General features: G+C 35.4%; 2 protein-coding genes across 2 annotated transcripts; both read right to left on the bottom strand.

The window, feature by feature from the left end:
- Positions 1-585: 585 nt before the first annotated feature.
- On the bottom strand, positions 586-109,501 carry LOC145666366 (uncharacterized). The gene is made up of 4 exons (XM_081733535.1): positions 109,265-109,501; positions 54,598-54,669; positions 24,433-24,976; positions 586-3,520 (listed from the first exon to the last, which is right to left on the bottom strand). Exons 3-4 carry the CDS (start codon positions 24,909-24,911, stop codon positions 1,084-1,086), a joined length of 2,916 nt encoding a protein of 971 aa, XP_081589661.1. The 5' UTR covers positions 24,912-24,976; positions 54,598-54,669; positions 109,265-109,501; the 3' UTR covers positions 586-1,083.
- Positions 109,502-117,834: 8,333 nt separating this feature from the next.
- LOC145666369 (uncharacterized) lies at positions 117,835-127,162 on the bottom strand. The gene is made up of 4 exons (XM_081733541.1): positions 123,803-127,162; positions 121,900-122,059; positions 120,436-120,543; positions 117,835-118,550 (listed from the first exon to the last, which is right to left on the bottom strand). Exons 1-4 carry the CDS (start codon positions 124,238-124,240, stop codon positions 118,510-118,512), a joined length of 747 nt encoding a protein of 248 aa, XP_081589667.1. The 5' UTR covers positions 124,241-127,162; the 3' UTR covers positions 117,835-118,509.
- Between the last annotated feature and the right edge of the window lie 11,597 nt (positions 127,163-138,759).

A 138,759-nucleotide genomic window follows, 5' to 3' on the forward strand; every position in this document is an offset into this window, starting at 1 on the left:
CAAATACGGACTTAACCAACTTTTCTTCTAAACCTATATTCCGTTAGCAAGGGCAAGTACGTCATTTGAAGGACGTAACGTAGTCTCATCCGTTTAATCTTTAATACTATTGTAGACCTCTATTGCAGTATATAGATATCGTGCACTTAACATTTTTCCTAAAATTTAACAACTTGGAAATGCGTCAAATCCCTTTCTACATGCTGTCTAGTAACATGTTTTGCCAATGCGGAATGTAAACTAAATCCTTTAGGACAACCTGCGCATGTCCCTGGTTATTCACCTGTGTGCTCTAGCATGCGATTTGCTAAATGTGAACAGCCAGTAAATATTTTTTACACTTTCCGCACGTTTGAGATTACTGTCCTGTCTGGATTAAAATGTGATTTGCCATGTGTGAACTTTGAGCAAATGCCATGCTACGCTCTTCGCATGTTTTTTTTTTCATTCATGTGTATTGCAAGGTTTGAGCGTAAACTTTATCCTTTTCCACATCTTTTGCACGTGAGATTTTGCTTCTGTTTGGATTAACATACCTGTAACCAAAATTGTACATAGACTAAATCCTTTTCCACACTCTTGGCATGTGTAGTATTTTTCTCCTGTACGAATTAACATGTATGTAGCCACATTTGGACGTTGATTAAATGCCCTACCAGACTCTTGGCATGTGTAATGTTTTGCTTTTGTGCAAATTTTTATGTGAGTAGCCAAACTTGAACGTTCACTGTCTTACCACACCACTGCAATGTGTGTTGCTTTGCTCCTTTATGGGTAACATGTGCGTTGTGACGTACGAACGTAGAATAAATCCTTTACCAGACATAGCATGTGTAACGATTTTCTTCTCTGTGGATTAAAATGTGCAGCCAAATTTGAGCGGCGATTAAATGTTTTCCCACACACTTGATATGTCTAATGGTTTTCTTATGTGTGGATTAACATGTGTGTAACCGAACTTGGACGTTGATTAAATGCCTTACCACAATCTTTGCATGATGAACGGTTTTCTCTTGTGTCGATTAACATGTATGTAGCCAAATCTGAACGTTGACTAAATGCCTTACCCCACTCTTCGCATTTCTAATGTTTCTCTTCTGTGTGGATTAAGATGTGTTCAGCCAAACTTGAACGGAGATTAAATACCTGACCACAGTCTTCGCATTTATGATGTTTTTCTCCCGTGTGAATTGACATGTGTTTAGCCAAATGAGAACGTTGATTAAATGCCCGACCACATTCTTCGCATTTATGATTTTTTTCTCCTGTATGAATTAACATGTGTCTAACCAAATTTGAACGCTGATTAAATGCCTTACCACATTCTTTGCATGCGTAAGGTTTTTCTCCTGTATGTTGTAACATGTGCCTTGTTAAACATGAACGTAGACTAAATCCCTTTCCACACTCTTGGCATGTGTAACGCTTTTCTCTTGTGTGGATTAAAATATGTGTAGCCAAATGTGAACGTTGAATAAATGCCTTATTACACTCTTCACATTTGTGATGTTTTTCTCCTGTGTGGATTAAGATGTGCTTAGCCAAACTTGAACGGAGACTAAATACCTGACCACAGTCTTCGCATTTATGATGTTTTTCTCCCGTGTGAATTGACATGTGTTTAGCCAAATGAGAACGTTGATTAAATGCCCGACCACATTCTTCGCATTTATGATTTTTTTCTCCTGTATGAATTAACATGTGTCTAGCCAAATTTGAACGCTGATTAAATGCCTTACCACATTCTTTGCATGCGTAAGGTTTTTCTCCTGTATGTTGTAACATGTGCCTTGTTAAACATGAACGTAGACTAAATCCCTTTCCACACTCTTGGCATGTGTAACGTTTTTCTCTTGTGTGGATTAACATGTGTGTAGCCAAATGTGAACGTTGAATAAATGCCTTATTACACTCTTCACATTTGTGATGTTTTTCTCCTGTGTGGAATAAGATGTGTTTAGCCAAACTTGAACGGAGACTAAATACCTGACCACAGTCTTCGCATTTATGATGTTTTTCTCCCGTGTGAATTGACATGTGTTTAGCCAAATGAGAACGTTGATTAAATGCCCGACCACATTCTTCGCATTTATGATTTTTTTCTCCTGTATGAATTAACATGTGTCTAGCCAAATTTGAACGATGATTAAATGCCCTACCACATTCTTTGCATGCGTAAGGTTTTTCTCCTGTATGTTGTAACATGTGCCTTGTTAAACATAAACGTAGACTAAATCCCTTTCCACACTCTTGGCATGTGTAACGTTTTTCTCTTGTGTGGATTAACATGTGTGTAGCCAAATGTGAACGTTGAATAAATGCCTTATTACACTCTTCACATTTGTGATGTTTTTCTACTGTGTGGAATAAGATGTGTTTAGCCAAACTTGAACGGAGACTAAATACCTGACCACAGTCTTCGCATTTATGATGTTTTTCTCCCGTGTGAATTGACATGTGTTTAGCCAAATGAGAACGTTGATTAAATGCCCGACCACATTCTTCGCATTTATGATTTTTTTCTCCTGTATGAATTAACATGTGTCTAGCCAAATTTGAACGATGATTAAATGCCTTACCACATTCTTTGCATGCGTAAGGTTTTTCTCCTGTATGTTGTAACATGTGCCTTGTTAAACATGAACGTAGACTAAATCCCTTTCCACACTCTTGGCATGTGTAACGTTTTTCTCTTGTGTGGATTAACATGTGTGTAGCCAAATGTGAACGTTGAATAAATGCCTTATTACACTCTTCACATTTGTGATGTTTTTCTCCTATGTGGATTAAAACGTGATTAGCCAAACTTGAACGTTGATTAAATGCCTTACCACACTCTTCGCATTTGTGAGGTTTCTCTCCCGTGTGGATTAAGATATGTTTAGCCAAATTTGAACTTTGACTAAATGCCTTACCACACTCTTCACATATTTGATGTTTTTCCCCTGTGTGAATTAATGTGTGTTTAGCCAAATTTGAACGTCGATTAAATGCCTTACCACACTCTTGGCATAAATAATGTTTTTCTCTTGAGTGGATTGACATGTGTCTAACCAAACTTGAGCGTTGATTAAATGCCTTACCACAATCTTTGCATTTGTGATGTTTTTCTCCTGTATGGATTAAAATGTGTCTAACCAACCATGAACGTCGACTAAATGCCTTACCACACTGTTTGCATGTGTGTAGCTTTGCTCCTATGTGGATTAACATGTGTTTAGCTAAACATGAACGCACTCTAAATTCCTTTCCACACACTCCGGAGGTGTGGGATTTCTCACATTTTTGTACTAACTTACCGCTCGAAAAAGTGTAACTTTGACTAAAGCGTTTATCACTCTTTTGGTACGTATGACGCTTTTTACTTGCCTGTGTTAGCGCATGTCTTGACAAACATGATCGACTAAATCCTTTGCCAAACTGCTTTGAAGTATAAGATTCCTCATCTGAATAAGAAATGGCTTCTTTTAATGTAATAAATGTATTCCCTTCTCCGTGAAAAGCAAATACGCTATCGCGTCTGCAACAATTTCAACAAACAAGGAAATGTGATTAGAGATAATAGAAGAGAAATCATTTCCTATATTTCATGACAAAATTAACTTTATTTTTGTTCTATTAAATGAAATATGTTACAAATATGAAACGGAGTACCATTGAGAAGTATTCATATATATCTCTATTCCTAAAATAGAGGATGTAATTTGCTTTACTATGTGAAATTGAACAATCATTTGTATAGTGGCGGACACAAGTCTTTGGCCAGGTAAGGGTGACTGCTTCGAAACATGTGCAGATAATGAGAACTAAAACTATCATATCTATAGTTTCGTGTGGAGAAGAAATACAATGTGAACCGCAGGTTTAAGAACAACCCAAGCTATTAATATAAACTCTGCCGAAGATTACTCACTTATATCATTATAAAAGAAACACGAAAGACTTTTTGAAACGAAGAAAAGTAACATATAAATTTCCTAGCGGAGGCACAGAAACATAACGTAATCAACTAAGGACGAATCATTTACCGCATAATGATCGTGGTTCAGTGGTCAAGGCGCTTGAGCAGTAATCTGGATGTTCCTGGATCGAATCCACGTCGGGCATTTTTTTACTTCAGGAATTTTGATGGCGATTGATCGGCGATGACACGTTTTATTATATTCAGAAATTTGAATACTCGGATGTTACAATACTTGAACTATCAAATCTACAGGAATAATAATACTAATAATAAGAATTATCTCGTAGATTAAAATTTAGAAACTTCTTATCGCTTAGGTCATACCATTACAAGCAGACGCGTGACATTAGGCAAAAAAAAAAAAAAAAAAGCATTTCGGTTTTGTTTAATGTTATTCATGACAATGGGAATTTGTCAACTCGATTCTGAAACAAAACAAACAATATCGGGATGAGACTTAACATTTTACATTGGAGACGGGAGAAGGTTAACTCAAATTATCGTCTCGCTTTGGAGATGAGACTCGAGACGAGACAAAAAGAATCGTAAAAATTTATCGTTTTATCTCGATTCTCGAAATAATGTATGCTACCTTTTAAGTAATAATTGCTCTCTTGATTCAATCTTATATGTTATTTTGTTACTTTGTATTTCAGAGCTCACTGAATTATGATCTGCGTATACATTTTTGTAGCAAACCTTTTAGAATTACCTGTGCAAACTCTAAAAGTCAGTATATTATTTGACTTACTGTTCAAAGATATTCAGCTTTTTTTATAAAGTTATTTTCCTTATAACGTACAGTGGAATATTTTCTACATGAAACTTTAGTGGAAAGCTTTCGTTTAAATTTGAAAATAAATGAAATGAAATCTTTGAGTTTTACGTCCCACGCTTATGCCGGTTAGGCTAAAGGAGACGGTGATTATGAGATGAGTGAAATGGTGGAATGAAAAAAGTGGGAGGAAACGGGAGAACCCCGAGAAAACCCACGAGCACGGTGTTTGTCCACCACAAAGTTCACTTGGCGGGGGCTGTGATCGAACCCGGGACCCCAAGCACCAGAGGTGAACGCTCTACCACTGAGCCACCGCGCCCCCCTCGTTTAAATTTGAGTAGCTGCAGAGGTATCTCATGAAGGTATGGAACCCCTTCCTCGAAATCCCTACATTTAAGTCAGGTTTGCAAAATTTAAAACTTTTTGTACAATCCGCGGCAAAAAACCTGCAACATGAGGATGTGAGTTTATTGTGAAACTACGCCTAACAGTACAGAGAATGAACATAACATCTAAGTGGAACGAATCACGCCAGAATCACCTCGGCCTCCTCCCGTGCACACTTATTTTGGAGCAAATGACTTCGTCATTTCACAATAAACTTATATGTTCATGTTGCAGGTTTTTTGCCGCGGATTGTACCATTATTATTATTATTATTATTATTATTATTATTACTGAAGTTTTGTAAATTTTATGCTTCACCCTGTTCCACCCATCTCCCGGGTTATGGGTATTGTGCTGAAGAACGCGTGTATAGGTTTTCTCCGGTTCCGCTTCCTCCCACTTTCTTTATTCCTATATTTCTTTCATTTTCATCATCGAAGTCTTCTGTAGCTTAGCCGGCATAACCATAACTTAAAAACAAAGTTTCTTCCGGCTCTCCTGAGTTCAGGATCCCTTCCTTCTACACGAAATTTGGCTCGAAACTTTCGCTTTAATATTTAGCTAGTTGTAGGGACGTATGCAGAGGGTATGTCCTGACACTTCTCTCCAATTCCGTCTCTTTTGTAACTTCTACCTAACGATACGGCGATTTTACAGATTTGAATACAATTTGTCCTCATACCGAATTTGTCATTTATATTATTAGTATTATTACTGAATATTTGAGACCTCAGTATTAAGTCCTATTCCAGTGCAAGTAAGCATACGGAAGATAAGGAAATGAAAATAAAGTTTTTGGACACTCCATAAAAATGAATTGTCTTACACGAGATACTGTGGAAAGAAAACAGGGGATAAAGAAGGTGTCAGCTGCTGAATAATATGAAAATCAAACCTTCTGAAGCCTTAACAGAAACTCAGTAGGATTTGTTTTTATCACGATACCCTTTCGATGTAACAGCCATTCTTTGGGTAAAAGACATTAGATTATGTATGGTTTTTGTTGATATTTCAACATAAAATAGAAACAAATATAAAAAAGAAGTTCCCATTTACCAATTTTTCTTGAACGAATATATGGAAGTGCTAAAAATGGCGAACGAAAATATTATTATTATTTCTAATAAGGGTAGAGGAACACAGTAACAATTCCACAATGACGTTTCGTTAAATTCATGACTCATACTAGGCCTGATTGATGAGCCTTTGTATCCATGAATTGTTAACGAAACATGTGCATGAAGTTTTCAGACAGTAGGAATCGAGATTTTAGACTGTGACGTCATGTTGTTAGTTTTTCCCTGTGAAGGATGTGGTTTGAATTCTAACTTTTAAGAACGAGAGAAATTGACTATTATTCATTTTATTATACATCAGAAATATCAACATTCTAAATTATAATTTTTTTCTGATTCTCCTACGAGAGAATCGAACCGCGCACCCCTAACTCACGAAGCGAATGCTCAAGCCATTATCCTAAGACCGCTCTTTTTAACTAAGAGTTAAGAAACACTCGTCCATGTAGCAAATTGCAAACATTTACGATTCCAATATTTTATTAACGATAAAATACTTATTTCGGTCATGATAAAATACTGTAGTCCAGAGAATTCACGTTTATATTTTAATAAAAGGACTGAAAGTATCTCCGTAACTTATCTAATTTATATTCGGTTATTCACGTTTTACAGATATTTCCAGTAACCTTGAACAACAGGGACACGAACACAGATACAACGAGCACATTTAATATTTCAAAGGCTCTCCCACCGGGTATCAAAACTGAGACTGCGCCTAATAAACTATCTGATGGTTGGGGTACCTGGTTCGTTCCCAAGGCAAATAAGCTTGAGACGGACAACATTGTACTCGTGGGTTTTCTCAGAACACTCCCACTTTCTCATTCCACCAATTTGTCCATCATAATTCACTTGCTTTAATCCTACTCTTCCTCAACCTAACAGGAATAATCGTTGGACATTAAACGTAAAGATTACATTTTCGAGATGTTAACCCAAAAGAATGTGAACCGAAACAAATTTGTACTTTCTATTGCTCATTAACGTGTTTTCACACAAAAAATATATATACAAAAAAACTTTGGGGAATCGTAATTCCATTCAAAAGTGAAACAGCAGACTCATAATACCTTAACCTAAAACGAAACCATTATATATCGTTTGGAACTTTTCTAAATATATACTGATATTCTTAAAAGTGGCAATGTAGTGTCTGTTTCCAAACAAAACAACCAAATTACTGTTCGTTTTCTGAAATAAAATTACACATTCTGTTTGAAGTTTAAACCGAACCAAAACCAGTTAACCTAGAGATGGCCTTGGTGAATGAAACCGTGACCCATGACCCATTGACCCAGCACCCGCCGTGACCCACGACTCACCACTCACCGTGAACCTCTGACCGACTCCGACCCACCAATCACCATGATGCACTGACCTATCAAAACACATCAACTCTGACACATGATGCACGGCCTTTTCACCGACTAAAGGGTTTACACTTGTGAAACCAAGTTGTGAAATTCTAACTAATCGGAGTTTGAATTTCTACGGTCAATCGCTCAAACACCACTGTTACAATAACGATGGATCTGACCTTTACGATATAAAATGTTAAAGTGCTTGTCGTGGGTAAAGTTACGATGAATTTCAATTAAACTGTCATGGTCTTATTATTTTGTTGTTGAATTATTGATACGTTTCAGTGGAAAAATGGATCAATTTTTTAAAGTCCCAAATCAAGGGCTGTAGACCAACGCACAGAAGCTTATGTTACAAATTTTAGGTCGTTTTTCTCACAACTTTATGGGTTGATTGCCCTGTGCTGTAAGCGCTCCATATAAAAAAAAAACAAGCTTCAGCAATTATTGTAGTAGAAACCGTATGGTAACCAGCGTTGGATCCTGGTGGAGTACGCCCCTCAGAAGACGAAAAGCTCCTCAGAACAAGAAATTTCCTTATTTTGTATATAAAAATATATCCCAGAGTTTGGAGCTCTTAAATGTAGCTCTAAGTATCAGTATTACCCACTGCTCCAGCAGAAGTTCGTTCTAGATCCGCCCCTGATGGTAAGCACATATGGATATATGATGGACTGTATTGTTTGTGTCTCAACTAATATCAATCCTTTTCGATTATTTTTACAAACTAACCCAGTATCAATTTACCATATTTACAGAGTGCCGCCCCTTCCCATAAAGGAGAAGTGATAGAAAATGGTAGGACACGTTCTGTTAATTTTCAATAAAGTTAATTTAATGAATTTCATCTCCGTAAGTTGAACAGCTTGTAAGATACTCAATTTGTTTTTCGCAAAATTTCGGATTTCCACTATACTTTAGGATATTATTATAATGAAAGCAATATGATAGCATCCAAGTTTGAGTCAAGGCCTAACTATAAACCGAAGTTCATTTCATTTGACTTCAATTTTGCCGTAAGAATTAGGCACACTAGTCACTCCTTTTCTTATTTATTAATTTATATATCGCAGTGATTCAAAGATGTATTTTTCCTGTAGTTAGTTCCTCTAAAAACTAAGTTTCGAAAGCCGAGTAGTAGTATAAGTCCTATTGCTATTATTACAATTACAAATATCAATATCCAAAAATACATCAAGCTGTTTTTTCATGTAGAGATACTCACCTCAGGTAAGTAAACAGAAACATGTGGAAAAGGGAAATGAAAGCCTTGAAAGTAAAACGTAGACAAATTCACCCGTGTTCAGAAGCATATTTTTAAATCACGCTCAACCCTAGTCATAAGAGGTGGTTAGTTGCAGTTATCAGTTTCTCGCCACGTAAGATACATAATGACAACCTAGCCACTCTGTGCCTAATTGGGGATGCAAATTGAGTGCTACTAGGCGCCTACCACTCACCATCTAAAATGAGTGGGACAAACTATGAAATTAACTTGCGAGAGGTTTTTATTTGGGGATTAGACAAATAAAGATACGTCCACTTCATTTAAAATAAAACACTGTATTACGATAATTTTATGAATGAATTATAAGATCTATGAATGTTAGCTATAACGGATATTCGGATTCATTTGCCAGACAGGTACAGAACGATCAAGTATTGAGCTTTGAATTCTGACTCGGTGCCACACATACCTGGATTAAACTGGTGTATTCCCTCGTCGTTCTGGTGTTGAACTCTGCTCCTTAAGTTGAAACTCCTTGTTGGTGGACGACGAAAATGGGCATTGAGGAATGGCTCCTCTCAATGCAAATCTCTGCCTAAGTTCTGCGTCGTTAGACTCTGTTGAAGTACAACGTACTGTCTCCTCTCTTCATCTGGCTGATATTCAAATGAAACTCGATTCTCCAAAATCGAACCCAAGAATGATCACGGTAAATTGATCATGGACTTCTAAGAATTAGTCGCTGTCGTAACTCTGCCAACTCTCCAAGAACTCATCCAAAAACTCCTCAGAACTCTCTGAACTGATCATGAACTGTCAAGAACTCATCCCAAAACCTTCTCGTCCTCCGGTTTTGTTTGGCGGGGTCCAACTCCCATCGTCTGCTTTTTCGTCTGCTGCGGCACGTGTAACACCGTTTTCACATGGAGAGACAAATTCCTTCCATGTGTCAAAACTCAAAATTGCAACCCTCGACACGCTCTGATTTCCCGGTTCTAAGCAATTCTCCGTACATCCGTAATCTCATGAAATTCATAAAATCCTACAGATTCAGTTTATACAATTTCTAGAATCTGGCTAATGTGAGGAAAGACACATTGTCAACATTTCCTTCCTACATTGCCAGACTCATAACGATGACATTCTTATACACAAGTGTTTACAATAAATTGCTGACACCAACGTTAACCAGACTGTGCAGCTTGCATTTACTTCACATTTACAACATTAAATTCCCATAACCTTATTAACAATTCCGCGACATAAACATAAAATAAAATCAAAATATACAACTTATTATCCTCGAAAATCGAGTACTTCCACAATAAGTACAACAGAAATAAAATACATGCTGTTGACCCACGACTCACTGACTTACAACAACTCTAGCACTTTTCGGAATATCCGTATATATTTTGGAAAAGTTCCAAACGATATATAATGGTTTTAATTTAGATCAATGTATTATGAGCCTGCTGTTTCACTTTTGAATGGAATTACGGTTTGCCATGCTTTTTTCTACATTTTTTTTTCTAAAAACGTTAATGAGCAATATAAAATACAATTGTTTTTCGATTTGGATAGGTTTGGGCTAATAACTTGAAAATCAAATCGTTACGTTTAATGCCCGACGGTTATGCCTGTTAGGTTAAGAAAGACTATGATTGATGCAAGTGAATTATTATGGACGAGTTGGTGAAAGGAGAATGTGCGAGTGACCGGAGAAAACCCACGAACTCGATGTTATCCGTCCCAAGCTTACTTGCCTTGGGAACGAACTAGGCACCCTGGGTTATAGATCAAACTAGGTTATAGAAACCACTACTCTTTCTTTCTTTTTTATGCCCATGATTATGCCCGTTAAACTAAGGGAAACGAGGATTAAAGCAAGTGAATGTTGATGGAATTGGTGGGATGAAAAGTGGGAGGAAACGGAAGTACCCGACAAAAACATGGACACGATGTTGTCCACCACAAATTTATTTGACCGGGGATCCAACCAAGAATCCCATCCACCAGAGGTAAGCGCTTTACTTTTGAACCACTGTGGCCCCCGAAACAACGTAAGAAAATTAGAAGGTGCTCAGGAAACATTTTAAGAAGGAAATTTCAAAGGTAAAGTCACTGCGCGGATGATCATCTCTATAAGCAGAATAGACTGATATGTCTCCCTCCTATATGGGATACTTAAAACCATTTCCTTCATCCGGATATTATCCTACGTGATGTGAGCGTGGTTCCGAATTCGATTACAACAAGAAAAATAAAATAATTGGTGTTGACCCCGTATATTGAGAACAATTACGAAGCTAGGTGAAATAAGACGAAACGAAATCAGGTCTAGAAACCTGCATTAAGGCTGTACTAAAGCCATTATAAGGTATAGGGCAAAATAGGTTGCCTTATTCTCTCCGACACAAATGCATGAAAATAATTGATATTTTGGCATACTGAATGTTACGGCTAACATGCTAATTACTTTCCTATTACAAAGGAAATTTGTAGAAAATATATAATTAATATAAAATGAAAAAGTGTGAAAAATATCAATCTTTGGTTTTATAAAATACGACATTCCTTACGGTGATTGCGTAACATCCTTTGCCGTTTACGTATAAAATAGAAAAACATAAAAACCAAGACTGGTCTGGTCTGGCGGTCAGAATTTTGTGTTTCCGAAAATGAAGCTGGAATTTCTCCTCACATACATTCCTTCTCGTTTTTCTTTCAACAGAAGTCACTACGCACCCACCCTTTTCCAACTCCAGCTATTGCCAAACAGAAAGGGGAGGAAGGGAAAATGCATGTAGTGACACCTACCAGTTGAAGCGAGAATTGCGTCCACTTTGAAAAAGTATTCAAATATCGAATTTAATCAATGCATAATAGTTCATAAATGACACTTTCTTACGTTTAATATATGTTTTAACGTATATTACGATACGTTTGAAACAACTAAATTAAAAGATAGTGACTTAGGGAGAACAACCGTTAAAATCTCAAATATCGTATTTTTAAAACTTTTATTGCATATTGATTACCGTGACTTTCATATATCTAATAAAAATATATTAGGTTTTTGAGAAAGGGACCCTAAAGCTACATAGTGCAATCCTATGTCTATAACATATCCAAAAATTATGACAATCTTCCACTTTGTTAATTAGCAGAAAGGAATGAGAGCATGCATATTTTTGCGAACAAATTTTCTGTGAGTAGAAAGACTCTTAAGGAAAAAGTACAGCAACGTTTATCAAAATGACACTTTTTCCACAAAAGTTACTGATATTTGGCAGGGGCGTATTTTTAAAAAATCGGAACTAGCTTGTGGCATCAAATACATAAATTTAGCCTTAAGTTACACGATTTAAAAAAATTGAGAGGAGATAGGAACCCTCTAAATACGCCCTATTATCTGGGAACAAACAAACAAACGTGCACACAAAAGAATTTTTGTCTTAAATGTGAATGGTTATTTTTCCGTTGGAATAGTTAACGATTTAAAAACCTAAACACAATCTTGCTACGAGAAGAGAGGAGGATTGCTCCGTTCCAAGTTCAAAACGGGACTTTCCCTCATCATTCACTGCATGACACTTGTTTTCATACTATACTGTACAGACTGTATATTTGAGTCTCATTGTATTATGATTAACTTCCATAATCGACATCACAGAACAGAAACGAGATTTTACATATCTTCACTTTCTATTAATTTATTTCGGAATTTGGTTTAAATCAAAGATTTTTTAAAAAATCTGGTAATTTAAATCAGGCTTATTTAAATCAATCCACCCTGTTTTACGAGCTGTCATTTACTTTATGATATTACTGCATTTCATTTTCCTATCTTAAAATAATACCTTAGTCTAATCTAGAGTGTTATTATCTTGCCGCATGTCCAAATAATCGTACAGATCAACATGCTTGCCAACTGATATACATTGAAAATATTATTGATGCGTAAAACATGCAACAACTCCATAATAATTAGTATATATTCCTCTTAAGGCTGGACGAAACTTGCGGGGCTGGTTCCGTAAGGAACAGGCGCGAAGCGTTGCTGGTTACAAGCATAAACGAATATGTTTGGAAACTACAGTAGCTACTTATAACTTAAAAGCACTAACCTCTCTACTAAAGCCGGAACAGTTAAAAATCTTGTATGAATCACAAAATTTTTGGCATTAACCCAGCATCTGGAGACAATTGGACATATACTGAAGTTAAACCTATAAAACTTTGCTACAGTATAAAAAATTTGAAACGACAGGAAAAAGGGGCTTTTTTTTCCTATGCACGTTCTTCGTTAGAAGGAAATTTACTATAACTTACTTTAATGCTTGTTACTATATCACCGCTTATATGAAGTATATATATGCTTTACAAAATGATTGCCTTATTAACTGAAGTGTGTAAACGAATGTGTATTGAAGCTATGATCATTCAATCCCTTTATAGAGTTTATTTATAGTTTTCGTTGCATCACCCCGCTTTCCTAAGTAAAACTTGTCATAAAAATTTTGTATTGATAGAAAGAATAGATATAAAAGGAAATCGTGTATTGATATACAAAGCTTTTTCCTCATATGTATTCCATCTATCAAAACAAAACTTGCTACACACATTTCTTATCCCCTATATAATTTTTCGAGATACATTTGGTTTGTGTGTTACCCAGGGAAATCCACAGGAGTCCAAAATTGATAAAGATTTGTGGAGGGAATTTTTCGACCTTCTCTCAATTTTATCTGTTCAAGTACGTTACAGAGCACTTCTGGAAAGCTTGTTTCGTGCTGAAGAGATAAACTATAAACCATGACTTTTGAACGAAGAGTATTAATGCAATAACTATTTCACTGCTTGCCTACGATTTTCTTTATAACTAACAGGGTGAATGGGCCTCAGGTACTTACTCCGCTGTCCATGGCACCTACTTTTTTGTGCATGAACATATGTTTGTTGTTTATCAAATGGACTACGTTTCATTCGAATGTCCGGATGACACATTGATGTCTGTTTCTCCTAAGGTCGGGGGTTAGAATCTTAGAACATCATTAGTTAACCCGCTATACTCTCATCCAAGAATACATATTTGCCACTATGACAAAAAAGAAGAAACACGAAAAAAATCTATTCATTCAAAACTACTTAAAATTGTACTTTTAGGAGGACCAATTTCCAGAATTATCCGGGAAAGGATTCTCCTATAAGCCTGAGTGTTATCTGTACCCCAAGCCGAGATTTTTGGTCCTGAATGTTAAATTAAAGGACCTCTACTGATTTGCAAAACCGCCGCCTCTGTATGGATATGTTTCTGAGGATTGTCATTTTTCGGTTCTGTTTCACAGAAAGTACTATCCTTGGAATACTTGTAGAAATTATTTTAAAAAATGTTTTCTTCAATTTCTACAATTATATTTAACAAGACAAGTATTTCACTAGTACAAATATTTAAAAATACATTTCACTGTTATGATGTTAAACAAGTTATCAAGATGAGACCTCCTTTTGTATCAATCCGCTGCGTAAGTTTTGTAACACACACGCACACACACATAAATTACTCCAGATATGCGTTTCCTTAGACCATGATTTAATGCCACCGATACTAAGAGATGGAGTTAGTATCAACGTACATTGGACTAAAGAAAAGTACAAGCAATTACAACCTATTCTGCCATCGAGAACGGGCTTACCGATGAAGAACGCTGAAACGGACGATCAGCCATTTAGCATAATTCCCAGATACTCTCAATATTACTGCTATGAAATAAATCACGTAATTTCTATTACTCTGCACCTGTCACCTATAACTCTATCTGGCGATAATCGACGTATGTACGTGAAGAATTCGTAGAGTAACTGCTAATGTTTCAGACTTAATCTACAGCCATTTGACAGCACACCATAGTGCTACATTTTGCAAATAAGAACAGAAATAAAACACAGCACTCCTAAACAACACTGTATTATTCATAAAAATAAATAATTTACATGTTAGGTCTTCTAACCAAGATCCTCATCACACATACACTAAATCTGTATACAATGTAACTAAATTACTATACAAGCCAGAAAAGCCTTCCTGCTCCCTCATTGTTCAGGATAAATAGCCAATAACGACACCATGTGAAGATAGCTTGAGCCAATCATAAACGCCCAAATATGGCGTCCAATAAGAGAACCTATCAAACTAACACGAACATCATGAATCAATATTAACATATAACCCCTGTATTTGTCAATAAGCGTTCTCTATTCTTTATACTCAAGCCTTTACTCCAGTTCATTAAGTACTTATCTTCTTTTTCTACCCGCCGTGCCTCCTTCCACTTCCTCGGAAACATACTTTCTTCATATTCTAACATCATAACTTTTTCCCAGTCTACCTTCTGTCCTTTTTCCTTGACATGTTCGTATGTAGCATTAATTTCTGTACTATATTTACATCACTCTTATGTTGTTTAATTCATTCAATCAAAAATTTATCTGTTTCTCCAATATATTTCATATCACAATCTAGACATTTTGATATATAACACCTTTCTTCTCCTTTTTCTTTCTTTCTTCTTTTTTACTTCTTACTACCACTAAAAACTACCTACTGCCTTTTCTTTACGCTCTCATATCCTGCTTTCTTAACATCTTTTTAAGAACTTCTATCTCCTCCCCTAACCCAATAATACCTTTCCAAATTACCTCTTTACCTTCCTCTCCATTTTCATCATTCCCGAAACCCACAGAAGCTTTAAAAATATCTCTTCTGCTATACCCATTCTCATATAACTGCTTTTCAAACTCTTCAATGTTGTCCTCTACATTTTTGTTACTAATGTTGGTAATTCGTGTCATCATATTTCTTATAAAATTAGATTCTGTGCTATGTCCACACTACTTTTCTAATTACAATAAATACCCGCATTGCATTCTTTCTGGTACCCTTATTTTCTAATTCTCCTCCCTTCTTTACTCATCAAAATATCCAAATAACAAAAAATACATTCCTTCTCTAACTCGAGCTCTAACTCTATGCCTTTTTCCTTATGCTAAATGATTTTTACAAAATCCAATAACCCTTACTTAGACTCTTCCCAAATTCGAAAACAGTCATCAACACACCTACACTAATACCTAATCATTCCTTCTTCATTACCTTCTTCTAGCATACATTCATAATGATATCTGATAACATAGGGCTTATCTTAGACCCTATAATCAAACCTACCTTAATTCTATATATGTCACTTTTCAGTGTACAAAAAATAAGATCCCACAGGTTGAGAGCTTTTCTTACGTTCTCCCGTTTAAAATTTTTCATACTTTCTTCCCCCATGGCCCCTTAATATCATGCAATATGGAACCTAAACTCAGGAGCACAGCTTTGACATCCAGACTAAACAAAATACAATTGTTTTCAATTACAGCATTAGTTATGTAGTCTATTACCTCACTATATTCCTTAACTACCAATGAGTCCTGTCTCTTATCCACTTTAAAACTGGTATCAATTCACTCTCCAATGGTTTAAATTAATTATTCTTACAATCCATCACTGTTCTTAATTTCACTTTTTTCTTGTGAAACTTTGGAAAACCTTTTAACACTGAAATTCTCCGTTTTTCATTTACACACTTTTTGATCCCTTTTTCTTTATTTCTTGTATGATCTCTTCTTTCTTCTTATTCACTAATTCATACTGACCATCTATTAATTCCTTAACCTTGTCATTATACCACCACCCCTGACAAATAAAGAGAATTATATGTTAATGCTCATTCATGATGTTTCTCCCGTTATTTTGAAATGTTCTCTTATTGGTTGAGTAGTCATATTTTTGGGTTTCTATGATTGGCTTAGGCTGTCTTCAACAGACGTCGTTGACTGGCTATTTGTTCCGACCAATGAGGAAGAAGGTAGGTTTTTGTGGCTATTATATTAGTATGGTTGCATTATATAGAGAATTTGTATATGTCTAATACTCCTTGTAGACGATCCAAGAAAGCTTGAACAACACTCTTGTTCAAGACCATTCAAGAGTATTTGATGAAAAAGAGGCCAGCACTGACGTCATTTTTGTCTTGAATTCAATAGTTTCATTCAAGAAATTTCGTTTCGGTCCTGTTCGAAACAATGCAATTCAAGAGCATTCAGGAGCCAATCAGCACCCGAGTTGATTGCAGGAAAATACAAAACAACTATGATGGCGTCGTGAGACAGAGCAGCAGTTCAATAAATATATTATTATTACTCTTTTTCACAATTATCTGATATTGAAGGTATGCATTATAATAATAATAAAAAGCAAAAATCCGCACTGAAAGATATTGTTAGTATTATTGTGATAATATAAATGATTTAATGTGGGTAGTTACAGTGCTTGCATGCTTATAACTATTGTTAAATTTTTATTAAGTGATAAGTATAAAAATATTAATTTGAGAACTTAATATACAAGAATATCGATTGTAGGTTAAGAAAGAGCCCATCAAATAAAATATATATAGGGGAGGGTGGGCCAGAATGAGACAAAAAGTAGTAAATCAGTAATATTTTGTTTAATCGTGTCTATAAAATTAAGAACCTAAGTTATAATGAGAATTTGGTTCATTGTGCACATAAAGCATGTATTTCCAAACAAATATCGGTTACAGTAAGGAAGTGACGATAAATCGAAAAATAGTCTCCGTTTATCTCATTGTGGCCCATCATAGGGCCGCAATGAGACATGCCATGGACCACAGTGAGACATAGTAAGGAATAAAAACCAAAACCAAAAGTAACATGGTCTTACTAATAAAAACAAAGCAACTTATGGTTTCTCTTGCGAAACAATATAATTTTAAACTGTTACGGCTCGATATGCGCTTACATAGTTAACGGATGTTAAGCAAATCGAAGTTATTGTCGAATGTCACAAAAGATTGCAATCTCTTTGTGGATTCTAAACGTTTCGGATTTGGGAATATCATTTTCACATCGGACAGATGAACTAATGGTTCATATTTTACGCACTTTCTAAAAAACTAACTTGTAAATCATTATTATTGTCTTTTGACATAATAACCTTTGCGATGTAAAAAATGTTTCTAGATCACGTGAAGTCAACCAACACAAAATCATCAACTTCTGGATCACGTTCAAGCTCTTGAAAACCACTAGGATCAACGTGCGGAAATGTAGGGCTTGTATCAGGAAATTCTATGTCACCACTGCTTGATGAAATGTTATGGTCACATTCATCGTCGCTATCAGAGGAAATGAAATCATATTCGTTTCTTTTCTTGTTGCAAGGAAATAAACCTTTACACACACCTGATGATTTCCGTTTGCGCAATTGTCTTTCTTCTAGGTTCTTTTCAATTTTCTGTTTCTCAGGCGTATCAGTTGGGATTATGCTTGACGCTTTCGTGCGACCAGTCGCAGCTCGTTTGCTTTTACCAGCTTTAGGGAATCCTTTGAAAAGGACTGGACTGATAAATTTGGAAGTGTTACTTTCAATAGGGCTATTGGTTTATATGCCTATTTCTATACTTGCTCCGAATACACTAGGACCTGAAGAGTCTTCAACACTTTCAGCACAAACTACCATTGGGGGACTATCACTGATTGCTGGAGCTGTTGTATCATTTGAGTTATCACAAGGATCACGATCAGTAACATAACTGGTTAGAAAGTCATCAGCAGTGAATATTTCACTATCGAATGGAAGAATTCCCGTTGTCTTAAAGCCAGATTTGTTGTTTGATGGTGTCATAGAGCGTTCGTGAGCTACCCCAACACAGGCAGCAATATCGTAAATTGCCATTGGCGTTCCAGGATGATGCAGCAACCACGAATCGACAGCTGCATTATAATGATCTTTAAATGAATAAAACACACACATCCAACGCCTGTAGTTTACTGTTACAGTGTGGTGGTAAAGTGACTACAATCATGCCTTTTTCTTTAGCAACATTCAACGCCTCAATACTCAAATGACTCTCATGATTATCATATATAAAAATGGTTGGATTGTCCTTTGAAGAGCCACTGTGTTTAATGAAATATCTCATCACTTCAGGAAAAACTTCACCTGTCATCCATCCAGAGCTAGTAACTAACCCCAGGGTTCAGGGAGGGGCACTGCGAATCATGTGTGGCTTGAAGGTTTTTCGAGGGGAGATCATTGCTTATGGCAATGTATTTCCCGATGCACTTAAAATACAGCATGTTGTAACCAAGACACCTCGTTCTCCACTCGTACTCCTACACTCGCTATTATCTGTAAGCATTTTCAAATATTTTCTCGAATGTACTTCCGTACTTGGTATCCTGCTACTTTAAATACCACATCTTGTGTTCATGAGTTATTTACAGTATGCGCCTCATAACCTTTATTTATATATCTATATGTGACCAATTGTTTATAAGACAATGTATGTACTACTGAAGTAAAGATTATATCCGTGAACAAATAACTAATTATGCATTTAATAAGATGAACACAATATGCTGTAATGATCTTACCTTTATATTCTTTATTGACTGTCAGTACTACTGAATTCTATTAGAAGTGATATAATATTTGTGTTATTTAGACTTTTATCTTATTAGTGAACAAGTAAGTACTTACGACGTGGTGCTAAATCCGGGGATAAGAGTGTGACCACAACAAACGTCAAACATTTTTCTGGAGTTAAGTAAAGAAACCGATTTCATAACAGACGTGTAAAATAAGTACACCGTAACAACTTGAGATCACCATCATCATAAATATTGATTTAAGTAATAGTACTACTACTTTTAATATTAATAATAATACAGAGAAGTTGACTAAGTTAAAATGTATGACACAGGAGTGAAAATAATCAAATGAAGGAGAAAAGAGCTAGATTAATGGGGGGAGGAACTTTGTATCATTAGAATTAATATTGAAGAAACTAAACATTTGAAAATCCATATTTCTTGAGTTATAAATATATTTTTAGAATTCAGAGTCAGTACTAGAGGCACACAGTACAGAAAAATATATCGCAAAGACCAGTCATCAAAAAGAGAACAAAATTAATTAAGAAACTTCGTCAAGACGCTAGCAATACTGTACTGCCAGCGGACAAAGGCAACGCGACATTACTCATACTCACTGAAGTCTACAAGAAGATCTCGGATTTACTCAACGACTCGAATTATAGACAACTCAAGAAAGAGCCCACCTCCATTAATGAACGTAGTATTATCAACCTTCTGAAGAAAACCAACATACTAGAAGAAACACGCACGAAAATTACGCCACATAATTGCCAACCGCCGAGACTGTATGGGCTTCCGAAAGTACGCAAGATTGACATTCCAATTAGACATATTCTTTGGGCGATTGGAAACCCAACTTACTGTGCGGCTAAGTACCTGACTACCCTTCTTTAACCGCTAATAGGACAGTCTGCAAAGCACGTCAAGAACTCATGTGAATTCCTGGAAATATTGAACACGATACGCATTTCTCCAGACGACATCCTAGTCATTTTTAATGTGGTCTCTCTGTTTACCGGAGTCCCAGTATAAGACACGTAACATTTAATCAGTGAGCACTTTCGCCGGGGACTGTTGATTTATTCAAGATCACAATAACTTCCACATATTTCCTCTTCGACGGACAGTACTATGAACAAACGGACGACGTTGCCATGGGATCACCAGTGTCAACCTTTTCCTGGAAAGCTTCGAATAGAAAGTGCGAGAATCAGCACCATTAAAGACATCGTGTTTCTATAGATATGTTAAAGATACCTTTGTTATCTGGCCTCGTGGGAGAAATGCACTGCGATCGTTCCTTGAATTTCTCAAGAATCAACGCAGCAACATCAAAGGCTGCATACAATTTCTAAACATCCTCATTCGTCGCAAACCTGATGGAAGTCTGGGCCACAGTGTTTACAAAAAAAAAAAAAAAAAAAAAAATAATACCAACACTGAACATTATCTTAATGGAAGCAGCTTTCACAATACACCAAAAGGCAATACAGTCACTAGCACGCTTGCGCTTAGAGCAAAATCATCTGGGACCAAGAAAGCTTCTGCAGTTAACTTGCACATCTCACGAAGACCATACTGGAGAATGGATACAATGAAGATGACATTCGATTGGTCCTTAAAAGGACCTTTTTCAGTAAAGAGACCACTACAGAATCTGAGGATCCAGTCAACATTGCAGTCCTGCAATACACTGGGAAACTATCTGGAAAAATTCCTAGGAACATGAAGAGACACATCAAAATCATACACAGACCGCCTAACCTAACATAACCTACTCCGTCCAGTTAAAGACGATTTGGGTCTTAAAACACCAGGAGTATACTGCATTCCCTGCGAATGCGGGAAAACTTACATAGTACAAACAGGACGAACAACAGAATATCGATGCAAGGAGCGTGAGAGACACATCAAGCTGTTTCATCCGGAGAAATCAGCCCTGGAGGAACAAAGTACAACGGGACAAAATTTTATTTTCAGACACGAAAATTATTTTAAAGAGCTCAAACCACTGGGATAGGATAATTAAACAATCTCTTACTATAATACAAGAACCCAACAATATCAACAGGGGTACAGGATTTAACCTTACCCAGACATCGGCACCATTCATAAAGAAAGCATATATGAATACGACCAATCAGCGTCAAGCTATAGGCCATGCAATCAGAGACACTGATTCTTAAGTCCAACCCCCTTACCTCTCCTATATATAATACACACGAACTGGTGTCAGTATAATCACCCTGAAGACGAGAACGGTGTCAGTTCTTGAAACGTCGACTCTATCGTCGCACTTCACCTGGTTGATATCCCTAGAACATCTCTATAATTTATTGCATTTCTGCGTAATGTGTGTCTTGAATGCAAAATTGCAAAAAAGTAAAATTTCAAATTCTAATCAATTTCTGCTGTGAATAAAATAATAACCACTTGAACGTATAAGACATATTCTAAATTTGGCACAATTAGCCGGCATCCCACGTAGGAAGAACTGATTTGGACATGAACAAAAAATTTTCCTCTTCATATCATCATATAAGTCGAAACGGAAGGGAAGAAAGAAGTAGAAACAGGAAGAACACGAGTCGATGAAATTAAAATTATAATATTGGGAGTTAAAAGAGGAAGCTGAAAAGCGAGAAACATAAAAGAAAAATAAAGAAAAACATTTCATTTCCCGTAGGACTGTTAGATGGAATACTTAATATCTAATCGTAAGCGTTCCAGTCGACAAGTTTTCTATCTATTCTTAGTAGTTATGAATCATCAGGGCTGGAACGCATAGGGTAATATTGTGTTAAATATAGGTAGATTACACGTTCAATTAGTTATTACTGAATCCACCAAAATGACATCAATACAATGCTAATAACCAACACACAGCTTAAAACATCCCAATGTAATGAGTTCGAGAATTCCACCCGAAACATTAAACATTACTCATCACTACTGTAACGTGTAATATTAATATTATACCTCTATTGAAAATTTTAATAAAGACAAAGAAAATTTTAGAAAATTGTCAAACATATTTCAGATTTAAAAAGGTGATGTGTCTATCCGAAAAGCTTGAATCAATAAAAACTTCATCCATTAAACACTCACTACTTCACACCACGATCCACTAAGCCCACTATGTACCTTAGCCTTAGTAAATTACTCTGATCTTCCACTCTTAGCCACCACTGTGGTCAACCGTCACCTATTATGTTCGACGTCTAAGAAACACTTGATGAAAATGACCATTATATATTTACATTTCTTATGTGTATTTATTTAAATGTAATGCATGATTGAATTAAATTTTACGTTGTTGAGACGGAAGAAAACACAAAGAACTTTCACATTTCGTTTCTAATCTGAGTGTGAATCTATATGGCTAATTCCAAAACCTATATTTCCTCTACAGTAACAGCACATCACGCCATAATGATATATGCAGGTTGAATACTGGTTATAGCTTGCCTAAAGGCAAGAGTCAAAACTGCATAAGACAAAGTTTCAGTGAGGGTAAAATGAAGTCATTTCCTACACAAGTCAGTTACTGTAGCTGAAAGTCTTAACTATTTTCGTTCTTCATTCTCTCTTTTGTCTCGCACTTTCTATTAAAAGTATTCTACTTGAAAATCTTAAAATTTTGCGTTAATAAATTTCTTAAAGTCAATCATTGAAATAATTTAATGCTTACTTATTAAATAAACGTACAACAGCACACATTATATTAATAGTGTTTGCCCCAATTTCATTAAACAATTACAAAGTACCAGTTTCGATATTTCTCATTAAACGGTTATGTGATTAATTATTATTAAAACACAAAGAAAAAACCCTAAAGTTATAACTTGAAAACATTTCGTTATAGAATAGGTATTGCTGTCTATACCTAAGCAAAATGAAGTATGGAAGTAATCTATTCGCTTGAAAAAGTCGAAAGAGACTAGTTAAGTTTTCATAACTTCCTTCTCTTTGTAATGTTATCAAATCCTATCGATATCAATTGAATTTTAATCCTCTTAGATTCTCTTACCTTGGGCTTCTTAACTGTCAACATTTATTTGTAGAATGGTTATTTTAAGTTTAAACATCCTATGTTTATGAACCCAGGCTAAAGAAAAAGATGAAACGCATAACAATAGTGCAATAAGGAAAGTGAGAACCAAATCAGAACTCCAAGAAATCGAAGGAATCTATCGCGATTTGGGACAGAAACCGTAGTCTCAATGCCGGAAGTGATCACACTTCCAGTGAGCAAACTTGACCCAATAACATGGTCAGTTTTTAAAGAACAAATGAAAGCGTTTTTTTAGCAGATCACATTATTTTGCCTGCTAATGTCATACAAAAGTAACAAGAAAAAACCTTTTATCAACAAGAAAAAAAGCTTTACAAACGGTACAAGTGCATGTTATGAGACACTCCATCTAAAGATATAGCCTTCTGAGAAAAGAACTTTTACCAGTTAAGTTAATGAGCCATATAATAAAATAGACTACTTGTAAAAGAGGAAAAGGTGAATTTATGGTTTGTCTAGTAAGAGTTCGTTTGTGATACATCAATATTAATGATATCACAATAAGTGAAAGGATTCTGTAGCGTTAACATTCTTATAAAAAGAAAAAAAACTTGATAAATCCGTCGTGTGATCCACATTTGGTTGTTTTAATTACCCAGGTGTTTTGTATATAAACTAATCTTACAGTTTCAAAACCGATATATAAATGAATATTAAAATATGCTTTTTATATCATGAACACTTTTTGTGTAGAGGGGAAAGATATAAATAATTCGGCGAGGTACTGTTCCCTGTAATAGGAAAAGAATTACCGAATACTGACATTACTCAGAAGCGTGTAAGTATTCAATCCTGATATTTAAGCCCTGGTGCAAGGTGGTTTATAGCAATTTACCATTACCTTTGCATAATTATCTCAGTGCCGAACTGTCTTACCTTTTACAACGGAATGCATTAGGTTGAATTATTTATGTGTTCAAATGTTTGCGATTCCAATAACACAGTTTAAGGTAAAGGAGAAATGAATACTTAGCGAAGTATTGCAAATGTTGAAAAGAAATATTTATACAAAACATATCTGAGGTGAAATAAACGCATTTAAACGTACCTTAGGGCCTGTGCATTGCTACCAGCTTCTCGATTATTGTTTTCTTGAACATCCTCTTCGTCATCGTTCTTGTTTCCAATAGTGGCATACATGTGACTGCTTGATCTTTCTGTGATGTTTGTAAGATCGGAAGATGTTGGCATGATATTACTGCGAAAACATTCGCCACTTCCAAATACATCAGCCGTTGGTAAACGCTTCACCAAACATATTGCTTTCGAAGTTAGTTTCCAATCTGATATAGTTTCACCTTCACTCCTTCCTAAAGCGATATTCTCTCCTTCCGTTGCAGTTTCTCGTTGCTTATGTACTGCAAGAGGGTCTTTATGGTCATTAGTGTTACTAGTACATAGCTTATAATTACATTCTTTAAATGACTCATTTTCTGTTTTTATTTCACCTTTAATACGATTGTTTTCTGTTTTTATTTCAATTTTATTACAGTCAAAGTTGAAATAACGTGAAGCCATTTCGGTCATATAAAACTGTTCACGTCAGAGATTTGAAACCTTCAGAAGTCAATGTTCGAGAAAAACCAATAGATCTGAAACCAATAAGAAAAATATTATTCGCTTTAACAAAATTTATGAGCGGGACAGAAGAAAACAACGGTAATTGCCGCATCAGGTGAAATTTAGTAGTGGGTGGAACTGTTTGTAATCACACTAGGGATGTAAAAAGTACTGAAAGCAGTACTTTAAAATATCCGAAATTTTGCTACTACCTATACCAAAATAACGATATAGGGGAGGGTAGTCCACAGTGTGACATTGTATACATTGAGACAAGTTTCCTCTGTAGCTTTTCGAGTTTGACGCCAGGTGTCTCCCTCAGTTGCAACCTTATCAGTTCGCAGTCAGTTGCTTAGTCGGTTTGTGCATGGTGTGGACGAGTGAGGAAATACAGGTTTTTATTTTTTCACTTCTAAAGTTACGACTATTGTTGATTTAAGGCAATTGTTACAAAATGCCGTCACGTCATATTATATTATTGTGATGGCACAATTCAAAAGAGGCATGATTTGTTTCGGTTCACAGCGGGTGAAAGTAGTCACTCGCTCTTGTTAATTGAGTCGACTTGTTTTGTTAACCTTCTGAAAAGTACACACTGAGACACAGACATGTAGTACACAGTCAGATGGCGTCTCAGTGAGTACCATGCATAAATACGAAACATGTCACTAAATATATTTGAGAGCAGGCCTCCAGAAGTGTGCCTATTAAAGGAATAAAGCCTAGCCTATAGCTACAAGCAGTATGCGAATTAACGGGAACTTTATAGGGGGATGAAGTGTACATATATTTCAGAAATTAATATAAGGAAAAAAAAATTATTATGAATATCCAATCCATGTCTAGTTTTACAGGTGGTTTCGCCTCATTTTCAATAATTCGCACACTGGCTACAACACATTACTAATATTGTGATCGAAATTCTAGCAAGTGCGTTAAGAAAGATGCGTTTTTTAGTAGATTATTGGACTTTGGACCTATCTTTCTTTCCTATTCTTGAGTCCATCCCCTTTTCTCTCAATTTTCTAGATGCGCTACTTCCAGTCGTTCAGGTTCATGAAGTTTGTCTACATAATCTTGATCAATTTATTAAAACAAGAGAATTAAAAAAATGGCAACGTATGCAAACAAGTAGCTGAACAACCAAGTGTTTTATATTTGTTCGAATGTAATCCAAAGCAATATTTTCGCTCACGGCGTCATTGTCACGTCTGTTTCAAACGTTTACGCACAAGCTCTGTGTTACGAGGGCTGTCTAAAAAGTATCCGACCTTTGGCCAGAAAAATAGTTGCAAATACCTGACAGATATGGGACATTAATCCCCTTCAAAGTAGGCCCCTTGTGCTTCCACACACTTAGCCCACCGATCCTTCCACTGCTGGAAACACCGCTGGAAGTCTTCTTTTGGAATGTTGTTCAGCTCCGTCCTGGTGTTCCGCATTATGTCTTCTCTACTCTCAAAACGGGATCCCTTCAGAGGCGTCTTCAATTTTGGAAACAACCAGAAGTCACAAGGAGCCAGGTCTGGAGAGTAGGGAGGTTGGCGAACGGTTGTAATTCCATGTTTGGCTAAGAACGTGTGGATCAATTGGGATGAATGTGCTGGGGCGTTGCCATGATGGACGTGCCAGTTCTTCGCTGTCCACATGTCTGGTCTTTTGCGCCGGACTGCGTCACGGAGTCGCCTGAGAACATCTTGATAGTACTCCTTTGTCACTGTTTGTCCTTCCGGTGCGTACTCGTGATGCACAATTCCACGGGCATCGAAGAAAATAGTCAGCAACACCTTGATTTTGCTTCGCACCTGCCGCGCTTTCTTCGGCCTTGGAGAATCGGGATGCTTCCATTGAGACGATTGTTGTTTTGTTTCTGGGTCGTACCCGTACACCCATGAATCATCTCCAGTTATCACGGAATTCAGATACCCAGGATCAGTGTTGGTAGTGTCCAGAATGTCCTGTGCAACGTCAAAACGGGTGTCTTTTTGTTCCAGAGAACAACTTGGGTACAAATTTAGCAGCCACTCGTTTCATGTTCAAATCGTCACGCAAAATTCCATGTGCAAAATCTTTACTCACTCCAACATCATCTGCAATCTCCCACACTGTCAAACGGCGATCTGCCATCACCAAATTTCGCACCCGCTCAACAATAGCTGCATTCCGAGCAGATTGGGGCCTGCCGCTACGCTGCTCACTCTCGACTGATGTGCGGCCATCTTTGAATCGGTTGAACCATTGTTTAATTTGTGTTACACCCATCGCATCTTCTCCAAACACCTGCTGAATCTTACGAATTGTTTGGCTTTGAGAATCACCCAGCCTTTGACAGAATTTGATGCAGTATCTTTGCTCAATTCGTTCAGTTATCTTGCGAGAAATACTAAATCCGACGAACACTACCAACAGCACCTCACTTCGCGACCACCAGCTCACGACTGGCACACGCGAACGCGTGAAAAAATTCAAGCATGCGCATTAAGGTTCCTCCTTCCACCGTGCACGGTGGCGCCGCCTGAGAATCACTACATTGCGTGGAAAAAATTAAGGTCTGATACTTTTTAGATTGGCCTCGTATCCGAAATTTTGCTACTACTTATACCAAAATAATGATATAGGGGACGGTAGTCCACAGTGTGACATTGTATACATTGAGAAAATTAAGTTTTCCCTGTAGCTTTTCGAGTTTGACGCCAGGTGTCTCCCTCAGTTGGAACCCTATCAGTTCGCAGTCAGTTGCTTAGTCGGTTTGTGCATGGTGTGGACGAGTGAGGAAATACAGGTTTTTATTTTTCCACTTCTAAAGTTACAGCTATTGTTAAAGCAATTGTTACAAAATGCCGTCACGTCCTATTATATTATTGTGATGGCACAATTCAAAAGAGGCATGGTTTGTTTCGGTTCACAGCGGGTGAAAGTAGTCACTCGCTCTTGTTAATTGAGTCGACTTGTTTTGTGAAACTTCTGAAAAGTACACACTGAGACACAGACATGTAGTACACAGTCAGATGGCGTCTCAGTGAGTACCATGCATAAGTACGAAACATGTCACTAAATATATTTGAGAGCAGGCCTCCAGAAGTGTGCCTATTAAAGGAATAAAGCCTAGCCTATAGGTACAAGCAGTATGCGAATTAACGGGAACTTTATAGGGGAATGAAGTGTACATATATTTCAGAAATTAATATAAGGAAAAACAAATTTATTATGGATATGCAATCCATGTCTAGTTTTACAGGTGGTTTCGCCTCATCCTCAATAATTCTCACACTGGCTACAACACATTACTAATATTGTGATCGAAATTCTAGTAAATGCGTTAAAAAAGAAGCGTTTTTTAGTAGATTATTGGACTTTGGACCTATCTTTCTTTCCTATTCTTGAGTCCATCCCCTTTTCTCTCTATTTTCTAGATGCGCTACTACCAGTCGTTCAGGTTCATGAAGTTTGTCTACATAATCTTGATCAATTTATTAAAACAAGAGAATTTTAAAAAATGGCAACGTATGCAAACAAGTGGCTGGACAACCAAGTGTTTTATACTTGTTCGAATGTAATCCAAAGCAATATTTTCGCTCACGGCGTCATTGTCACGTCTGTTTCAAACGTTTACGCACAAGCTCTGTGTTACTTTACGGGATAGTGGGTGCAAGGCCGTAATCAGGATACGTGGCGCTCGGAGCAAGCATTGTTTCCAGGCCACCATTAATATGGATTGAGTCAAAAACATTAGATGTAACGTTTGAAAACTATTTATTTGAAGCCCTCCCAACAAGGCGCCACCGTCACATGCAACTATAATTTTCCCTAGGTTTGGTGGTCTGGTGATAAAATGCTTCTCGTAGTTTCTTAACTGTTCTCGTGGTTTCTTAACTTTGGAGAAGAAAACAAAATCAAAGCCGTACAAGCACATAGGCCATTCCGAAAATTGCAATAAAATATCTTCGACAAAACATTTATTTCACAGCATAGCTGAATCCCTATCTGTATCTACATTGCACTAGCAACTACTTAGTGTTGAATAGTTTTTCCTTTCCACGAGAGGCCTACCTACTAGGAACAGCGCAGGTGCGTTAAAGAACTACTCGAGTTCCTCTGTGATATGAAAACAAATCTTACATATAGGCCTAACTTTTCCCATCCTGTGTAGCCTTTTTTGTATGCTTAGTATACTAATGTAGGGAACTTACTTCCTCGTCTTTAACATGCTTTCTTTATTTTTAGGTTCATTATGGTGAGGCGGCGAGGTATTCCAAGAAAGATAGGAAATATTGATTTGCAACAAATGGAAGAAGCAGCGAAATTGGTACTGGAACAGAAGTACTCATTACGAAAAGCAGCAAAGGAGAAGAAGCTGTCCTTTCAAACACTATTTCACTACGTCAAGAAGAAGAGAAATAATCCTGACGTCCCAATCAAGATGCAACCGAACTATAGTGTTTGCAAGACATTATCTGAATTGGAAGAAAAGAGTCTAGCAGAGTACGCCGTTTCGTGCAGCAAGTTAAGCTATGGATTGACAACAAGAGCACTACGTGAGTTGGCATACGAAATGGCAGTTAGAAATGAAGTCAAAATACCGGAAACATGGAAAGAACACAAATGGGTAGGTGTAGAGTGGATGCGAGGGCTTTTGTACCGAAACCCAAACCTTAGCGTAAGACAAACAGAGCGCTGTAGTGTATTTAGATTAACAGCTTTCAGTGAGGGAAATGTCAATGCGTTTTTTGAAAACTTAAATGGGGTGTATAGTCGTTTTCCTCGGTTTGCTAATGGTTCGCGTGTTTTCAATTTGGATGAAACAGGCGTAACAACAGTCCAAAAAGAAAAAAAGTCATAGCACAGGAAGGGACAAAACAAGTCAACAAATGTACTAGTGGAGAGAAGGGAGAATTAGTGACACTGACAGCAATAGTCTCAACAATGGGAACGTTTTTTCCTCCTGTAACGCTCTTTCCGAGGAAAAACTTTAAACCGCACATGCTAAGTGGAGCTCCTCCAGGAACCTTAGGATTAGCAAATCCCTTAGGATGGATGACAGCAGACATATTTCCAGAAGTTCTTTAACACTTTATTCAATATTCACACAATTCAAAGGAAAATCCGTATTTGTTAATTTTCGATAATCACAAAAGCCACGTTTCTCTCCGCGTAAACGATATGGCAAAGAGCGCTGGTGTTACCATACTTACGATACCTCCACAGTGCAGTAACAAGTTATAGCCTCTAGATGTCTCCGTGTTTGGACCTTTAAAAGTGTACTACAACACTGCAGTTGATACTTGGTTGTTGAGAAATCCAGGTGTTCCCTTGCCTATTTACCAAATTGCAGCATGAGTTGGCGAAGCACTTACACCAACTAACATCGTTGCAGGCTTCAAAGCCAATAAAATTTATCCCTTTGATCAGGACATCTTTGACCCCTCAGATTTTTTTACCTTGAACAGTAACGACGACACCGGAAGCATCAACATCCTCCATATTCAGCACTCTAAGTGACACATAAGCAAAATCAACACCTCCCAACCGTTCAACAACGACTCAATGTGATAAGGATTACGAGCAGTGCAATATCTCCCAAACTTCAAAGGAGGGTACCTCTGGAAAAACATTTCTTTCGCCAGCTGAGTTTCGTGGTTTTCCAATAGCAGAAAGTAAGAGAAACAATACTGGAAAACGCCGAACTGGAAAAAGACAGACACTTCGGAGTGAGCTCTACTCGCAAGCCAAATTCACAAAACAAAATCAACGGGAACAAAAAAAAAAAAGCACATTGCTTGTAACTTATTTGACGACACCGAAAGTGACGAACCTTCGATTAATGACAACATTGACACCATCCTGAGTGGTTCGGATGATGATAGTGATGCGTCAATCTTCTTTCAGAAGACTACCTAAGTGAATTCGCAGATTTAGATCGTGTGCCAGTTGCAGGTGATTTTGCTCTCGTGAGTTTCCCAAAGGATGTGTTCTATGTCGCTGAAATATTCAATCCCTCAAGAAAAGAAGGTGAATGTAGTTTCCTATTTAAGGAAAAGTGCTAAAGTGGTGCGTTTGTGAAGCCTATCGTACAAGGTATAGCAGTCGTTGGTCCATCTGATATTGCTACGGGTCTGCCTAAACCGCTTCCAATGCAAACTAAGAGATTCGAAGGTTTCATCAAGTTCCCTTTTAGTTTTGGAAGCATAAATTTGCGTTAAGACATTTTTTGCACATGTTTGCGAATTGTTGACGTTGTCGATATCATATTATTCTTAAGCCTATGCTATAGTTTTTTCAGTAGAGTAGATCAGTTTTCCTTGTTGTGCCTTAATAGATTTAAATACAAACTAAGAGACTGAAAGATTTCATAGTTTCCTTTTAGCTTTCGGAAGCATAGATTTCCGTTAAGACATTTTGCACATGTTTGTTTGTATTGTTTACAATATCGATGTCACATTTTTCTTTTACTTGAGTAGTATACGCTTTGTGCACAAGGAAACATTTCCACTGTTAGGCTGCTTAATTAAAATCTTTCATGTTTTCAGGCTCTTTCACAAGAGAATATCAATGCATGCATTAGTTTGCTTTGAAAACGTAAACCTTTTTCAAAGGAAATTAATGAATGCATTGTTACGCGTTTGTAAAAAGCAGGAAAACACGGAGAAAATTTCAAATGCCTGAAAGTGGAAGTGTTCGCTTGTGTACATAAACTTCTATTTGTTGTTATAATTAGTCTAAAAACAATATTTAGAAGCACAAATGTATTTACTAATTTGGGTCTCACTGTGCACTACTATTGGTACACAGTGAAACATTAGGGCCTAGGTTATTTTTCACTTCCTCCCACATATACTATGAAACCATTTTTTGATAAAATGTATCTAAAATTCTAGCTGAGATATACCCTCAAAAAATGGCTACTTCACTTTTTTTCACTCTTTTAATATTATAATAAATACACGCCAGAAAAGAAATTTTGTCTCACTGTGGAATACTCTCCCCAACCTAAAAGCCGAAAATACAGAACTATACAGAAATATGGAAATACTCATCAATACACGATTTTTTAAATTTTACCCCATGTCAAAGAAAAACCAAATCTATTAATTTCTTCTACTTACATACGAGATATCATAGGCCTATATCTTGTTTTTTCCATATCATTATAATTTTCTTATACATTATTACATTTTATCGAGATACGCTTCTTGCTTTTTTCTCTTTTCTTTAAATACACTTACCAATACTCAACGTAGATCACTGTTGCATGAACACAGAAAACGCCAAACTAAAATATTTTCTACTATATTACTACCTTATATTTTTTTTAATAAAACATGACAGCAATGCTATACAAATTTTAGCGTATCTGGAAAATTGAAAATGAAATGAAATTAAAATTTTGAGTTTTACGTCCCACGATTATGCCGGCTAGACTAAAGGAGACGGAGATGATCAGAAATGAATGAAATGAAGAAAGTGGGAGGAAACGGGAGAACCCCGAGGAAACCCACGCACACGGTGTTTGTCCACGACAAATTTCACTTGGCGGGAGCAGGGTTTGAACCCGCAACAACATGCTCCAGAGGTGAACACTCTACCACGGAGCCACCGCGGCCCTATCTGGAAAACAGAGATAATCGAAATACAGTGAACTCTCTTTAATTCGAAGTCCAAGGGGACAAGAAAAAATTCGAATTATCCAAAAACTCTCATTTTAAAGTAAAATCAAGAGAACAAAATAACTGTATTGTATATGAAAAACTAACTAACTTGCAATGCACCTTACCTATAAAGCACCACATTTTCGTAAGGAATTAGAATAGGCGCCGCGATTCGACATTGTGCATAATGCACGCCAATAGATAACAGACGAATCTACTCACCTTTTTGTCACTGTTTTAGTTCAGTTAAAAATAATTGCACAAATATCTTGTTCTTGCTAGTCATTTGCTAGTGGAGGACAGGGTTCAAGGTCATTGACATTTCTACAGAAGGGATGGACACTTCCAGGTTATTGATGAGGTGGAAAGATGCGTACGAACCATCTTCTGCCGGATTCACTATAACGGGAAGGAGTCCAGCTGAGGTGGTATCAACAAAATTTCTCTTTCCCATAGTCGCTTCTGGATAAGATAACAGATAAATAAAAACCAGATGAAATTAAATTGTTGTATTTGCAATTTGGCGAACACTGCAAATTTTTGCACTGTAAATACTTCGAATTATCCAAACAGGAGGTTCAAATGTTCGATTTACCCACGATTTTTTACCATTGTTTTTAATACAGTTTTCAAGGGGAATAAGCTTTTGTTCGAGTTATCCAATAATTCGAATTATCCAAGTTCGAATTACAAAGAGTCCGCTGTAGTAGTTATTACGTCACTTCGCATAACTGCGTTCCGTTAAGAAACTATGCACACAATTTTCTTTAAGAAAAGTACGGAATGCCCTTGAGATATTTGGTTAGACTGAATATGGTTAGCTTAGGTTATGCGAAGCGGCACTAGCACCGGTGGCCAGTAGGACTATTTCGTGGGACGGAAAATAAAAAAATGAGGATATTCCAGCTTTTTTCCCCTAGCATATACCCAGGTGCATTGCTGGGACCTGGGAGGAAATTTATTTCCCTTTCTATGCTTTGTTTTCTAAATTATAAGAACCATATAACTAATTACTTTGATTTATTATTATTTACTTCTAGATTATAAATTATTTGGGGGTTAAAAATTAAACTTCGTTAACTGTACTTTATATAACAAATTAATAATATGATTCTTCAAGTTCCGTTTCCATTTGCACTAGAAAGAAGCAAAGTACTGACCATGAACAGATGGTTGAAAGGAACCAGTTTGTAAAGTAACGTAGAAACTCTGTAGAAATAGAAATGAAGTACCACGAACCAAGTTTAGTCATAGACGTCGGTCTGCCTGCTGTTCGAAAAGAATGTGCGTGTAGCCGGTGGCGTCTGCTTGCTGATTTTTCGATCGAAGAATATCGATTTCCGTCTTAGAAGAAACTGCATCATAAACAATCTCCTTGCAGTTTACTTCACGAGATTAGTATCATATTTATTTATTTTATTGCATGTTAAACTTTAGAAACTGTGGTCCTTATGACAGTGGCGTAACAAGAACAGGTGAGGGCAGTGGACAATGAAGGAAGAAGACAACGGTAGTTACCACTTCAGGTGAAATTGAGTAAGTGCTTGGAATTGTTTGTGATCAAACTAGGGATATAAAAAGTACTGGAAGCAGTACTTTAAAATATCCGAAAATTTGCTACTACTTATAACGATATGCCTAAATGCTAAAAATACAGAACTTAACAGAAATATCGAAATACTCTCCAATATACGATTTTTTAAAATTTTATCCCTTGTGAAAGGAAAACCTATTACTTTCTTCTACTTACATATGAAATATCATAGGCCTATATGTTTTTTCTTCATTATCATTATAATTTTCTTATACATTATTACATTTTATCGAGGTACAATTCTTCCTTTTTCTTTTTAAAATAAATTTACCAATACTCAACGTACGATCAGTGTTGAGTGAGCACAGGAAACGCCAAAACTAAAATATCTTCTACTATATTACTAGCTCATATTATTTAAATAAAACGTGACAGCAATGCTATACAAATTTTCCACTTAAAATAGATAACATTTTCAAGATGTGTCGTAATATGTTATGGAGATTTGCTTGTTCTATCCAGCTTCACATGCATGCAGCATGAGCAATTTCTACTTAAATTTATCGTTGTCGCCTGTTTTAATTTGCTTCTCCAATATTTAATTCTTTACATTTCTTCTAATAACTTATTGTATTTTTTGGTTTATTGGTTCTATTTGCGTTTAGCGTCAAATTTTGTAGCAATGATATATGACACATAGACATACTGGTTAAGGTTGGATCCTAACATGACTTCTTACCAGAAATGAACATGACGCAAAGAATAACCTTAGACTATCTATAGAGATCTTGTAAGATATACAATGGGGCTCCCTCCTAATCCTTTTACAATCCAGCGCTACCTAAATTACATTAACGAAAGAACAAACGTATTATGAGCATGCGTAAATGGTATATTTTACTGAACTGAAACATTTAAAAAATAGACTCCCGCTCGCATTTTTTTTTTTTTTTTTGGCTAAGTAATGATGTTTTTTCATATTTCAAACACCAAAATCAATCCCAATCAAATCTTAATACGGAACTACCCAATGGACATATATATCAACAACTAATTTGATAACATTTAAAACTTAAGTAAAACAAAAAGGAAACAGAAATATGTTACCTTTCTTTTTAACAAATTTTTCAAATAAACTTACTTTAATAAAATAAATCCCTGTTCATATTAATAGCCTTTTTACAACTTAAAAGTTTCTTTCTTCGTATGACGAATAAAAAATAATTACCTCGGAGCTGGTGTAGTTTTGGCGCACAGTTTCGAAGATTTACAGGTAAAATAGAACACTTTGCATAGAAAGACATGAAAACAGATATCTTTAAGGAACAAATAATTGCAAGCAACAAAATGTAATACAAAACAATAGAGTTGTATTTTAGGTTTACAAATGTTCCGGTAGTACCGTAAACATCACAACTGCTATACGACGCATTAAATAAGTAAATGCATATGCTAAACAGCTTTATTAGATGCTACTTTCCACGAGCGGTGTATTTCTATATAGTGTACAGACGCTGTATTGTATCTTTGCAAGTGTAGCGTTACTAATATGAAACAACTGCAAGTGCTATTGAAACATGTATCAAACCACTTGTCTCCGAGTTCGTTCACTCTTATAACCATCTACTCTGACACGCCTGCTCCCATTTCACACAGCCCCGCACACGTCCTGCTACGACTCGGGTAAAGTGCATTTGTGCTTTTTAGTGGCTGCCTAGCACAGGTCGGTGATCTTTTGCACTGTAGTTATTACATTATACATTCAGAAGCTGTATTTCTACGCAAATCGTAAAAGAATTGTAATTTTTCAACAATTACTTCTGATGGTCCTATAGAACTTTATCTAGTTCCAGCGACATATTTTCATGTTGACAATCGCAAATCCTTCAGGGGACAATAAGAAGGAAATTAGTAAAACTGATATATTGTTTCCCCAATTATTTCCAGTAGAGGGCTTAAAGTAAATCTGCACGATTTTCTCTACCTTACAGGCAAACAATCGTATATTATTTCCTCCTCTTACAAATATTGGTTTCACTCAGATATGACTGTTAGTACTATACATCACAATTGCCTGATAAGCTTCATTTCAAGTTTCTTTTTCTACGCCAGTGAATGTTTCCTCCCGGAGATACAAAACTCCCCCCGGAGGTTTCTCCAATCGGAATGAAGTATGGTTACAGGTGCTTTCGCAGTATTTCTTTCAATCTTAGGCAGAAATTTTCTCTACTCATCACTACTACAATTTATTTTCCAATGACATATTACCACTAAGTATTAAAGACGTATGCGTGCGGAGTGGCCGAACATACTGAGACTGTGCTCACATAACGACATGTTTGCAATTCAGATTTATTTTGTTTCCCTTCGTAATTGTACAAAGTTAGTAATCTTAAACTATACCCTGGATTTCATAGATCTTAATTTAGTTACTAGATGAAGCGGAAATCGTCCGTACTATTCTGTTGGATTTCTTGTCTGAAAGCGATTGTATCTCGTCTTAGCACAAAAACGGCGAGAAAATATATCTGACAATGTCATTCCCACAAATTTGGAAAAGGAATTTAGTGAACGTGCGGGCCGGTAATCTTTTTGCTACAGAGGCATTTCACACGTGTCAATGGATTTGATCAAATTATGCACACTGTATGACAGAACTAGCAGCAGTAAATTATTTCCTTTGGACTTACGAAAATTATTTGCGAGTGATTGATTGTAGGAATGAGGGAACCTTAGGAGGAATCTTTCCCAAGACAGGCAATTACTAGAACCCACACCATAGCACGAGATTCGCAGTGTCTAAATCAGTTACAAGGCATTCGTGTTGTTTGTTGGCACCTTAGCACAAATTGGTTTTGTTTTTTATTGTAGGTATTTTGTCGTACCAAGTATTTGCACACAAATCATGAAAAAGGTTATGTTTTAAACAATTATTCGTGCAGTTTTACTATACAAATCCATAGTATAAGTAGTTATAGTAGTAGGATCGGGCTAGAAGCCCTACAGGGAACTTTCTGTTCTCGACATAAAATGAGCAAATTTAAAAATTGGCCAAATGTTTCCGTACATTTAAAATCTCTAGATTGATATAGTAAAATTGCACCAAAATTATTTCTGGTGGATCCCGTGAATTCCATCTATGCTAAGTAAAATTTTTTGATGAGAGGAAAAAATTCTGGTGGATTATGAAGTACGAAATTTTTACGTGAAACACTAAAAAAATTCACTTGTATACTCGAGCCACCTACGCATCAACAAGCAGAACCGCTTCAGTATAGTAGTGTAAGATAGAGATCAGTAGCATAGAGGTATGAACGGGTTAGCTTAACCTTAGGGTAGTTTTGACCCATTTTCAGTTTGCTTATTTTTTCTGAGTGACTATACAAGCTGGTGCATGCATTGTAAAGTTAAACTCTAACTTGATTTGTAAACATGGAATAAATTCACGTTGCTACATTGTGAATTTTATACCCTCACGTTGGTATATTTACTTCTACAAACACACTAACGGTTAAAAAAATAATGGCTCAGAGATGACACATTGGACATTATTGCTGTATCGCCGGACCAACTTCAAAATCGTAAAAATGGACCAAATTGTACTGCATTCAGTTACATTTGGTTGGAATGCATTAAGTTACGTTACATTACGTTATTAGCCATGCAGTTTTACTATACGGATAAACAGTTTAAGTAGTAGTATTAGTAGTACGAGTAGGGGTATAGTAGTGATCCGCAAATTCCCGGGAATATTCCCTGGGAATCTTCCCAGGAAAATTTTCAAAAATTGGAGTATTCCGGGAATTTATGTACAAACAAAAAGAAAATTGCATTCTATTGCTATATTATGATTACTAAATAAAATTCGTTTTTTTAAATCAGTGTATATTTGTCACTGTTATCTCCAGAAGATTCTTTAAAACGTATATTCTGAACGGTCTCCAGAAGATTCTTTAAAACGTATATTCTAAATGGTATTATGTTGTTTTATTATATTTAGGGAGTATGCATAAATGTATATTTATTAGAAATATGTCTTATGCCAGTAAATATGTTAAAAAGATTTGGTATAGAAAGTCCACAAACTTTTACACCGCTGAACAGTTTAAATTTACATTTTAGTGAATTTTCTAAACTTGACCCTACTACTGATATTTTAAACACATTAATTACTTATGTTATAAAGAAATTAGATTATGTAACTGCCACAAGATACTTAGTCTGTCGAAAAATTCCTAAGGTTGCCCAGTGTAAATAATAGCATATATACAGAATATTGATTGAAGTACACTGTCCTTTGTTACTGTGTACTATGAAATCACTAATTTAAGATTAGGATATAGTATACATGAAGCTGCATCAGTTCCCGAAGGAGCAGGACGCTCATACTTTTAGGGATTATTCATTGAGTATGTACGAACTTACAAAGGGGGTAACAAAGCGACTTTTATTTACTTATCGACTGATAAGATACTGCATGTGTAGCGCTCTTGTACTTTATCTATGACTATGTGTGTGTGTGTGGGGGGGGGGGGGAAGAATTTAACGCATATCGAATGTCTTGTGCACCTGGATATTTCTTACTATTGCACTACGTAGAAAATTTATGGTATTTCATGTAGAAGTGGTGATAGAACACAGAAGAAACGCAGATCAGGGGGTTCTCATGTATACTATTACCTAAGATTATTTACAATATTTACTGTTACAAAAATTCTGTAACAACGCTTGGCACATATATACACAGGTAATGAAGAAAAAAACCTAATTAGACCTAATTAAGAAGAGACCTAATTAACACAGGTCCGGAAACGCCAGAACTAACGAAACATCCTGAGATGCAATCCTAATTTTGATAACATTATATTTTAAATGTGTATGTAATTACAGCTACAGAGATTTCCTTATTCCATATCTCATCCTTCCTCAGAGAGCGAAATTCAATTCAAAGACGACAACATGTATTACTAAGGGTTGTTCGGTGTGGATTGATAGTACTTCAACTCTATGTCTACAGCATTTCTAGGTAACTCTACAAACTGGTTCGTTTTCATCGTTTATAAATTAGTATTGGTCCATGTCCAGTTAAGGGGCCCAAAACTAAGCTAACCTAACGTTATGTTATGTAATCAAACGAAAATCAGTGGAAAGAAGTGAAGAAATTTCAAATTTCGTATGGAAGAAATTACTAGACGCCCTTAACGGAACATTAACCTTAGTATTTTGCTACTTTGTAGTACAAATTGAAATGGGAATTTAAAAAATCATAATAATTAGTTACATAAAGTACAGCCAACGAATTTTATTCTTTCAACCTCCAAATTATTTAAAACGTAAAACTAATTATTTTCTGATAATATGGAAAATCAAATAAAGAAATGCAAATAAATTCCTTCCCGTGAATTTATACATCAGGGTAAACTCCCGGAAATATTTCCATTGCACACCACTAGGTAATACTAGTACTAGTAGGAAGGTGTTAGAAGCACCGCAGGGGTTGTTTGGGTTCTGTTCTCGATATAATATGGGCAAATTAAAGACTTACACAATTTTTTCTGTACATTTTACAACCTACGGATCCGTTCCGTACAGCAAAACAAGTGTACCTCTTCGCCAAATAGTCCATCCGCCTTCACATAGAGCGTCGCTTACACAGTGTTGTCAGATTCAGAATAAGAGATTTCCCACTCAAAGCCCTGGAATTTCCCTATCACTTGCAAACTTTTCCGCCAAGAAAGAATATCAGCCATTAATTAATTAATTAATCATTATATCAATAACTTCAAATTAAAATCAAATAGCTCTGAACAATTAATCAGAAGAACATCCTTTCCTGTGGAGCAGAAATCTATTATAGGAACACCCCTGTTTTCTATCTGTAATTTATTTGGTATCCTATAGAGATAAATATACATTTGAGTGTGTATTTCATTTCATTTCATGTATGTGAGTGTGCTAGGTATTTTCAAGTATTATATCCTTTCCTCACTTAAATATATATTTGAATGTGTGTGTATGAGTGTGCTAGGTACTTCCAAGTATTACCGGTATATCCTTCCCTCTCTTAGGGCCTAAATATAAATTTTAATGTGTGTGTGTGAATGTGCTTCTAAGTATTATGTCCTTCCCTCACTTCACCCTAAAAATCCGTGAATGACTGGTCATAACAAATAAAGTAAGCAAGGGGCAAAAAAAATCCTCTTTCCCTTCTTTCTTTTCGCAGAAAAAGGATATTGGCGTGATTAACAATTAGTTCCATTTGGTTCGGTTTATAAGCCTCTCTTCCTGTTCTGGTTATTTTTACCTTCAGAACCGATAACTAACTAACTCACCCTATGGCCTATGAAACCCGGAGATTCAATGCCGCGTTCACGAAAGCTCTCCACTGACTTCTTTCCTTAGCCAATTGGATCCACTTTCTACTTTGTATTCCTATCTCTGCGAGATCTATCTTAATATTGTCCTCCCATCTGCTTCTAGGTCTTCCTAATGGTCGTTTTCCTATGGGTCTTCCAGTCAAGTCTTTGAAAGCGTTTCTACTTTCTTCCATTCTAGCTACATGGCCTGCCCGTCTAAGCCTCCTAGACTTGATGACCCTAACAAAGTTGGGTAAACTGTATAAATTATGTAGTTCCTCCTTATGAAGTTTCCGCCATTCCACATTCCCGTTCCCCTTGGGTCCGAATATTCTTCTCAGGATCTTGTTCTCAAATACTTTCAGTCTATGTTCTTCCCTCAGAGTAAGCGACCCTGTTTCGCAACCATACAGAACAACAGGCATCATTATCGTTTTATGTATTTTAAGCTTCAAATTCTTCAACAGAATTTGCGACGACAAGAGATATTGACCCAAATAGTAACACGAATTCCCTGCTTTTAGTTGACATTTAATTTCTTCGTGAATATGATTTTCGTCTGTTAATATCGAACCTAAATATTTGAAAGTATCCACTTTATCAAAAGTATTATTTAATATTTTAACGCATCCACAATTTGCCGTATTACGGTCAGGGGCGTCATTTAGGGGGGCAGGGAGGGGTAATTGCTCCCCCCTGAGTCTGAGGTTTAAATAGACTTTATCAAAAGAATAATGGTAAATCAGTGAAAAACGAGAAATTTTACTTAAATCAAGGGGTCTTGCAAAATCAAGACCCAAGCAAAATCTGAAATGACGCTCCTGATTACGGTCCCGAAGTAGAAAGGTTCCACATCGTCACAATCAAACTGGAATTAATTTGATATCAAACTGATATCACGATATATTACGGGCTTCTAGCGCTGCAATGTTGCCAAATTAAGCCCTAAAAGGGTTGAAATTTCCTATATTTTGCATATTTATAGTGTGAATCAGGCAACATTGTAAGATATAATTAATTAAATTTTGATATCAAACTCTAATTAATTTGATATCAAACTCCTATCAAATGTGATTACAACTTTAATCCAACACCTTTTAATTTATTCAATCACAGATGATCTTGTAGAAATAATTTAATCACGTATGATGATGCACTTCACGTCATTACCTTATAGTGGTATTTAATTACGAACGAGTTTAACGTATTATTGAAGTAATGACTTTGCAATTATTTTGGATTGATAACGCGTGTTAGATGGTGCCGCTGGCGCCCTTACTGTTTGGTTATGCTGCGACTTTGCTTTATACTTTTACCGTTTATTTTGTATATTTTATTACGTTTGTGTAACCTTTGCGCAGGCGCCATTATTGTCGCGAGTTTTTCGCCCGCCCGCTTTGTATATTTGCCGCTTGGCAGCCGCGAACGCAAATGGTGTTTTTCTTTATAGATACCGGCACACTTTGTGGGCCTTATGCAGAGTCGTTTTGAAGTCTGATTAAAACCTTTCTACGGGGATGACCAAAGGATGGTTATCAAAATTGTATTCAGAGTCTCTGATTAGGACGTAGTATAAGACGAAGTTAATCACATGTGACTAATTAATCTAGAGCAAAGACTAATCTTTTACCCACGATTCAGCGTGCGACAAAACTACTCGTGTTTCGTAATTCATGTATTTTCATTTTTACAGACTAGGCATGCGCTGATCTACTTTTCCGTAGTTGCCACATTTATTTTACTCACCGATGCATTGGGGTTCTATAAGTTAATCATTCCCAAATCATCATTTTAGTTGTACTAAAAGTAGACTCTGAATACCAAAAAGTGTACCTTCCTTAGTAAAGAGTTAGTATGCTAACTAATTAGTCTGTGACTAACCTTCGATTAACGAACTCTCTGAATACCGCCCTGTATGTTTATCCAATACTTTAACTTAAGTAAGAAGAGAAAGTTTACTTACCTTTGATAACACCTCCACTGCTGCTTATTTCGTAGTTGCGGTTGATGGTTCATTGATGTTGACAAGTTTCTATATGACGTAGAAGAACTTGTTGCGCGAACCGAAAGCAAACAAATATTGCGATACTGCAGTTATAGTTTCGGTTTTAGGATATATTTATAACCACGGTTGAATATTTGATTCAGGTTATTATTGAATTTAATAAAATAATAATTAATTGGGTGAATATATAAATTTTATCTTGTAATTTTATGAAAAACATAATTATTGTTTACGTATGTATTGAAGAAATTTTTAAAAAGTACGAAAAAACTATATTATTGCAATATGTAGCCGTATATTTTTATGATATGGATATTATCAGACATATGGATGTTATCTGAAACTATGTTTACAAGCTTACGTTGCATGCATTGTTAATACAGTTTGAATTGGAATTTCCATTTATTATATTATTATTATTATTATTATTATTATTATTATTATTATTATTATTATTATTATTTGAATTATGAAAATAAGTATTATCTTACGTAAATAGAATTGGAACTTAGGCTCTTTGAATTATTACTCCGTTATGTCAGGATATATATGACTGGATGAGACTTAGTTTTTGTATGTTGCAGGAAATTATTATAAGTATGTGATTGTGTTTTCTGTATATGAAACTGGATACAGAAATAACAGTACATAACATGTAGATGCGATCGTTTTTATTGCATGCTCCTATTATTTAAATGTGAAATTGCACGTTACAATTATTTGATATGTATAATACACTTATTATTTTGTTACTAACAGCGGAGACCATATGATTTTAGTTTACTTTGGATTGTGATATTCAGATTTTATGTTTAGTGTGTGTATCCTACCATTTATGTAATCGGTAAGATCGAACAAACAATTTGAAAATGCGTAGAAGTCTTGTTTACCAACCAAATTTTGTGCTGTTTAGATTTTCATATTATATATGCATAAGAATAGACATTCCATACATAGGATGAATATATTTGAAATTGAAATTGTATTTTAGATATTTTGGAGGGTGGATTTTAAGGAATACCCATTTTTGTTTTGTTAGATACTTATACTCTTATTTAGGGTGCCGCATTTTTATTTACAATATAAATGCATATACATTAAAGATATAAGATCCGAATTTAATAAATTTATTACTAATTTAATACAGCTTGTATTCAAAATAATAGTGACATTATGGATTGCCAAGTCAAGCGTGAATTATACTAATTAAACTATATTTACTGCGTATAGCACTAATTTTACTAGAACTTGCAATGGTTTTAAGCTGTTTGGCTTGCATGAAATTAACATTAGAGGTTTGATTTACATTGGAGTTATTTGAATTATGCTTTGAAATTAGATTTTTTTATAACGGGAAACTTTATTGTTGAATTTACTTAGAAATTCTCTTTGAATGGTATATACGATTATTGCATGTGTATTGATTGGTATATACGATTATTGTTTCGTAGGTGAAATGAATATCTGTTTATTGAATGAAGATATGATTACAGAAATATTTGATTTTGATAGTCTTATCAGGAATTGAACTAAAAATTTTATGCTCCAGAGGTTACAATTGAACACTAAATAATTTTATCTTCCTACGATTATGCATGTTAAGGTAACTTGTATCAGAACACTTCGTGGTGACTTTTCCTTTTAAGATGAATGAAACGATAAAATGAGAATTAGGAGGAAACTGGAAATCCCGAGAAAATTTCATATGTACCATGTTTGTCCATTACAAACATACATGTTTCAGAATTGAACCAAGAGTATTGACGATACTAACTATGACGTGTGTTCACTATAAGTAAGAATAGAGAATATTTTATTGTTTGAAGCGAATTTAATTGGAAATTGTTGATAATTGTAGGGGTAAAAGTTATTTAATTTATGTGATAGATAGTGTTGCAGAATTATTTATATATTATGTGGACTTAAGACTTACAATGAATACAGTACCGAGACTATTGATTTAGGCGAAGATTATAGTTGATCCCTTTTATAGGGAGTTTTTTAAATTTAGCCTTGTTGAGGAGTGTATTATTATACTTTGAAGTAAATATACTACGGATATTTAATCTTGTACTCACAAGTGACCTTGATCTACAAGCGTTTTGGTTAACACTTGGATGTGCTAGCGGATAATTTATTTTCTATGATGCACAGCACTATTTTAATGTATATGCTTTATTTGACTCAATTTATATACATTTAAATTACTGACAGAATCATTATAGGTAAAAAATGTTTTTGTTTCAAAATTTTATGTTAAGTGTTTTGGTTGTTTATTGTAAATATTTTTATGGATTATATGTGAATTTGATTATATCTAAGAATAGAATATATTGTTAATCACAGAGTATTTGACATAGGTTTAATTGGAGTTGGGAATCAGAGATTCACGAATTGACATGTCAAGCATATACGGCACATTGATATTTAGTATAGTGTAGATATATTTAAATTTACAATGCACGATAATATTAGAATTTCACATAAGTTGTATTGTGGTAAAAGATTACCCTGCAGAACCATCATATGAAGGTTTGCTTGATTATACTTTGTATTTGCGGAATTCCTTTTTTTATGAAATTAGTTTTGTATAGAGATACAGATTAACTACACGCTATTACTGTATGATGGTGAAAATGATTAATACTTTATTGTTTGGATATTAAATATATGGGTTAATGGTTTCAAGAAAAGAATTCACGGAAACTTATGTGCATTAAGATTTTGGAATTTCAGATTGCAAGATAGAACTTTGTTTGATTTTATTTGGTTTATTTATGGATGTTGATTTAAATTTGTTGCATTATAATTACACTATTCAAACTTGAATCCTGTTTAATGTATTATATTCATGTACATTACCAGAAATAACTACAAATCAGTTTGTTATATCACATTAGGCCATATTAGAAACTATTTATCAGAATTGGTAACTATATTTGAAATAAAATTGAAGACAAAGAACTATGCTTGAATTTAGCGATGAATAATATTTACCTATTATAATGATTAGAACATGAATTATGTGTTATTGTACCTCCATTGATTTAATACTTTAGTGTATTACATATTGCATACATTTTAGGATAAATTAGTTTTCTACGACTATTTGTAAATATTACAGTAGGATTAGAATTTATTTGTATTTGAAATATGACACAATATTAAGTATGAGCTATTTATAACTAATACTAACTACGGTTTACTAGGAACACAAGTTCAGACTATACTTTGCAGATTTGAAAGTACTAGTCTTTTAAGAAGTAGATGGTTACTATGTTTTAAGAACAAGGACAATTGGTTTGTACAATAGTGACAGCTATTATATTGGATTGGAGACATTCTATTTATATAACTTTAATTTATTAGTATTGCAATTAGCAGATATAAGTACATTATTTATAAATATTGATTATACCGACTCTTTTAATTATCAATAAATGATATGTTTATTATTGTCATTTAGATTTGATTAACTGGAATCAACTTAGGTAACAGTCTTAACTATGATCAATATTATAATCCATTGGAGAATGTTTTGAGTTGATATTAGTGAAAATGTACGGTAGAGACTTATTATATTCTTGGAATAATAGTCTTTACTAAGAAATGCTATGATTATGTATTATTATGATTTTGAGAGATATATTGATATGTATTGCTTTAATAATAACAACTAATTGATTTAGAATATTAGCATTGACAGATGATTCCTGGAATATTGTTATTTATTTATTTATTTATTTATTTTAGATATAAAGCACCACAGTTAGTAATAAGTATTGTCTTCTTGAACTACTAAACACATAATTGACAGATTGCTACATATTATTTTATAACATAAATGCATTGTAATTATATGTAATGCTAACTGAAGAGTACACTATCGACATTTAATTAATAGATAACCAAGCCACCACAAATGGTGACGACTATTGTTTTTGTTTAAGGCTTTTTAAACACGATTGCCAGTTGGCTATGTTTTGCTTTTATAATATATATTTGGTTTACATTTATGGAGACACTTTTTGTTTACGGCATTAGGCACTTATTTTAGATATGAGGCAGCGCAACAAACGACAGCTATTGCTTCATTTAAAGTACTAAATACGTGAATGTTAGAATGATTTGTTGTTTTAGTCATAAGATGTATATATAACGACTTATCAAAAAGATAGTCGTAAACCTGGTTCGTTTGATGATATAAAAATCCGGAGTGGTAGTATTTCTTTTGCATGTAAAGATTAGCCTCAATAATTATATACTATTAATCTCACCTTTTTAATAAGAATGACAACGATTATGAACGGTGCTAAAATGGTTTATTATTTGATATACCTTATAATATCCTTTTCTTAAAACTATCAAGCACACAAACTTGCTGACTAGGTATTCATAATACATGTATATAGCAACCACTATCCCATAATAATAACTTACATATCTTAAAAACATTCTTCTTTTGTTAATATGAAATTAGCATTCTACTAAGTATAGTGCACATGTATGAGTACTTTCTGCCCACGGTACAGGTAATTATTACACAATCCAAAGTATTTTGTTATATGAAAATGTCGCTCGACAAATGGACTGAATATAAAAGTCATGAGTAAGCTTGGCTTTTATCTTCAAGAACCACTGGTCCGTTTACATTAGTGTTCTTACATTGCATATGTCCATCATGTTTTGATCGCACCTCGTATATCTCTTCATTACATTTCACATATATATTTTAACAAATCTTACACTTCATCAATATTTATCTTTAATTACATTAATTATATTTATTTCATTATTATTATATTTACTTATTAAAAATATCGTCGCTCATTTAATTAATCATTGAGAAGTGCGAATTCAAAAATCGTAAAGGACAAACGTTAGTTTCAAATAATCAGAGCGCATTATATAATAAATAAATTAGATGTTGCATTTAAAGGTATACATCGTAGCACTAAGATGTTATAATAGAGAAGAATCTCATTCAAGATAGTCATTGAATAATTAGTTTTATAGAATAGATCTTCTTCTTAACATAATCTTTGGCAATTAAGTTTTCAACACAAATCAATCTAATATAAATAATCTTTGCTTTTAATCATTTATGAATTAAATTATAATTCTTACATATATTAAAAACATTTGAGAATTATCATTGATTAATGAGAATTAAAGAAAATTAAATTGAATGAAAATAAAATAAATGTTCGTGAAAAACTATAGCTGATATGGGTTTAACCAAATTTCGTTAACGGTAATCCGGTTACATTCGTACTTGCATACGATTCTAATAAAGTACATTGTACTGCGCAATCATGATTAGGTTCTACAATATGTTGTACATGTATTTCATCGTGATTCTGATTTTGATATGAAATGCCATCTCTTGATCTCCAATTACGTCTATCCACATAGTTCGCTGTATTCCTGTAATTTCGCTCAGTACTTCGATTGTTTTTATATCTACTGCTGTTGGGTGATCTGACATCATAATTACCATGATTAGTTAGGTTAGGTGGATTCCCTACATAACTTTGCCTATTTTGCTCATTTTGATTGCTAGAGTATACTCGGTTTAGGTTATGTTCCGTATTATTCACACTTCGGATATTTAAATTCCGAACAGGCACCAAATGATCTGAATTATTCTTAATTTTACCCATTCCGGCTTGTTGATTCATAGCATGGTATTGAGTTTCATAGCATTGGACAAGCATTAATAAATGGCTGAAACTCATACACTGGGTGGAAAATAAGATCTGTTGTAACTTAAATGGAAGCAAATTTCGAATCGATGCTATTATTCTCGATTCCGATTGCAATGGATTAACGACCTTCAATTCGTTGTAGGTATTTACAACAAACTCTACACAGATTTATGTAATCGAGGATTGAAGTGTTGATTTCTAATGATAGCATCTCTATTCGCAAGCAAAAGGTCATTTTCATAATTAGCGATCAGTGCCGCTTTGAATTCATCATATGTACTAATGTGATCACGTACTGCTTTAAACCATAAGGAACAAGGTGGGAGTAATACATGGGGTATTAATTTCATATATTGTGATCTATCTATACACATTATGTTGCATTCGTCTTGGAATTTCTCTAAGAAAGAAGTAGCATTCTCGTTACACTTACCACTGAATTTGCTCATAGCTCGAATTTCACTCATCTTAACACTTAATTTTACCTTCCTTTTGTCATTCCTTGTTCTTGTTGAGTGATAGTTCCTATCCATGACGTGCTGTGTCGTCACACCATCTATGTTTCGCCCATCTGTACTCTTCGGATAACTTTCTTCCAATATAATATCATCATCAGATCCCGGCGCAGACGAGTTCATCTCTGGTGAGTGGGGAAACTCCAAGTGATCACTACCCAAGTCATTACGGTATGTGTTGTCCTTAGCCTTTAGCGTTCTAATCTCTTCCTGTATAGTAGCTAACAATTGCGTATTTACACGTATGTTGTTAGAATTGTTGATGACCTGGATCTTTTGCTGTTTAACGGAAGATTCTATTACTTCTAAATCTTTTTTTACAGCACTGATTTCTTGGTTTTGGTGATTGTGCTTTTCCTGACAATCATCGGATATTCTTTTTAACTTTTCCTCGAACTGTGAGGATATGTCATTCACCACCTGGACAATTGTCTGTTTCGTTTCATCTGATTTCTGTTCTATCCGTTCTATCCGTCTACTTAATTCTTCATATTGCTTGTTAGATTTCTCAGACTTCTGTTCTATGGTCTGCTTTAATTCTTCATTTTGCTTGTTAGATTCGTTGAACTTCTGCTCCATGGTCTGCTTTATCTCGGTAGACATCTGTATCAATTGTCGCTGTAAAGCTAACAAGATTCGGTCCTCCGATGTCAATCCTGGTGTTACACTAGTTTCATCGTTGTGACTATTATTTGATTCATGCTGCATTGTTTCGTTGTCCATTTTTCTTATAATTACTTTACCACTTCGCAATATGGTCAAATTAGTATTCATTAACTATAGTACAGAAGTAAATTCAACCTTACTCTTCTTCGGGATAAGAATTTACAGTAAGTCCCGGGTGAGGTAAACCAAAATTTTTATAACGACTTATCAAAAAGATAGTCGTAAACCTGGTTCGTTTGATGATATAAAAATCCGGAGTGGTAGTATTTCTTTTGCATGTAAAGATTAGCCTCAATAATTATATACTATTAATCTCACCTTTTCAATAAGAATGACAACGATTATGAACGGTGCTAAAATGGTTTATTATTTGATATACCTTATAATATCCTTTTCTTAAAACTATCAAGCACACAAACTTGCTGACTAGGTATTCATAATACATGTACATAGCAACCACTATCCCATAATAATAACTTACATATCTTAAAAACATTCTTCTTTTGTTAATATGAAATTAGCATTCTACTAAGTATAGTGCACATGTATGAGTACATTCTGCCCACGGTACAGGTAATTATTACACAATCCAAAGTATTTTGTTATATATATGCTTTACATTAAAGTTGGATATTTTGATTACTACAATACTGAAATCTATATATGTTAGATAGAAGGCAATTCAACTAGTGACATCTACTAACTTATTTGAATTATTAAAATGTGTGAATGTCTGATTTGTTTCCTTTTCATTATAAGATATATTGGGTTTACATTTAAGGATTGATATATGATTAGCATAATACCAAGATTACTCATGTTAGATAGGAGATAGCACAACTAGCGACATATATTGACTTATTTGAATTATTAATTGCATTAATGGCAGATTGTATTGTTTTACTTCAAATATGTCTTTATTAATTCATAAATATCTTTAAAATGACTGCATAGTAACAAGGTATATTGACGTTAAATACGACTCAGTATACGACATTACCATGTACTACATCGTATTTAAATTACTAGATTTTTTGAATGACAGACCAGAACGTTTTGCTGTATTACTAAAAGACTAATTATTTTGAATATTTATTCAAACAATAACTACTAATGGATACGCATTATATTTTCTTTTACATAACTTTATATTTCATTTATTTTGCTGTTTATATTAACTTGTTATTGTAGACATTTCTTTTGTTAGAGAAATTTGATAAGATAAATATAATTGCATAAACAAAGTTAAATTGAAATTATATATTTATACCTTACATATTGAATAAGTATTGGTTTGATTTATGAGTTGATGATGAAGAGTTGAACAAACACACTGTGTATTTTATATTTGTATATTAGTAAGCATAACATTAAGGATAACTTCCTACCAATATGGACTAATTTTCTTGTACTGAAGAACACTGTATCCTTATTGAACAGAAGTTTTTTTCACATACATGAAGTTTAAAGAATCATAAGGAATATTTGCAAGTAATTGGTAAAAGAAACTAAAACCATGAGACCTGACTTTATTATGTGGAGATATATCACGAGAATATGAGAGATAAGAAAATAGCAATTTTACTTATGAAGATTTTTTATGTATTTTTGTTTAATAGTGTAGCGGTGTATGGTTTTAAGATTTTTATTTTGGTGACGGAAACTATGATTTATTGGAATTAAAGTTAAAGAGATTAAATTGAAGTGATAATGTAATGTTATATCATATGAACACGTGCATTTGTTTGTTTACGTAAATGGTTGTATTTATGTTGTGTTGTCACTGAAATAATTTCGAGACGCTAGATCGTCAGTTTGTTTGTTTTGTTTTGTTTTGTAAAGATGTAAATGAAATCTGTAATGTCGTCAATGTGCAACCTAGTCTGTTAACATTGACACAATTTGAATGTGGCAGAACTTTAAGATCTGCAGCGATTGTTAGGAATTGTTGGGAATTTGGTTACGATGTAATACGGGTTGAAACCAATGTTTCAGCAATAGCTGAGGTAAACACAAATGATCGACGTAGCGAATTCCAGTGTCTGGAATTGAGAACAAAACCCTCTTGTTGGAGAGGATCTGGAGCAGAATTGGAAGAGACGAATCAGAAGGAGATTAGAAGAGAATTAGCAGCCGAGCAGTGGTCTGTGATCCACTACGACCACAAGTAGATCAAGGGTGATCTAATTTCTTCCAACGTCGAACTATAGTCCACTAGTAATGGTTGGCTTTTAGTTGGCATTAAGTTGGAGACTACATACATCCAACAATACTGTCCAGGAGATCCAGAGCTGAGGAGTACAAACCATCCGTCCAGACCCTCATCATATAAAGCAGGTATGTGTGCCTCAGCTATGTGCGTGTTGATCGTGATACAATGTCTAGCCGTTTACGATTTGTGATCTGATTTGTTATGCTACATTCACACCAAAAATACACACAGACATCATGACATTATTTAGACCAATACATTTATTAAACGAATCATATAGTTTAGTATCATTTCCTCTCACTTAACGTTAACCTACTCATTTTGGATAATGAGTAGTAGCAACTTCTGAACGTCACACTTTGTTCATCCCATTGCTTTTAGGGTAAGACGTTAGGAGGTTGTTATGGTGGAGATACTTCTTGGTTCAATCCCCGGTGCGTTTCTAAGGCATTTAAGTACAATAACCCATTCTTGTTATGGTAGCGATACTCTTGGTTCGAGTCCCAGCGCGGATAAATAAATTTAAGTAAATAGTAGTATGGTAAAGAACTGTCAAGTTCAATCCTATGTTCACCATTGGTACGATGCGAATTTTTGGTTCGAATCCCGACAGGCTTAAAAACGACTCACATAGTGTTTTAGTTAACAGATTAACCCTCACCCACCCTCCCTCACTACGTTATTAAGTTAAGTTTAAATTATTATAAGTGTTAAATATATTGTTAGATGACTTAAAGCACAGTGTTAACGAGGGCACAGAAAGCAATTTAAGGCATTCGAATAGAATTTAACGATTTGTTTAGTGTGAGGACACCTGAAAGACGAGGACAGATAAGTAGTCAGGAAACAGCCGTCGAGCCCGCAAGTCCAAAAATAGTAATAGGTAAAGACTCAGTATTTAATTTCCTGAATAGCCCGGTGGTGAAGTCTTTTTCGGAGGACTATCCATCACTTTTAAATATAGACGAAAACTTGATTAATAAAGACAAGAATACCGAGAACGTAAACATGGCTTCGAATGTTACATTCTATGCCAATGTCAATAAGCTGCCGAAATTTGATTTAAAAAATGACGGGGATATTGTTTCTTTTTTCGATGAATTCGACGACGCATGTCAGATGGCAGGCGTCGCCGAAAACAAGAAAAAAGAATTACTTCCGAATATATTCAAAGGAGTTGGGAGACAGTGGATAAAACTGTTTCTTAAGCGTAAAAATGTAGCCGAAATTTCGTACGAAGATTTACAGGCTGAAATAGTAGAAGAATTTACAAGATCAAATGTAACGCTTGATATAGAAGATAGAATACGAGAATGGTTGCAACAAGAAGACGAAGCAATCATAAATGATATGCTAGTCTTATGAGAGAGGTTAGACTCGAATATGTCGGACAAAAAAAAATTGGTATAATAGTGAGTGGTCTTTAGCCTTACTATATGGAAAATTTAGGGACTGTGGCCTACTCAAGCTTACATAAGTTTGTTGACGATTTACAGAAGATAGAACGTAATAAGTGTAAAATTGAGAAAGGGGTGAAACGTGAAACGGGTAAAGTCACGATAAAAGACTTAGTAAAGAAAATTCGTGAGCAAGTTGAAGACGATGAGAGCGATTCAGAATTAGACCGTGTAGTTGTTCGAAAGAGTAAAGTCGAAAACAAAATAAAGCAAGAACCGCAGAGTTTGACGCAGCTTGCCGAATTACAGAAGAAAATCGATCAACTCCAAATTGCATTATCAGCGAAAACCCAGGATAATGGAAAAACGTGAAAATAGGAACAGTAAGCAAACAAAAAATCAAAATTTTAGAAATAACAAGACAATATAGAGAGAACAATTACCGAAATAATAACAATAGGTTTTGGAACAACAATGGCAACGGAAGAGGCCAAAATAATTTTCGAGGCAATAGAGGCAGCAATGGATTTTCTAATAGGCGAGGAAATCGGAATGGATATTGGCGAGGTAACAGAGGTCGAGGTCAGCAAGGAAACTGGCAGAGAGATAATCATTGTCACCATACGTGCTGTCATTAAAGTCAGAACTCACAAGAACAGAACCCGCAAAGATTCGTGCAAGTAGTACCTGCACAGGTGAATGGTACAACGTATTATCAACCGATGGTTACACATAATTTAAACTAGCTAGGACTGTAAATGAAGGAGGCACATTTACAGGGAATAGAAATTGCAGAATACGTGAAGTAATAGCCTCTCTAGATTAGGTTAGGTTAGGTTAGGTTAAGGTTAAGGTTAGGTTAGGGTTAGGTTTAGGTTAGCGTTAGGTCAGGTTTTGTTAGACTAGGTTAGGTTAGGTTATGGTTAGGTTGGGTTAGGTTAGGGTTAGGTTAGGTTAGGTTAGATTTTTTATTTTTTACTATTTTTAAACTACCCTGGTAATTGTTCGATTATTGCCACTACAATGTAATATCTGGTGGTTTATAAGAGATTGTTCTTTTCTATTTATATCGTAATGTTATATTTTGTTAGGTTAGTGGTTGTATTTTAGTGTACCTCTTTTTTCTCTATTTTCAATAGAAAATCCAAGAATTTTTTTGTCGCTACTAGTCCATGGTGGACATCTCGAACCCACAGTATATCATACTCACATAAAGGCATCTAAAAAGAAATAAATATAAAATAAGCATTCAGAACTTACTTTGCTTTTACCCAAGATAAGAACCCAATCCTTGTTAAATACAAACGAAGCAAATCTAACATCAGGATATATACTTGTAGGAAATATATCACATGGAAGTCCAAGAAGGGGTACGTTGAGGCCACTCTTTTTAAATAATTTCGAACTTGCATTAATAATAATGCACATTAATGATGTTGATTTTTCATAGTAATAATAGTCAATAAATAAAATTCCCGATGTTTTAATGAAGACTTACGACAGGTATTCTTTCAAGAAATACGAACAACTGGGTTCAATAAGCCCCTCCTTGCACTTCGTAAGGTTACATTACTTAATATTGCATAGCCTTAAACCTTAAAATGAGAAACGTACCTAAGTACTTGAATTTCTCGTAGTCGATAACTTTCTGTGGCAGTAATATTAGGCGTGTTGTTAGATATGTACCTTGAAAAGAGGGAAAATAATTAAGTAAGAAATGAATACTAGAAACAGCATGCATTTGACTTCTAAATATATAATGATTTGGGAGATGATAATTAGGTTTGTTAATATGTAATGATTAACGATTAATAGAAAGTACAAAAGATTTGATCTACACAAAGCTCGACCTAGGGAAAGCTTACTTCCAAATTAAATTAGCGTTTAAGGGTAAAGGTTGTCCTTTAGTTACGTGGAAGGAGGGTTACTGGAATAAGATATTTGGGAAATTTTCTTATACTTTGATGATATATTATCGCTAATGGAGATAGGACAATGAATACAAGAATATTTCAGTTGGATCTTGGAGCAACTATTAAAATATTAATTCTTAGTTATTCAACATCTTTTCTCGTGACAAGCTGTGAAGAATTTATCTGGAATAATGAAAATTTTTGAATAATCTGGTGAAAGTGGCAAATAAAGAATAAAATTGATTTAACCCTTTTACGCTTTCAACTTTTTGAGGTAAATTTTAGACTTTCACTCAAACAGCTATGGCCTCCTTAGGATCATGATTCATCTTCATTTTTGAGAATTGAACATACATTCCAACTTCACCACTCGCATATACATATTATGCACTAGAAACGGGAAAATTGCATAAAACTGGGAGATGTCTTAAAAAAACGTTTTTCCGAAATTTTCCCCCAGCCTTGTTTTTTCCCCTCTTGCCCAAGCCTGTTTTCATGTAGGGACCTTTTTTTAATAATAATACGTTGCTGTGTGCATAATAGGTGTCCAGAATTTTGATCTTTTCTCTTGAAAATTAAAATTTTGAAAATTTTTTGAAAATCTAAAATTGTCCCATTTTTTGAATATATAAAAATATTTCAGGAATATACTGTATCTTTACTATTTGACCTAGAGTCGTGGTTCAAATTCCGTTTTCTCAGTATAACGAGCCTATTCCAACGATGACATTTACATTTGCGTAACATACACTTGAACCGGAAAATTCGGGGAAAACCTGGAATACTTTTAGAAAATTTCTTCAGATCATTTTGCTCCTCTGGCTGGTTCCTGGTTTCACGTAGGGATTTGATTTTTTTAAGAAAAGAATACTTTGTTATGTACATAATATGTGCGCAAAATTTCATCCTTGTATCTTGAAAGCAAATTGCGAATAAATTGTTGAAATTGTGAATTTAGGCCTTCTATACATGTATATAAACATATAATATACCTATAAAAATTTATTGCATTATTACTAACTTGCCTAGTCATGCTGCGAACGTCACTTTCTTCAATATAACTAGCCTCTTCCAACGGTACCACTCACATGTTCGTATCATAAATTTGAAACGGAAAAGTCGGGAAACACCGTATTTAAAAAGTAACTCCCTCGGAATTCGAAGGCCCCTTGAGCCCGGTCCTGTTTTCGATTACGGATCTCATAAAAATTGCGAAATATCCAAAGGAACACACAACCATATGAATAGCTTCAATCTGATATCTGAAAAATTTTTCAATTCTCAGTAATAAAAAAGTCACGGCCCTCCGCCCCCACTTGCGTCGGCAAGTTGACCATCCGATTTCAAAACGCATCGACCTGTTCTTTAGCCCATCATTGAGTTGTGAAATAAAATAGCCTTAAATATCTGTTACAGAACTTACATAAGCGGTCAAAGACCATACTACGCTATAGTAACAAAAGTTACGACTCTGAAAGGCTTAAGGGTAAATCGTATATTGATTTTTCAATGTTAATATCCACTAAAATTGAGTAATATCACTTTTAATGGACAAATCGCAATTCTGTTAACATATCAATGAAAACGACATTTCGAACTATCCCTATGATTTAAGTAGAATTCATTTTACTAATATTAATAATGTATTCATCAACATTAAACCAATTTAAAAGAAACATTTTATATTTTGCTTGATTTGTAGTTTGTAAAATTAAGTCTAAATGTCAATTATATTGTTCTTATCAAATAAGTTTGATTATCTTTCCGCAGAATTGTTCTCAGATACTTTTTTCTTTTTGCATTTTTCGGTGCATTCTTATGCATTTGTGCTGTTTTAAGAGTCTCAGAGCCTTTCCAAAATCACTACGTCTGTATGTATTCGAAATTATGGTTGCCATTACCAAATAATCATGTTCTTTGACCAAAAGCGAGTGAAATAGTCAAAATTTACGACACATTTGTACTTTCCTGTGACATATGCTACATGTTATAGTGAATTAGACATAATGTAGAATTAACTCAAAAAAATCACATTTTTTAATAAGGTGAAATAAATTCGTAAAGTTCATTATACAACTAGTATTCATTATTGATCACCAGAAATGAAACACGTAAACTGTTTGTGTCAATTAAGATTGACACTATATAAAACACTTATCATATCATTAGCTGTCCGAAACTCTTTTTCATAAACCTTTCATTTACGGCTTGTCAGTACACTGCCAGAATAGTAAATCCGTTCTTTCCCGCGTGTCACTGTACTGACACAGGCGAAAGGTCTACTTTGACCAGCGAGCACACCGGTTGAGAACCAACGTTTTTGGTTCCTTTCACTATGGACTATCTCTTCATACAATAAGGCACATCATTTAAAAAAAATATGTGTGCTCGCGGGTCAAAGTAAACCTTTCGCCTCTGTCAGTACAGTGACACGCGGGAAAGAACGGATTTACTATTCTGGCAGTGTAGTGACAGCCGTAAAATAAAGGTGAAACAATATAGGAGAGCATTCTCATTGAGAAACAATGGAGTGAGTATGGGATCATATCTCGTTCGAATCGTTATCTATAAATATTAAAAACACACTTCTATTTATTACGATAGATATAAAGACATTGTCATTGTGCCCTAATGATAAAGATTAGGAAATATACCAGTTATTTTGTGCCCATGGTGCGAATTACCGGATGATAAGGGGGATTATCCTACCCAATCACTTTGTTCCCCTAAAAAAATTAAGTATCCCCATCGAGGGTGCTTGCTTTCCCCCAAACTATGATTAGTATAACGACAAATATCAGTAATTCCTTTTAAGGTTAACTTGAAATCTGTATTTAGAAGTGAGTGACGTAAAATGTTTAGTTTTGACTATTTCTAATGTCCACACTATTTTCACTGTTGTTTAGTTTAACTATATTATCATTTCTACAGTTGTTACTGGCAACCTTATCCTCGTACCGTTTAGAACGTCGTCGTTCGTGAATTCAAATGTAATGATTGCGTTTTACAAAGTCACATATGGATCTATAAATGCTCTCAGCTGTTAGCGAATAAACAAACAAATAATTTTTTTCACCATACTTGGTGAAGGTCAGATATATCATATTCACCATTTTCACTTTTATCGATTATCATCTTGTTTTAGTTCACTTTCCACTGTATTCTTTGTGATCGCCTGATCTTCATTCCCTAAATGTTTCCGTCAACGCAACTCAAAAATTGCATTTAATTTAAAATAAATGGCATGGTATTTGTAATTGCGTTGCAAAACACAAATTTTACGGACACCGATATGAAATGTACTCGTATATCTGAAGTATCTTGTTCAAACAATTCGAAGTGATATGTCTGTACCCCTTTTTTCTTCGATGAGATTGTCCAGTAAGGCGTGCTATACACTATACGATAGATCCTAGGAAATCTCTTACGATTTGTCCTAGAGTCAAAATCTCAACGTGTATGGCGTCAGATCGCATGTCATTTCCCATGTTCTGAACGATCCTATGAGATTTCTCGTGTTTAGAGCACGCTCTATTTCGGCAAGAAAATTCGTAAGATTTCGATTTAAGCGACACCAGATGAGAGAAAGTGAAAACAAATTTATTTACTCCCTGGCAGCCGCCATATTTGATTACGACACGAATTAGTGGCCAATTAGTCCTGGTTTCGAGTTCAAATGGAGGACAATTTCTCCCGAATGTAACTCGAAAAGCAGTTTTTATTCCGCTTTAAGCTTATGTGACCCCTTCCAGCATGACCGGGTTGTTGCATAATAACATCAAGACGAAAAAACTTATTTCTGTCCATATATGATATGAATATGTAGAGCAAATTATTTAAGCCAAAAGAACCTGGTTTAAGCAAAAAAACCTTGTTTAAACCAAAAAACTCGTTTTTTGTTTTTTCAATAAAAAACGTGGTTTTTGCCAACCCTATATATATATATATATATATATATATATATATATATATATATATATATAGATAGATAGATATAGATAGATAGATAGATAGATAGATAAGGTGTGATAGTGTAAATAAAAGTAATACTCTCATTTGTTCTACAGTGTTCATTTTCTTAATGTATACCGACTAACTGCGTTCTGATTTATATAGTGCCTCAAACTTTTATGTTAAGTACGAAAAGCCTTTGCTCAAATGTGTGCTAGCTGCTCACTACAAACTAACTTTGCATCTTTTCCTTCATAAGAGTATGGCGAAGTTATTCGACCCTTAGGTCCGCTCGGGGTGGGATTGGTTATCTATAAGAAAGAGTCACTTGAGCGTTGCTGTGCGCGTAAGGTTTCCCTTGACCTTAGCGTCTGCTGAAGGATACCAACTGGTAATATTAATGTTAAATCTCTTTTAATACAAAAGCAGTTTCTCCGTGTCTACATCTAACTTTCAATATCTATCAATATTGTTTGAAGCAGAATTGAGGCTAAAATACGGATTGTGTGCAAAGGCATGTTAATAAGTTCCACTTTCGAAACACACTATGAAACTTAATTAGTCTCTGGATTCATTGTAACTATTTCTTAAGTAAGTACTATTATAATGCATTTCTTTTATTATTTAAGGTTCCGCAACCGAATCTGTGGTACTACGATTATTTACATTTTCTTCGGGACCACATTGTTCCCAGGAGGAGCATTTCAAATTTAAAGCCTCATTCCCAGAGCTTCGATTTTGAGGCTGTGACAAACTGCCAGCCAGTTTTAGGAGATTTGTCACAGGATTTGCAGAGTGACGATGTAGGGACAACTTACCGCCTGAGGTAGAAGAGTACGATATCTATGGCTCTGAGGTAAATGCTTGTATAAATTGTTTTTAGTTTAACGGCAACGTCAGTAGCTAAATGTCTTTGTAGCTGCTTATGATTTTAAAGCATAGTGCTTTATTTAAGAATTAAATGCTTAAATTTGCATTGAAATAAAATTTTGGATTATTTTTTATGGGTGTTAGGCAGGGGCGGATCCAGGACCGACTTCTGGGAGAGGCGATGGGTTGTCATACTGCTACTTTTAAGGGCTCCAAACTTTGAGATGGGTTATATATATATATATATATATATATATATATATATATATATATATATATATATATATATATATAATAAGAAAGTTTCAATCAAGATTTTTGTTGTTGTTGTTGTGAAGTTTAGCTTTAATTTGTTTATTACCATGTAAGTGTATAGCCTAAAACTTAGATACGAAATTTTGAGCAAGAAAAGGAGAACCCGGTTTGTGCGACTATTTGCTATAACGACCGTAACTTTGTGGTTCCTTCGGAGTCGTTATTACGGGTTACGGGTTTCGACTGTATTTCTAAATTGATAATGTCTTTTACTTAAGAATGCGTGATAACTGAACAGAGTCCAGGATTTCAACCTTTATATATATATATATAATTGCTTTTTTTATAAATTCTTGATTTTCATCGTTGAATAACTACGTTTTCTTGAAATGTATTTTTACTAAAATCTGAAAGAAATGCATCAACAATAATAGTATTGTTTACAAATACGAATTATTTCACGATATAACTAAAATTTAATTCTTAACATGTATATTCAATGCTTTACTACTTTGGTGATGCTTAAGCATATTCACTCACGTCCTTATTTGCTTAAATATTTCAGTATATGCAATTTAAATCTACATCAGTTCGTTATGCAGTTTACAATATGAGAATTGGGGCCGATACTTATTACGCACTGCATTTTGTGATTGCAAATTTAATTTAATTACAGTTGTTCATTGAGTAGAACGGTGGCCATTCTTAAATACGTAAATAGCATATATTGTTATTAAAATTTATATTATCTTTCTATTTATATAATTTTCTAACCTTAGATCTGGAAACTACAAAAACATTTACTGGAAATAATTCAGGGACATTGACTTCAATATTTTTGTATGAGTCCTGTGGTAGCAGTTTGAGTTTGTCTTAATAGTTCTGCCCTAGCGTAGACTGTATATGAATGAACCGTTTCTTCAAACGGTTGTGTGAACTGTATTACCTTCCCTATTGATGGCATGACTTCCGCACACACGAGGATGTATGTCTGCCTCCATGGAGACCCTTCTTTGTGTGTAAAATGATGAAACCATGTTTAATCCATAGTAATGATGAAACGCCAGATCCCACTACTAGAAGTAGTCCAAAGCAGTCATAAATTTTGATATTTTGGGTGTCAACATGTTTCGTAGAATTGATGTTACAGCCAGAAAACTAGGCGTTGTCACTATGTTGGACCAAGTCGAATACCGAGCTCTGATTAGATCCCTCCCTTTCAAGGAAAATTGGTAATAAACGAGTATGATACAATAGCAGCTATGTATTAGGAGAAAAGCACTAACACTGCAAGGGAATTAAATTGTGATCGCAGAAAACTACAGAATGACTTTAAACAAAATTGTCAGTCAACGTCTAGAGACTCAAGCGTAGTAGTGGCGAAAGTTAAGCAGGTAGTGTTTAAAGATAGACGCGTGACTTAATTGTTTTGCTAGGAAGGTGAATACTGAAACGTATGACAAAACTTGATGGAATTTGAAGGCAGTGCTCCAAGTTTCCTTTAAATGCTGCTAGCGAATGAGAGGGCTACAATGTTGCCACGTTTATTCACATTGACTGCGTGTTTCATCATTTAGTATTATTTGTATACCAGTACTTAAAAAATAAAGGATGTCAGTGTTTTTGTTGAATCGGTAATGTCAATATCATTCGGATAGGCGAGTACAAATCCCGGAGATGCTACTCTCGCGGTTATTCTTTAATGACAATTCCTCAGTCTCACCAGACAATGACGGAATGAATCCTAGGAAAGCATTTGCTGCATCATTTCTCATATCTGTCTTAAGTCACATACATAATTCAGTAGATGAACTTTATATCCCAACAGATATGTTATTGTTTATGATCAGTGGTCTATGTATAGTCCTTATATTCATTTCAGTTGGAAAAAAGAAAATTAACCTGCAACGTGGTTCTGTTCCTTTAGTTTAACACTTTCCGGCTTTTGTTTATCTTATAAATCGCAGTGCGGAATTGCTCTTGTTAACAACGGCTCTGGGAGAGCAAATAAGATTCTAGCAAAAACAAATGCTCATGCTGCGTTAACTCCGTTAGGTTCTTTACTAGACCCCTCTATGACCATTCATGGTGTAGAAATGAATCCAAAATTTCACTTTTGTTTGTGGTCTCTGTGAATCAGTGTGAAAAAGCTCAACCCACCTGGGCCCATGTGGTTTTTTTTCGGGTTTAATCTTTTTTTTTTCGAAATATTTCAATCATTGGGGTAAAAATGTTAAAATGTGATTTATAGTTGTGGTTTGTATTTAAAGATTGTCATTGTTATAACTTGAAACAACTTTCTACTCACAGCTGTTTAAAAAAAGGCACCATTTTGAAATTTTACATTGGAACGATTATCGAAGTTTCGAGCATTATCGAAGTTTAGGGTATTATCGACATTTCGAGTATTATCGAAGTTTCGGGTATTATCGAAATTTCGAGTATTATCGAAGTTTCGGGTATTTTCGAAGGTTCGAGTATTATCAAAAGTATCTTGCAGCCAATGAATCCTTCTTGCAGCCAAACTAGTCAGACAACTTTTATCATCTGATTAGTTATTGCAAAGTTGTATTTGTGAAGAGAAAAGAAAGCATGCAGAAAGGGACTGCTTTTTCGACACACACACACAGGAAATTTAATTTCTTCTTGAATTCTAACTCTTGTTTGTTATTTGCTGACCATCTATCATGTCAGTGTTGCCAGACATATGGTCTTAAACGTAAAATACGATAATTTGCTCTTCGTACGATATAGTACACGGTCCAACACCTCAACCATATTAATCATGTGCAGTGTTGCTAAAATTTTGTGGGAAAATTATATTTTTAAGTCAAATGTTTTATCTTCCATCATGTTTTCTCTCTCTCAATGGCCTCTAGTTCACGCATTGCCGCAATCAGATATGATGATGCTTTGGGCGCAAACTCCTCATTTCGCCTATCTGTAAAATAAATGTTAATCAAATCAGTGGCGATATCAGGGGGTTGTTTAGGAGTGATATTCCCCCACAAATAAATATTCCCCCACAAACATATCTCTGATTGTGTTCATCGTGGGTTACCAATATTTTTGCTACTTTCACCCTCTATGTATTCAAAATCTCCCGAGGTATGATTACCATAATTTCTGGACACCAATCCCAGACATTTTTTTAAAGAATGGCGTGTGTTTATTGAGAAGTTAAAAGAAAGTCTAACTCAGCGTTTCCCAACCTTTTTCAACTTGCGGCACACTATGGGTGTAACTTGAAATCTCGCGGCACACTCATAAATTTTATTATTTTTAAATATAAAATACCATGGTATCTTTTTCTGTGATTACTGATATCCTTACAGAGAAGAAAGCTCCATCACTGGTTTTCCACCATGGTAAATCATTATGCTTATGTTTCATTCTAATTTATAAATAGAAAACAATTGCAATGAAATATTGGACTTAGGTTTTTAAAAATACGCTTTCGTTTTCAAAAACTGCATCCAAACTTTCACTAACGAGGAAGATCACTAAATAACGAACGAACGAACAAATCTCTTTTACTTTTAGGACACAAATGTAGGCAACTCGTATGCATGTTTGTTTTGTCGAAAGGATTGAATATTTTAAAATTTGAATTACGAAATAGTCTGCAACAATAAAGAAGCAATAATGGTCATAACGTCATAACAATGATAACAAATACCTTTTTCAATATTAAAAATGTACAGAAAAGTAACACGGTATGAAACTTAAAATTGTAGAGTCATATTAGAGGTTCATAGTAATGTGAAATACGAATATAAATTTTTCTTTATGTCCTACAATTTAATTGCTATAGAGTTAATAATTTTGTTTTGATCAATTCGAGAGTCTCGAAAGTTCGATAAAATTAAAATTCTTTATCGACGAAACGGTTTTTAAATTTTATCGAGTTGTTATCGATTACTCGATTATCGGAACAGCCCTATGTTTATGCCGTTTTTCTTTTATTCTTTTTTTCTTTTCTTTTCTTTTGTTTTGTGATTAGGTATAACTTTGTTTCCGTAAATTGCAGTATGGTGTCGAAAATCCGTATTCATGAGCCATAATGGTCAGATTCATGGATCAATATTTTGATGGTGGGCCAAAGTTCGCCATTCCACCCCTGCTCTGTGATCATTAATTCCAAGTTCTGCTTTCGAATCCATTACATTACCTTCTTTTTCAATGAAACATATTTCTTTCCAGTTTTTTTATTATCCTTCTGTGGAACATTTTAATTACATTTATATTTGCTAAAGCAAAGCTACCAATATATGAAAATTATTGTAAGGCGAAAGGGGAATTCCCGTTTTGCCTTACGATAACAAGTCATTAAGTACCAATTTTTGGTTGACGTTTCCTGTGATAAGAATAATAAAGCAAAACGGGAAAAGGCGAACAGTGAAGACACGATTGGGATCATTTCATCAACTACTTGTATCGCCTGGATTTTTTTTTTGTACTTACGTATCTAGTTGTGTGATGTTTTTATCTATCTACATACATACAAAATACACACACACGTTATATATATATATATATATATATATATATATATATATATATATATATATATATATATATATATACAGTGGCGAATCTAAGGGGGGCTATAGGGGCTATAGCCCCCGCCCCTTGACGGTGAGGTATACACTGGATAAAATGGGCTTCAATCCTGCTTTACACTAGATAAAACGGCAAAATATGGTTTAGCTCCCCCTTGATCATATCCTGGATCCGCCCCTATATATATATATATATATATATATATATATATATATATAATGTGTCTGTGTATTTTGTATGTTTATTAATAATAAGTAAACTTAAATTCAAAATTTTCCGTTACATTTCACAATTTTTTTTTACTGTAAAACAATCAAAATTAAACTCTTCTTTATGTGGTCACATACAGAATAAAATTACAAAAATTTACAGTTATTACTGGAAATTGATGCTCTTACCCATTTCGAACATTTCTTTAAACACACAGTTTCAAACATATTAAAATTTGATTTCTTACAGATAGTATGGAACGTAAATATTGTAAATTTACAGAACTGTTCTCAAAGTGGATTTGTGTACAGCCAAAGGCAGTTTTGTAAGTTAAACAAAAAGTCCAAAATAAGCCTCTTGAAAACAGCTTTTACTTGTAAAAGAATAGAGAATGAGCACTTTTGGTTGTTGCAATAGTCTGTGTAAGCAGCTTGATAAAAATTCAATGTAGCATAACAACAGCTGTTTCTCTTATTTGCCAAAAAGAAAAAAAAGAAAGAAAGAAAGAAAAGAAAAAGAAAAAAGCTTGATAAGGTGAATGTAAGGGCGAGGAAATCTCTAGCGACGGCTCTGTTTTTCATCCTCCTTCTAAACATTTGTCTAGTTTATAATTAGATTGTGATATTCCTAATTGTTGTAAAAAAATATATATATATATAGAAAATTTTTCGAACTTTTAACATTCCCCTTTACCGGACGCAAATTCTTATTAATTAATACACTGAGAAAAGTCCGTTGTTCGGACAGCGGTATATTGTACAAATATACGGAATCATTATGTTTACTACATAAATCTGCAAGTAGCACACGTTATCCATATGCTACAGACTTTCCTCACTTAGATGTTACATCATGCCGTTTCATGGTGTATGACATCTAACGTCTTCCATATATCACATACGTATAGGTATGTTACATACGCCGGCTGTATTTTACATCCGTATATCTGCATGTGAGATCCTGACCACTTATATACAGTTCTTTCGTTCGTACAGAAAGTACGTTTATTCGAAACATTTATACATAAAGTATGTTTTAGTTATACTTTTTTTTAGTTGTACCTTAAGTCCAAAAACTACACGATTTATACATGTAACCTACGTTTTTATGTACGCCACACACATTTTTTTCTCAGTGTATAATTTCGCAATACGCCCTATGTCCACCTCTCATGTTAGTGTATAAGATATAAGAAATTTACAGCATTCAATGTAAGGTCTACTGAAAACCTTTTGACACAGTAAGCAGACACTTTGGATTGATGTAAACCAACTTTTAAATTAAAAAATGATTGATTCTAATGACTGGACCAAACCACATGTTCAAATTAAATACAACAAATTTGGTGTTAAAAAAAATTAATTTAGTTAATTATAAACAAATTAATTTAAGCTGTTTGCCAATGTAATGACTGTTAGTGACTATTCTATGTTTGAACGCATCGTTGGATCACTAACAGTTAATAAAAATATAATGAAACTAATTGTATATCTGAAGTGAAGTGATTCAAATAAAAGCGTATAGATATAATTAAATACTACTAAAATTATTCCTGAAAAATGTCTTAAAATTCAGTTAAATTGGGAATACGACAAGTGTGCTGTCCATCGGCGATTAGGGGCGTGGAAGTAATTGCTTCCCCCACTTTTTTGGCTTCACACTATAACCTAATTACATGCCCCCTTTACATTAGTATTGTTTTGTCCCACTTTTTACCGTTCATACCCAATTTCCGTACTTTCCATTACAAGCGAATGGATCTGTGTTTTTGCGCAACTACAATTGATCACGGAAAGTAATATAAATTTAACGCTTTATTAAAATTGTTACAGTTATTTAGTATATTAAATATTGAATTTCTCTAAAAAGATATGTTTACCCGTGTATGTTATATGGGAACAACATATTTATAAAATGTAGTGTTGTACAAATAGAAATGCGCACGAGCCGAGTCGAGACACAAGTTTCCTGAGAAAATTCGAGCCAAGACACAGCTCTTCCAATAGAAAAATATAAGTTTTTCGAGTCAAGACATCACTTTTCCAGCACATTTCCGAGACGAGACAGTCTTAAATCTTGTCTCGTACGCATCCTTAGTTACAAATGATTGGAGCTGTTTCATGAATTTGGCATAGCTCTGATATTTGGCATATTATCACGAAGCTTTACCATAATATAGATCTTAATTTATTTTATTTCGAACTTATAGTAGTCAAATTTGGTCCAAACATTACCTGTTCACAACTCTCTATTATCCAATTCAACTCAGATTAGGTTATTTTCAAACGAAGTTAAACTATCCTGAATTACTAATTTGTTTAAATTTTACTACATGTTGGTACAAACATCAAACTGCTTATTAAAATGAATTGAGAACTACTCAATCTTGGTTCATATTTTGTTGTTCAAATGATTAAACTGTTATCCCATTAAAGACACTTTGAACCAAATCCGTTCGTTCTTTTAAATTTACTTTTTTACTAAATTTGTTTCACAACTTATGAACCAATGATTTGAAGCAATCTAAGTCGGAAGAGTTTCCATACTGGTTCAGAAAATAAAGAGGTTTGTTTTATTTTAAATTTTCATTTCTCTCGGTGTAAAGATCCCGTCGAATTGTATGTTTTTAATACTCATAGTTCTTATATTCATTACATAAGGCATATTTCACTGTAAGAAAGCGTAGTTATAAGGAATTAAGCAGAAAGTAAAAAGAAAAATGTAAACAAACTTGTATGTTATACGAAACTGAAAACTATTAAATATCATTTAATTTCGACGCTCTATTGGTTAAAATACCACTAAAATAACACACTATTAAATAGGAAGTTGCGTCAATTATTATATAAATTATCCTGACAGTGATGGACATGCTACTTATAAACATAGTAAAACGATATAACTTGAGTTGATTTTGAGTTTAACGTCCCTTTCAACAGCGAGGCTATATGAGACGAACCCGGGTCTTCCACGCCAAATACACGTGAAAAAAATAGTGACTTTCTGAACCCATTTTGCTACAAGTTCTTATAACATTTAGAAGGTACTTAAAATAACAAGCAGCAGGTGCTCGAAATAGCAAAAACTTTTCCGCGAATTTCGATACTCAAACGCAATTTTTTGCTCAGTTTTATCAGCCAGATATCGAGATAGTATCTTGTGGAAGGTCGGGATTATTACTTTTTATCTTAAATATACCTAGTAGATACATCTAGCCTCTATGCTGTTGACGATTTCTTCTAAAAATATTGTATGGGTAGTGTGGGACAAAACAAAATATCAGAAAGCTGCACTTGGACATTATTTGGTGAAGGAGAACCAAGTGCCCGAAAGTATGTCTGGAAGTAACATTGCCCTAACCTTCCTTGTTTCCCTTCTCTTGCTTTCTGTCTCTTTTATAAATAGCGTGACACTTTCAGTTTGGCGGGAATTGGTCACACCCTATTAAAAGTCATGTTATACTTCTCTTTTTAATATCAGAACATGAACAATTCTAAAGGTGTGACTTCATCTTTATAACCATCCCGACCACTGGGGGGGGGGGGTGAATAATATGCAAATATTAAATTTAATGTTAAATTCGTAGTCGAAAGACATCATGTTCGATTGGATTGGGTTGGAATTTAGCGACCTCTTAAACAGCTAAGCTATATGAGAAGTGTGATCCAAACTGCATGAGCTCCTGCCGAGAATCGAACAGAATGTCCTGCGCCAGAGAAGCGTACGCTGACCATACAGCCACGGAGGAGCTCTCATCATTTGCGAATTCTGATTAGGAAGTATTGGATTTAAATACCTTTTTCTCTATGTACTGAAAATTAATTATTAATTTTAATTCGGAAATAATATCTCGTTTTGTGCAATAGAAAATATTAATTTAGCAGAAATCATGCATTGTATAGAAAGACTGAAACTAGATGATGATTTCTGGTGAGTCTACCAGCAAATTTCACCAACGATTCGCGAGGACAACACAAGAACAGGTTTTCTCTTCTGAAAACAATAAAACCAGACAGGGCAGAAGGCCTGGAAAGGGCAAGAAACCACACGCTGCTCGAAAACTCTTTCATGAGATCCGTTTTTACGCGCAGTATTTACGCTCGAAATTAAAAGCAGCCAGACTTTTCTAGCGTATAAAAATTCGGTACGTAAACTTACACCAGGTCCCATACACTAACGTATTGACAGTTGCTAACAAGACTAGCGTATAAAATTTTATGGTTGCGACCGAAAAATACGTCAATGTATGGCCGACTTTAGAGTAAAAGCTATGACAGTATTCTTCTTTCGAGGAAAGTCCACGAAATTCACATTCGCGGAATCACCACTTTGGAGAATAACCACTAAGCCTCTATTTTATTTTTATTAGCTTAGTTTGCAAATATGATTTTTTAAAATTTATTTTATTTGATAATTTTTATTTACATATAGGCTACCTAGGTAGTGTGGTCCTAGTTGTACAACAGATTTTGTTTTTAGTTTGGAAAAGACAGTCGACAATTTTATGACGTATTCTTATATTTGAACTTTGATTTTGCTTAGTAATATAATGTCACAAGTTACATACAATGAGCTCAATTACATACAATAATTACAATTTCTTTCAATTCGGATATCAGTCTTTCGACTATGGTAATGACTAAGCCTTTTTCTCGTAACTCTCAATTCATTTTATTTGACCGCGGTGATCCTAGCAGATATCTGCTACCTCCGTAACAGAAAAATATCAGGGTTGCCAGTGTATACAAAGACAAATAAACAACCCCCTGTAACTCTCTCAAATCATATAGAACGCAGTAGTAATTTAGACTCTGATATACACCACCATATTTATATTATAGTTGTGCTGAAGCGTCCTCCACGTTATCAATGATTAATTACTGTTAATAAATTAAAACGAAAAATCAAAATTTTACATATTTTCCCATATCAGCTAATATATCACGAGTTACCCCCCTCAGAACATAATGATCTTGGTATCATGTAATCTACAGATATATACCTTCATATCTATATTATCATCTTGTTGAAGCGGCTTTCAGTTTATCACTAATTAATTAATCAATTAAGACGAATAGTCTAAATTTTACATATTTTCCCATATCAGCTCATATATCACGAGTTACTTCCCTCGAAACATAATCATCTTGATATCATGGAATCTACAGGTATATACCATCATATTTATATTATCGACTTGTTGAAGCGGCTTTCAGTTTATCACTAATTAATTAATCAAATAAAACGAAAAGTCAAAATTTTACATATTTTGCCATATTTCTGGTTAGTTTAAGGCTACCATATTATTATTATTATTATTATTATTATTATTATTATTATTATTATTATTATTAATTATAATAATAATAATAACACGGCAACCACATTTATGCTTTATACAGCTGTATATTATCCTTTATTTTTCCTTATATTATGCTTTATTGTGCTTTTCCCTAAATTATGCCTTAATGTGCTGTTCTTTGAATTGTACTTCATTTTTACCCATTTGTATTACATATTTGTTTTATTTTGCTGGTTTTTATAACATAAGCATTGAAAGTTAATATGAAACCACTCGTGTTTCCCACTAAAAATTACATCAATACAACATAACAAATCATTTTGTGCAGTTTTCCTTAAGCGGTGTTTCGAAGAAGAAATACGCATCTGCACAGTAGACTTCTCACATTTGATTAATTGAGAAGAAAGAGTAGAAAATACTTTACCACCTTCTGCTCTGAAAGGGACGGCAGTTGGGGAATCTCGTACTCTCTAAGATGCAGATACTTTTGATTTTGTCATCTTGGAATAAGCACAATCAGTCTTGCTTGCCTTTTAAGACATTGTGAGAAAACAAAAATTCCCTCTGAGCGGATGGTAGGGGGAGAGCAACTTTAAAGGCAATTGACAGTTGATTTCCATTGATTGCGGCATTGACAACAGTCTTTGTTGACCATTGTTATCTCCAGCACAAAATATATTAAGATATATTTCTTTGTTGTAAACATACACAGGATTCTAGAATCAAAAGCATTAAGCATTATGCTTATATGCTTTATTATGCTTATAAGATGAGCAAATGTGGATACGTAAAGTGGTCACAATCTCAGGCATGGTACCAACCTTAGGTGAAAAATTCCATTATGCTTTTACTGCATTTATGCTTTATGGTTGTAACGTGCCACTAAGTGCTCCGTCCTGGGCCGCTGGTTGTAATAACCAGGACAATTATTAGTATGCGGGATTCGTAATTTCTATATATAATGGCTATATTTTGCAAGTAAGCATTTTTAAAATTTCCATGCAGAATTATCGGGAGTTATTCTATAATTAGAGTGAATTTTAGACTAGAACTAGCTTAAATATTACCAGAATACTGCTATTATCTTCATAATTTAAAAAAAATATAGTGAAATACTAAGGTAATTTGGATAAGTAAAAGTAACTGATTTTCTACCTTGATAAATTTTATAACAAAATTCATGAAAAATTAAATATGAAATACAATAAAATCTTTAATGAAATAATAACAATTTTTAAGCAAAATTGAAAATCCAAAAATATATATCTGAGTTGACTGGTACTATGCTTTCTTTTGAACAAGAATACAACTTTGATAATGAATCCAATAAATATAATAAATATACTACCTCGTAATCCTTATAATTCCAATATGAATTCAATAATTGATCTGCAGGAAAAATTTAACAATATATATATATATATATATATATATATATATATATATAATATTAAATAAACAAGATTTAACACTCACCCAATTAAATATGCTTTGAACAACCATCTAATACCTTCAGGCGGACTATTTCGAATAACCTCTGTTAACACGCTTTTCATATTATCACACCAATTATAGATATTTCGGTATAGAAAATAGAAATTTCACAAATATAATAGGTTGATTTTTTGGTAGCTTTTAACAAATTCACAAAATTCTTGAAATTTATGTCACGATAATTATTCAACTATACCACTTTCTTGAAAACCGTTAAAGATTCACATTAAGCAGAGATAAACCTTGCCCAGTTCGACATATCGTTTCGAATGGCTGTTCAAACTTCCTACAGCTCATTCGAACGTATGTGTTTTCAGAGATTTCCGCTAGAGGCGCTCTAGTACCCTGAAGTGTAGGTACTGAAAGCATAACCTTCTAGGATATCATTGACATTATAACTTTTTTTTTTTAATGTGATCTCATCACACGCAACATGGTTGCCCTTATTATTATTATTATTTACTTGGCTCTGAAACTGGCTGAGAACATCAATGATTTCATCGCGGGTTACAATCTATTATTTTTTCTACATGAGCAGTTTAAGGAGACGTAATGGTATGCCTTATTTTCTAATTTTCTAACAAACATGTAAACAAGTGTCAAAATTCGCTTACACTTCGATACAATGACACACACTATTCAAAGTTCTATTGCGAACCCATTTCACCTAACTTTTTTCCTTTTCTCCGGAAGTAACGTTTGCCATTATTCTCGCTCGTTCCTCTCATATACTAAAATCCTGACCTTGGAAAAGATGTTGATGGATGGTTTGCCGCTTGGAGAAATAAAAATATTTCTATGGCTGGAAATCCTCTTTTATCTTCTTCATTGTAGGCAAACGTTCTTAGAGAATTAGAGTAGACAGCAATTGAACACATGTAGTTTATTGTTTGGACCGCCTTGCAAATAACTTACGGTACCACCAAACGGAATCTGTAATCAGATCCGAGGGTCCCTCTCCCTTCCTCTGCCTCTCCCTGCAAAGGTTCAAACTTTCTTTACCGAATACTTTTTGTCTTTTTCCTTTTTTTATTGTAGGCAATATGAAGGGGAAAGAATAATATTTTTGTGCGGCGGTTTGTCATTTAGTTGAGCAGAGAGACGGTAATCAGAATTGGTAGCTAAATCCACTCCTCAAATAACAGAAAGAACTCTCAGCACAACAATATTTACAAAGACAAATAAAAATCAAGTTCCCTCCTCTGCTTTCACGAAATATTGACATGTATAACACGCTACATGCCGAAATTAATACTGCTACTAAAAATAATGAATATTTATAATGTATTATTAATATTCACACTTTGTTACAATATTTTTGTCAACAGTGTTATATACATATTTTTTTCTTTCTCAATCACAAGTCATTGTTGTGCTAAGTTATTGTGTCCGATTTTTATCAAATCTCTCGTTAATATTGGTCTGCGTCAGCTTTGCCAGACTCACAGCTCGGAATTATTCCAAAACCTGATCGAAATTATGCTAGATTCGGTAAAATTATGCTAGATCCTCATACTTACTAATTCAGGAATTTTAAAAGAAAAAAACCGAAGCTGAGATACGATAACGTAACTTAAAATACGCAGAGCGCAAAAATGCGTGGATAGAACTCAATACTTCACGCACCAAAGCTTTAACTTAACTAAACTAGTGCAGTCGTTGCCAGACTCAATGGTGTATATATCGTATAAATGAATGCAAAGTGTTTGTTTACATATTTTGAAAGAAAGTTACCTCGCAGCCTAAGCGGAGTTAGGAATTGTCTGCTGGGGGGAAAATTTTTGGTCGGTCTCGGACCTTTCATTTCAGGAATAAAGATGGTCATGAAGTCAGAAATAAAGATAGGGAAGTTATCAAAAACTTGGGGGGAGAATGGCCCCCATAGCTCCGCCCATGCCTCGCAGTTAAAGGATTAGAAAACCCTGGGTGGAGCCACACAAAAAAGCCCAAAGCCGTTTCTAACCTACTTCGGAAAATAAGACTGCCTGTATGGTTTACCGACTGTATGAATCAATGGGCGAGAATACATTTCTGCCGTTCTTTTCCTTCCCGCGACCAACTTCTTTCTCATCTCCAGGTTTTACGGCTTTTTGATAAACTTGCTGAAATTATGCTAGATTTGGGCAGGATGCTAAAAGCAAGATGCTAGATGCTAAAGTCATGCAAATTATGCTAGATCACACACACACACACACACGATATTTAAAATATCAAAATCAATATCAGCAAATCTTAACACCGAACATGTTTTTCAGCATGTATGCTAACGACAAATTCCATCTGTTTTGAACATTAAAGTAAAATAAATGAGTGAGAGAACTAACTCATTTTCCTACTTAAACTATTTTCAACTTAAATGCCTGTTCATATTAGTAGTCTTTTTCTTATGATTTACTGTTATTTTTCTTACTTGAAAGTAGAAGAGTTATTTTTTACTTTACACACAGTAGAGCTCATTTGTGGCTAAGCGGTTAGCATACGCGCCTTTGGCGTGGAAGACCCGGGTTCGATTCCCAGCGGGAGCTCATGTGGTTCGGATTCCACGTTAATCAGTAGGTCCACGTCTCATATAGCCTCGCTGCTGAACGGGACGTTAAACTCAAAATCAACTCAACTCATTTACATACAGTAGTGTAGTTTTCTTCCTCTTCTATAAATATTTGTTTGATTCAGAGGTGACGTACTTCATAACATAGTTGCCAAACAATCTCCTCCTAAATTGTCATATGAATTTCTTCTTCGACAGTGAATGCCTCTTCCCGGAGTTGCGAAATCCTTCTCGGAAGAATTTTCTAATAGGATTCAACCAAAGAAACCACTGCTTCCGGAGTATTATTTTCACTCTCTGAACTGAAATCTTTTAAACTCATCACTGTTACAGTTAATTACTCAAACAACATATTAACCCTTTGAGTGGCAATCACGTATATATACTGCGTTGCCATCTTACAGAGACTGCTATCAGATATATAGACGTGTTTCAAATCAACATTTATTTTATGCTTTACTTCATACTCGTATGCAGTTAGCAATCTTGGGTTATATTCCGGGTTTCATATGACATTACATTTTCTAGACTAGTTTGTCGAGAAGCGTAAGTGACAGAGTATGACATCATAGCCATGAGGGGAAAAAAATGAGGTGAGAAAAATAAAACAGTTGAAAAGCAAGAGGCGATATAAGATCACATATTGTGGGACAAGTGAAGTTTCGATGTCAGCGTAATACAAGTGATTTCTAGTTTATTTAAAAACTTGCGGATTTGGAACTTATGTTTGCAATAAACAGAGATATACGTAGAGCGTTATTGATCTCAGAAAGCTGTGTGCGAATGAAAAAATGAGATGGATAAATTAACTTTAACTGTTACTTTGAAGAAAATTCTAGTACAAATGCTCGTAAGTAAATTTGGAAAAAATATATTTATTATATATAAAAAAATATATTTAAGTTTAACGTCCGACTGTTATGCCGGTTAGACTAAAGGAGACGGTGATAATGAGAAATGAGTGAAATGGTGGAATGAAGAAAGTGGGAGGAAACGAGAGAACCCCGAGAAAACCCACGAGCACGGTGTTTGTTCACCACAAAATCCACACGGCGCGAACTGGAATCGAACCAGGGACCCCAAGCACCGGGGGTGATTTAAGTAAATTTGGATTCGCATTTATTTCTGAAGGTTTGTAAACCATTTAAATGTGAAGACATCTCTACAAATGACCATTTAAACTCAAAAATTAGTTGACAAATAATTTTTATCCTTTTTGCACGATTTACACTGGACGGCAAGACAGTATCCAGTCATGTCTATAGTATCCTTGATTTTCATTTAAGAAACAGTTCTAAACATTATAAGTTTACTCAACTTTGTTACTATATGTTCGTATTCCTAAATGTTGTTATATCATTTGAAATCATTGTAACTTCCTTATCAGGCTGAAGCTAGTGGGAGTGCATCCGAAGCGGCCAAATGTGTCAGCGATGGTGGGTACACGCGTAGCCGAAGGAGCGAAAATAAGTGAGTTTTGGCTATGATACGAGTTACAATAGCACTTGTCATTGTTTTATGTTCGTAACCCTCAGCATATATACATAAAATACAACTTTTGTACACTGTCCAGAAATACCTCGTCTGTGGAAATTAGTATATATAACAGTGATCTTCAATGCTTTCACTTATTTTATCCGTTGTAAAGCACTTGTAATGATTTTACACTAGTAACACTTAGGGATGCATTCGAGTCGAGTCGAGTCTAGATTTAAGCCTGTCTCGACTCGTCTCGAGAAAATGTTGTCTCGACTCGTGTCTCGACTCGAAATTCGAGTCGAGACAAAATATACGAGTTAAAATATACGCACACATCAGCCAGACCACCATGACTACCTACCTAATTGTCAGTATGTCGACTTTTGGCATGGATAAAAACGGCGACACGTCTTGGCATACACGCAATGATCCTTGATAGGTCGCTGGAGAGAGCTGGCACCACATGTGCTCACTCAGGTCACCTAATTCCCGTAAATTCCGGGAAGGGGGGCGATGTGTTCTGACGTCACCTTCAATCACATCCCACAAGGGACATCACTCAAATGTCCGGCTCCAATTTCAATGAAACGTTTTTTGCTGATAGAAGGCATGTATGCATCATTACTTGTGATGACAACTTTTTGCCATGGTGCATGTTTTCTATTTTTTTTAATAACTTTTAAGAATTGTGATGTGGTTATTAGAGATTACTACAGAAGTCCCTTACTACCCTTTGTAAACGGAGCGTTAATGAAGAAAAGTGAAGAAAAACATGTGGATACATATAAGTCCTGGGGGGAAGTCGTATGGTAGATATGACCTTGATAGCAGCCATCTTGTAATCCGCCATTTTGAATTAAGGTCAAGTTTTCAAAATGGGAATAGGGTAATATGATACATAATTTCGGGCTAGAATTTAATTAGAAAAATAATGGTGAGGTTAGTTTTAAGATACACCCATTTGGGGGAAAGTTACAGGTATATTAATTGTTTTTACTTACTGTGTGCGTAAGTCCCTTCTTACTTTCGTCTCAAGACCTGTAAATCGATCGCAACGGCAGAGCCCGGTTTCGCACTAGTGTTTAGAAATCTTTAAACTCACTTGAGGCAATATTTGTGGATTATTGTATTGTATTTTGCCTTTAATTAAATTTGAGCCCACTTCATGATCTTGTGTAAAGTATCACTAAAAGAGAATTTCTGTTTTTATGGAGAACGTAAGCATGGCAATTATAAAAGGTGAGTAAGGTGCGTATGTATTTATAAGAAAGTTTATTTTACGAGTCTTTTGTGGTTCCGCCAACCTATTCTTTAGTTGTTTTTTTTTTCAAAATACTCATATCTCATAAATAAAAGAGCTATTATAAAATCTCTTACCACTATTCTTTAATACTTATAAAATTTTATTTATTGTAAAAGCACTGGCGAGATATTTCTTATCGCCCACTGAAAATATGGTGGAGCTCCTTCGTGGCTAACGGTTAGCATACTTGCCTTTGGCGTGGGAAACCTGGGCTTGATTCCCGGTGGAAGTTCATGTGGTTCGGATTCCACGTTAATCAGTAGGTCCACGTCTCACATAGCCTCGCTGCTGAACGGGACGTTAAACTCAGAATCAATTCAACTCAAAATTATGGTTTTGACTTTATTATGATGTCATTAGTTTAAACGCCCAACTGCCCAGTAATTATAAACATTGACTACATTATAAAATTGTAATTTGTGACGACTAAAATATCAGAAATTAAAGATTATTCTTTGGGTTTTGGAACATTTTGAAAAACGTGAAAAACTGGTACTGCACCGATACAACACACCTTTTGGATTTATCATAACATGTCTTACATAGCTTTGGTTCGATTCTCAACACGGACTGCAACTACCCGTTAAATTGTGCACCGGAAAGGCACTCTTTGTTAAACCTCGCTTATCACCGCTCATCTTAATAATATATATAACTTCACCGCGAAGCAAATATTGCATTTCTCTCTTTCATCCTAACACAAAACAAAACTAACCACAGCTGTGACACGAAGGAGCTATTTCGAAAAGAAACAAGCTATGCTTCATAGAGATGTGTACCAAATGATAGAAGTATAAAGTATTGTTTTCTTTACTGTTTATTGATATCAGTTGGTGTTCTTAATGAGTTTACTCATTAGTTTAGAAAGAGTATATATGGAATTTGGACATATGTTGTACGTATTCTCCTGAGAAATTGATGAGACCAGAAAAGTTATAAGGACAGATGGAATAGGTTTAAGCGCATCTACGTGACTTTATCAAATATTTATTCTCCATAATGGTACCACGCGGAAAACTTGGTATAGGCCTACTTTTATCTTTGCCTCCCTCTGTTAGCTGTTTCGTATCATATATATCGGATGGTTTTGATATTTCTTCTGATCATTAAAACAACAATGGTACCTGTGTGCGTGCAGAAATGCAAAAGCACAAGGTAACTTCCTATTTGTTTTGGAAACAACAAACCCATTTCACGTGTGCGAGAGAAATTGAGCACAGCGAGATCGGGTGTTTACTTACGGTCAGTTCGCAGCAGGAGTCCATATAAAAGATTTGGCTATCTCGAAAACACTCGCAAAACCTTACAAATACAAAAGACTGCGCTTCAAAGAAAGTTTAGACACAGATGTTTCAATTTTCTTTTAGCATCTTTCTTCAGCAAAAGAGTCGGTTCATTGTATTCGAAAAAGGGAAGGGAGAAAGGGTGAATTTATATTTTATGTGGGGATAACGTTGTAAGTAGTATAAACAATACATACCGCTTCCGACTCTGTACTGAAGCACTTCCTTTAGCGGTATATCACTAGATCTATTCTGACCCTCATCCCACCTCAAGTTGTAAAGTAGAAAGGGACAGAAGTATTCAACATGACTGCGCACTTGAGTTTCAGTTCACAATACGAAAACCAGTGAGCAAGTAAACAGTCTTTTGTAGGATCGTGTTTTACTTCTTGAATTTATTTTTGAACATTCCTGTGAATTCAACAACAGAACGCAGTAGAAATACGGACTAGTTTTTACTCCAACCATTACTTTCGCTCCAACCCAGGGATGCCACATTTATGATTTCGTACTAGATTTAGTGATCTTACTATTGAGCTAGTGATCTAGTACGTACTTTGGGTAAATAGGCACATTCGAGTGATTTTTTTGCATTTTTTTCTGATGCAGACAAATGAGAAGGAAATGGTTCTTAAAATAAAAGGAAGAAGTATATTGCAGTTCAAAACAAATGTAGAAACCTTAAATTATTTTTTATTTTCCCTCTGACTGAATGAAACCCCTGCTGTGTAACGACCTTAGGTAAACAACGGCTATCTTTGGTCCGCTACCTCCGTTTGTTAGCCGACATGAGATGGGTTACTTTTTTTTCTGGAAGAAAGTGAAGAAATAATTATCCAGTACATTTACGTTTTGTCAGGCACACAGGCGCAGTCTGTACTTGTTTCCTAACGAATTTTAGCAACATAACATAAATGAAACATATGTACCAGAAAATAGACGCAGTACAAACGGAAATTTTTATCTGTGACACATTTGATGAGAAATATAGTTAGATGTCACGTGCAAGCACTCTAAACATGTCCTATCCTGTAATTCTATTCGTATGTTTATGTAGGTGAGACTGAGAAATCAAGAAACAATAATAACTGGTTTTCTTCCAGGGGAAAAATCTAAATGTGAAGGGGTGTTACACTGGGACTTTAATTGCGTCCTTTGTACAAGATTAACAAGTAATATCAATTTTTTAATTTATTTTAGTTCTTGGGGAGAGGAAGATGGAAGCGAACCCTCGTAAGGACCTCTGCAAGGAAACATGAATACTATCCGCCACTATTTATTACATTACACAAAATAGTTATATATATATATATTGAGTTTTAGTCAGGGTTTTCATTCTGCAGGAGAGGGGGGATAGTAATACCTGACGAACATTTTCTATTCTCAGAGTGTTGCAATGATAGCATTTCCTCCATTATAACTTGGCCAAGCTAGTTGCATTATATGTAAGATTAAGTTAGGCTAAAAAGCTTAAATTTCTATGCCTGTTTTACTCTGTGCCATATTATATCTATGGTTATATGAGGCATGGATCTACAGTTTAAAGTGGGATACCGGTAACAACTTCATGAGCTTCCACGGTAAATCGAACCAGAGTCTCCCGCGATCAAGGCGTATGTGTTAACCATACAGCCACAAGGAAATTCACATAAGCACACACACATATATATTTTTGAGTTGATTTTGACTTTACCGTCTCTTTCAGCAGCGAGGATATATGAAATGTAGACCTACTGATTAACGTGGAATCCGAACTACATGAGCTCGCGCCGGGAATTGAGCGCGAGTCTTCCACGGCAAAGACGCGTACACTAGCCGCAGAGTTCACACACACACACAGAATCAGAGTCCTCACACACCAAGGGTGCGAGCTGTGCCACTGAGTCACAGCGGCCACGGGGCTAGGTCGAGTCCACTTTACGTTCATAGTTTCTTAGTACATAAATGTTACGATTATGAAATAGATTTTCCTTAATGAGCTGCACAAAAACAAAAGCTTTCGAAATGCATTAAACAATTAGCTCGATTTGAGTGTGAACTTAAAGTTATATCAGAGTGTAAATACGGATACGCACCAAAGCTCGAAAACTTAATACACTATTTCTCCTATATAGTCAGCATGTATCAAGCAATCGTTCAGCTTTCATTTGAGAGGATGGGAATCGAAGGCCCCTGAACAACTATGTTACTAATGTGCGGAATGTATTTATCTTACAGTGAACTGCTTTGATGCCAAGTGGCCTAAATTGAAATTTTCCAGGAGTGAAAGTTGAAGTTCAATATCTCATGAACAATCCATATTTCTTTTATATTGGGAACCAAAACCATAACTACTGTATGTAGTTCATTGTTTTATAACTTAGTGTTTACAAAAATCCTTTTAAAAAATACCTATTCATAGAAGTGAATGATACTTATCTGTACTAGTTCTTGGCATCCAAGCAGTCCATTTATTGTAATACTAGCTTAATATACCCATTCTTCGCATGGGGGCTGTATTTGGAAGTCAACACCTGTGGAAGTATCACCATTCATTTCAGTGACCGGGAAAACTATGGATTTGACACTAGTATCAATTAATATGGGCTATTTATACATGTCTCGGTATTCCTCACCCGCTGACACCCGGCCCGCATACAGTAGTAGCTGAATTTGCAAGTCATCGCTGATGGAAGTGTCACCATTGATCTCAGCGACCGTGAAAACTATGGATTTGACACTAATGTCGATCAATTTGGATTACTTTTACTACATGTCTCGCTAAACGCCCCCCTGAGACCCCCTGGTTCCAATTTTGACAAAAACGCTTCGCCTTAGACTGGGACTTGGACCAAGGTATCCGTGACCAAAATTTGGTAACTCTCGGTCAACTTGTCTGGTCCCCAGGTCGGTCCCAGTAAACGTCCCCCCCGAGACCCCCCTGGTTCGAAATTAAAAAAAAAACGCTTCGTCTTGATCTGGGGACTGGACTAAGGTACCCGTGACCAAATTTTGGGATCTCTCGGTCCACTCGTCTGGTCCCCAGGTCGTACACAGACAGACAGACAAACACACAAACAAATTCTTTATTTTATTTATATTAGATAAGAAATACTATGTAAAATAGTCTCGTATCATAATATGTGATTTACAACAAATGTTACGTTATATATTATCCGTAGCTCGTGATATGCTGCAACATATTAAAGCCTCAAAATAGTTGGGCAAGCGAATAATCCAGAAGTTACGTAACCCTATTGCGTTCATGGGAACGAAAACACAATAATTATAACTATGATAAATTACTATAGACTACCAACTGCCCATTCAGAGAATTTATGAAGTTCACTTTATCGCAATAGTTTTATACAAACTAGATTTAGACTACGGATAATAGTTTTATACAAACTAGATAATCAATTATTATTATTATTATCATTATATTTGCAGTACAACCAAATACAACGGCATTAACTATTAGTTCTAATTAACTGAATTGAGCTGAAAATTAAATCTTGATCTTTAAAGATTAACTATTAATTTTATGCGTTCTGTACCTTTCTGAAGGAATAAAAGCTGGAATTGGTTTCAAGGCTGTTTCTGAGTGAATACTTTCTTCAAAATAATATTAAAAATTACAGAAAGATATTCGAGACATTCGAGTCGAGTCGAGATTTTTAAGAGCCGTCTCGACTCGACTCGTGTCTCGACTCGAAAATTCGAGTCGAGAAATACGTTTGTCTCGACTCGTCTCGAATTTTACAAAGTGTGTGTCGACTCGAATCTCGACTCGAATTCGAGTCGAGTCGAATCGAGATTCGAGACATGTCTCGACTCGAGCGCATCCCTACTAACACTTCTATAGTATGTATTTGATTAACACTAGGTGGGTGAGTGAACAATTGAACACAGGCAGTAACGAATGGAATTGCCATACTGACATTCATCCCGTAAACTCTTTAAATTTAATTAAGAGGTAACTGGTGTATCGCCGGACCAAAGGAAATTTCCCGCGTTAATTGGATAATTTATTTTGATTTCTGATGAAGAGTGAGTGAAGTCAGGTGAAAGGTAGACTTTTGTTTTCGTTATTTTTGATGATGTAAGCGGCACTGCATGTGGAGGTGGAAGGGACTATTGTACTGAGAGATACACTCCTCATGATTTAGTAGTGGGACAGGCAGTGAGAATGGCGCGTATAGTCAAGTTGTAACATAACATGTTTGAAAATGAAATATTTGAGTTTTACGTCCCACGATTATGCCGGTTAGGCTAAAGGAGACGGTGATGATGAGTAATGAATGAAATGGTGGAATGAAGAAAGTTGGAGGAAACGGGAGAACCCCGAGGAAACCCACGCACACGGTGTTTGTCCACCACAAAGTTCACTTGGGAGCTGGTATCGAACCCGGATCCCAAGCACCAGAGGTGAACGCTCTACCACTGTTCCATCGCGCATAACATGTTTGAGTTTTATAGAGTTATAACCTAACTAACCTCCCCTGCTTGGTGGACACTACGGCGATGTATTTCAGCACAGTGCACTGAAGCTGTATTTTATGTTCAGAACTATAGCATTACTAGTATGCAAACATGACAAAGCTATACTAAAACTTGTGTCATGGCCTAAACCGATCTGCTTTTACCATGGTTGAAAAAAAAATGTTTTAAAAACATGTGTTTGGTATGTTTTAAACATGTTCAGAATGTTTTAAAACACACACGGAAACAAACATGTTGATAGCAGTATGAACAATTTGAGACATGACCTTAAACATATATTTGAAAATCGTGTAATAACTTACTTGTTAAGACTTTTTACTCTCTACTTGCAACAAGTATTACAGTTTCATCCAGTACATTGGCGTTAATCCCGGGTTGAGGGGGATATGTTTCCAAACCTTGGAATCGGGGGGAGTGTCCAGCCAATAAAACTTTTCGCAGATGAAACTGTTATGCGCTCACATTCAAAAATCACTTTACGAATAAACTGTTTGTCACATACTCAACTAATTAAGTGCTTATGTTCGTCTCATGGACGGTTAGCTCGCACACTTAGTAGCAAGATACGCGCAATATACAATTTCTTACAGCATGGACGCTGCTCTCAAGTAGGTGCTGGCTGCCCCGCCTAGCACGCAGGAACGAGGAGGTAATCCTCAGAAGGGGTGTCGAAACACTGAGGCTTTGTTCAGTTGGCTATTGTGTATAAGAACTTGGGGCTGTAAAAACACTGACTTCACACTACGTCGACGGACACACTATTGTTTGTTTATCGCTAGCATTATATCAAGACAAAATGTAAAAAGCTTCTAGGGACCGCGTTCGAATTTTTGTCGTTCGGGTTATCGAAGTATGTATACTATATATACAATGTACTTAGCTAACGGAAAAATACTTAAAGCAACAAGATATAATTCTACTTCTTACTTTTCTGATTTCTGGTAAAACCCCTCTTTATTCTTTGTATATTTTTCGAATAACTCCAACAGAGAGATGATCTTATTTACACATACACACATATACCGCACAAGTGAATAAATTTGAGCAGCGAGAAATATATGAAAGGGTTGAGTATGTGAAACTTCCGTTCGTTATTATTACAGACTAGCAGAATAGCCGTTTTTCGTACGGGGAGAATACGCGTCATTTTGGGCACAATGGGCACTAAAACTGTCACCAATAAACTTATGGAGTCCCAAAACTGTGAATTTGACATTAATATCCGTAATTTAAAATTATCTTTACATGTCACCATTCCCCCTTAGAGTACTAATGGGACTGAATTTGGATTTAAACGGCCGGAAGTGTCACTGTTCATCTCAGCGACCCCGAAAACTATCGATTCGACACTAATATCTATAATTTTTCCCTCTCCCCTTCTCTCAAGTTGCACCTTCAAACCATCCAGAAACACATCTATGTTCAAAATTTTATCGAGATCGGAAAAATTTCCAAAAAATTTGAAGCCATTAATAAAAAATAATTTGTTCGGAAATATTAGCAAAAAACCGGAATATATAATTTAAAAACTATTTCTTCGTCTGATGCTAGTAATCTTACTTGCTGTAACATGTTTGCAGCATTATATAATGTATTTTGCTAACAGGAAAAATACTTAAAGCAACAGGTTTTAATTTTACCTTTTTAGTTTTCCGATTTCTGGTAAAAATCCTCCCTCTTTATTATTTGTATGTTTTTCGAATAACTCAAAAAGAGATATGATCTTATTTACACATACACACATCTACCGCACAAGTGGGTAAATTTGAGCAGCGAGAAATATATTAAAGGGTTGAATATGTGAAACTTCCGTTCGTTATTATACAGACTAGCCGAATAGCTTGCACGGGGAGGATACGTTTTATTTTGGACATAAAGGGCACCAAAACTGTTACCAATGAACTTATCGAGCCCCAAAACTATTAATTCGATACTAATGTCGGTAATTTTCAATTACCTTTACATGTTCCCGTCTCCCCTTAGGAGTACTAATGGGGCTGAATTTGTGGATTTAAACGGCATCTTCTGTTCATCTCAGGAACCCCGAAAAGTATAGATTCGACCGCAATTTTCGATTAAACTTTTCTGTGGGACAAACATGTACGCGTAAATCTAGTATTTTAATACAGAAAATAATTGAAATAGTTTAATTTTCGAGTGCTATATTTTAATACTCGCAATATTGAAATTTTTGAACTTATATTTTTCACGTGTTTGAAAAAAAAAAGATATCATTACTAGTAAAATTAACCAAATACAAACATTTTAAAATTTTTTCAATGTTCCTAATTTTTCCGGAAAGATATCGAAAAAAAATGTTTTTTATCAACAGGTTCAAAATTTCCGGAAATTTTACAACACTAGTTCAGACACACTTGTACTTAGCCCAGCATTAAACTCTGATGTTAGTTCGGACGCAGTTCGCTGCCTGTCCTGTTTTACAGTCTCCTCAGCCTGCAACGTCCGACATATGTAATGAGGTGGAGGGACCCAAACACCTCGACGTTTGGAGTCGTTTCCCCTTGGTTTCACCACTTGTTGAAGACACTCACCACAGCACTCCTCGAACATCTGACAAGTCCTGCAGTTTCCGAAATTCTCGTGGCGAGTGTTTCTGAATAAGTACTTTCTTCAAAATAATATTGAGAATTATAGAAAGATTTTCGAGACATTCGAGTCAAGTCGAGATTTTTACGACCTGTCTCGATTCGAAAATTCGCGTCGAGAAATACGTTTGTCTCGACTAGTCTCGAATTTTACAAAGTGTGTCTCGAGTCGAAATTCGAGACATGTCTCGACTAGTGCGCATCGCTAGTCAGTGGGTCGTGGGTCAATTTTTCATTGACCCACGCCAACTCTGAATAGGAATACGTTGAGAACCACTAAACTAGTCAAAGCACTGATTTGGTGAAATACTTTTTAAAGTAAGGCTAAGCTGAGGTGTTTTGAAGTGCGAATAACAAGATACTTAGGCTACAGGTCTCATATAACATTAATTAGCCATATAGGAAGTGTCGAATTAGATAATCTATATTAGGGGAGGATAAAATGAGGCCAACAGAACGTAAAGTCTGAAGGTGCAATGATTCAAAATGAGACAATAATGCCTTACCCCGCATATATATATATAGATGGTTATCAGAAAAATGGAAACACCTGTAGTTGGCAACACGTCAGATGTATGGGTTGGCAGTAGTGTCATGGCGCCCGCAGCGCCTGACCGCTGGTGGTGGTGTGTTAGGTCGGTCTCCATACTACGAAAGGCGCAGTGGAACAGCAGTGTCCAGTGGCTGCAGCAGACGGAGGTAGTGTAAAATGGGAGACCTCTCAGATTTTCAAAGAGGGCAAATTGTTGGTGCGCGGTTATGTAGAGTGAGTGTGACGGCAGTGGCTACTCTGTTAGGTGTGTCGCGTGGGACAGTGTCGAAGATGATGACGGCCTACAAAAATCATATAGGGGAAGCGGAACAGTGGGCGGAAGAAAATCATGAGTGACAGGTCACGCCGGGCATTAAAGCGCATTGTCACGCAGAACCGTCGTGCCACTGCGAAGCAAGTGACGGAGGAACTCAATCAGCACCTCCCCCACCCTGTTTCGACAATCACAGTCCGCTGCGAATTACATGACATGAACTTACGGGGTCGTGTTGCACGGACCAAACCGCTCATCAGGGACCATAACGCTTTCGCACGCCGCAAATGGTGCCACGCCCATGCAAATTGGATCGTTGAAGACTGGAAACGTGTGATATGGTCGGATGAGTCATCCTTCACTCAATTCCCAAACAAGGGCCGTGTTTATGTGGGGAGAACGCCCAAAGAAACTTATGATCTGCAGTGTCTCCGCCCAACTGTGAAACATGGCGGCGGCTCGGTGATGCGGCGGCAATATCATGGATTTCATTGGGTCCTGTGGTCACACTTAGCGGACGAATCACTGCCAACGATTATATCGCAATTTTAGGAGACCACTTGCATCCTATGGTCTGGATGTTGCTCCCGGACAATGACGCCATCTTCCAGGATGATAATGCACCCATCCACACATCTGGCGTTGTTGCAGCGTGGTTTGAGGAACATCGGGATGAAGTTCAACACCTCCCCTGGCCCGCCCAATCCCCAGATCTCAACATAATTGAACATTTGTGGTCCGTCTTGGAAACACGACTCCGGCGACGATTTCCACCTCCATCCTCTCTCACAGAACTGACCGATGCAATGCACGAGGAATGGTGTAAAATTCCACGTGCTCCCATTCACGACCTCTATATGCCTCCATCCCACGTCGCATCCAGGCTGTTCTGAAGGCGAAAGGTGGCCCGACACCATATTAATCTGGTAAGTTGCAATTTCGTTCAGGTGTTTCAATTTTTCTGAGCACCATCTATATATATATATATATATATATATATATATATATATATATATATATATGACATCTGTAATAAATAAGACATTTATTAATTCAATAAATTTACCGACAATACTATGTATGTATGGATTGTCTGACATGCACACCCCCCATCTAACCTTTCTGAACGTGTTTAAATGTTGTACTCACTCTTATCCCCGTAGCTCTCTAAGGTTTATTTGGTTAATAATTCAGTCCGAGCGATAGCCATGATCACTAGCATATGTTAATTTTTCCACTCATATTGAAATCTTCCACTTTGCGTTATTACACACAGCTTGCAAAACAAAACCTACTTCAGTATTATGAAAACCACTAAAATTACCGGTTAAACCGGACATACTTATATATATATATATATATATATATATATATATATATATATATATATATATATATATATATATATATATATATAGGTGTTAGCCTATCATACGAGAAATAGATTGTTGCTGCCCCCGATTTCTGGTATCAAGGTCAAATCGAAGGCAAAATATTTAAAATATCTCAATTCAAATTTCGATATTGAGCTCCTACTCCCCACTAAAGCTACGCTCTTCACGCTTTTTTTCTCCAAATATCGATTTCGTGATGGAGCTCAGGAAGTCAACACTTACAATTACTTTAGTGTTACGTTAGAGATGAGTTAATTTACTATGTGCTACGTTATTCAAATAAAGGAAAACATTACATTGAAGGTTTTCAGACATTATTGGCGTCGATAGCAAAGTGTACAGATAAAGGAAAGATGTAAAAATGAAGGGTTAACTTTAAAAAGTTGAAGTGTTTGCTGACACGGAGAACCAGTCCTATTAACAAATGCTGCAAATGCTGAAACAAATTTTCAATTATGCCTAAGCGCTTTTTTTTTCATTAACATGTCTGTTCACTAGGGGCGCATCCCCAGCGTGTACGTTACATACGAGAGGATACCTATAAAAATATCCCAGATTTTGAATATAGTTTCAAAAGTTCATTTCCGTAAACCAGGCACGTAGCCAAGGGGGTGACCAGAAATGAAAAAATTAAGGAAGGATGAAGAAAATGAAATGAGAAAAAGAAGGACCAGCGTTAAAAATAAACTACGGGAAGCTTTTGGTTACTCTTTCTTATGATGAAATTTGTATTACTTGAAATACATGGTGGCGAGGTGAGCGAGATATCCTGGAAGAGTCAGGGAATTTGAAATTTCTAGAAAAGTTACTGAACTCTCAGAATTTCTAGAAGAGTTACGGAATTCTCAGAATTTCTGCTACTAGTCAGGGGGATTTCAAGGGAGATTCCAAGCTTCGGAATGTATAATATCACTGTGTAACAACGTGGACATTTTTTATCATAAATTTTCGTCATCACATCCTTGCAGTATCAAATATGTTATTTCAAAAACAATTTTCTACTGCCCCTTTAACCTGCCATTTTAACAGACAGTAGTTGACGGAATAATAAAAACAGAAATTTATATGAAAAGAAAGTTCTGTTAACATTTGATTCAACAGAGAAAGGAACGCAGATATTGTAAAATATTTAGTATGAGTATGTACTTTTTATAATAGTGAATATGTACTTTTTATAATAGTTAGGGTCATAATGAAAGGAAAATTGTTATATTTGAATGAACAGAGGAAGGATGTAAATATTGTAAAATCTTTTTCAGCACTTTTTTTTTTTTTGATTATCAAGCTTCTGTGCATTAAGAATTTCATGTCTCCCCCCCCTCCCCGTTACAAAATATTGGCTGAACGAACCAATATATTTTTCAGTAAAATAATTTAGAATGATCGAGCCCCTGTTGTGATGACCACAGTATTTCATGTCACGGACCCCACCTACGAGGCTGCCGTAAACACTAAAAGGCAATGATTAATACGCTAATTATCACAAATTAAATGCAACTTTTGAGTTGCATACGCACAAACTACTAGAGAATAAGGACCATGTGCTAACAAAGAATACACTGGAAAATGAAATTAACAAAAATTAAAATAAAATGATACTCGATACAAAGCAGAGGATGAATATGACATGTCCGAACTTCGTCAAGCATGGTGGAAGAAGCTATTTGAGTAGTAAGGAGGTGACTCTATCGCACTCTTGATTATCCAATTTGGGGCCACCATGGACCATAGTGAATGAATCAGGGATGCTTTGGCCCGGGATTGCGTCACCTACTGAAATTTTGCTAATGCTTATTCAGGGGCCATACACGCTGGTGCAAATGAGTTAGAGGTACCTTGGCCCGGCTATGGCGTAATTGAATTGGGATTTTTGGATTAGAGGTTATGATGATTCTTTAAAATTATTAAAAACGTATTCTTGATGATTTATTACGTTATGAATTAGTACAGGCTTATGAATGCTTTTTTATTTTTCGTTCACTTTTATGGCATACGATGCTTTTAAAGCTGAACTTTACATTTATGTCAAAGGCAGTTTCGTAACATATCGATGAGTGTTACATTTTTCAATCAAGTTTAAGGAAAATGAATCACATTTTAGATGTGTTAATTTGAATGTCGTAAGAAACTAACGAGTCAACGGTACGATGTCATGATCAGAATCGCGGTACTAGATGTCGTAATGATTGATGAGTAAGGAGAAAGGACGTTACGATCGATTGTTACATCACGTTTCGGCTCATGATACATGATGAATTCTGTGTTTTCATTTGTTCTTCGTGATGTCATTTATTAGTTTCTTTGTTTCTGATTGGTTGATAGTGATGTCACTTTATAGTTGAACATGTGTCTGGCCTAAATAAAAATCCATTTTCATTTTTGAAGTCCTACTTTTATGAAGATCGTGAATAAATGAAGGTGTACCTTTTGTGACAGCGTGACTTTACTCCTTTCCTTGAATTTGAGGTAAGTTATTAAGGGTTTATCAACAGCGTTACTTAATATCCGTGGAGTACATTTGAAATATATTACGCATGACGATAACATTGTTATCACTGTTTATTTTATCATGAAATATTTAGTCTATGGGAGAGGAAATGGAAGAATAAGTGGGAGTACCCTCAGTTACTTGACAGGGGATCGAATTAGGAATCCCACACATTAGAAGTAAGCACGAGAACTGATGTGATTTGTTGATTTTGTTTAGCGTCCCTTCAGTAGTGGGACTAGGAATACAGCTAAATGTTGAATCTGAGCTCATACTGGGTGTTGAACCCGGGCCAGAGGAGCGTAATGCTAGCCACTTAGCTATGAGGAAGCTAAGTTTTTGAAAGTTACCATTAACGTATACAAAATTTTAGTTTTTCGAAAAAACTACGCACGAATTTGTTCCCCTTCAGCGTGTCTTTTAACATTCCGACAGTGAACACATTCCGACAGTGAACGAAGTCTAACAGGAACGTGGGTGTCCTATGAAATTCAAACAGCCATTGAACTTGGGTATCAAGTCATTGAAATTTACGAAATTTCGGATTACGACATCACCGTATACGATCCAGAAAACAAGACTGGCGGATTATTCAGCGAATACATTAACACATTTTTGAAATCTAAGCTAGAAGCTTCTGGATGGCCCGCCAATTGCGTCACCGAAAAAGAAAAGCAGCAGTATATTCAAATGGTACAACAACGTGAAGGCTTAACTTTGGATGCAGCAAATATAATGACAAATTCAACACGTCGTAGTCTTGCAAAACTCTGTTTAAATGCCTTCTGGGTACGACTCGCTATAAGAGACAATTTCAGCCAAACGACCATCATTAACGACCCCAAAGAACTGTATCAAAAATTAACTGCTCCAGATATAAAAGTCAACCAAATTTTACCTGTTAATGATCGTTGTTATACCTTTATGGGCAGTATGAAGATGATGTTCCAGTACAAAATCACAATGCTAATGTTGTCCTTGGAGCATTTACAACGTGTCAAGCTTGTCTGGAACTCTACAAATATTTAGAATTGCTGCAAGAGGGAGTACTATATTTCGATACAGATTCCGTGATATTCACGCAGCGACCATCAGAGCCCACAATAGAACCAGAAGTATTTCTTGGTTCAATGTCAAATGAACTGGAATCAATTGGACCAAAAGCATACATTAAAAAATTCATGTCTGGTGGCCCAAAAGAATACGCTTTAGAAATCTACCGACCCGAAATCAACCAGTTATGTATGGAAAATTCGTGGATTCACACTCAATTATACTGCAAGTCAAAAGTTAAATTTCAATAGTCTGGAGCAAATGATCGTTAATCAACCCAGTGAAAAAATCTCCATTAGCACGCCACACAAAATTTACAGAACCCACGATCATCGGCTTGTCACAAAACCTGAAGAAAAGAAATACAGTTTTAACTATAAAAAACGCCGATTAATACCAGACACATACGAGACATTGCCCTATGGGTATAAAAAAGCCAGAACAGAATAACAGCCATATTTTCCCCAATCTCACCAACATCACCTCCCAAAGATGGGCAAAGAATCAAACGCAACACGGGACATGCTTCAACGATGCACGAACGGAGACAAACTCAGATGACATCACCTTGCAGAAACCAGTGGAGAAAAAAAAGGAATTCAGGTACGTCAAATTTGCTTTTCTTTTTCTCACCTCACTCTCTCTTGATCAGTTAGTTTATGTTCTTGTTCGATGTTAATAATCTGTTTTTCTTCTTTCATAAGAAACAAAATAAATATTACCATGTATATTCATATGTTTTATTTTCTCTTTACAGAATTTGTACCCGTTACGGACAAGTCTTTCTTTGAAGAAAATTAAATGCACACAAAGATGGAGAAAAAGAAATACTGTATTCTATTTAACATGCTAAAAATATATGTACAGAAACATGAAAAAAAGTAATTGTGTTTTATTTCACATCCTATATCAAATTATTTTTCTGTACTGGGATTTCAATTTCTATTTTCTGAATCAGTTTACCAGTAAAATAAATTTTCTGTAATCAATGTTTTGCGAAAAAAAAAAACTAAATTTTGTTCAGAACTTTTTTTCGTGTACGAAATAAAAAAAATATGTACAAAATAAAATTCTGTTTCAGAAATTGTTTGTGCACGAAACAAAAACTGATTCCGAAAATTTTTTGTATACAAAATAAAATTCTGTTTCAGAAAATTTGTTGTGTACGAAACAAAATTGGTTTCAGAAAATTTTTTGTGTACGAAACAAAATTCTGTTTCAGAAAACTTTTGTGTAGGAAACAATAATCTGTTTCAGAAAATTTTTTGTGTACGAAACAAAAAATCAGTTTTCGTCACAAAACTGCTCCGACTAAATGAATTGATTCATTCTGATAGTGGTGGCAACACTGGAAAATCACGCGACCATTGTTACCGATTCATTGTTGTTACAGCGAACACAGCTATATTCGAACCAACAATCCTAAAGGACTGATTCATCCTTCCAACTAAACAATAAGGTTATGTTTATACGTTTTAAAGCCAACGCAAAGCACTGAGTCAACAAAGTTTCCTTCAAGGTCAAAGTCGTACAGGAAGTAAGAAAAAAATGGTAACACAGATCTTCTTTTTCTATGTGAAACACAAACCTAGTGTGAGAACGGCTCGCACCGAAATGTGTAATGTAACATAATCTGTTTAAATCTGCTCGTTTTCTTTTTATACGCATTCCTGAGGCCAATGATTTTTAAATGAGTTACTTACTTTAGATTTGAAACATATGTGTTTAGTCTAAAATCTAAACCAGAACTATATAAAATACGACGAACGTTTCGGGTCAGTTATTATTATTATTATTATTATTATTATTATTATTATTACTATTATTATTATAACTATTGTTTGTATTCAGCCTTTTGTAATGGTTTTTTTCCCATGACATTAATTTTGGGAATGAAAATGTTTCTTCCACATTTCTCGATTTTCAGCTTCCTCTTTTAACTTCCCTTATTTTCTTCTATTTTTCAAGTCATCAATCAGTTGTGTTCTTCTTCTTCCTATTCCTCGTTTTCCTTCCATCTTTCTGTCTATGGCAGTATAAAGAAGACAATTTCTTCACAACATATGTCCAATCCAATTGGCCTTCTTACGAAGGATGGTTGCTAGAAGCGCCCTCTTCTCTCCTTTTTAAAACTATTCATTTGTTATTCTTTCTGTCCCTTTCATCTTTTCCATCTTTCTTCAACAGCACATTTCGAACCTCTCTAAATATTTATTCTTTAACTTCCGTAATGTCCAAGTATCTGAACCATACAATCCAATGCTCCATATACAGCACTTCACCAACTTCTTCCTTAGTCCTGGAGTTCAGACTGATTTTTTCTTGTTGAATGCTTCTTCGAATATGGCAACTCTTGTCCTGATCTCTTTGGTACAGAACGCGTCTTTCATAAAATACTTCTCAGATTTTTGAAATGATCGACCTCTTCAAGTTCTCTTTGTTCTACTCTGACCGGTAAGGACGCATTTCGCCGGAGTATTCTCATGACTTTCGATTTTTCGATGTTGATTTTCACTCTGTATAGTTTTCCAATGTCAACTATTTTGTAAATCATATCCTGCAGTCCTTCTTCGGTTCTAGCTATAACAACCGTATCATGTGCATACCTGATTTTGTTCATGATCTGCCATCCAATCTTGAAACCTTTAATTCCCATTAATGCTTCCTTCATTAAACATTCACTGTAAATGTTGAATAATTGGGGCGACATACTACATCTTTGTCTGATTCCTCTTACAATTTCCACATTATTGGTTTCTCCTTTATTCAAGCGCCACTTCACTCGTTGTCCTATATACTGGTTACGAATGAATAGTCGGTCTCTCCAATCGACCACAGTTTTTAAGTATTTTCAGAAGTTTCATCCAATTGATCCTGTCGAAAGCTTTTTTGCCAGCCAACGAAGCGCAAACACAAATCTTCCTTTGTGTCAAGAGTTCGTTCTGATACAATTCTGATCAGCCCAATAGCATCTTTGGTGCCTTTTCCTTTCCGGAGTTAAAATTGATCTTTCTGTATCATCTCTTCTATCTTACTTTCAAGCCACCTGTTCAGTATGCGCGCAATAATCTTTCCAATGTGGGAAATAAGGCTAATGGTTCCGTGACCCCTGCACTTCTCTGTTTGTTTTTCCTTGGGTCAGGCAATAATTTAGATCAAGAAAATCATTCGGCCATTTTCCACTCATCTTGTTAATAAGTGAAATTAGTACATTCTTTGCATTGTCTCCTAGTCGCTTGAGCAAATTTGCTGGTATGACGTCGTCTCCAGTGGCCTTCCTGCTTCTCACATTGGATCAGGTACATATTAAAATTTGATATATTTTATGGATCGCATTCGTGACACATACAATCTTCTATATTTTCCGCCATTCTCTCTTTCCCTATTCCTGGGTATGCTCTCCTCGTGTCGTTTAAAAATCTTTCAAATTTAGGCCCATTTTGAAGAATTCGATCTAGTATATTTCTCCTGTACATCCATTCTCCAACATATCCATCTATCAGTTCAAGGCTATTACAAGTCCTAAGTGTAACTTTAAGATTTTCCCAAGATCGTACCCCATTTTGTGTATGATACCTTAATGGAACCAAATTTGGTGCGGGTGGTGGGCCAGCCCATTGCTTATCCAAGCACGTGAGATCAAACCTTCCTACCGGTACCCATATTGGATCTTCGTCTCTTGGAGGATGGACAAATCCTATTGTGTGGTTTACGTTTACATGCCCACTGAACGCCTGATTACATCTGGTATACGCTCGCCATTTATCAGAGCACATAAAGCTGTCGGAATCTATGTATTTTTGCAAAGTGGAAGTATTGTGTCAGATGATCTATTTGGAACGATGACTCCAAACCGCAGCTTTGTCACCCTACTAATTCCACCAAATAACTACACATCGTGCCACATTCCCATTCTCCCAATGTTAGATTTTCTTCGAAATAGGTGTGTCTCATCAACTTCAACTATATCTCTATTACCTCCAATAGGAATGTAATCATGCCATGCTATTTTTGTAGCAACGCTTCTAAAGTAGCTATACCATGCTACACATGTATCTGATTTGCGGCTTGTGTGACGGGTACGTTTGTCAACCAACAATACGCAGCCTTCACCACAGTATCTGCTCCAACCCTATTCAAATGAATCCTTTCGACAAAAGTATTCTTCGTGGGCTGAATCCTGTGGTTATTAGCACACCGAAAACGCCAACCAACACCTCTATTACGATTTGTAACTGTGCATATTAAGGTTGCACTGAGGACATGAAATAACTGTATTTCTGTCAGGCAAAACATGATAGGTGTAAAATAAACGAAGGCCTTGTACATGCGCTTCTTCTCTTTGATGCCTGTCCCAATTAACACTCAAATAGGCACCCAAACTAAATAGATTCAGTCTGTCACCCATCATTAGTTCATGTGGGTTCATGATAACTTGATCTGTTTGAAATTTTACGTTGAATTCAGAAATGATTGTAAACAAAGTGAATACATTCACAAACAAATTTTCAGGATGAGATAATTCAACCCTACAATGATAAATTAAACTCAACAACTGAACGTTTTACTTAGAACCGGTAACAAATGTATCTAACCGTTGCTGATTTAAAACTTCTTAAACTAAATGTTAGTAATGAAACACATATTTTTAATTCAGATGAACACAAGAGTAATAGAAAGCAATATGCATAATAATCATAATTTTCTTGATCCATTTTTTTAAAAAAAAGTATGTTCACACCTGAATATTATGTAGCAAGGTAATCGCAATCATAAAATGTCAAAATTATTGAGGAAGGAAAACAATGCAAAAGATGGCAATACTTTATCTCCTCTCTCGTACATTTTCCGAAACTCTAAGCAACAATCACTTCAAGAAAACAAATGAACAGCCATTGTTAACAGAAACACTACGAATGTTTATTGTCTATATTTACATTTTAAACTTTTTCTTTTACATCATATTTTTACCTGTAAAAATACGTTGCTTTCATAAAATAACATCTTAATTACAGTATTTATTAGAAAAAATAATAGCCTATATCTTTTTTGCATATCTTACTTCATACAATGATAAAATGTATATTAACCCTAGAGTGGCAAGCATGTTAAGAGAAGCACTATTGGTAAGCATTAGTAAATATTACGACTAAATTATAAAGTCAAATTTGGGTAAGGTTATGAAAAAAACTAAATATTTTATACATATTCTGAATCAATAAGATATCGTTGCTATATGATCTAAGTAAAAGAATACATTATACAAATATTTCAATATAAAAAAAACTATTACATACTGATAAAGAAAAATGTAAATGAAAATATATGTAAACTAAATATATGTTTAACTTGACAAATTATGCGTAATTTGCTCAAAATTGGTAAGTAGAGTAATAATACTAAGTCTTAGACATAATTATGTGATATAACTTGGAAAGAGAGTACCCAAAGTCTACATTTGAAATTTAACTTTCTTCCATGCATGCGACACACACCATACCTCGATGCTCGGCGCAAAACGGACGTCGGCATTGATCACAGTAGTTTGCAGTTTGTAATCTACCGTAAATGTGCGAAAGAACAAAAGTAGTACAAGGGATGTACGCTATATTTGACTAAACAAACATTTTATAAAAACATGTTCTTTCTCATGGTATTTTTTTTTTTTTTTTTTTGAGATATACCGATATTTTTAATATTTAAAACATCAAAATATATCACCAAATCTTAACACCGAACATGTCTATCGACATAAATGCTAACGACAAATTCCATTTTTTTTTTTTTGAACATCAAAGTAAAATAAATGGGTGAGAAAACTACTTCATTTTCCCACTTAACCCATTTTCAATTTAATCCCTGTTCATATTAGTAGTCTTTTTCTTATGACTTATTCTTATCTTTCTTACTTGAAAGTAGAAGAGAGTCAGTTTTTACTTTACACACAGTAGTGTAACTTTCCCTCTTCTTCTATAAATATTTTTTTGATTCAGAGTTGACGTTTTTTATAACATAGCTGCCAAACAATCTCCTCCTAAATTGTCAAATGAGTTTCTTCTTCGACAGTGAAATCCTCCTCGGAAGAATTTTCTAATAGGATTCATCCAAAGAAACACTGCTTCCGGAGTATTATTTTCACTCTCTCAACTGAAATCTTCTGAACTCATCACAGCTACAGTTAATTACTCAAACAACATATTAATACTCTGAGGTAATCACGTGTATATACTGCGTGGTCGAGACAGAGACTGCAATCACATTAATAGACGGTTTCAAATCAACGTTTATTTTATGCTTTACTTTATACTCGTATGAAGTTAGCAATTTGAGATTATATTTTGGGTTTTATATGACATTACATTTTTTAGCCTAGTTTGTCGAGAAGCGGAAGTGACGTTAGAGTATGATATCATAGCCATGAGGGGGAAGAAAGATGAGAGAAGTAAAACAGTTGAAAAGCAGGAGGCGATATAAGATCACATAGTGTGGGGCAAGTCAATTTTCTATGTCAGCGCAATACAAGTGAATTGTAGTCTATTTAATAACTTGGGGATTTTGAAACTTATGTTTGCAATGAACAGAGATACACGTAGAGCATTAGTGATCTTATCAAGCTGTGTACGAATGAAAAAATGAGATGGATAATTTATTTAACTATTACTTTGAAGGAAATTGTAGGTACAAAGGCTCTTAAGTAAATTTGGATTTGCATTTATTACTGAAGATTTGTAAACTATTTAAATGTGAAGACATCTCTACAAATGACCATTTAAAATAAAAATAAAAATAGTTGACTAATAATTTTTATCCTTTTATGCAGGATTTACACTGGACGACAAGATAGTATCCAGTCATATCTATAGAATCCATGATTTTCATTTAAGAAACAGTTCTAAGTATTATAAGTTTACTCAATTTTGTTACTATATGTTCGTATCCTTAAGTTCTGTTATATAACTTGAAATAATTGTAACTTCCTCAGGCCGAAGCTAGTGGCAGTGCATGCGAAGCGTCCAAATGTGTCAGCGACAGTGGGTACACGCGTAGACGAGGGAGTGAAAATAAGTGGGTTATGGCTATGTTACGTGTTTCAATAGCACTTGTTATGGTTTAATATTAGTAACCCTCAGCATGTATATATAAAGCAGAACTTCTGTACACTGTGCAGAAATACCTCGTCGGTGTAAAATAGTATATATAACAGTCATCTTCCATGCATTCACTTATTTTACCCGTCGTAATGCACTTGTAATGATTTTACACTAGAAACATTTCCATAGCATGTATTCGACTAACACTAGGTGGATGAGTGAACGATAAACACAGGAAGTTAACGAATGAAATTGCCACACTAACACCCATTCCGTAAACTCTTTAAATTTAATTAAGGGGTATCTGCTGTATCCCCGGACCAAAGGAAATTTAGAGCCTTAATTGGATAATTTATTTTGATTTCTGATGAAGAATGAGTGAAGTCAGGTGAAACAAGATGTTTGTTTTCGCTATTTCTGATGATGTAAGCGGCACTGCATATGAAGGTGGAAGGGACTATTGGACGAAGAGATACACTCGTTATGATTTAGTAGCGGGACACGCAGTGTGAGAATGGCGCGTATGGTCAAGGCTGTAACATATCATGTTTGAGTTTTATAGAATTATAACCTAACTAACCTCCCCTGCTAGGTGGACACTACGGCGATGTATTTCCGCACAGTGCACTGAAGCTGTATTTTATCTTTAAAACTGGAGCATTACTAGTATGCAAACATGACAAAGCTATACTAAAACTCCTGTCAAGGCCTAAACCAACCTGTTTCTGCCATGGTTAAAAAAATGTTTTAAAAACATGTGCTTACAAAATTAGAAAGATGTTCGGAATGTTTTAAAAATGTTCAGAATGTTTTAAAACACACACGGAAACAAAAATGTTGAAAACACTTTGAACATTTTGACACACGATCTTAAACTCATATTTGAAAATCGTGTAATAACTTACATGTTAAGACTTTTTACTCTCTACTTGCAACAAGTATTACAGTTTCATCCAGTACACTGGCGCAAATCCCGGGTTGAGGGAAATATGTCCCCAAATCTTGAAATCGGGAGGAGTGTCCAGCCCAATAATCCTATTTGAAAAGTGCTTTGTGGGGAGAAGTGTGACGACTTGTGTTTAACTGCCAGAAAGGAAAGTGAGATGAAATTGACGTCTCTTAGCTTGTTTAACTTTTAGGAAGAAATCGTATTCTTTAATATTACAGTCTAAACTTCGTGTCTGGCGCATTTAGGTCAAATCAATCTGTATTAATTTTGATCCTGCTACTTAGACTAAAATTGCAATAAATGAAAGAAGAGGATATGTCCCTTTCCACATACTGGAAAATTATCTCAGCTGTAGATACGTACAGAAATCCAGAGGAAATGGGTGTACTTGATCTACATCGCCTGATATATAACACACAAAACGTTCACCTCAGAAATCAGATACATCTATCGTAATATTCCTTATTCTCTCCCCAGAACGAACCTCAAGTCTGCCCGCCTTCCATGTTGAAGACAACTCTGACTCTTCATTTCCACAGCATTCTTTTCCAAATGTCCCCCTCTCAATGCTGAGAACAGATTTGCGCCGATAATCATGTATATACCTATTAGTCCAACATTGATACTAGAAATCAAATATTTTTACTAATGTGGCTTTTATATAGTTCTTTTTTAAATTTTTGTTGAACATATTGGATCTTAGATGATTTTCTAAAGATAATATTAATAATTTTCGTAGTTCACTAATGATAATGCACCCTAATATATCAAATATCGTTTTCGCGGCACCAACGGTTTTGGAAATAGTTTTCAGTGTCCATATCGAATTCAAAATGCCGACCTTCTATTTCAGTTAGCTATTATTTTCAATACATTTTCTTCACTTTCTTAGGAATTTAGGACACTTCTATATTAGGAAGGTGATACCTGGTTCGCAATGGCCAAATGGTAAAGCGCTCATCTCTAGTGCGTGGTGTACCTGGTTCTATCTCACCTATAGCCAAGTGGAACTTGTTGTAAACAAACATTGTGTGCGTGGATCTTTTGTTTTCTTGCACTCTCTGAATTCATTATAATCTTTACAGTTTCCTTTAGCCCAGCAACATGATTGTGGGATTTAAAAAAGCCATGCAATGTGATGTTTGCTATGGATGGTGTAAGAAAATCACACAGAAGACGTTCGGTTTGAAAATTTCATAAATTACAAAATAATATACATATGCCAAGATTGTTTCTGAATTATAAAGGGAGAGAGAGAGAGATGCTGTAACATATTTTACCTCATGAGCTTCTCTGTTCTAGTGAAGTTTGGTTCTTTTGGTTTCAACTGGAAGCAAATGACCCGATCATGTGGAAATTGATAAGGTTCCTGTTTTCGTGCGGATTACTTCGGTTCAATTTTTAATGAAATACATAAAAATAAATGAACATTTAGTTTGATGTTGTATGAGTATATTATTACTGCTGAGAGAGAGAAGCGGGAAAAGAAACAATTTAAAATATGCACATTGCTTCAATTATTCCTTTCTAATCTCTGAGTATGATTTTCCATTAAACTGATACGTATCTATACTGACTGAAATACTTGTCTCAAGCATCAGAAGCGATGTAATAAATGATGCACTTAAGATATGATCACCATACATCTATATGGCGGTACGTTGACTTCACATTTTTGCTTTAGTTGAGTTGAGAAAGCACTTCATTCTTAAATACATGTAGTTTAACGTAACAATTTTAAGTAAAAGTTTGGATTGTTTAGTCGTTGCCTCCGAAAATAGCCCGGTCTGTGAATTGAAAACACAAATTTTTGGCTTAACGTCCCACAATTATTGACCTCGGCTAAAGGAGAAGAATAAAAATGAACGATTTTGATACTATTTTTTGTTCTCCCAGCGAGAATAGAATACAGGACCATGTGCATCATTGACACATGCGTTAGCCACTAAACCAAGGCAGGCGAAAATGATTTTGTGGGTCATGTATATTTTTGGAAGGTGAAATATCAGAATTGACAGTGCAAATCAAAGAATACTTTATTATACGACAAAAAAAAAAAAAAAAAAAAAAAAAATTCAAGCATGAAGTCACCGTTTAACTTAACTTTCTGAAGATTGTAAGGACTTCGAATTTCGTTTTATTATTACTATTATTATTACAAGAAGCTAATACCACCACTAGTTTCCAAGGATAAAAAACTTTATTCTTCATTTATGCAGCAATTACGATTTCAGATTTTCCCGGCGGCAATTTCAATATATTGATGATGAAAAGTAGTACTGCAAAAATATTGGGAATACACATTGAGCACGACAGATTTTGTTGTTCCTTACAACCATACCTACTCTGCAGTAGCAGCGAAAATACAAGATGGTAGTTTAGCGAAATGACTGGTCGGTTTAGCGTTATTTCTAACACCGAGGCTACATAGGATGAAGATATAGAGTTTAAGGTGGAATTCGAACCACGGCAGTGCACGATTCCGGCTTTGGTGCACATTTACTAGACGGATCTACGGATGTACAAAATTTACAGAACAAATTTGTAATATTTTATTTGACTAAATATAAATAACCAAAACATGGTGTGTCCTTACATTTGAGATGCGTGTTTACATTAAGATACATCAACAGAAATCGAAACGGTTATGCACAGAGTTGCCCATAACGTACCTAGTAACCACACCATAAACGCGAGGGATCTGATGTCGATGTGTTACTCCTCAGTAATCAAGCGCAACTATAGAACTGTTAGGGAGTAAGGAATCAACAAGATTGTGGAATTTACATTAGCAATGCTATGTTACTTTGGAGCACAAATATTCAAGCAATGAAAACATATCGGGATATCACCTACATCATCTTCAGTAACGTGCAATACATAACAGGTAAAGTAAATAATTTATGACATATTCAGTGTTTAGCGCTATCGTTTATATTTATACCTATCTTTTCCGACGCTCCTCCTCCTTACTCACGCACACCCTCGCTACCGGCCAGGCCCTATTCTGCGCTTCTGCCATGACTCAGTTAGGTAGCATAAGTGCTTTTTAGTGAACTCCTAGGACAAGCTTGTTAATGTTTTTGCACAATTGCGTACGTAAACTTGAGCCTCATAAAGTAAATCTGTACAGGCAAATGTAAGTCCACAACCAAGAAATTATTGTCCAATATACAGAAAGTCGATTTACTGAAAAAGAAGTATATATGCAATGTATGTATGCATGGATCCGCAAAATAAATCTGCACCAAATATGCCTCCAGAAATCGAAACAGCGACTTTATACTGAGCACTCATCCTTAGCCAACCGTAATGATATGTGAGGGTTAAGTTCTGTTACGCCCCGCCGGAAATAATTATAACATGTAAAGCAAACAAAATAATATAAAATAACCTAATGTAGCTAAACGTCACCGAACGAGCATTCTGTAAGCTGGAGGGAGTTAACGGGACATATGGCGGGATGTGATGTAAGGTTTACATTAGATATTCCAGAAAGATTGATACGGAGACCTTTGTTTGTTAAAGTTAAACAATTCCATATTCAAAAAACTGGTGCTTTTGATTATACATGTGGCTTATTTTTTCGCGAGCACAACCATATAATCGAGATGTTGTGTACAGATGAAACAAACAGAAATAGGATGGTAATGAGTTGCTGGTATCCTCTTCGTTTTATTCAGTACAGATAATGAATATTTGGTAGTGGGCTACATGAGAAGATCTTGGTACATTCATAAACCACAATAGGTAGTTTTACTGCCTACAGAAAAATAAAAGGTAACCTACTTTTGTTCGGTTATTTATTAGAATAAATTGCATAAGGCATCTCTCTATCACACACACATGCTTTCAAAAGAGTGTTTCGGTGTTGGTTGCTGTTTGTTTTACAACTGTTTCTTTCTTCATTGCCTATTTCACATTTTGTCACTTCTACTCGACGAACTGGGTTAGAAAATGTAATGCCACTTGTTCCTGTAGACCGTAATTTAGACACTAAATGATGAGCAGGTGTATTGTATTTATGTTCGGTCCTATTTTATATATTCAGTACTGTATTCCAATGCATCTGAAGTGCACACGTCATATATATATATAACACAAATCTAACACAATAATGATTTAAATCAAACATTACATTTTGAATGTAATCAGTTACTACTGGAAGGGTATGTAGATAAACCTACACACACACACACACACACACATATATATATATATATATATATATATATATATATATATATATATATATATATATATATATATATATATATATATAACCTTAAAAGCAAGTGATGATAGTAATTTACTCTACATCGTGTAAAATTTATATGAAGTTAGCAATTAATGTGTTCCTGTACCGAGTAAAAGCAGTGTTGTAATAAATTGAGATCTTTTTTTAAATTTACTCACTTCAGTCCTGACTCAGTATATTTTGGGAAGTTTTATTGCAATACATGATACCCGCGTATTTACACCTTTTCTTATAATGCAGTTCTATGTTCCACAATAAAAAACTTTCGTTTGTCTTTTGTATCATGAATGCTGTTTTTCTAATTGTGTGAGGTCACCCTCTACATGCCCCTTTACAAATATGAAGAAATTTAAGATAGAGAAACAGTGAACGGGACGTATACGAAGTTTTCTAAATATTGATTTACAGTGATCTTTTGGTAATATTGCAACTATTCTTATTATTCGCTTCTATATTGTAAGAAATACTTAGTTCTTTATGAATTTCCTAAACTACCTTCCTAACTAATTTCCTTCATGTTAAATTGGAATGGATTAATCAAAAGTAAACTGTTTTTCAAGTAGAATCTTTTAAAAAGTTTTTAAATACGGTACTTTAGTTGCGAAGTAAATCTGATTTAATTTTTTGTTACTAAGTTTAGTTATGGCCACGTTTCAGGAGAGATTTTTATCTCCCTATATTCCTGAAAACTTGGTTGATTTTACCCAGTCTAATTAGTTACTTTCAATTAAAATATTTACAGGCTGTACATGTTTGTTGCGCAGATGATGAAAATATTTTTCTCGTCTATTTTCCCGTTTACTATTATATTAGCGTCATCAAAATAAAGGCATAGTTCCGTTGGAGCAATATTATCTGGAAGGAGATTCATGTATAACAGATAATGGACCTGATACGAATCTTTGTGGCACTCCACATGATATTGCATGTTTTCCCAATATGTGGTACAGTATGTAGTAGGGTTTGTTAAATGCGTGTAATTTCTATTACTTTCCGCATAATATTTAAACAATTTGACTCTTATTCCATAATATTGCTGCTTTGAAAGATTTCTATGTGCAACTAACTCAAATGAGTGGCAAAGATAAAGCAAATAACACCTATACATCTCTCCGTACTATCTATGTTTTATGGACAATTTCTAAGAAATTATATATATATATATATATATATATCGCAGTTTCCGATTTCTCTTTTAAGGAGCATATCCTCGTGTGTTAGCAGATCCTCTTTAAATTAAAAGGATGCTGCTCGGACACAAGTTGGGGTTTCCCGAATTAAGGAGAAAATTGAGAGAAATGAAAAGGTGTACAATTTTCAAGCACTAATTTGTTCACATGTTTTATACATTGGTTTTAGTTTTTTAAATGCTAATATCCTAGGGAAATCACCATATAAGAATGACAAATTTATGGGGAAACACAGGGGGTCAGCAATATATTTAATGCTTTTATTTACAATACTTGGCGATATGCCAACTACAACAACTAGGTATTTTCCATCTTTTCAACACATTTATTATTTCTGTATTAATAACTGGTGTAGATACATCGTACTGTTGCATATTTTTTAGAATTATTTGGAAGTGGACAGCGCTGGCTCATTGCTCCACATTTGTGAAAATTTCTTATATTTATTAAATAGGTCAGTTATGAGACATTTCATTATGTTGCAATTTTGAATTATCTCTAAATTAGAGTCAACATTACAAGTGTATACATATAACTAGTGATGGGTAAAGTCCCGGCAGGATATTTTACGGAAAGTTTCCATGGGAATATCTCCGGGAAGATTCCCAAAAATGAGAATTTTCCGAGAATTTATATACAATCACAAAGAAATTTACATTCTATTACTATATTACGATAAGATTTCAAAGTTAAATTTGTTATTATATCACAGTATATTATTACTGTTGTCCCCAGGGGAGTCTTTAGAATGTATACCTGACCGATGTTGTGGTATTTTATTAATATTTTATTATATTTAGAGTGTACGCAAAATGAATATTTATTTACAATATGTTCTATGAAAGTAAATATGTCAAAAATGGTATAGTAAGTCCACATAATTTTAAACTGCTAAACAGTTTAAATTTACATGATACTGGATTTCCTAAGTCTTTACTACTGATATTATAAACATATTACATTTTTAAATGTTAAACAAATGAATTTGGGTAACTGTCAGAACACACATTTCCCACCATTTTGTCAACATTTGTGCATTAATATGTATGTTTACAATATTTGCAAGATACTTTCTTGTCTTTATAATTCTGCATGTAACATTGCCACACACGACTTATCTTCCTGCCCATTTCCCGAAATTCCATGCGTTAATTCACATGTAAAAGAAGTTCGAGTACTTCTTCAGAAATTCGAGTCAGAGAAAAGAGACACACTGACGCCTATTACTAACGGTGGTGCAGGGTTTATTAATAGTACTTCATTTCTAGTTCTACATAATACTACATTACTTTACAAAATGGTTTCTTTCCATCATTGGTAAATTAGTACTTTGCTAGTTTTGGCGATTGTTTAGCATTGGCGGGTCAGATTTTGCAACTACTTTTTTTGTGATGTTCTATTCCGATGCTGATGTTTTATGGTTTCATACGTTAAATTACGTTGCCAACATTAAATTTAGACTGCATTGCCGAGCGAGCGTTGTTTCCTATCTTCGTACCAACAATTCACTTTCTTTTCTCACATAAATCACTTCGACCTATCTTTACGGTTTGTACAAATCCCCTACTGTCCCCCAAAAATGTGTTCGATACATTCTTGACTACTTGAACACTACTATCAACTCATTTATTCCATAATTAATCATCCTACTTTTTGCTAGTTTTGGCACCCCAATACTAAGCAATTACTCTTTGTTAGTGCAAATGGAAATGCAACTAAAAAAAAAAAAAAAAAAAACAACATATTATTAGTTATAAAAAGTACTGTCAAAGAATTTTAAATTTTTTAACCTCCAAATTCTTTAAAACCTAGAAGTAAGTCATAATATATTAAAATAAAGTAATTAGTCATATAGTTCTTACAATTTGGAAGATAATGCTAAGAAATGGAAATAAATTCCTTTCCGGGAATTTATAGGCCAGGGGAAAAAACCTGAAAATATTCCAATTTTTTTAAGTTTCTTCCCACCGGGAATAGTCCCACTGCCCATCACTACATATAACGCGCTCTGCGCAACCCCTTTGATATATTGATTTTTTAATTATTGTATCATTGTACATTATTTTGCTGCTTTCAGATCTTCTTTATATATATCCTGTGTTATTTAGGGTTTAGATTGCCCTGGTTGTGTTACACACTTTACAACAAGGAATGCTAGATTCAAATAAAATGTTACGGTATCAATGAAGCAACTGAAAGCTTAATTAACCTAGTTATACACGTAGACGACGTGACAAATTTCTTCCTCGAAAGGTTACTAAAATATTGTCAATTTTTATTTTTAAAATATCTTTTGTAAGTTGGCGTACTTCCTCTTGTATTACAAAGTGCTCATTAATGTTTTGTTGGTATTCTTATCCAATAGCGATATGCATGTTGTCTTACGGCAAAAAATGGCGAGAAAATATGTCTGAAGATGTCATACTCCTAAATCTGGAACAATTTAGCGAGAGTGCCAGTGATGTTTTTGATGCAGACACATATCACAAGATTCAGTGATTTTGGAGAGTTTTTGCAGATTGTACAACAAAACTACCAGCAGAAAACTACTTCTTTTGAATCTAAAATGAAAAATATTGGCGAGCGACGGATTGTACAAAAAGGACCCATGCGCGAAAATTTTGGAAGATATGCAATTAGTAGGCTGACCGCAAGAAAACACGTTTATGCACAAAATCCCATTACAAAAGTAGCACTTTATAAAGAAACATGGTTCGATTTACTTTTTATATTTACGGAAAGACTTCACAACAACAACGCAGTAAACTCATAAGTTCATACAACGTAGTGGATTAAAAATGCTAAAAATGAAATTTAAAACTACTAGAAATGAATGTAGCAAGTAAAATACGATGCACCTGCTTGTTTTCTCCATATATGTCTTTTTACATTTTACCTATTGTTAGTTTTATCCAATACTGAATGAAATTCCAATATTGCCATCCGTATTTATGAGCAGATTGATTATACGGATGCATATAATTGAAAAATTTACAGAAGAAATTAATAATATTACTTTAGTATGGTAGTATGTAAGTAAGAAATTTTTTTGTGCTCTTACCTGTGAGGTGCGGATTTACGTGAAAGTATATTAATAAAAGTCGAACCTGGTGTGCACGTGCTGAACTATAAGGTAAGTACTGTTAGATTTATAAAGAACTATATGACGTGTGATGAAAGTAACAAGGAAAGATTTTAACAAAATGATATCTTTGTATCGTGAAAGCAGTGGTTTTCTACAATCCTAGTTTACGTTTATACCAACCATCGCTGACGCAACCGCTCGCTACTGATAAAACCTCGCGCTTCCCCGTGGAACCCCCCGATACTGCGCTGACGCGATTAGATAGCATTCGTGCTTCTTACTGTCTACCTAGCACAGGACTATTTGTGTCCTGCATAAGACCTATTAAAACGAATCTGCACCGGGGATCCGGTGATAGCAAATGCACAGCTCAGTACAAGGAGTTTTAAAGAAAAGATTTATTCGTGAAAAAACGGGGTTTCTCACGATTACGCATATAACTAACATCGCTGATGTGCTCGCTACCTACAGACATACCCCGTGTTAGCGTACGTAAACCTCATGCGTCCCTGCCTGAACTCGGTTAGAGAGTATTCGTACTTCCCCCTATCCTCCTAGGACAGGATGCTCGGCATTATTGTACAAGAAAACTAAAAGTGGAACTGCACTATGGAGCGCAAGTTGCACACCTTAGATTTGATTGCTGAAGATACAGAAAATAAATACTCAGAGAAATTATATGAATTTCTGTATGGACACGTATACTCAATCTGCACACGTGTTCTTCCAAAATGTATCTAATAAACCAAAATAAAGAGAAAAGATGAAATATTCCATCGCTGTATGATCTATAAGTTTTGCATTACTAGATTTTCAGATCTAATCCGTTAACATAAGAAAGATTTCGTTTAGATGAAGGTTCCAATATTAATGACTATTCTATATTTTTGCAATTCTGCAAACAGCCTGAGCTTCATCAACTAAACATCAGGCTAGGCAAAAAGGCTAGTATCCTCGGATGGCTGTCTCCTTTTTCCACGATTTATTATAGCTTATGAGCAAATGCAGAGTTACTGCTGCCCTTCTCTCATGGACAGACTCTCAAGCGGCACCTCCGTGACTGAGTAACATAGCTTTCGCGCTACTTCGTGGGTATTTAGCTCAACTTCATCTGTGTGTTCTGCATTACAGCTTTTTCTTACTTTGATTGGACTCAATATTTACACGCAAAACGAACAAAAATATGTTTAAAAATACATTTCTGGAGGACACCATAAACTTTATCTGTGCTAAGTAGGATACTGTCATGTGGCGCAGGGAACAGTAATGTAGGGGACGAGGACTTTTAGGGTTAAAAAAAAAAAAAAAAGAAGCAGCAGCGTGAATCACAAACTGATTTATGAATATATAAAAATTGATGTCTCCACATTGTAAATATGTACTTTATATTAACTCACCGTGAACATTAACGTGCTATTCTTCTTTTCTTCTGCTCCATAAACAACAACGGTTAAAGAAAACTGTCTCAAACAAACATCATATAGGTGATAAATATAAAACTGTTTACGGGTATCTACAAGGAGCATCGATCACCCTCTTTGACAAGGACGTTTGGGTTATAGTATACGTAAAGCCGCGTGAGTTCCCGAAGGAGCTGGACGCTCATACTTTTAGGGATTATTCATTGAGTATCTACGAACTTACCAAGAGGGTAACAAAGCGACTTTGATTTACTTATCAACTGATACGAAAATAAAAAGGAACGTACCTGTACTTTATATCTGCATTTGTAGTGCCCTTGCACTTTATCTATGACTATGTGTGTGGGGGGGAGGGAATGTAACGCATATCGCATGTCTTGTGCACATGGATACTTCTTACTATTGCACTACGTAAAAAATTTATGGTATTTCATGTAGAAGTGGTAATAGAACACAGAAGAAACGCAGATCACGGCGTTCTCATGTATACTACTACCCACGTTGTAATTGTTCCTATGACTGGATACCAGTGTTGCCAGATGCCTGGAGTTGAATTTCCCACATCAATTATGAAAATTTCCCACTTCTGCCTGATTTTTCCCACAATATTTATTTTATCAATTTTATAACTTTCAATTACCGAGTTAACATGGGTTTCTACAAAGCCCTCTTCACTAACAGGAAGAAAAGCTTACAGACTAAATATTAGCAATTAATACGAGGATGGTTTTCATTAACTAATTAAACCATTGTTCTGCGCAAATCGAAGTTTAAAACTATCATGTGCTGATAAACCTGGATTTGCAACAAACAGCGTCTTCATTGGTTGATGCACATCATCATATTTCTAATTCAGTATATGAGCCATTAAATTAATGAAATCATAAACAATAACAACAAATCAAAGTTTCACATACTGAAGAAATCTGACAAAAATTAATAATATTAACTCATCACAGGGACATCAGAACAGGTGGTGCAGAAGAGCCTTCAGCATCATTAGTCGTACAAATCATCGGAGTTGTGGAGAGAAAGATTAGCGCTGCTGACTTTGAAGGAAGAGCAATCTATGTTCTTCGCCTGAAAAGCTGATCTCATTACTGCCACTGCATTAAGAGCATCATCTCCAATTCTGTTCCTCTTTTTTGTTTTCACATTATTCACAATGGAGAAAATTCTTTCCGATTCAGCATTTGATTGGGGCAATGTGAGTACAAGTCTTGCAAGCTTGCCTAAGTTGGGGAACTTAAGTTCATCATTAAAATCTTTCGTTTTTGACATGAAATCCCACATGATATCCAATTCCATAGCCATTAAATTACTTTTTTTTGTTGTTGGCATTAAAGAAGTGTGGCAGAACCCTCCATTCAATAAACAAATCGTTTTCGTCAATACGCTGACTGAAGTGTTTGGCCAAATGTGTAAGCTCTTTTAGGTCATTTCTAAAATTTACTTCTAAGGCTACAGGGGGAGACAGAAACCTTAGTTCACGAAGCAGAGGTTGATTCACTGGTAAGCGTCGTTGAATTTCAGTCACCACTGTAACATAAAATTCCAAACATCTCTTTCGCACTTCTTCTGCCCCGGAAGTTTGTAACTCACTTAACAAATTCTCAGCATCCGGGCCAAGGTACACTTCGGACAAGGGAAGAAAGTTTCTGGGACATGAAGCATTCACTGTCTCTATATCTTGTAAAGCACTTGACACTAAAAAGTTCTGCCCTATCTCCTTCAGAAGACGCACAGGAGATTCGGTTAAGGTATGAAAAAGTATCTTCCGACCTTGAAAAAGTACATTAAAAGTATTAAGGTACCTCAACACATATTTGAGGAAGAACATGTATGTCTTTGTGAATAGATTATTAAGTTCTGTCAATATCATTTCTGCACTTTTCAATTTATCTTCGAAGACTGCTAATTGAAAAAAATTTTTGAGCGCCTCCCAATTTTCAAGAATACGACACACGCACGCATGCATTGCTAACCATCTCATAAGGGCAGGCTTGAGAATTTGTTTCCTTTCCGTGTTCAAAATTTCGTGAATTTCGTGAAATTGTACATTTCGTTTTGAACTGCATGACAAATAGGAGGAAATATATTTTTTACGTGTTCTTCCGGTGCCCACAGGAGTTTCTCACAGGCTTTGCTAGCGATTAAAGCTGCAGAGTGACAGATGCATCCCATGGAAATTAGGTCACTCGAATCCTTTTTAAGGCGCGAAACAAAAGAGTCTCTGGCCTCCCACCGTAACACTGGTTCCATCACAAGCAACTCCGACTATATTATTTAAGGGTATATCCTTGGAAATAAGGAGCTCTTTAACCCGTAAGTACTATGGACCGCTGCTACTTTCCGTATCATTATATTTTCCACAGTCTCACTACTACAAGTGTATCTTTTCGTCTACCTTCCTGTCTAGTAAATGGTTACGTATTGTGAAGTTCGCGTTATAATTGATCCCCCGTGTGCGGCGCTGGAGGGGTCGAGCGATCTCACAGACGTACTATAGTAGTTACGTGAGTACTTTGTTGTTCAGTTGTCTTTCGTTATCTACCGATTAGTAGCTGTTTGGTGTCTTACAGTGTGGCACGTCTTACACCATACATCAAATAATGACCCAGAGACTGGAAAACCTTAAATAATCATATTTTATAACATGAGTAAAGGCGGAGTGGATACTGTAGACAAAAATGTACAGATTACACATCAAGTCGTTGAACAAGACGATAGCCATGTTCTTTTTGCTGGTGGATGTTGCGTGTGGTGTCAATGCGTATGACTTGCATCAAGTCTATGCTAATTCCGCACTGATGACAAGACTTAATTTCGTGAAAACGTTGCCAAAAGGACCTGTTGGACTTACATAGAGCGTAGATTGTTCATTGGACATCTCCCATGAGAGCTGACTTTTTCATTCAAGAGCATACTACAGCTTGAAAGTGAGTTTCCCACCATCGCACACAAGGAGTTGAAGAGGAAAACAGTCCACTCTCCACTGAGTTGTAAACGGAAAGCAAAGATATTCGTGTCAGCGATGTGGGGTACCGATTTCCTTGCAGTGCAGAATAAAAAATATATAAGTGCCTACCTGAAGAAAGTGCATGCTGTCAGAAAACTTAGTGTGGTAATTTCTTTACCGGCAACACGTATTCTTTTTACTGTCGCGATCATATAAGAACTAAAAATAAGTTTTATTCATTACCTTTTTACTACAAAAAATGTAACAGTACAATTATAACAGTACCTTCTTGAAAGTTTAAAAAAGCTGAAATTCCATGTTATTTTCTCCGTTTCTACTGATCTTTTTATTCTCAGTGCATCTATAAGAAGAGTGTATTTCAAATTAGTGTTATTTTGACTACATAGAAACGGAGAAAAAATTGAATATTTCAACAATTACAATTTTAGAATAACAATGAGAGGATTGTTGCAAATTTTGACTATGTTCTTTTTCTCATTCCTTTAAAAATATAAAACTTTTTTTACATCGTGAAATTACTATGTTCTATTTTTCTACAAGCAACTAAGATATGTAGGAGAGCATTTTAGAAAATATGCAATAAAACTACTATTCAGAAAGTGCGAAGCAACAATGCGGTCTGACAGACCGTTCCATAGTAGTTACGTGATTGTTTTCGTCCATAGTACTTAAGGGTTAAAGGCGGTATATATGTTTTCTGCCGAACAGTCTCGTGAATCTAGATTTACCAGCTCCAAGAGCTGAGTTTTCACTCTCCCTGTTATCGGTGAAATATAGCGCACAAGAACACAAAGAAACTTCTTAAATCCAATATCTGTACTTTCGTCAACTAAAATGGAGAAAGCGAATCTTTGATATCGTTCGTTTTAATTTTAGTTCCTGAGCAATTGTAGAATCTTTGAAAATATCTTGAACAACGGGAACTAGGTGCTCAATATTTGGAATGCTACGTTGTGCTCAGCGAAGAAAGCGGCTAGTTTTATATCAGCTTCTTTCACTTTCGTTGAGGACGTAGGAGTATCTTTAGTGTCTGTCCTATTTTTCTGCGCATATCCACTGATTGATGGTGTTGCCGAAAATGATTTCACTGCGTTTTTGTGTTTTAGACCTTTGCTATGTTTTTGAAGATCACTTTTCCCACATTGTAGTTCAACATTGCATACAACACATCTGCACTTACAGTTATTACCCGGCACTCGTTTTAACCAGCCTTTAAAATCTGGATCATTTAGCCAGTCCTCTTGAATTTTTTTCTTTCTGCTTTGTTCCCCTTTTTCTTCAGATGAAAGTTCTCCGCGAATCTTCCTTTTCTCTTTTGGCGTTCCTAGTATTTTACTCATTTTACTGAAAACAGCGCTACGCCAGCACACACTGCACACAATCGAAAATGTTCGTAATCCAGACAAAGCGCTACAAGAATCCTATTACGCCTTAAGCCTGGTGCCTAATGAAATCCAAATCACGATATTTTATATGACGCTCAGTTTCAAACAAGACGCACAAATATTTTTAATACGTGTGGACGGAATGCCACATCCTACCCTCACCGCAATAATACAAATAATCTAACGAAAGAAAATATTATGTGCAGTACGTTACTTAACATTTACACATAACAATAATCATACAAAACGGTAATTGAATTGGAAAGCAGTGGGTGAATATAGTGAAGATTAAGCTCCGCCTACCCTACTCCAGTTTTGGCTTCCTCCTACATAATGCTTTCGATATAGGGACTGGAGGTCTACTCCTTAAATTAGATGTCTGTGAGTTGAATTTTCTCGAGTGTTGACAGATTTGTTTATATATATTGTGGAAGAAGAAAACGGCAATGCGTGAATTGTATAACTCTTGAGTGTTGACATGCTTTTTTTCAACTATTAAAAAAGTTGAAAAACCTTTTACTGTAATTGTTGTGAAATCGCAACGCTTGATGCGGTTCTTTCTTTGATTGACGTTTACTTATCAGAACCCAACAATGTGCTATAAATATTCTGAGGTGAATGTAATACTGTAATAGGGTTATATTGGCTTAAATTTTTGCAACAAAAGGAGACATTTTCAACATATTGTACAGAGGGTAATAAAACTATTTCCCCTTAACCCGTGAGGAGTGTGATTCTTTAAAATATTATTGCTAGAAAACCCATTATATTTCCTGCTCTCCGAATATAAGAAATTTTTATTCGCTTGACTTGACCACTAAAGACGAACAGGGCAAAAAAATTAGGGTAAGTGGGAAGTGTAAAATGAAAAAGGAATGCGTATAAAAAAGAAGGGAGTGTATGTATGTATAAATGTAACAGAAAGTGCAAGTGTAATGTAGGTGTATAGCAAGTCCCACTTAGCCTTCTACCTCACGGAACTCCACGAGGCACACACTACAACAGCCACTGCCCGATGCCATTCTTGTTCTTGTTGCTTTCTTGCCCCTGCTTCCACGTTTGGACAGTTTAAGAACTGATGAGTTTGGCGGTATAGGTATACTTTAAACGGTTCACTAAGAAAAACCTTTCATGTTAATTATGTTCACTGAATTGTAAAAAAGTATTGTTAGAGCGAAATGTTGTTCACTATTATGTATTGTAGAAAATGATAAACTACTGTGCGTATATTATTCGTTAAGGCAAACGACACATTCACTGGTGTTGTGTTATGGTACCGGCACAGAACCATATAAAGGATATCACGATAAGCTGCTGTTAACTGAACGAAAGATGAGATGGGGTAGTCTTCCTTCTGATTCACCACAGTAACAAAAAAGGTGTATTGCGGTATCCTTGCTGATATAATAGATACGGCGGTTGAGCTATGCCTTGATATAACCTAAAGAGTAAACAGTCGTGTCTCCTCGTCCAACCTTCGGGTGAAATCCACTTTCTGGTCGTAGGATTTGGAAATATATTCCAGAAGTGTTTACCTTCGCCGTGTCTTGTTTGCACTCGATAGCATCTCCATTTTTCTTGTCTTTGATGATGTAGGAAAGCGTGTAGACTCTGCGTTGGAAGAGGTATGTTGATGTTATGATTTTCCCGTGTTTCAGCCTTAGCCACAGCGTTGCCAGACTCACAGCTCGGAATTATTCCAAAACCTGATCGAACTTATGCTAGATTCGGTCAAATTATGCTAGATCCTCATAATTACTAATTCAGGAGTTTTAAAAAAGGAAGTTGAGATACGATAACGTAACTTAAAATACACAGAGAGCAAGAATGCATGGATAGAACTCAATACTTCACGCACCAAAATTTTAACTCAACTAAATTACTGCAGTCGTTGTCAGACTCAATGGCGTATATATCGTATAAATGAATGCAATGTTTTTGTTTACATATTTTGAAAGAAAATTACTTCGCAGCATAAGCGGAGTTGGGAATCGTCTGCTGGGGGGGGGGGGCAGATTTTTGGTCGGTCTCGGAGCTGTCATTTCAGGAATAAATATGATCATGAAGTCAGAAATAAAGATGGTAAAGTTGCCAAAAAGTTGGGGGGAGAATGGCCACCATAGCTCCGCCCATGCCTCGGAGTTAAAGGATTAGAAAACCCTGGGTGGAGCCACAAAAAAAAAAAGCCCAAAGCCGTTCCGAACTTACTTCGGAAAATAAGACTGCCTGTATGGTTTACCGAGTGTATGAATCAATGGAAAAGGATACATTTCTGCCGTTCTTTTTCTTCCCACGACCAACTTCTTTCTCATCTCCAGGTTTTACGGCTTTTTGATAACTTGCTGAAATTGTGCTAGATTTGGGCAGGATGCTAAAAGCAAGATGCTAGATGCTAGAGACATGCAAATTATGCTAGATCTAGCATCATTATGCTAGATCTGGCAACGCTGCTTAGCCAAGGTATCTGAGACAGTGTTGCCAGGTATGTCGAGATGTGCAGGACTGTAGAAAAAGGAGACAGATTGACCTCTTACCCTAAGAATCGAGAGTTGTTGTTTAATATTACTATGAATCCATGATACGCGAGGGCGGCGGTAATTTTGTCACCGGAAAATTCGTCACGGTAATTTCGTAACCGGTAATTTTGTCACCAAAATATTACCACATAGGTAATTTCACACCGAAAATTTTGTCACGATAATTTCATCACCAGTGTCTTTTAGAACATAACACAAGTACAATGACTGAACTCGAAAAAGTTTTTGAAATTGTTTCCTTTAATCTTCAACTGAAGCAAAACTATGCAGCATAATCGAAATATATTATTAATAGTAGTAGTATTTTAAATAAAGAGCTACCATCCAAATCATTAAAGTTTCAGGGTCATAATCTGTGTAGTAACGAGGAAATAGCCAATACTTTTGCGAAGTATTTTACATCAATGTATGTTTCCTCTTCAGAAACGATAATTGATCCCAACATAGATCTGGGAGATAACATATATGGTAGCATAGGAACGCTAAATATTTGCCAGATAGATTTGAATGAAATAGAAATGGCTATTAAGAACTTTAAGTCCAAAACGGCAGTTGGTTTTAACGGACTTCCCTCCTACAATGTGAAGGGTTGCGCTGATATATTTAAATATCCCCTATTAATTGCATTCAATTTATCACTAAGAACAAGTACTTTCACAGACGAATGGAAAACAGCATTAATTTGTCCAATTCCGAAGTCCAACAATAGTCAAGATATTACAAACTTTCTACCCATAGCAATATTACCTACTTTTGGCAAAGTATTTGAGCACATCTTGTATCGACGAATCCTTAATCACGTCAAACCGGTTATCTCAATTAAACAACATGGCTTTATTTCACAAAGATCCACAATAACAAATCTTGCAATTATTACTGATTTTATAGCGAATTCATTAGATGTAGGCAGCCAAGTAAATGTGATTTATATTGACTTTGAAAAAGGTTTTGATAAAGTTAATCATAACATATTACTATAAAAATTAAAGCTTTTCCACTTTTCTCCGTCCCTGATTAAATTCTTCTCATCATACCTATCTAATCGTAAACAATCCGTTCTTTTTAATGCATACAAATCTAAAGAATATATTGCATCCTCAGGAGTCCCTCAGGGTTCAAATTTAGGACCATTATTATTTATCTTGTTTATTAATGATTCACCTGGCTGTATTACTGACTATGAAAAATTACTATATACCGATAATCTAAAAATATATGCTAAAATCAATTCTGTGGACGACAACATAAAGCTGCAGCAAGGTCTAGATCATATTGGTAACTGGTGCTTTTCGAATCAACTTGCCCTAATAGCACAAAATCTTCCCTAGGATGTCCCATGGCCCTCCCGCCCGGGAAAACGGGACTATCCCGGGACGCTCCCATAGGACTCCTGCGACATCCATGGGACTGACACGGGAGTTCCAGATGTCCGCGTTTGTCCCGGAAACGGGACGACCCGTGGGACTCCAGCGGGAGTCATGCAGGAAGAATCCCGTAAGAAACCAGAGGATATCCTCAGGCAGAACCACGTACGCGAATGGGATAATCCCGGGACGATCCCGTGGGACTCCTGAGACATCCGTGAAATCCTGATGAGAATCCTACGGGACTTCAAATGGAAGCTCATGTGTAACCGTGTAGCATTGCACCAGAAATGACGATGTGAATCTATTGACTGTTTTCAGGCTCTGGTTTCAGATTTGCAAACACAATGTACAGTGCAAATCAAACGGAATATGTGTCATTTCAAGTGTAGCTACTTGAGAGGAGCCTTTGAAAAGCCAGAGCCTAAAAATAACCAATAGCTTCACTCTGTAATTACCGATAGAGCTATCGTGCAGTACCACAGGGTGGCCTGTACATGAACTTCCGCTTCAAAGTCCCAGTGGGTCCCGTCAGGTACATGTTTTAAGGCTATAGGTAAACATTTCAAAAGCAAATGTTTGACTCGTTGACTTGCACTCTCTATTACCAAAGTAACGTTTCCAATGATATTAGCTATGGTTAGGTAAATTTTAATTTCGTGAGAAAATATATCAATCGGTGCCTTTGGACAATCTCCTTGTTGGCGGGATAAACTGCAAAATGTAGCCAGTGGATGCTTGACGCCACATTGTATCATCATCAAATCCTTCAGACGTCTTCCTTGTGACAAAGTGATCTGTACGATTCAACATAGTCATATATGGGACTATGCGAAATGATAAGAGCGAAGATGTAGCTATTTACAATATATAAGTTATCTGCATATAGTATTTTTCCACATTACTTGTAATAATAACTAACTTAGTGTTGTTCAGCTGTAAATTTCTCCTCAAGGGATAGAAAGAAAATAAGAATGGAACATGATTCAACTAGAAAAAAAAAACTGCCTTTTCTGAAACATGAACCTAATTAATCATTAATAACCGAAGGTCACGTTTGGATCGTAGTTATCTAGCATCTGTGTAGCAAAGAAAGATATGCTTAATAAAACAAATGGGTTACACACGTACAATCTTTTATTCAAAAGCTATCATACATGAAGGGATTTTTTCAAAATAACCCTTTCAAAATATACATCTAGGGTTTTATAATGTGAGCATTTTCATGTTCATCCCGGCTTCAGTCACATCGCACTTTATGTGTGTTCATTTGCCAGTCAACATCGCGCTTTGTTCATCCCCTTTCCCTACAAAATAGAAAAGGAGAAAAATTCTGTTAAAAGTCGAAGTGAGTGCAAATATTCATAAAAAAAATTAGCCACAGAAAAATCTAATAATTACGTTAAATACGTATGGATGTATGGAAAGTAGTAGGGAGATGACACTTGTTGGAATTACTCGCTTTATTATTATGATCCAGTCATAAGACAATGAGACCTGTTTTGCTTGAATTGAAAAATCTTTTCGCTAGAAATATGTAAGTACATGTGATGCTTCGAATCAGTCGCGCTTCTGACAAGAAGTGAATATAATACTAAGTATTAATTATAAACCAACAACGAACTTTAAAAAGCAGAGAAAGCACACAAAGTTTGGATTTAGTTCGCATAGCGATGAATATATAAAGTTAGCCTTTAAATCAGTAATCAAGCCAAAAGGCAAAGACAAGCAACATAGCTAAAAATATACCACATTGACTTGATCCCCAGTCTTTCGTTGCAAGCGCTGCTATCGGCTGAAGGAATTCCACTCGCTTTCTCCCGCTTAGCAACAGCTGAACCCTTATTGGCTCAACGCGTGGGTGTGTGAGGGTGTGAGCTTTAGTTCGCATTTTTGCCACGGCTTAAGACATTTTGGCAGCACAATAACTGTCCAGGGCAATCGAGGCACACACACATTCCAGTTCGAGATTTGGATAATGACGTTTGTCTCTTTTATTCATTGTTGAACATTACTATCCCTTGACGTAAGTAAAAAATTGTTTCAATGAAAGAAAAAAAACTCTATCCAGTGAATTCATTTACTTTCTTTTGTATCAGATGTCATGTAAAAAGTGGAAAACGGAACATATGAAGCCAAATTACTAGCATTACTTTGTTACAAACCTTGAGATAGAAGTTAGAAAGGAGCAACTAAGTAATAAACAAAATACAATATTGATACAAGTATTTGCAATGGGATGATCAAAAATTACCCGAACCGTACAAAAAAGAACAAGATTTCCGCTGGACACACACACACACACACAATGAAGATAATGTGAATCAACTGTGGTGTAGAACAGGGTGTCTACTGGTACTTGAAATACTGGAAATATTGGAATGTACTGGAAATTATTGTCTAATACTGGAGAAATGTAAAGATTTCCTTTGAGACCCTTCAAGATGGCAGTCCCATTATCTGGGAGTAGGTGATGATAAAATTAATTGGTCAAACATTGAAAGAACTTGGTAATTTGAGAAAGAAAATCAATAGTGTTTCTTTTTTTTGTTTGTTTAACCCACTAGTTTCTATGCATTCTTTCCATCAGAATATTGAAGAACTAGCTTTATCAACACATTTTACAGCTTCTTGAATATCATAGTAATGACCTTTTTTTTAAATCCAGGGTGGTGTTTTGAAAATTTGTAAGTCAAGAAGTCAACTCCAGTAAACACCCTGAAGAATCCCGAAGGACGATCGCCCCCAAGCAGCCTTTTGGCATGTTTATAGTTTATGTGAAAGTATATCATGTAGGATTTCTTGGGACATGGCAAAACAACATTAAAAACGAAGACTGCCTGACCTGTATGAAGATAAAAATACAGAACTATAATAATTACAATAGCCATCTACACTGGCGTTAAAAGTCATAAAACGTATTTAGTAGACACATCCCACTTCGTAAATGGGTTTCCATGCCTATCGCGGGTGCGTTACACATGCAAAGAGACTGTATTATTAATTTTACAACGACTTTTCTGAACTATTAAGTAGGGTCGCACAATGGTGTCTTTGGTGCGACATCAACAATACATTATAATACAGAATAATTTTCTGTATTATAATTGATTGCTTGAAGCTTCCGTTCACCACGTCGACTAAGCAAGAGCAAGCAATTTACAAACCTAAAAGTGTCAATATGTTACTTACGTTTCTCTCTTTTCATTCTTTCCGTTGCGTGACGAAGCCAGCTTTGAACTGGTCTTTTGATCTCAGCATCTGTAGCAAATTTGCTGGACGCGTTTTGCCTCACTGTCTCTGGAAACATAATATTTCTGAATGAGAAAAACTGGCAAATTTCTGCAATAGATATGTGTTATAACAAGAAGGAATATGAAATATTTGACATGCATTTCAATAGGTGAAATGAGGTTCCAAAAGTTATGGGATACAAAGATAATAGGTATATCGTGCTATGCCTTCTCGAGCATGGCGAGTGCAGCAACTTGGAATGGCATGGACTCGACAAGTCGGTGGAAATCCTTCATAAAGTCTTGGTTGTTGGCTATTATGACGTGATTGTTGCAAGTAAAACGTGTGCACAAATGGTTCGTACGATGATATCGTACATGTTTCTATTAACTTTATGTCTAGCAGTATAGTTGGCCGATTCATCGTTTAGAATGCTCAGCAAACCAATCGCGAATAATTTTGGCTTGCTGATATTGTCTAGGTCAATCGGACTCGAGGATCCAAGAATGCCATAAAAACACGCACCACATAATTACAGGCCACAAGCTTGTAACTGCCTTGTTGATAACTTGAGTCTACGGCGTCTAGAGTCTCCGCCACATACGCACTCTACCATCAGTTCGTATCAACTGGGATCATGATCAGTATGGCTATCCGGCATATTGGCAGTTATCAAGAGCAACACACATTGATAGTTTTCGTCGTAGAAGCAACATCACGGTCAATGACCTTTTACAGAAGTTCAAGTAACACAAGTCGAGTGCTATGTGCATTTATATTTGTTTTCCGCAACACATGAAGTGGTTCTATACCGCTAACCCATAACTTGTAGGACTTTAGTGTATTTCAAAAACAATATCCTAATTTTATTTAAAATCACGAAGCATTTCACACACGTGGTAGCTTGTAATTCTACCTTATAACTAAGTTTAGAGGTTTTTCAAAACATGAGAAATATTTGTGTACTATACCATGATTTAAAAAAAAATCTCCTGGATAACGCAATCTGCTCAACATTATAAAAAAAATCTACCATCCATTCTTCTTTCTCAAAAATAAATTTTAAAATAGAATGAAACAACAGTTCACGATCATTAAATTTTAAGAAAAGTCAATTATGATATTAAACAAGTAGTGAGTATCAAGAAACTAAGAGAATAATTTTATGTAAGCTGGTATAAAATACTAAATTCACAATCCTCAATTTAAATTCTCGAAACATATCGACATTTATTTTCTCATACAAATTCTTTGGAAAAACTGAGCTCTGTGAACAAATTACTTCGGAGAATTGTCTTACAATACTAACCTCTGGATAATTTTTGTGGTGGATGGTCGAATCGAGTGGAAACACATACAAATTCTAGTTAATCGTATTAAATAATAATAAAAGAAAATATATAATAAATCATAACATATTACCTGTAAGAACATCACAAAGTGCAAGGGCTGAGAATGATGTCTTCGTCTTTCCGCCTGTCCAACTTATTTCCGCTGCTAACATGTTGGTTAGAATTCGCTTCATTATATTCGTAACAATACTGTCAATATTAGTACCCCCTATCTTACGGAGCTCTGCAATCTGAAATATAACATTTAACATTAAATTACGCACCAAATTTATCACAGTACAAATATAAAATTCTATTGATTGCAAACTTGGTAATTTCAGGAATTATCAGGTCTTAGCACTTTAAACGTTATGAACTTCATAAAATTTTTTTAGAGGTATTCTTTGTAATTATTTTTGAAAAAAGTATTTAAATTACAATAGCGATACTAACACATTAAAGTATACTTCATTCTTATCGAAGTTGGTTGTTTTCAATGTTTCAGTTATAAATATTTCTCGGACATTAAGAAACACCAAAAAATACTCAATATATTGTACACATAGCGAGAACATATACCATTATATTCACGATACATACTAAGCTTTATCGCACAACAAAAAATTTTCGAAGACTGCGCTTCGGCTAAATGTTTGTCTCCGACGTTGTGGACAAGAAAAAAAAAGAAATTAAATCAAGATAAAAAAGAAAGAAATAAAGCAAATTTTTTAGGCACTCAAGGTGTATCTGACACATTCAAGCCGGTTGTCTGGTTGTGTAGATTTATTAGTTTCATTTGGTGTCTCTTGTGGTTTGTTTTTTGAAAAATGTTGATTGATTTGTCTGTTGTAGGTATGGTAAATGCCTCTTTTATTGATGATTTTTTTCCGTATGTAGGTTTCTTTTAGAACATATTGGCTGAGCACATATGTAACCATGATCAACGTTTTTAAAAAATGTTCTAGAAGGGTCTTAGCTCTTCGTAGTCTCCTGTGGCAACGGGCCTGCTACATCTTAAACATACACATATCGTTAATAAAACTGAATTAGAAACATATTTGAGGCTGGCTACTCTTTTGGGATTTCAAAACTCCCTTACTCCAAGTTTTCTCACAAAATTTTACACTAAGTTACTCAAATGGGTACTTTCGAATTTTGAAAATAAATAATACACTTCAGCTATACTATAGTGGATAAGAAGAGCTAAGTAAGGAATTGTAGAAGCATAAGAATATTTTAAAGATTACAGAAGTCATAAATATGTATCTCTATTTGGCAACTTTCAGTCTGAAGCTTAGCACAATTTACATTACCATTAGTGCACCACAAAAATACAGTAGTCTACCTCTGTATGCACGTTTAAATTACAAGAAACCTAAACTAAAAGGAAAACGTAAATTTCAAGATGATGATCAACAACAAGAACTGAAAAACTGATTGTTACTACTCTAATTTAAATTTAAAATTTCACAGCATGGGACCTAAAACTGCAAGCAAGTTACGCCACAAACGTTCGTTATACATTTAAAAGTGACCACCAGCATAACAAAAATGAGTAGTAAAAAACTGCACAATTGTAAGTTAAAATTCTTCGATTTGACAAATGTACATGACTCGCACATGTCCTGTTACCTATAATTTATATGCATAACATAGGAGAACCGAACTACCGCTCTTCTTTTAATCACGTAATAGTTTACTTCTTTTAGTGCTCAGCCAACAGAAATGGGGATACTATCTGTCTCACCCATAAGAACAGTATGGGTTCCTTTACAATAAGACATACAGAAACAAACTGGTTTGGCAGTGATTCTTATGTTCTCAGTTAAGCTCAAATTTCCCGTTTTTTAAAAAAGAAATCCCTGACTTTTCCAGAATCTTCAAACTCACTGGCTTTTCGCGGTAGGTGGCAACCCTATATTTGTCGTTTTTAAGAAAACATACATTTTCTTCTCGTAACTAAATATATTCAACAAATACGGAGCTAAACATACCAAACGTCTCCTAAATGCTGGATCATTTGCAATCCTCCTCTCACACTCATAGAGGTCGTCCAGTGTTTGAAGAGGGAAATTCTCCAGCGGTGATCTTCCGTTATATTCCTCTACTGGTTGGTTATCATTCGTCTTGAACGTTCCAATAGTGTCTAACTTTTCTTCTGAAGACAATCCACTTCCCGATATGCTTTCATCATATGTTAGCCTCTGTGAAGAATATAGGGGTTCCTCCACAACTAAAGTATTACCTCGAACATTTGCTGACACGTAACCAGTGATCGGGGACGTTCCATTGTTTGATTCAATATTAACTTCCTTATCTGATGATACAGTCTTCTCACAGATAGTTAACATTAATTCATCTGTCACTTCTTTTATCCGTCTTCGTAAATGCCTCGAAGATATGCAATCTGCGGATTTTCTCTTTCTTTCCATTTCCTAGATTTAGTGAAAAAAATCAATGCTTGAAATTTCCGCAGGGCTCGCAAAAGCCATGTTTGAAAACAGAAACAGCTTTGAGTTTAAAACCAGACTTTTTTTGTTAGTGTTTAAACCAGGTTTGTTGGTTTAAATTGATTTGCTTTAATTATTTAGATTACATGTGAATAGAACTAATTTCGTTTGACCTTAGCAAGCTCCCTCATGGCTGTATGGTTAGCGTACGCGCCTTTGATGCGGGAGACTCGAATTCGCGATGGGTGCTCATGTGACTCAGATTCCACGTTAAGCTGTAGTTGCACGTCTCATATAGCCATGCTACTGAGAGACCCTACACTCCAAGCCCAGATTGTCCATAACATCTTTATGTAACAGCGGAGACCTTATGAAGGATGGAACCTAAAGCTTAAAGTGGGATCAAATCACTTACCCAGTTTGCACCCAAGAAAAACTGTCTTCCGCCTGGCCCCGAACCCAAGACCTAGCTCGACCCTCTGTACACCAGGGGCGGATCCAGGGAGGGGCGATCGCCCCCCCCAAAAGAGGAAACTTTCTTAATTTATATATATAAATAAAACCCATCCCAAAGTTTGGAGCCCTTAAAAGTAGCAGTATGACATCCCACCGCCCCCCCCAGAAGTCGGTCCTGGATCCGCCCCTGCTGTAGACTCATGTACAGAGGAGACCTGATAGAAATGTGTTATATTAATCTTGCGTACTTGTGAATATTTTAAATTATTTTAGAAAGACAACTGCACAAGTGAAATCACTCTACAGATTATTGAGGTGAGCGAGCTTTTTTTTTTTTTAAAAAAAAACTTGTCCCAGGTATTTGGTGACCGAATTTGGCAGGATCATAGTCGACTAAGTTTCAGAACTAGAAGTTGCGAAACCTCATTGGCTACATCCACATCTTATCAATTGGACTTTTCAGTTTTAATTTTAAAGTTCCAGCCTTTTTTAAGAAATAAACGTCGGTTTTAGCGAACTGGCTATTATACAGTGACAATAAAATAAATTTTAACACCATATGTGTTGATTTCCTCGGGGTTTTCCCCATTTCCTTACATTTCTTTCATTTCACTTATTATTATCATCGGTCTCCTTTAGCCTAGGGCATAACCCTAGGAAAATTAATATGCAAAATATCTGCTTATGAAAAATCACACCGGCACGATCAAAGCGGGAGCTTTTCGATGTAAAATATATATATACCGCCCAGCTCTGTACTGAAACTGGACAATCCCGATTCACAGAATACTATCCGTATTAGAATAAAGTGAAGTGGGCGAAGCCCAAATTCTGTTGTTCCCTAGTAAAAACTCAGATTGTAATTATGCTAATGTACTGATTGCACCAAACCGAACAAGGTGCCTTTTACGAAAACTTGTATTTTAAGCGCGACTTAACTTTATTACGTCATTTTTATTGATGTCTACTTTCGGAACAGCCTTTTATGTTGTGAAAGGGCTCATCAACCTTCTGTTGCATAAGGATGTTAAGGCTACACAAACTTAGTTATAGGTAACCTAAATAAATAAAGAAATCAATTTGAACAAAAAGTAACAATGTGAAAACAATATGGTTTAATCAAATTCTTTTCTTTCGACAAAACATGGTTTCTGCCAACCCTGGCAATAACAAGGATTTATGAGCAGTAAGCACAATACGTTGTAGCTCTCCATTACTTTTACATCCAACACCGCCTTCCATCACTCACTGGCGGGTGTAGGACAAATGCTCACTAGACCTATTGTCTAAGCTGACTAAATATATAAATAAAAGAAACACATGACTGGGATAGTCATCCATATTTATCGATTATATTTGCGAATTACCACTTTTACGTAAATCACACCGTGCAGATAAAGAATAAGGTAACCTGTTCCATCCAATATTACCCTTCACAGATATTGTTTTTCTCTTTTCCTCCTGTTTTCAGAATACAACCCTCGCTCAACTTTTACAATTTGAGTTACTGCAATACTTTTATCTTTTCTTATATTACAAATCGTTGTCATAAAAAAATCTAAACTAGTATATTTTAATATATTAGCATTAAATTAGGTTTGCGTATTTTGCGAATAAAATACAATAAAGTGCGTGAAGAATGCAGTTGCCTAACTGGGATGGCATTTAGTATTTCCCCCAACTCGATCCATGACTCCGGAACTGGTACTGCAGCTCAGTGAACCATTGTGCTAATGAAAGAAAGAAAAAAAAACTGCGGGGTTTCTCACCCCTTTCGCTCGCTCAGCTATATTTCGTAACGCAACTAAGTCACTTTTTTTCAGGGTTGGCAAAAGCCATGGTTTTTATTGAAAAAACAAAAAAAACGGTTGTTTTGGTTTAAATAATTTGCTCTATATATTCATATCATATATGGACAGAAATAAGTTTGTTTCGCCTTGATGTTATTATGCAACAGCCGGGTTATGCTGGAAGGGGTCACATAAGCTTAAAGCGGAATAAAAACTGCTTCTCGAGTTACATCCGATAGAAATTGTCCTCCATTTGAACTCGGAACCAGGACTAATTGGCCACAAATGCGATACGTCTGCCGACTCACTCACTAAGGAATCCTGATAAAAATACGTTGTACTGATCTTTACATGCTTCTTAATATAGCTCTCAAGAGTCATTTCAGAAGGACAAAAAGATAAACAGTTACACAAGTGAAACCTTTATACTGAATTACATATGGACAATTTCAAAGTACTACGGAGTACAGAAGAACTAATTTAATTCAAGTTAGTTAACAACGACTTATATTGGTCCAAATTAAAGAAATACAACGACTTAATTTGCATATCACAAAGATACGAATTATTTGGGTCCACTTTGGCTCAGACTCATTTATACATAAATAGATATCGAAGATACTTCTCATTTCACTAAATGCCTCTCGTGGGGTCTGTATGACCCTTCCCCCCCACACACACAAAGTACGGAATTTCGTTGTATTTTATTAATAGTAAACATTGAAACAAAACAAAATTTAGAATGTTTCTTTGATTGCAATTACATAACAATAACAACTACAAAAAAAAAAAAAAAAAAACATTTATAAACTTACATAAAAAGAGTTGCTTTTGTAGTATAATCTTTTTGAGTAATGAATGGGGAATTTAGGTCTGAATATAATACAAATAATATACGGGAGTGAAACGTGATAACCCACAAATGTGTGTTCATCAAGATTTTACAAACACTTACACTTTTACGAACGTTTTCGTTTCTTGGTTTAAACCAGTTGTTTTTTTTTTTTTTTTTAACAAACAGCTGGCTTAAACCTTGGTTTAAACCAGCCAACCCTGCTTTTTTTAAAAATCAAAATCGCTACCGTAAAAGACTGGAGGAGAAACAAAAAGCAACCCCCTAATTGAATTTCATTAAGACTTTAGTTCCTCGCATAAAATCTTTCGTCACTGGTGCCTGATAACCCGAATCACGCTTCACAGTCTCGATATTTGGAAATTCTAACCTTTCAACCTCCGTTGCGTTTTGAAGGGGTTCGGCTATTATTTGTAGTTGTAATTCGCAAATATGTTCGGGGGCCTTCTAGCCCCGTTCGCTCGCTCAGGTAGACCTGCATTTCGTAAAGTAAATAAACCACTTTTAATTTAAACATTAATATAGTGGAGAGATGTAACTCAAGCTACGTAAAAATAATAATAATAAAAGCCTCCACAGTACCCTTTAAACGGTTTCATTGCATCGTCTTTGCAAATTTCAACATTATGATGAAATTTGCATGAGATACGTCCGGTTAAAATTTGTAAAAAGGCAGATTCTGGTGCGCTGCTTTTGAGTGCAACACTGTTGTGTTTGCTTAAGTCACTTCACAACAGAAAAGAAACACAAAACATATGATGAAAGCAGTTTTAATGGAAATAATCCATGTTCATCAATTTCGCTAACTAACACCTTGGCGGGTTAACTTTAGCAGACGGCTCTACCAAAAGTAAAATTTATAGGTCGAAAAATATTAGTAGTAAAATAGTGAAACGGTAATATAATTGTTTAAGCTCATAAACCATATGGGGCCGCAGTGGCTCAGAGGTAGAGCGTTCATCTCTGGTGCTTGGGGTCCCAGGTTCGACCCAGCTCGCGCCAAATGAACTCTGTGGTGGACAAACACCGTGTGCGTGGGTTTTCTCGGGTTCTCCCGTTTCCTCCCACTTTCTTCATTCCACTATTTCATTCATTTCTCATCATCACCGTTTCCCATAGTCTCGGTGCACAATCGTGAGACGTTAAACTAAATATTTCATTTCATTCAATTTCATAAACCATATGTGGGAGTAAGTAACATAGGAAAGTATATGTTATGGTGGAACTATTTGCTAAGGCAAAAGGCGGCTGAATACAAGTTAGGAAGAGATGGTAAGAGTTGTATCTGAAGATTTGGGAAATGGTTAGAAACAATGGTTGCAGTGCAAATCGTGTGTCACTTCAAAGGTAGAAATCAACTAGCCCTGCGGGGCTTCTAAGCCCCTTCAGTCGATCAGCTATAAGTTTTGAGGAGCGTTTTGTAATACTAGTGCCCCAAATCTAGTAAAAAATAACTAGACAATATTTGCTCATCTTCGCTTTACCACACATATCTTAACAAAATCCCAGAGGCTGGTGCTGGATACTGAATGGCTGCTTATCAGTTTGGTACATCAGGTACAATGCAGGTTTTATGGTAAATCAGAGTGCGTGCTTATTCTTAAAGTATACGCCATAATTTTAGCATGAAATAACAGTGTCAAATAAGAGTAAGAAGTTTTTAGATAATTATTTGAAACCTAAAAAGTGAAAAATATTTTAAAAGATTCCGACCTATTGTAAATCTGTCCATATTAATCCGTTGTTCATAGCATTCCTGCTCTGCTGAACTTTAAACATTGAGTACTACGGCTGTACGATCACCATTTCATCATTTTTTTTACAACTAGAATAACAAACCCTTTTTTTAAAAAATCACTAAAATTTTCATTTCACACACTTACCGAAATCAATTATGCTGCAGACTAAAATCTGTTGGAACACAAAATATTTCACTAACATCTACCACTGCGTCACCGCTGAACCTCACCCCTCCAATACTACAAACCACAATGCAATTGTGACAAACAAATAATGGTTCCGAACGCGCACCACAGCACTAAGGACCAGGCGAAATTTTATGGTTTATATTTTCTTTTCTGCAGATTTTTAAACATATTCTTTTATTATGAGAGAAATACGTATAATTTTGTGAATTTCTATTTCCCGTTGCTAGTGGTCATCTTGCGGGACAACCGTGGGATTCCCATGCATATAGACCCATGCCTGTCCCAAGCGGGACTTTTCTGGGATTACCTATTTATATCCTGGATTTTTTAGGATCGTTGTGGGTCGTACGGGATCATAATGGGACGTCCCGTGGACTACTTGTGCTATTAGGGACGTGGTAATAAGATGATTCAACATCGTGTTTTAAACTATCCGTGTGAAAGTATACCTACTACTTTGGACGTGAAACTTTAAAAACAAAGTATTGTGAAAGAACCGCAGTGCTTTTCCTGCCATCAAGTCGGACATTTTAAGAAAAGTCGTCCTCTGTCTCCTATAGGAACTAGAGATGTTATTAGTAAACATTTTTCAAAAGGCATCGATTCTTAAGCACTATAACCCCAAAATAAATCCACTTTTTTACGGGCTGTTTAAGGTTTTAGGTAAGGCTAATTTGAACACACTGTGGTTGCAGGATATTTGAAACCCCTAAATAATAATTAACAGAAATATAAATCACGTTAAGCCATACCATTATTCTTATCTAAATATGCATGCATATATATTTGTAAATTATTGTATTATTAGATATTGTTTGGTTTTCTACTTTGTATTCTGCGGATCCTAACCGAAAGTCTAAAAGTGAATAAGGAGTGAGAAAAAGGTGGAGAGTCAGTTGTGATGAAGTGAATTTGTTATATATGCTGAGTCGGAGGTTAACGTAATCGCCGTGAGAAACATTAGTAACCTATTCTGTGTTCAGTACTCACCAGAAGCTACAATCCTCATCTAAGGATCAGGATTGGCGAGTGGCTGAACTAAAATCATTGCTATGCCAATGTACGAGCGGACAATTCATTGCGTAGCTATGAATTTCAACGAATGGTGCTCTTTCTATCTTCTAGTCTGGATCAAAGTAAAATGTAAAATAATGGTAAACCATACAAACATAATAATGTGTGCCTAGTTTTCTTGATATTAATTCTGATTGTAAGTATTCATATTTGGCTATTGGGAAGGAAGAAAATAAGTAAATCACGGTAACATTTCTCGGCCGTGAATGCCAAGCACTGGAGTCAGTCTGTGACAAATTTGTTTCTAATGTTAGGTAAAATTAATAATAATTTTCTTCATAAATTATATACTACGCTAAAACCATTGAGCGAGAAAATTATTGTTTGTGTGAACTGGAACGGTATAGAGTTTTGAGAAACTCCTGCAAATTTAACATGTGGTTGCTTTTGTGAAACACATATTTTAACAGCTGTTTGTGACAAGTATAGCTTCTCATTCAAAAGGATAAAAGCCATTGTATAAAGAGTTTCACTGTACACTTGAAGTTGTTAATATTTTATATTGTTTTTATGTTATTAGTTTTCCAGGAAATTATACAAAAGAAAAACTTCATAGCTATAATTTGAAAGTGCAATCCACTATTCAATTGTAATTGCCTCTTCGGGGTACTTATGTGCGTAAATAATAATAATATATTGAATACGTTACTAGTGGCCGTCTATGTAAAAATGTCTTTCGTGTGTGGTAGTATGGTGAAACTATTACACTTTATGTGTTGATAGTTATGAAATGTTGAATATTGGATTTGTTGACCAGAATAATAGTAATACTTTAAAGTCAATAGGATACCTCTGAGGAACTTTGCGTGCGCATCGGGGACATTTTTACAACACTATATTCAAAATCAATGCCTTGCTATATATTTGTAGACCTTATAATCAAATATAAAATCCAATATCCAAAAAATCCAATAAATTTCATTAAATCAAAACTTTTTAGACGCTAGACCATGTCAAGTGTGAATTACGTGACCTCATTTTGACTGCTGGATGTTATTACCTACTTGAAACTGAGTTAATTTCTTTTGGTCACGTGATCTGATTGATGCTCGTTTAGTCGCCCTGTTGGATTCAAGATGGCGGATCATGACACTTAAACTCCCTTATTTCGACCATTTATGGACCGTTGTTGATCATCTCTTTCCCTTAGAAAAGAGAAAATTATGCTCAACAATTTTGTATTCTTGCACTTTTCGCAAAATTTACGCCGGTTTCCCGAAAAATTGGAAAAATTAGAATTGAAGATAAAATTTTATTTTCGTAATTATCTCGAAAATTGGTAATGATTCAACTTTTTAATAAGGCGCACAAAAAAGCAGAATTTTATAAGCTTTCAAACGGTATACAACGTGTTGTATTTAGTTTAAATGTAGGCTATATATTAAGCGAAAACTAAGAGTATGTATAATTTTAATTGATACGAAAAAAATTTTATCTGCTGTTTTTACATTGTCGCAATATTTCTGTACTACAGGCGCTAGCCCATCTCACGTGCGAAGTTTTATGTTTCCCTAAGTGTTGTTGTGGGGTTTGTTAAACATCTACACAAGTATGAAAACGGTCACATGATCCAGATCATAGTTGTTTCGTTGTCATATTTAAAACGATGCCAAATTACTAGATTTTTTGCCTATCTTCGTACTTATTGATCCGAATTTACAGTCTTGTTGCTGATTTTACTCCTTTGTATAGTAAATCTCATAGTTCCAAATTATAGTGTAATTTAAGAAAATAAAACAATGGCGTATTTTCGGTAGAAGTTAATAAAAAAGTGGATTAAAAAAGCGAAACATATTGTTACAAATAGAAGTAATACATAATTTTGAACAAATGTGTGGTAGCGGATAATACTGCTACAAATTATTAACATAGCGCAAATAATTAAAATAAATATTGCATATCTTTCAGTGTCGAGATAAAGACTTACAACTTATACATAAGAGGTTCTGCGTCGGCTCAAACTAGTACTTTAATATTTATAAAACTCATATCATAATATTTCCAATTTTCTATAGGGACATACAGATTCTCTGAAGCATATCTGGCAATTAAATTGCTTAGGAAAATCAGGCTCCGATGGGTCATCTGTCACCTGTGGAATTAAAGTACAATTTTCCTTCCATCCATCGAATTGAGTTTCTCAGATGGTTCCAAAACATGAATCCATTTATAGCATTGCAATAGCTTATTTTTATGTGAAGACTGATAGATCTTAAAGTAGGGGCCAAAACTTGAAGGTTTCGATTCTTTTTGATGGAAATGTAATTGATCCATTGTACCTAAACTTGAACCGAGTGCACGAAGCAAAATTTCTTATGCTTTTCTTTCGTGTTGTCATTTAATGACCCTTTGCCAAAATTTAACAAGATGTCCTCCGCACATGATTATGCTGCTTTCAAAGTTGCTGCTTTTAGTTTTGCAGGTTTTTAAAGAATAAATAGCTGGTAAAGCTGTAAAAACAGCAAGCGGTAGTCTGCTTTTAAATGAGTAAAGTGGAATGTACCGCGATGATTTCCTTACTCCAAAGGAAACCCTTAGTACTTGTAGTCCTGAGCTTCTCCATTTCTGCAGGTAGTGATAGAGGGCATCATGTAAAGCATCGGTATAAGTAGAACAAATAACCACGTTCCTTAATTTCGAAGGGAATGTCATGTGCAAAATATGAGCTACGATCCTCTCATCTGCTTCTTTATGATCAGATTCCAAACTAAGTTCGCTCTCATCAATCCCATTTTTTATATAAACACATCTTGGCTGATCATGTTTTAGAAATGAAATATTTAAGTTTTACGTCCCACGGTTATGCCGGTTAGGCTAAAGGAGACGGTGATGATTAAAGATGAATGAAATGGTGGAATGAAGAAAGTGGGAGGAAACGGGAGAACCCCGAGAAAACCCACGAGCACGATGTTTGTCCACCACAAAGTCCACACGGCGCGAGCTGGGATCGAACCAGGGACTCCAAGCACCGGAGGTGAACGCTCTACCACTGAGCCACCGCGCCCCCTGATCATATTTTAGTATACCACCAAGAGAAATTGGAACAGACCAAGTAACACAATTTTTTTCGAAGTATATCCAATCAGCAAAGTATGACTGCATCTATTCTTTGTTTCTAGATAAGGCCCAGTATACGTCAGTATCTATAGAAAGTGGTGCTCTCGTTTGGGGCTCCACATGCTACAGGTTGTTTCCGTGATCGCTTGGACCTTTCAAACGCTTTTGAAGCTTGGTGGCATTATAAAGAGACCTTTACACATATAGCCTGAGAGAGTCAGATGTATAACGCTTGAAGCCAAAAGCTGACCGTGAATAAATCCTAATCAACATACTGAGAGGCCCAAGGCTAAGATTAATCACTTTACTCTCTCAACGAAACTGTAAATTACAATTATCAATTTGCCATCGATATTGGATTCAATATTCAATTTGGCTATACATCATCTTATTGTCGAACGCACATTTATAAGCTGGATCAGCCGTAAAGAAAAAAAAATGTAATATGCACTATTGGAACGCCATTAGGAAAGTTTCAGCACTCAGTGCTAATATATTCTGTAATATTTAAATATCCAAATCAAATATATGACACTGGCTACAAACAGCAGAATCATTCCAGGTTTTGCCAGAAGCAGCAAGATTGTCCACCGACGTTTGTTCCATATTTTTGTTAGTAATATTCAAAAAATTTGATAAAATTATGTTCCTAAAATCCAGAAGCAATTGCCATATACTCCTCTCCAGACGGTCTTGTTCCTGCCTACTCGGTACGGAGAAATTATAAAATTTGCTAATAGATACAGGGAAGTACTATAGGCTCTTTCTCAGTTCATGCACGTCTATGGTGGGTAAAATTCTGCTTGTTCAACTTGGGGATCCGTGGTCAGTTTATTGCCTCAGGAGCCAATATGTCTGGCTTTCTGGACAGTAGTGCGTAAAAAGGAAGGCAGCTGCCTGGAGTCATTATGTTAAGTACTACCCCAGCAATTTCCTGGTGTGCATAAGGGAGACTCGGTACAAGTCTTACGCAGAATGAGTGCCCTAAAAATTCAGTTTCACTTTTTCGACCTAGTGTCCACTCGCACCAGAGGCCATATATGCCAAGTTGCATGCATTAACAATTCAGCTTATTAAGAACTAGTATTATATATCTGAATATCCTTTTCCTTTCTAAGTAATTTTTATTTGCAAATACAGCTAGTACATTTAGACAGTTACGGAAAGATATCGAAAAAAAATAATACTGCGTATAGTTAAATACAGACTTTGTGAAAAGTATTTCAAGCATGACTATACATTGTTTCTTGTGCATCAGTTAGTTATGAATTTCAAGGGAAACGCAGGCTGTGAAACGAACTCAAAAGCTCTCGGCGTACAAAGGTGTGGTACACAGACTATGTTTTTCAAGGTAGGTTCTCCCTCACTCGTCCACCAAATATAATGACCTTATGCTTTAGACACAGAATTTGGATAAAATTCGGCCAGTAGTTTCGCAGAGAAAATACTAAGTACAAGGAGAACAGTCTTACCTTGGCCAAAGAGTTTCAAGTATAACGATTTTTATTTCTCAGAGAGTGGGCGTTTGTTCCATAAAGTTTCTTCACATCTAACAAGTACTTACCGAGAAATAACATTGGCATATGAACAGAGACGACTTAAATTGTGTTCCTGGTCGATCTCGGACATCAAAACAACGTTTATTCCGTAGACGATGTTACTTGCTCATTAAATTTCGATATATATGTATGAAGAAATTATTTAACTCATACTTTCTACGGAGTTTAAAGAAATGGACTAACTATGGACCACAAATGGAAAACATTCCATGTAAGCAGAATCTATTTTTAATTCGACTGCTCTAACAAGGGGGCCATGGCTTGGGTTAGCCTTTGTTTTCCTGGCTACGTCCCCGTCTTGCAAAATCAAGCATGTGAAAATTTAAGAATAAATAAGATATCCTTATGTCCATGTTTTAGTTCTCATGACTGTTCTACTGTTACAACATTAAAAAAAAAACGAAATGCTACCATATCCCAGAAAAAAACTGTTTGTACAGGCTGTAACACTATCACTACACCTCGCTAACTCCGCTATATGCATTTCATATCTTTTACATATAATCAAGGTTTTGAGACATATTCCGTAGCTTTGAGTTAGCTTTATTTAGCAAATTGACCATATTTCTTAAGTTATTGGCAGGTACGATGCTTCCCACATGACACACTAATATAAATTACAAAAATAATGTTTTACTATATCCTTTTTCCTCATTTACCAGATATATTTCGCGTCTCGGTTATACTGTTTGAATATCGTGTGTATGCGAAACATGACATTTTAATAAATCTTTTCCCATATTACTCACCTCTAAGTTTTCTTCTGCATATCTTAATGTGTCTTAGGAAATATGTACTTCGAATACATTCAACTCTATATCTTCTATATATATGTATGACATACTTTACCTGCAAATGTTATGATCGTTGCACATTGACTAAATTGATCTTTTATGATGTTACTGAATATATAATAACATTTGTAAATTTTGCTTTTCAACTAATTTCTATGCCCACATTCTTGGCACCTCTGATGGTTCGATTGCCATGCTTTTTTTTTTTTAATGAACTTTCGAAACATCTATTTGCAGTTTTGGCACATCTGATATTTTTCACCTGTATGTGTTTACGCCTTAATCAACTTCCAGTAAATTATTCCATGCATTATTGGCAAGGGCGACGTTCTGCGTGTGTGATAAATGTATTGCGAAATATGAACTTTACATTTCCATACTTCGTTTGAAATTTCAATACAACTCTTTCAGATTCTGGCACTTGCGATCATCTCACCTCTGCGCACTAATGTGTCTTTTCTGAATTAAATTTGAATTTTTAGTAATTCCTTTTCCCACATACATTCTCAGAACACGAGTTTTTTTTCTTACCTGTGGATATTGAGGTGTGAAATCCCAAAGATGAACTTTCGCTAAATCTCTGTTCACTCACGCGCGGGGATTATCTACAGCATGTATTATCATATGCCTTGCAAAGTGCAACTTAAACTAGACGATTTACCCAATCTTCGTATGTATGAAGTTACTAGCATGTGTACGTTAGAATCTGCCTTGAACTTGAACGTTGGTTAAATCTTTTTTCAGATTTTTGTTAAGTTTGACTGTTTTATCTCCAGTATATATTTGAAGAGACACACGTGTTTTGAAGTTTGAATTTTGAATAAATGCTTTTCTATATCTTGGCACGCGTGAAGTTTTCACCAGTGTGTATTAACATATCTGTTGCCGAGCTTGAATTTTGTGTGAACCCCTTCGCACACACCTCACGTATGAAGTTTCTCACCTTTGTGTTTTAACATGTGCGTTGCACAGTAGAACGTACGATAAATCGACCTCCACACTCATAAGTTTTTCATCAGTGTATATTAATATGTGATTTGTCGAACTTCACCGTATTCCAAATCCCTTTGCAGACTTTTGTCACATGAAGTTTCTCACCAGTATGTAATAACATATGAGTTCTCAAATTTGAACGTTTAATAAATCCTTTTTCACACTTTTCGCACGTATATTTTGTCTCACCAGTGTGTATTAGGAGATGGCTTACCAACTCTGAACGTTCGTTAAATCTCTTTCCACACGCTGGGCATGCGTGAGATTTTCACCAGTATGAGTTAACAGGTGTCTTCTCAAACTCGCATGTTGAGTAAATCCTTTTCCACAGACCTGGCATTTATGAGGCCTTTCAGCTTTATGAATTAACATGTGTCTTGCCAAAGTTGAATTCAAAGTTAATCTCTTCTCACACACCTGGCATGTATGAGGTTTTTCGCCTGAGTGTGTTAAAATGTGCCTAGCCAACATATAACGTAAGCTAAATCGCTTTCCACACTGGTTACACATCTGAATTTTTTCTCCAATATGTTTTAACATGTGTGTTTTCGAATATGAACGTTTATTAAAGCCCTTTCCACACTCTTGGCATGTATGCTCTCTCCGACCTGTGTGTATTAATATATGTTGTGCCAAACTTGAAGGATGATTAAATCTTTTAGGGCATTCTTGGCATTCATAACGTCTTTCAGCAGTATGTATTAAGATATGTGTTGCCAAACTTGCATTTTTTGTAAATCCCTTTCCACACACTTGGCACGTATGAGGCTTTATACCAGCATGGATTAACATGTGTCTTGTTAAAGATGATTTTTGAGTAAAACCCTTTCCACACACTTGGCAGGGATGAGGCTCTATTCCAGAGTGAATTAACATGTCTTTTCCCAATTTTGATTTTTGAGTAAATGCTTTACCACACTGCTGACACGTATAAGGTTTTTCACTGCTATGTATTAAGATGTGACTTCTCAAATATGAAGTATGATTAAAACTTTCTCCACACACTAGGCATGTGAGATATTTTTCATCTTTATGTTTCAACATGAGTGTTGACACATGTGATCGTGTGTATCCTTTGTATAACCCCTTAGAAGTAGCACTTTTCACTTCTGAATGAGGAACTATTTCCTTTGATTTAGTAAAGGTATTCTCTTTTCTGGAAAACGTACTTTTATGGGGTTGTAAAAAATCAATGAATAGAGGTGAGTTGATTTTCAGTTTAACGTCACGTTAAGTAGCGAGGCTATATGAGATGTGGCCCTACTGATTAGCGTTGAATCCGAACCACATGAGCTCCCGCCGGGAATCAAACCCGAGTCTTCCACGCCATATGCGCGTACTCAACAAACAGAGCAGTGGATATTGAGTCAATGTGAAAAACGAATCAAATTCCAAGGTTTGCATGCAAAATAAAGAAACAAGAGGATGGTAATTGTTTTCTATTATATTCGTTACTGGATATTGAGATATTCTTATCGAATCATATCTTACATTTCGTGATAAACTGAAGTGTAGCATAATTGTTGTATTACAATAAATCTCTGAGAAAAGTGGAACAGAGAATTATCGAGAAGTTTTCATATTTCTAATCTTCAAAAGTAAGTCCCTTCTTTTACAGTCAAATTATATTTACATTTATATATTCTAAATGAGGCTTGACTCTAGTTGGTTACGTACAAAGAAAAATCTAACACCACGCAACGAATACTGAGTAATACTGGTAAAAACAAAAGTACGAAGATATTTATGTATTTTGTCATTGACTTTATAAAAGAGAATTAGGAATTGCGAGAATATTATAAGGATCCCCACGTCGCCGTACCAAGCATAGACATGTGTACTACACGTGTTGATTATAAACACAAACAAACAGACGACGGTCTCGAAGAGGAGTCGATCACCATCGCCAACAATCGGAAGGACGAGAATCAACAGAGGAAGCCGACAAGATAGAATAAAAGGACCTGCACACCTCGACCATCATCAATCTTCCCGGA

Source organism: Thermobia domestica, chromosome 12, assembly GCF_964235325.1.
Source record: "Thermobia domestica chromosome 12, izTheDome1.hap1.1, whole genome shotgun sequence".
Taxonomy (NCBI): domain Eukaryota; kingdom Metazoa; phylum Arthropoda; class Insecta; order Zygentoma; family Lepismatidae; genus Thermobia; species Thermobia domestica.

Excerpts from the sequence above, each read along its gene's own strand:
- LOC145666366 (XM_081733535.1), bottom strand. The coding sequence starts at position 24,911 with ATGACCGAAATGGCTTCACGTTATTTCAACTTTGACTGTAATAAAATT. Across the intron at positions 3,521-24,432 it reads AGCAATGCACAGGCCCTAAG|ACGCGATAGCGTATTTGCTT; the intron begins GTACGTTTAAAT and ends AAATTGTTGCAG.
- LOC145666369 (XM_081733541.1), bottom strand. The coding sequence starts at position 124,240 with ATGGAAAGAAAGAGAAAATCCGCAGATTGCATATCTTCGAGGCATTTA. Across the intron at positions 122,060-123,802 it reads CAGCATTTAGGAGACGTTTG|ATTGCAGAGCTCCGTAAGAT; the intron begins GTATGTTTAGCT and ends GTTATATTTCAG. Across the intron at positions 120,544-121,899 it reads ACTTTGTGATGTTCTTACAG|AGACAGTGAGGCAAAACGCG; the intron begins GTAATATGTTAT and ends TTATGTTTCCAG.